Genomic DNA, 136936 nt, shown 5'->3' on the forward strand with positions numbered 1-136936 from the left:
GGACAAGTTTGAGGAAGATGATTCATCAGGTGATGCTCCTAAGGATGTTGTAACAGTCCGGCCCTTTCACCGACACTGTTACCGTTCACGGCCCAGGGCTATCCCTCGCCTGGCCTCGTGCCACCTCGGGCTTTCTACTGGCGTCGTGAACAGCTTTTAACATCCATTCACCCTCACGGGTTCCTGGCAGGATTTGTCCCCTTGGGTTCTTGCATCGCATCCTTCCCCAAGTGGATTTGGCCCAAATTTCCCTTTGGAAATTAGGTCGCCTCCCCCACTCACTCTCACCTAATTGGAACAATTGGTACTCACTCTCACCAGACTATTCCCTTAAAGTGGGAGGTCAAGGGTTCGAGTAGTGGGGGAGGCGACCTAATTTCCAAAGGGAAATTTGGGCCAAATCCACTTGGGGAAGGATGCGATGCAAGAACCCAAGGGGACAAATCCTGCCAGGAACCGGTGAGGGTGAATGGATGTTAAAAGCTGTTCACGACGCCAGTGGAAAGCCCGAGGTGGCACAGGTCAGGCGAGGGATAGCCCTGGGCCGTGAACGGTAACAGTGCTGGTGAAAGGGCCGGGCTGTTACAGATGTCAACTGGAAGTTAGTATGGGCTGCTCAATGGTACCAAGAACGACAGAAAGAGAACAAAAGGACAAGCCAAAAGCAAGACCAAAAGCTGAAGAAGTAAGGATATGAGGGAAACCATAAAAGTTACAAAATATTCCAAGGAGGAAATGACCAATATAAGTATAAGAATTATATTCTATTGATGACTCACGAACACATATTCTAATATAGATTAGGAAAAATAATAAAAATATCAGGTGGCATTCCAAGCTCAACCTTAAGAAAGCCGGAACGCGAGACAAGACCAGGTATTTCCACTTTCATGAAGACTAGGGATGGCAACGGATCGGGTATTTTTGGGTACCCGATCCGACCGAACCCTAATAGAACGGATTTGGGTAGTTATAATCGGATTTGGGACGGGTTCGGATTTTAAAAATAATACCCGTTGCGGGTTCAGATCGGATTCGGGTTTTATGTACAGGGTACCCACTACCCGAACCCGTTTATATAAATAATTAATTTAATATAAAAAATATATTTTACAATAATATTTATACATTTTTTATATTTTTTATTTAAAAATTTAAATTTAAATATTCTTTATAAATATTAAATTTTTTAAATAAAAATTATTAATGAAAAATATTTTTTATATAAATTATTAATTAAAATATATAAGATTAAACGGGTTCGGGTTTTATTCGGATAATAATAATCGGGTTTGGGACGGATTCGGATAATTTAAATTAATTTTTAATCGGGTTCGGAACGGGTTCGGATATTACTAATATAAATCGGGTTCGGGTTCTGGTAGTTTAATTTTCGCGGGTACCCTACCTGTTTACATCTCTAATGAAGACTAGAGCACTGACAACTGAAAAATAAAATCAAGAGGTTAATAATGGACGACAGACTTTAAAAGTTTGCCAGAAAGGAGAGAAGACTTGAATTCGAGCCAACAACTTACAAGACTACCATTGATAGGGAACCAGAAGGGGTTATTCATGTGATTAGGACCGAGTGACAATAAGGGCCTATAGAAGTAGAACGTCATAAGATATTCAACTCCTGAGTCAAACTCCAAAGTTTGAAAATCAGTCAAGTTAGATAATCGAGTCTTTTAATTAGTCTTGGAAGAATGTTTGACATTAATGGGAATGTAATAAATAAAACTATGATGTGTTCTTCAAACCTTTTTTATCAAAACATCGGATGAAATCGTGAAGATAAAAGCTAGGCCACAAGGCGAGAATCTATTAGACCATCTGAGTGTTAGTCCACTAAAAGGCCACAAGGTAGGTTCCGCTGAACCTTCCAGGTGTCAGTCCCACAAAATAAGGTATCTCATGTCAGGTCACAAGGCGAAAATTCATTAGACCATCCGGGTGTTAGTCCCACATAATAAGGCATCTCATGCCAGGCCACAAGGTGGGAATTTGTCAAGCCATCCGAGTGTTAGTCCCACTAAACAATGCCATAAGACAAGTTCTGTCAGGCCGCAATCTGGGTGTTAGTCCCACTAAACAAGGCTATAAGGTAGATTTCACCAAATTGTTAGTCCCACTAAACAAGGCCATAAGGTAGATTTCACCAGACTACAATCTGGGTGTCAGTCCCACTAAATAAGGCAACTTATACTAGTCCACAAGGTGAAAATCCGTCAGGCCATCCGGGTATTAGCTCTGAATAATAAGGTATCTATACCAAGCCATAAGACGGAAATCCATCAGGCCATCTAGGTGTCAGTCCCACTAAATAAGGCAACTCATGTCAGGCTACGAGGCAGGAATCCGTTAGGCTATTCGGGTGTTGATCCTACAAAACAAGGCATCTCATGCTAGATCATAAAGGTGGAAATCCAATAGGCCATCCGAGTGTTAGTTCAGCAAAACAAGGCATCTTATGCCCAAGCCACAAGGCGAGTTTCGCTAGGCCGACCAACTGAGTGTTAGTCTTGTTTCATAAACAGATTCCAAGGCATTTGATGTCAGGTCACAAGGTGAGTATATACCAGACAGACCAACCGGGTGTTAGTCCCAGTTTATAAAAAGTTTCTAAAGTATTTCATACCCCAGCCACAAGACGGGCATGAGTTAGGCCACGCGACCGAGTAGTGGTCCCGTTTCACAAAAAGTCTCCAAGTTATTTGTTACTGCTCTTACAACTACTCCGGGAAATCCAAAACTTTTTGAAGGAAGAAGGCTCGTTGACGATTGGCGAAGGTAGGATGGGCTACTAAGTGAGCAAATGAAGTTCACAGGAAGGAAAAAGATCGAAAACTCGTCAGGGCTGGAAGGTACTCGAAAAATGCGCTGGGACTGGAAATGCTCCAAGGCAAGAAAATGCTCGAAACTCACCAGGATTCAAAAATTTCGAGAAGCTCGCTAGGGCTAGAGACTACCGAAAACCACGTTAGGACTAGAGAATGCTCAGAAGCTCGCCCGGTCTAGAGAATACCCAGAAACGCACCGGGACTAGATAATGCCTAGAAGTTCACCAGGGCTATAGAATGCCCAGAAGCTCGCTAGGACTGGTTGGGGCAAGAGAAAACCCAGGAACTTGCCAAGGTATTACTATATCGATCAAATCAATTTTGACCAGGCGCTGGACAAAATCTTGGACTGGACTGGTTGGCAGGGCGAGTAAGAAGAAAGCAAGGACAACACACGCCCAATCCAAATTAAAAGCTGACCTAGTTCGACAGATTGAATTAAGGCCGCACAGTTCCATGTCGGCTTAGGACAGTCGATATGATTTATACTCTAAGACCGTGACACATTTTACGACCAAACCACTAGGAGGGTATTCGCCAGGCTAACAACCGAGTACCAGCCCTGATTAATAAAATTCTCAAATCGAGACCGAGTGTTAAGTTCAGTTTATTATTTATTTCATAAACACAAAGCAATTGTCATTTATTGGTAGGCAAAGTGATGCGAATATGGAAGGCCATCTAAGACAAGCCTCGTACCCAAGATCACGGAGACAACTGTCACATTCGAATTTAAAAAATTGAAGACCAGTGAGGAGACTTCTGATATTACACAATAATCGTCCATAGTAGGCCATGAGCTGTCATTATAAGATAAGGCCACGTGGCAATAGTCTGGTCCGCCAATACGCGGCCCCACCCGTGGAAAGGAAGACCCAAACACCGTAGCATCCGGTCCTTCATCAAAACTCGCTCTCCTTTAAAGAGGTCGGATCTTTATATAAAGTTACTGTTAGTAGACACAATCCAACAGATAACCGTTACACTTATAATCATGGAATCCTCGACCAATCAAGCCGACGAAATCTCTTACCAACAAGCTGGCCACATACCAAATTTCTAAGAAATACTATAATTAACCCATTTTTTTACAGTATAAAAATTAATGATAACAATAACAAAAGTACACAATTTGTTATACAACTACACTTAAGTTCAAAATATTACATTACATTACATTCGTCATTTTTTCCAGTTTACTGACTTGAGCGTGAGATGACCGTTGTAAACTCCAATTAATTTACGCTTTCTTTCTTACAAAATTGACCAAACATAATATAATTTTATTTTAATTACACCAACTATTATTTTAAAAATAAAAATACCATATAATTTGAAATGCATAAAAAATAGACAGAACTTAGTAAAAGGAAACAAGCATGTAACAAAAAATTATTTATTTTTAGCTATAAATGATTAATAGTCATCATCGAAATTGAAATGAGCCGTTTTATTTTTTTTCTATGTTACGATTAATAGTTTTAAATAAGTTTTTTATAATCTTACTATTTTTATAATATTATAAAAGTTAATAATTTTAAGAACTTCCAAGTAATTAAAAATGTATTTTTTTAATATGATATCTAAAAATAAAAATAAAAAATTTTAATCAGGGAATCTCAAAAAAGAAAAAAGAAAGAAGTTTAGCATCGGTTCACATCACAGTTTACCTAACCAAAAGTCAATGATGAATTAATTGAAGCCAAAAAAAAAAAACAAAACAAAACCCATTTCCAATCAAAATCAATAATATTATGACCAGTTAGTATAAATAAAAAATTAAAAAACTCTAAATTATGAAAATCCACCCTGTCATCTTCTACGAAAATCTCAAAATAGCGCTCTTTGACTTGTAGTTGGCCCTTTTTATCGCCAAAATCATCAGTACATAAATGAATCTCTCTCTCTCTCTCTCTCTCTCTCTCCCCCCCCAACAACAGAGAACTGAGCAGGTTGTTGACACTGCAATTGCAAGCACGTGCCCCAATATCTCCATGTTTTCCATGGAAATTTGCCACTAATTTTCTCAACTTTCCCGGTCAGAACTCTTTCCTCTAAAGCCTCTCCCTTTATTTTGTTCTGTTGTCTCTTCTTTTCTTATCTTCAGACTTCAGTGATCATCAATTAGGGGAGTCCCAGATCAGTTTTGCGTTTCATTTTTACTGGGTTTCCATTATTTTCTTACAGCTTTCAATTTCAAGCTCCAACTGTATCTGGACTTTGTATTGATTCTTCATCTCTTTTATGCATAATTTTCTTCTTTTTTGTTAAAGTTGTCCTCTTTGTTCATGTTGTTTTCTGAAATTTGCATTTTCTGCCCCTTTTCTTATTATTCTATTTGGAATCAATTATTGTTTTTCCTTTTCACATTGTAAAGAAGTTTTGATTGGATGATCCCTCTGTCTAGTGTTCTGTTCACAATGTAAAGAAGCTTTGATTGGATGATCTCTTGTCTAGTGTTATGTTCACAATACTTGCATGCTGCTAATCCATTGACTTCTTGTGATATACCTCTTTATGCCTTTCAGTTTGCGCCATTTTTACCTGTTTGAGATCTCAATTTATAGTTTAAATATGTTGTAGAACTCATCTTCTAATGCTCTAGTTTCCTCGCCAATTTCAGTTCTTGCCTCGCACTTCAAATTGTATCCTGTGTACTGCTACTATTGTTACTACTGTTATGCAAATTTCGAGTTTCCCATTTAACCCTCACATCACCAGTTGACACAATTATTAGATCATCCATCTATTGTGCAGCATCCCAGAATTCATTTTACCTACGATTCTTTGCAATTCGTGCGCCAAATCATTGCCCACTGGTATATGTTGGAATACTCAAACTGTAGGCATCAATGTCAATTTTATGTGGCTTACCTCTTCTCGAGTGTGTCTACTGTCTAGCATGTGCCCGGTGGGCTTGGAAACGATGTCTCCATTCTGCTGGTCATGACAGTGAAACTTGGGGCCTTGCAACTGCAGAAGAATTTGAGCCAGTTCCTCGCCTATGTCGCTATATTCTAGCCGTATATGAAGATGATCTTCGACACCCTATGTGGGAACCCCCTGGAGGGTACGGAATGAACCCAGATTTGGTAATTCTCAAAAGAACTTACGAGGATACTCTTGGAAGGGCCCCTCCCTATATATTGTATCTAGATCATGATCATTCCGACATAGTTCTTGCAATTAGAGGCCTTAATTTGGCAAAAGAGAGTGACTATGCTGTGCTTTTGGACAATAGCCTGGGGAAAAGGAAAATTGATGGTGGGTATGTCCATAATGGGCTCCTCAAGGCTGCTGGGTGGGTTTTGGATGCTGAGTGTGAGATTTTGAAGGAGTTGGTGAAGAAGTATCCAAATTACACCTTGACTTTTGCAGGACATTCCCTTGGGTCTGGCGTAGCTGCAATGTTGACATTGGTGGTAGTGCTAAACCAGGATAAGTTGGGAAACATTGAGAGAAGGAGGGTCAGATGCTATGCTATTGCACCTGCAAGATGTATGTCACTCAATTTGGCAGTCAGATATGCAGATGTTATTAATTCTGTTGTGCTGCAGGCAAGTATTTTAGACCCATACTTGTTTGGAGAATTGTATGAATAAAATTGCTTTGTACTAGACCTCAGAAACTTTTAGTATTTTCTTCATTGGCTGTGCTTCTACATTTTATATTGGATGATGGAGCACATTTCTTGTTAATTCGAAATGGCACTCCCTGTTTATCCTTATGTTTTTCATTCATTCATGTTCATTATCAGAAACCATGCTCCGAGCATTGTTCTGTTTCAGACTTTGAGAAAATGTTTTCACTTAGAAGTTAGGATGCTCCCATAACTTGAGACTTCTATTTTTCTGTCAATGGCAAGGGAAAAAATTTTAGTAAAGGGGCAAAGGTCTTGAAGGATTGCTGTAAAAAGACCATGTTCTCACATGTAATACAAAAGGGTGAAAATATTGACTAATCAAAGAATTTGTGCAGTCTGGAGAGGATTCAAGCTTGTAGAGATGCTTGCCTCCTTTTCTTTTGTCATGGAGTTTTGTGCAGAAATTCTGATGAATTTGATAAAGGGCCACATACTTTTATGGTCTACATCTCAAAATTGGATTGATATATGTGCTGGAGTTTGATATGTGTGTGGACTGTCATTAGAAAAGATGAACTATTATCATGAGTTAATAGTTTGGATAGATCTCACATGCAAACATATCAATGCATCCAACACATTTATGGTAGATGTTCTTGTTGCCTGTCTGTGGTAATTAATAGGAGTAATAATGATGATGAGACTTTGTAATACTATGGTTTCATTATGTTGCTAAGACAAATAAACAAAATTGTTAGTGGATATGTTTTCATAAATTTAATAGTATTTTACTGGAGCAGGATGATTTCTTACCTAGGACAGCCACACCCTTGGAAGACATCTTCAAGTCACTTTTCTGGTATAGATTACTTCTTTCAACTACTGTTTTCTTTACTTCTAATAATGACATAAAACTTTGTATGACTTTTTTGGGAGCTCAATGCACCACACCCAAATATGTTGTTGTGCAAATATCATTTTTGGAGTGTGATATAAATGTAGTAATCTTCTTTGAGAAGTTTAGACTCTGTCCATATCATCCAAGTTGCAGTGCTCTAATATTCTTTAGTGAGTGAACTTTTGAAGCACAAAGGGAATAAATTGAAATGAATCATTAAATTTTGGGGGTCTTAACAAAAAAAAAAAGCACTTGCACTTACTTTAACGAAGTGTTATACATATCCAAGAATCTAGTGCGCTGATTTCATTAATTTTTGGATATATTAAAGATTGAGAACTTCCATTTTCCTTTTCTGAATCTTAGTTTGATATATTTTGCAATGTTATTTTATTCCGCGCGTTAATTGATAGTGATTATACTAGTTTGCTTTTTGTTCAACAGTTTGCCATGCCTACTATGTCTAAGGTGCATGAGGGATACATGTATACCTGAGGAGCATCTGCTCAAAGATCCAAGGAGACTCTATGCACCTGGTCGCCTCTATCACATTGTTGAGAGGAAACCTTTCAGGTATGATCACACACAATGATCTAAGTTCTGTCAAATATTTACTCAACTAACACCCTGTTAAGATGGAGTGAAGCAAAAGGAAAGAGTGGTTTAATAAATCAAAGAAAGGGTTAGGGAAGATAAGGAAAGTAAAAAAATGTCAGCCCCTCTGTTCAAGAGGAAGTGTGTTAGGTCCCAGTCAAAGCCAAAAAAAGAATTGATAGAAAAAAATAGGAAGTTCTGGTCATTGCGACGATTGTCGAGAAATATTATCAAGAATAGGAAGTATATTGACTAGTTCTGCTATTGTTGACTAGTTCTGCTGCATAATATTTTGCTGTTATTATTTTATTTCTTATTTGCTTAGTCAATTAGCAATTAGTATAAAATCTCATGTTAGCCGATTATGTGGCCTTGAGAATAGGACCAAGCTGTTGCTTATTCTTCTATTTATATTCTTTGTACTTGCAGCAGAAAGGGAAAAAAAAAACACACCAGAACTTCATATTTTTTTCTATCAATTTTTTTCCCCCTTTTTGCTGCAAGTACAAAGAATATAAATAGAAGAATAAGCAACAGCTTGATCCTATTCTCAAGACCACATAACCGGCTAACATGAGATTTTATACTAATTGCTAATTGACTAAGCAAATAAGAAATAAAATAATAACAGCAAAATATTATGCAGCAGAACTAGTGAACAGTAGCAGAACTAGTCAATATACTTCCTATTCTTGATAATATTTCTCGACGATCGTCGCAATGATCTATCATTACCTCCCCCATCGGAAGGAACCTTGTCCTCAAGGTTCAAATTGGGAAATCGAGCTTTTAAATCTGCAGTAGACTCCCAAGTAGCATCCTCAGGCGAAAAATGCTTCCAACGAACTAGACTTTCCTCCGTAATGCGATTGCCCGATCGAATACAGCGAGTATCCAAAATTTCCTCAGGCTCAAAAACAGCATACCCATCATCATTCAGCTGAGGCAAAACAGTGGAGACTGGAACAGATTCTCCAACATGCTGTTTAAGAAGAGAAACATGAAAAACCAGATGAACTCTAGAACCAGGAGGGAGCTGTAACTTGTAAGCTAAGTTGCCGATTTTTTCTTCCACCCGAAAGGGACCATAGAAACGGCTAGCCAATTTCTGGAAGGCCCTCTTGGAAACAGATTGCCGGCGATAGGGCTGCAATTTAAGGTAAACGTAGTCACCTGGACTGAATTGAACATCCCTGCGTTTAATGTCAGCAGCCTATTTCATTTGATTAGCAGCTCTGGATAGGTGAATTTTTAAATCATGTAAAATTTCATCTCTAGTAGCCAAATTGAGATCCACCTCATGAGATCCACCTCATGAACCAGCGAATGCCCCAACTCATAACGAGGAATCATTAGGCGGATTCCTGCCGTACAAAGCCAGGAAAGGGGTCATCCCAATAGAAATATGAAAGGAGGTATTATACCAGTATTCACCCCACGATAAGAAAGAATTCCACCGGCGCGGTTGTTGACTAGCAACACAACGCAGATACTGCTCCAAACATCTGTTAGTAACCTCAGATTGACCATCCGATTGAGGATGATAGGATGAACTCATATGCAGCTTAGTACCAGAGAGCTTGAAGAATTCCTGCCAAAAATTACTCATAAAAATTGGATCCCGATCACTAACAATGGATCGAGGCAGACCATGATATTTCACTACACCATCCATAAATTTCTCTGCAACGATTTTTGCCGAATATGGGTGAGCCAACACCAAGAAGTGGGCATACTTGCTTAACCTGTCGATGACAACCAGAATTGAAGTCTTTCCATTTGAAGAAGGAAGAGCATCGATGAAGTTCATTGCAATATCATCTCAAACCTGATGAGGAATCGGCAGGGGCTGAAGAAGTCCAGCTGGCTTTGTTGTTGCAGCCTTATTTTTTTGACAGACAGAACAGGCAGCAATATAGTCTTGGATGTAGGATCGCATAGAAGGCCAGTAAAACTGTTGGGCAATTCTCTTAAAGGTGCGCAAAACGCTAGAATGGCCACCACATAGGGAGTCATGGAATTCCTGCAAAAGCTTACTGGGCAAGTCAGAGTGAGGAGGAACCACTATCCTGTTTTTGTAGAAAAGTAACCCATTCTTCCATGAATATGGATGACCCGGGTTGGTAGAAGCCAACCGACTGACATTAATCATGTAAGGATCAGAAGCAAGATGGGATTTAATTTGGTCCCAAAGAGAGGTATGAGGAAGATACAGGGAATTGAGAGATGGACTTCCAGAGATACGGGACAAGGCATCGGCAACCTTATTCTCTTTTCCTGGCTTGTAAATGATTTCATAATCATAACCCAACAGCTTTGACACCCAATTCTGCTGTTCAGGAGTAACCACTCGCTGTTCCACCATGTATTTGAGGCTGCGCTGGTCAGTCTGAATAAAAAACTTGCGTCCCAATAAATAAGGACGCCAGGTACGGATAGCTTGAAGGATAGCTAGCATCTCCCTTGCATAAGTAGACCAGGCTTGTTTTGAAACTCCTAAGGCACGACTTATAAATGCAATGGGATGATCATGCTGAGAAAGAACTGCTCCAATACCAGTCTTCGAAGCATCAGTGGTGATGATAAATGGATCATTAAAATTGGGCAGCGCCAAAGTTAAAGTAGAAGTCATCGCCTTTTTCAAGGACGAGAAAGATGAATCTGCTTCTAGTGTCCAAAAGAAATTGCCCTTCTTTAGTAAGTTTGTTAATGGCTGAGCTAGAATGCCATAATTACAAACAAACTTCTTGTAGTATCCTGTAAGACCCAAAAACCCACGTAAGTTAGAGTAGTGGGCTTAGGCCAGTCAAGAATGACTTTGATCTTGGATTGATCCACTTGCACCCCCTCCGAAGAGATAATATGCCCTAGGTATTCAATTTGCCGCTGGCCAAAGGCACATTTACTGAGCTTTATAAAAAATTGATGCTGCCGCAGTAATTCAAAAGCCATTTGCACGTGTTCCATATGCTACTTCCGGTTGGGGCTATAGATAAGAACATCGTCAAAGAAGACCAGTAAGAACTTTCGTAAGTAAGGTCGAAACACTGTGTTCATTAGCGCCTGAAAGGTAGAAGGAGCATTGCACAGCCCAAAGGGCATCACTAGATATTCATAATGGCCGTTGTGTGTTCTGAAAGCCGTTTTATGAATATTAGCTTGGTGAACACGGACTTGGTGAAACCCTGCAATAAAATCCAGTTTAGTGAAATAAGTGGCACCATAAAGCTCATCAAGCATATCGTCCACAGTTGGAATAGGAAATCGATCTCGAACAGTAACCGCATTAAGAGCCCTGTAATCTGTACAAAATCTCCAGGAGCCGTCCTTCTTCTTAACTAGCAAAACAGGAGAAGAAAAAGGACTTGTGCTAGCCCTAATAAGTCCTGATTTCAACATATCTTGGACCTGCTTTTCGATTTCAGCCTTCTGGAAGTAGGCATATCTATAAGGCCGAACATTAACCGGATCTGTATCTTCTTTAAGATTGATGCGATGATTGATCTCTCTCTCTCTGGAGGAAGTTGGCTTGGTTTCTAATAGATGTCAGAAAACTATGTAATAAGAGCTGCATATCTAGATGTAAGTCGTCGAACAATGCAGGTGAAGAAGATTCCACACAGATTGCAAAAACAGAACTGTTACGTCGCAGTTCTTTGGACATTGCTTTCAATGAGAGTGGTTCAATCTTCTGAGTTTTGATTCCCTGTAAGTGTCGTGGCTGTCCTTTCCAAATGAAATCCATTGTGAGATGTTTCCAATTGCAAGAAACAGTTCCCAATTGCTGCAACCATTGAATTCCTAAAACCACATCCAAACCCATTATGGGCAAAGAAAAGAATATAGCAACAAAGGGTATACCTTGGAGAGTAAAAGGAACGCCTTTGAATTTCCCATTGCAGATTAAGGGACTGCCATTGGCAACCTTAACATTGAAGGGCTTAATTGGGTTCACTGGTAGCTTGAGTAATCCAGCAATCTTCTCATTGATAAAATTATGAGTTGAGCCACTGTCAATGAGAACAATCAGTTCGATGGAGTTAATGTGGATTGCGATTCTCATGGTACCTGTGGAAGACCACCCAGTAAGGGCATATAATGAAATTTCCGGTTCTGCCTCCTCATCGTCGTCATCAAAATTACAGCCACCGTCGAGTAGAAGCAGTTGAGGTTTAGAACACCTGTGCCCCGGCACAAACTTTTCATCGCAGTTAAAGCATAAACCATCAGCTCGCCTTTTTTGCATCTCGTCCCAGGTGAGCCTCTTTACTAGTGTCGTCGGTTTGCTCTTAACTGGATAAGAAGAGCTCAACTGATAAGATGGGCGAGTTGCCTTTCGTTGTCGAAGCAACTGCTCATCTCTCATTCGAGCGTAATTAATTGCTTCCTCCTTGAGCGTCGTAGGTTTGAACATTCTGATTCCATCTGAAACCTCTGTTTTGAGGTCGCCCATAAAAGTCCCCACCAGCGCCTTCTGCGTCCATCCTTTCACCTTATTGCCTAGGCGTTCAAATTCCCGTTGGTATTCTCTCAAAGGCCTAGTTTGTCGAATTTTAGAAAGGGACTCCTCGAAATCCACGCATTCAGTCGGTCCAAAACGGGACCATATTTCCTCGACAAAAGTTTCCCAGGTAATCTCCTTGCTCTCTTCTCGATATGTACGTTGCATCCACCTCCACCACTGGTTATCTTCTCCCTGGAGATGATAAGAAGCCAAATAGACCTTTTCAGTAGAATCTGTTTTCTGATAATCGAAAAATTGTTCCACCTTAGCCATCCATTCGGTTGGATAGTCGCCTGAGAACTGAGGGAATTCGATTTTGGCGAGTTTGGAAGCGAAGATGGGCCTTCCTCCCTCTCTCGATTCCTCTCTATTAGAGCGACTCTGGCTATTGCCACCAATGCTGCTGGCCCCTTCTTTAGTGGGAAGAGTCATCTCAGAAAACTTTGAGATGGCTGCTTCAATCTGTTGCAATTTTTCGTTGAGTCCTTGGCCCATGCTGCTGACTGAATTTTGGAGTTGCCCAACAGCAGCTTCCAAATTTTCAATTCGTTCCTTGTTAGTTGCCATCGAAAAGAAATAGAGAAGAAAAAGATAGATAACCTGGCTCTGATACCAATGTTAGGTCCCGGTCAAAGCCAAAAAAAGAATTGATAGAAAAAAATAGGAAGTTCTAGTGTTTTTTTTTCCCCCCTTTCTGCTGCAAGTACAAAGAATATAAATAGAAGAATAAGCAACAGCTTGGTCCTATTCTCAAGGCCACATAACCGGCTAACATGAGATTTTATACTAATTGCTAATTGACTAAGCAAATAAGAAATAAAATAATAATAGCAAAATATTATGCAGCAGAACTAGTCAACAGTAGCAGAATTAGTCAATATACTTCCTATTCTTGATAATATTTCTCGACGATCGTCACAATGAGCTATCAAAGTGAGAGAAAGGTAGGAAGGTAAAATATTAAAGTTACAAAAATGTTCTCATTCCTAACAAAGATGAAATGAGATGTTAAAGGATGAAAAACAAACAATTTGCAATTTATGCTTTCAGTCATTTAGCTTATCCTTAAACCCTAAATGGGGGTGCAAGGACTAAAGATATAGGCAGAGCATACAAGTACAAGTTAATACTGTTGAGATTGTCTTCTTTCCTAGTTTTTGTGGTAGGGAAAAAATGTAATATATCATAGACATTAGAGATTTATCTTAAAACTATATATCTATGAACTAGTAATGTTTCCATATTAGGGAAATCATACAACTGTGCCTGACTGGGTTGACAGTCAGTTGTAGAGTCTATGAGTGATTGAAGAGTGAAAAGAGGGGTCATATTATAGTACCTGGTGTTCATAGGCTCTACCATTTAGAGCAGGAAGGCACAATTCAGTTCAGTAGTTATTTTGGTCAGTTTCATCCTATAATGAAACTTGAGTTGTTACCATTTATGGATGGTCGTGCTTGAATTTCATTTGCAGAATGGGAAGATTCCCCCCTGTTGTGAGGACAGCAGTACCAGTGGATGGAAGGTTTGAGCATATAGTTCTATCCTGTAATGCCACCTCTGACCATGCAATCATTTGGATAGAGAGAGAAGCCACAAGGGCTCTGGATGTAAGTTGTGTCTCTTACAACTTTGGTATTTTTGCTGGTTTGAGAAGTATTTATTATTTATGACAGTCAGCAGTTTCAGCTTTATCTTTTTGGCTCGGTAATTATTTGGATGGTCTGTTTAGTGCTCTGAAAGTGGCAGAGATAATCAGGAAAAAAAATGCTAAAATTCCAGACTTTTAAGTACTGTTGAGTGTGTGCACGACCTAGTTTTTTCAACTTTTTTCTTTGTTTCTCCTGGTCAGATAATCGCTGAGAACTCCTAAAGCCCATCACCTCCATTAAATGGTGGCTGATTTATAGCTTGTATGGCCAAAGTCTTGCCGAGGCCATTTTCTTTCAAGTGTTCATTTGTTGATATTTTAAGCTAATAAGAGAGGAGTACTTACGTCCTTTCATAGGATAGAAGAGTATGGCTCTGTTAGTCAGGTGTGTGTTTAAGAAAATTACGTTAAGCTTTTGTACTAATCCGCATATCCCCTTATTGTGAAATTAGCTAATGCTAGAGAAAGATCATATCATGGAGATCCCTGTAAAACAAAGGATGGAGCGCCAGGAGACTTTGGCCCGAGAACACAGTGAGGAGTACAAGGCTGCACTACAGAGAGCTGTGACACTGGCTGTGCCGCATGCTTATTCACCTTCTCAGTATGGAACTTTTGATGAGCAAGAGGAAGGACTCAAAGGATATGAATCACATAGATTGAGTGGGGAATCTTCTTTCGGTTCTTCTAGGAAAAACACGTCAAGAGAAAACTGGGATGAATTGATTGAACGTCTTTTTGAGAAGGATGAATCTGGTCATATGGTGCTCAAGCAATCACACTAGGGATGATTAATAATGATGTAATAGTGTAAGGATAGCATGAAAAAGAGTTGAGCATTAGGTTGCGGCAACAGGAGTAATTCATTGATTTATTTGTACTATAATTCTTCTTCAATTGATTTGTGCATTAGCTAAAATGGCAAAATCGTAAAAGATGAACAGAGCAAATGGTAGAATGGATGGTAACTTTTCACATTGACAGTCCTTTGAGAAAGAACATGGTAAGAGTGATGTTTGAAAAATGTTCTTGCTTTTGCAATTGAGGTTGGAGTTGCAGCGGAAGAAGCCTGTTGGTAGCTGTGAAGACGCGTATCCACTTCAAACACCTGGGCATTGATATGGGGCTTAAGCTAATCTAGTCATATTTAAAACCTTTGGCATTGAAACTGCTGCTCATTGAGTTGGACATGGGCCTGGGTTTTCAGTAAAATAAATAATAAATTAAAAGGGCGCTTTTTTCTTGGCATAATAATTTGGATTACAGAATTTTCCAGTAAGTACTAAAAATTCTTTAATTTAAATTATGATAATATATATTTATATATAAAATGACAAACTAATAAAGAGCTGGGTCATTTAATTAAAAAAACAAAGAGCAGGTCATTTAGGATATATTCGGTGGTCATCTCCGATTTCACAGTAGGATTTCATCTTTGTTCCTCTTCTTGTTTCGTTTGTGTTTGTGTTTGTGTTTGTGTTTGTGTTTGTGTTTGTGTTCCCCTTGCTTTGGGGTAAGGGATGGTTTCCGTCTGCCATGGTCATTCCTTGCTATAAATATTGGTATCATTTTGTTTTGCTTTTTTTTCTTGTTTTTATTTTTATTGGTATAGTCCACATTATGTTTTTGAGATGATAATTTTTTTCTGCGATAGAATGATTCCGATAAAGGTTTGGTGGCTCATTTTTAGCTATCGGAAAAGATTTCATTTAAATTGTAACGCTGGTATTTTTGGAACCGCATTTTACATACGGCAACCACCCGTGAGCCGATGATCGATTATAAACTCTGCGATGTCTCTTTCTCGCGTGCTCTAATTTTGAGTAGTCTCTATTCGGTTTCTCCGAGTATTCTTCTTTTGCATTATGATTGGTTTCCTTGACATTTCTTTTTTTCTTAGTTATTGTTATTGTATTTGTAGCCTGCCAATGAATTTTATTACATTTTTGCACTGATCAATAATAATGTCGGCGAAAATTGCAAGTGCTTGTTAGGACGATGATTGGGAACTGTTCTGGTCATGCTGTGCGTTGGAATTATGGGTGGATTATGAGCTACGTTGGACTGAGCTGTATGTTCCAGATTGAATTTAGGTCGTTTTGTGGGTTAAGGGCTGATGATTGAGCTAATTAGTTAAACAATGATAATTTTTAAACTCTCCGCAATTAGTCTTTTTTAATCTGGTGAGATGGTGAAATGCAACCATATGTTTACATCGTCAACAAAAGAGTTTGAATCAGTCAAAAATAGAGAATCAGATTCTGAAAAAATTTTAAATCAAGTTGCTGGGACTTTAGTTTTAATTTAATTAAATTCAACTGTTGAATTTTTAGAATTTCAATTGTTTTTAAAGAAAATTGGTTTTGCCCAAAACTTAATTATTCGATTCCACCCTGATTGAAGTTTTATTTTAATTGATTAATTGGTTCTAGTATTTTTCAAAATCAAATATTTAAGTCTTATATTATAATTGTTTAATTAAAATATTTTTATATTTTGTGAATTCTTTTGTGAAAATACTACACGTTAGAGAAATAGAAGGGTACCTTGGGCCAGTACATTAGCCCAGCAGTACAATAAGCCGAAAGAAAATGTCCAACTAAATTTAACTCTGTTGATATAAAATAGCAACCCAGCTCAAAATTCGCGCATCCGTTCTCTGGAAACATTGTTCGATTTTTATGTTCATTCTCCAATTCCTCAATTTTGGATCTCTCAGGATCGTTTCCTCTTTTCATTTATGGCTTCCTATGTTTATCTTACCGTTTTTGCAGTTCTCACAGCTGCAGGTCCATTCTCCTACTGTTTTGCGGAGAGGTAAAGCAACCCATCTTAGTTTTCAATTTCACTTATGTTTTCTCAACGAACTGATCTTTGATTTCATATTGTAGCTTGCGATTTGGTAATACATGTTAATTTCGTATGTTTCTTGATCTGGGTTTTTGTTTAAACGTTTGGACACCTTTTATGTGTTTATGAGCTGTACGATATTGTAATACAGAAGCGGATTTCCTTTTCTTCTCCAGCGATGACTTCTTCCTCGTCCTCTATGTGAGGGGGTTGTGAGCTTTTTACAGTGGGTTTTGTGATATTTTTCTTAGGTTGTGATCTTTGTCTATATCTGTGATGTGTTTCAAGGAATTGTACTTCTCGCTATCTTTTTTTTTTTCCCCTTAAAAGGAGTAATTTGTCCTGTATCATGATGATTTGCTTAGCCGGAAGGAGTTGAGGGGTAAGGAGGTCAATCAGGAAACTATCGCTCTACTGGGAAGCTCAATTGGAACCAACCGAGTTAACCTATTGCAAGTTGTTCAACTCTCCTGGCGACCAAGGTCAGGTACATGTATTAACTTGGTGATAAGTTTCTTGTTTGTATGTCATGATTGACGATATCATTTACTTAGTTGATATTTTTGGTTGAAGATTCAACTTTGAATCGGAGAAATATATCCGCAATTATCTGTTCTTTCATGACTTTGGCTTTTTTAGTGAACGCCCTGATTCTATTTTTCTTGCTTTAGGGTGTTCTTGTATAAAGGCTTTCTGACGGATGAGGAATGTGATCATGTCATTTCTCTGGTACATCTTTCTCTTGTTACTTGGTTATAATCTCTTATGTCTGCATCATTTGAAATGCTTACTTTGGGCTCAGGCGCAAGGTACAAAAGAACCATCTGTAGGAAAGGGTGATGATTCAGCCAAAATTGTGGAGAATGGGCTACAAGAAAGTAGAGAATTTCTTTCAAACATGGATGTAAGTTTCCTTGTTGGCTCTATTTTAACATAATCTGTGCGCTTGGGTGTACAGATGCTTGAATTTTGGATCATTATGTTCCACTCTTTACACTTAGTTGTGTTCTTAGAATGTGATTTATAAACTTATATGCAAGGGGAACTTATTCTTCAAAGTTGTAGTTCTGCTCTGTGTCTGAGCATCAGATCAAAAGTAGTTTGACATTCATTTTCAATTTGTTTGCCAAATGATTAATATGTCAAGGTTCATTGTTTGGTCATTAGGTTTAAACTTTGGCATGTTATATCTTTTTATATGACCTCAGTACTTCATTGTGCTCTAGATTGGCTGTAGTCTTATGCTAAAGATTTGTTGGTAGTTACTGCAATAGGCAGAGATTTGATTTGCTGCAGTCACATTTTATATATCAAGGTTTATGTGATTTTCACAATTTCAATTCTAGCTTTGTGCCTTGTAGGATAATATACTTGCAATGATTGAAGAGAGACTTTCAGCATGGACTTTCCTTCCCAGAGGTATTTTCTCTCACTGGCTCTTCCTGAAATACTGTGTTTATGTTTTCTTACTTACCTATCTGATCTTTCAATTTATATCTTTGCTCAATTCTTCTTATACTCCAGAGAATGGGAAGCCCTTACGGGTCATGCATTATGGGGTTGAAGAGACCAAACAGAAGCTAGATTATTTTGGCAACAAAACATTGATTTCGAATGAGCCTTTGATGGCAACCCTAGTTTTATATCTCTCAAATGTCGGTCAGGGTGGGGAGATTCTCTTTCCCAAGTCAGAGGTCAGTGAGAAATCCTGTGAGCTCTTTCTTTCATTATTAGGCTTTTAGATCCTCCTTATTGATCAATCTGCATTTGAACTGTGACAACCAAAGGGCAAAATTTGGTCTGATTGTAAAAAGGGTAGCAACTTACTAAAACCAGTTAAAGGGAACGCAATTCTGTTTTTCAATGTGCACCTTAATGCTTCTCCTGACACAAGTAGCAGCCATGCTCGATGTCCTGTCCTTGAAGGGGAAATGTGGTGTGCCACCAAATACTTCATCGTACGAGCCAGTGATAGAGGAAAAGTCCTGTCTGAATCGGATGGCAGCGACTGTAATGATGAGGATGACAGTTGTCCCAGGTGGGCTGCTCTTGGGGAATGCCAAAGGAACCCAGTCTACATGACGGGTTCTCCTGATTACTATGGGACATGTAGAAAGAGCTGTAATGCATGTTGAAGGGAAATTCTGCATACATTTTCTTCATAATTCAGAGCAAATTGATTTTATTTTATTTTTTTTGGTTCTAGAAAATATAAATTGATTCATAGTCATGTGCTGTGAATTTGGGCAGTTAGACGAAGAGTCCATTGATAGGATTGATTTGATAAGAAATATTCAGTTGAAAATTTGGAGTTGAAAACAGCTACGGAATGATCATCTAATGCTTGTATCTGTTGATAGTACTTGCTAAATAGTTCATCTCCATATAATTGGAAAACTTGAAAAAATATTTATGACTCCCAAAGGGATTGATCGAGAAATAAATTTAATACCTAAAATTGGTAAATCGTTTTGAAGTTTAAACTGATTTTGATGTCTGAGATTTAGGGAGGGGTTTTTGTTTTTATTTATTTATTTATTTTTTAGTGGCGTTGTTCGACACTTGTATCTTTTTATTATAGTTATGTCGGCATGTACGGATGTATTATGTCATTTTTTATCGTCAGATAGATATTTAATTTCATTCGATAGATATGATTTATGTCATTTTCTATTGTCAGATAAATATTAATTTCATTCGGCGTCAGATAAATATGATTTATGTCATTTTCTATTGTCAGATAAATATTTAATTTCATTTGTCGTCAGGTAGATATGATTTCGAACATTACAGAGTTTGTTGTCTTATATGGAGCTAACGGGTTACTCGTGATTAGGCCCTTTACGTGTGGGCCTGCACTCAGCCTAGTTCATCAAAACAAGTCCAGGGCTTGTATATGGAGTAGATTCATGCATTGGACTCTAATAGAACTAAGTCCAACTTTCCTAGTGCAGGCTCAATCATGGCTGGATTGTTTAGAGTCCGGTTGTCCAGGGCCCGGTTGTCATCAAGTGCCCATTTACCTGCTTATTAATTATTCTATGATTAAAGAGGGAATAATCTTCGAGATCCCAATTATTATTGCGCGACTCTAGGAAAATTTTGTCAAAATGTCTCTTCTTCGCCTTTACCCAATTCAAACTTACACTTTTGTTTTCACTCGTTGCTCTGCCTCTTACGCTGTTTCTGCTACCTTGTTCTCTCTCTTCTCTGTAATCCTTGATTTTTTAATTCGAGATATTTTTTACTCTCATGGCTTCTATTAGGATTCCTCATGTAGTGAGTCTGGTGTCCTCTATTGCTCATTCCTCCTTCTCTCACTACTTTTACTGCGACTATTTTGACACCACCATCTTCAGAATTAGGGCTCTTTTGCCTAATGAACGAATCGTTCTCTCTTATCCATCGCCGATAGGTCTGATAAACACTCAGCAAGGGCGTAACTTGATTTTTTTCGTCAAACAATGTGACTTTGGGCTGACCTTCCCTTTTACCCCCATTTTTATCTAGGTTTTCTATCATTTTAGAGTGACTCCTCGGATGTTATCCCCTAACTCTATTCTATTCATGTGTTGTTTCGAGTCCATTTGTTTGTACTGGGGTTTTGCCCATTTTATCGAGTTATTTTGCACTTTTTTTCATCGTGTTAGGTCTACCCATGGACTTTATTACTTTGGTTCCCGGACTGGGTTGTCCATATTTGCAGGCTACAAGGACTCGATTAAAGGTTGGACTGAAAATTTTGTGGTTGTCGAGCTAAAGAAAAGCTCAGGGGTTAATTGGGATATCCACCTCTTCTGGGGAGAAGTTTCTTAGGGCTGTAATGACTTCCCTAGACTAAGCCTAGTAGACCAAATTTGCCTTCTCTGACTGACCTCTTTAAAGAGAAATATGACGTCGAAAAGTGCATATTTATGTCTAACCTGCAGGACTATCAGGAAACTGGTATTTTTTTTATTGGTTTTCTTTCTTTTTATGTTTTTCTTTTATTGTTTTGAGTTCTGACTGGACTGATCAGCTTCTGCCGTATCGATAGGCTTCATCAAGCTTTTCAAAAACTTCACTCTGTCCCGGGGGAGCATGAAAGTGACTCTGGCCGCCTTTAAGGCCAATAAGTCAGTAGCTGATATGACCAGGGAGGTTTTCCAGGCCGCAAATCCAACATCTTCAGCTCGTTGCTCTGCTATTGCTCTTACTCCTGCACCTTCTCTAGCTTTGATGCCTGTATTGGGGGGATTTCGTTTAGTGATATCCAGGATGTCAATCCCTTCAAAAGCGTCGGCATCTTCTAAGGTTCCTCTTGCTCCAAAGGATGTTCCTAAGGAGCCCATTGCGTTTAACAAGTCAGCTGAAAGCAGCTCGGAGGATGACATCAGGACTGCTCCCTTAGATATCCCATCCATTCAAGTCGTAGGAGCTATCACCATAAAAGGCAGGGTTGCTAAGCGTGCCCGGACTTCGGAACCTGCAGGGCAGCCCCTTACCTCTCCCATTAATAAGAGGAAAAAGGCAATGGAGCAGTTGTCATCTGCCCCGGACAACGAGCTACCGAACGCCGCTGAGATGACTGCTGAGTCTACGCCGACCTCTATGTCTGGGATAGTGTGTGAAAGGATGTTTGGGGGGGTCCAGATGCTTCTAATTCCCGCTTCCTAGCACTTGTCAGCCACTGGCCTATTCTACCAAATAGTAGATAGTTTTTAGCTCACGCTCCCTGGAAGATCTTAGGGACAATATGAGGGAGATGTTTCTAATGGTAAGTTATCTATTTTTTTTTAAAGTGTTTTTGATCTTCTGGCTTACTTAGCTTTATTTTTTCTTTTCTGTGGCAGGCTTTCAACGTGTTTATGGAGATGGATGCCCAGAACCAATCTCTCTAGAGCTCGATGGACCAGCGCATTGCTGAGGTACGCCGGGATGAGAATCTAGTTGGCACTGGTGAGACTCGCGGGCACATTATCGAGTTCTAGGGGCAAATCGAGGACCTCACCAAGTAGTTAGGGGACATGAGGGAGGAGGTCGCTAGGGCCTCCCAACGGGCTTCTGCAGCGGAGTCTCAATAAGATGAAGCCATCACGCAACTATCTGCTTTGGAAGAGACCCGCTATTAGCATAATGAGGCCTGGGCCTAGCGTGATGAGGTCTTGGCTCGTGCTACTGTCCTCCAGCAGAAGCTCAACAAATACATCGAGGACCTGAAGGGCATGACTTTGGTGGTAGAGGAGTTCCGGCTTCAGTAGCAGCAGCAACTTTGCTAAGAGGTTTCTATCCTGGAGGAGAGGTGTGCTTCTTTGCTGAGGGATGCCCGGGCTGTAGAAGATAGAGTTCAACAAGCTTGTGAAGTGCGGTTGTAGGAGTACAGGGACTCTGCAAAGCTAAAGGAGAGAATTCAACAGGCCTGTGAAGCATAGTTGGAGAAGTATAAGGGTTCGGCGGAGCTAAAGGAAAGGATATATAAGGAGGCCTTTAGCATGTTTGCTTCAGGCTTCAACCAGGGTCTCAAAGAAGCTCGTGATGCCCCTCCGCTTTATTGGCTGACTTGCGAGCCTCTGAACTTGATTCTAATAGCGAGGAGGTCTGCTGCGGAGAGGATGGCAATCGCCTGCCCAAGAACCCCCCTTCCTTGCCCCCTGGACTGTAGGAGGGTAATCATGTAAATGACCTAGTTAGCTCTGCTCTCCCTTCTTCTACTGCTTCTATAACCCATTCTAACGATATAGGGAAGGAGTGATTGTATTAATAAAATTTTGAATATTTCTGTTATGTTTCTGTTGTTTGCTTTTATTTTTCCTGTCCATTCAAATTTCATTTGTATTCTCATATGTAGATTTTTTTTATGTATGTTGTCTGTGATATTTTGCTTGTAAAAGCGTCTAACTTATTGCGTTTTATACTCTTTTGAAGCTTTTAGATGACCGGATTATGAGCTCTTACCCCGGGCTGATATAGTGCAAGAGGCTAGTTTTTTGAGGTCTTTTTTCCTGTTATTGCCCTTAGTTTTCATACAGCTCTCTGTCTTGATTCATATTGTTTCAAAGTTGTACTTTTTCCTTATGAGGGAAGAAGAAATAAAGGCATTGTCTTGAGGAACTGGGGTCCAGTTGTAGAGTCAGTATCTGGCCTTAGTTTTATTTTAGTTTTACCTTGGGAGTGCCAAGGTCTTTTTTAAGGTCAACATCATGCCTTAACCTTATCTCTCGTTGGGCCTTAGGAATGCCGAGCTCTTTTTTTGAGGTCGGCACCATGCCTTAACTTTATTTTTCTTTGAGCCGAGCTTTATTTTAAGGTCAGCACTGTGCCTTAACTTTATTTCCTTTAGGCCTTAGGGGTGCCAAGCTCTTTTTTAAGGTTAGCACCATGGCTTAGCTTTATTTTTCTTTGAGCCTTGCGGATGCCGAGGTCCTTCCTTGAGGTCGACATCGTGCCTCTGTTTTATTTCTTTTAGCTTATAGCCTTGCGAGTATGAGATCATCATGGCCTTCCGGCGGTCTTATTTTCGAGACCAGCCACTCACCTCATTGAGATTTTCATCTCCTCAGCCGGTTTTATAGTACCGACAGTCTTATTTCCGAGAGCGGTCACCCACGTTGTTGAGATCTCCGTCTCCTCAACCAGTTTTATGGTGCCGGCGGTCTTATTTTTTAGACCGGTCACTCACCTCGTTGAGATCCTCGTCTCATCAACCGGTTTTGTGATACTAGTGATCTTATTTTTGAGACCAGTCACCTACTACCTGTAGAGCTTGATGCCCCGTCTACAAACAAATTCCACATGAATTCATGCTGGTGTTGACTCCCCTCACCTTCTTCCACTGAACTCAGCAGTACATTATTATGTTCTTTCTCAACCGTGCTGAAGGAGCATTCAGCTATGAAGTCGGCCAAGGTTTATGCTTTGATTGCTGTCTGAGGTTGGTAAATGAGACAGTACGAGCTGATTTCTGTTGACCATGCTAGCATCCATCCTGAAGTTGCAAGCCTGTGTAAGATCTTTTTCAAAGGCTGATCAGTCATCATTACTTTTGATGGTCTTCCAGATACATCCTGAATTTTCTCACTGCCAATAACAAAGTAAATGCTAATTTCTCTATGTTCATAGATCTGACCTTGGCGTCTTTAAGTACCTTGGTGACGTAGAAGACGAGTTTCTGGATCCCTACCTTTTCTCTTATCAGTATGGCGCTTACTGTCTGTTTTGATGCAGCCAAGTAGATCAATAACTCTTCTCCCTCCAAGGGACTACTAAGCACATATGGAGAGTTGAGATATTCTTTAAGACTTTTGAAGGCCTCTTGGAAATCTTTTGACCATTCGAAGTTTGGGACTTTCCTTATCTTCTTAAAGACGGGTAGGTATCTCTCTGCTGACCTAGACATGAATCTATTAAGTGCTACTACTCTTCTTATGAGTCTTTGTACATCCCTTAAGCAAGTCTACTCAGGCATACTCAATATGGTTTTTACCTTTTATGGGTTCGGCTCTATGCCTTTTCTATTGACCATGTAGCCCAAAAATCTTCCTCCTCTGATGAAGAAAGCGCATTTTACAGGATTCAACCTCATTTTCTACTGCTGCAGTACTCATAAAACTTCTTCTAAGTCAGTCAGATGTTGCTAGAAAGTTTGGATTTTAACTACCATATCATCGACGTACACCTCTACATTTATCCCTATCTAATCTTTGAAGATTTTATTCATCAGTAGCTGATATGTTGCCTTGGTATTTTTCAATCCAAAAGGCATAGCCTTATAGCAATATGTCCCATCCTCGATATGAAAGAAGTCTTCTTTTCATCTGACTTGTCCATAGGGATCTAATGATATCCTGACATGGCATCTAGAGATGATTAGTCAAAATCAACCATTTTATTAGTATCAGGAAGGGGATAACAATCTTTTGGATAGGCTTGGTTTAGATCAGTGGAGTCTATACACATTTTATACATCCTAGTGGCCTTTTTTACTAACACATGGTTAGCTAACCACTGTGGGTACATTACTTTCCTAATGAACCCAACCTCTACTAATTTCTCCACTTCTTCCCTCGTGGTTTGTTGTTTCTTCTTTCCGAAAACCCTTTTCTTTTGTTTCACTGGCTTAGCATTAGGGAGGATGTTCAGTTTGTGAGTCATTATCTCGCGATCTATTCTCGGCATATCCGAGGGTTTCCAGGCAAAGCTTGAGGCATGCCCCTGGATTAAGGTCATTGCGGCTTCCTTTTGGCTTTCCTCCAGGCTCGAATTGATGCTGGAGATCTTGTCGCTTTCTTCTTTGAATAATGGGAAGGTCTCCAGTTTGTCCACAGGTTCAGTCCTGACTTCTTTCCTTTCATCTCTGATTTCTATAACTTTAGAGTTTATCTCCTCTAGCTAGGCACATTGTTCCTCCATTGTGGCTAGGTATACAGTTGTGGCCTCTTCCTGTCTTTCCCGGATGATTTTAACCCTTGCCTCTGGTGGGAACTTCATAGTTAGATATCGAATGCTAGTCACTGCTTCAAAATCATACAACATTGGTCTTTGCAGGATGGCGTTGTAACTCAAAGATAACTTCACCACTAGGAATACTGCGTAGTGAGTCCATGATAGGGGTGGTTTCCTTAGAGTGAGGGCTACCTTTACTTTTTCTTCCACTGCTACCGGGGTTCCCCTATTCCTTTAACCGAGGTTCTCTTTATCCCCTTGACTGAGGTTTGGTCCTTGACTGGGGTTTGGTCCTTGACGAGCTATTCCTTGGGTATTTTCATATGCTGGAAGACCCAGTAGGGTAATAGATTCACCTTGCTGCCTTCGTCCACTAGCACCTTACGAACCCTGAAGTTATGGATGACTGCTTCGATGACCAAAGCATCATCGTGGGGCATCTGTACCCCTTGTGCATCCTCTGGGGAGAAAGAGATGGTTATTGGGGAGTGTTCAGTGACTTGCATCACCTCTGCACCACTTTCTTTTTCGTTTCTGCCTCTCTTCTTCCTCCTCCTACTCATACGGCTTCCAGTTCCTCCTACAATCATATTGATTGTTCCACTAGAGCTGTCATTTATTGGTGCCCTGATATGTCTCTTGAGCCTTTCTCCAACTGCACCTTGCTGTTGCCTTTGGCCCTCTGGCTTCTTGACAAAATTCTGAAGATGGCCTCTCTTAATCAGTCTTTCTATCTCGTTTATTAATTGATAACAATCGTTTGTGTCATGGCCGTTGTAACAGCCCGGAAACCGATACCCCTCTGTAACGGCCCGAACCGCCACCGGCGCTAGGATCCAGATCGGCTTAAGGCCGCCGGGACCCGTAGCAAGCCAAACATACATACTATTACCTGGTCAAATCCCATACATGATTAAAAACTTTAACATGAAACCTGTAAAACTGAACATACACCAAGCTTGACCTGCATGCTACCTCATAACTGAAAACATAAACTTCCCCATGCTAGAGCCCTCATCCTCAACTCTAGCTGGGTCAACATTACATACATCAAGCCTGGTTCTCAACTCAACATAAAAACATTACATAACCATGCATCAACAGGGATTAACCAGTCTATAGGGCCAAACACACTCTAATCCATAAACATAAACTCTACTATCAGTTACATACATTATCTCAAGTTACATTACATCAACTTATATTACATGTCCACTTCTAAAACTACTAAACTGAAACATAACTATTACATATACATACAACTTGACTTTACCCTGCTGCCTTTGGACTCTCTCACAGCCTGCAAAACTGGGATTAGGGGAAAGGGATGAGCTAAAAAGCCCAGTGAGTAGAAACAGAGAAAACAGTTCATTAATTACATGCTTTCATGAAATGCGTCATAACACAAGTAAATCACATAACTTGTCCGTCTCGGGGCTCATGCAATATTTATTCCCCACGGACCCTGGTTTCTGAGAGTCTGTCTTTTTGCATGCATCTTTCCTCTCAGAGGATGGACATGACATCAAAAATCCCTCTGTCGGTGCCCGGCTCCCCCATAGGAGCTCACAAAGGCCTGTAACATACATGACATGGTGTCTGATCCACAGAGAGCTCACATGGACTTTCCTACATGTACTTGTCCGGCTCTCAAAGGACTAAGACAAGACTCGTGACAGATATGGGCTATTGAAGTCGCCTCGGTCCACCCTTCCTCTATCAACATCAAATAATGCAATGCGTCATATTCGTGAAACTAGTGCAATCAACCTACTACATATAATCATGATGCATGAACATGCTTTAGGCATTAGATTTTGTGCATAAAAGATTAAGTTTAGTTCTACTCACATCCTGGCAGACGCTGACTGACTCTGCAACTGCTAGCATTACTGGCCTCCTCGGTCCCTCGGGTCCGATCCTACACAGGTGGACTCGAATGAGGTGCCAAACACATTCTAACAACTCATAAACAACTCCCCAAAAACCCCTCTAAACATCACTTAATCATGCATGGAAAACACCCAAGAAACGGCTGGACAGGGCACTTTCGGCGGCACCTTCGGCGGCCGAAAGTCCCTTCCAGAGACGAAACTCGGGTAGGTTCGGCGGCAGGTTCGGCGGCCGAAACCCTAGGACAGAAACGAAAGTCCCTCCTTCGGGGGCACATTCGGCAGCCTAAAGACTGCCTCCCATGCAGGTTCGGCGGCCGAAACTCCTTTCGGCGGCCGAACCTGGTCCCCTCTGGACGACAGGTCCGATTCTGCCAAGCCAAAAAACCAAACTCAACATACCCAAATCCTTACATACTCTCTCCCAACATGCATACTCACTCCCACAAGCATAAAGGAGCATAAACTAACATAAACTCCTCAACACAAACATCACATAACATACATTGGGTATAAAACCCACATAAACCTAAACATGCCATTCTACCCATTCAAAACTCCAATAAACTTACTTAAAACTCATTAAAACATAAAAGGAAGCATAGATCTACACTTACCTCTTGAAGATCGAGGGTTGCGTGATCTCTAACTCGGAGGTATGGAGAATCCAAGCTCCAAAAGCTCCAAGCTCCCAAAACTCCTTTTAAGCTTTAAATCTTCAAACACAAAGGTAGAAATCATGAAAAACTTGAGAGATGGGTAGAGAAAACACGAAAACGACCAAAGGAAGGCATAAACTCACCTGAGCTCGAGAATGGGGAGAAAACTCACCCATTTCCGATCTGAGGGCCTTTTATAGGTGGCCTGGTCGAAGACCTTCGGCAGCCTAACGTGCCCCCTAAACTCATGCATGTTCGGCGGCCGAACTTGACTTTCGGCGGCCGAACCTTGGCTCGTTTAAACAAGACTTTCGGAGGCCAAAGGCGCTCCCGAAGCCTTCCCATGTTCGGCGGCCGAACTCCACTTTCGGCGGCCGAACCTGGCAATTGCCTCCTTGGTCTTTTCCCTTCAAAACTCAATTCTCTTTCCTTTTAAAACCATGAAATCATGTGAAAACATTTTAGAAAACACATTTTACCCCTTCTAGAGAGATCCAACACCTTAGATTCCGCCGGAAGGCAGGAATCCCGATGCCGGATTCTAGCCGGGTATTACAGCCGTGTGTTCTGTGGTATTGACAGTATTTATCCTAGTCTCTCTTGCTTACCTGTACTTTTATAGGCTTAGACCATTGCACAAAATCTTTGTTCTAGATTGCAACAAGCACCTCGACTTTAGATACCTTCAGGGGAGTGATTTCAGCGGGGAGCCAGGGTTGATAAGGTCTCTGTTTCTTTCTTTTTCCATCAGTGTTTGTTCAATGCCTCCGATCCCCGGTCTTGTCTTCTCTCTGACTTGTCTTGTCTCTTGTCCTCCCCAACCCTAACTCCTTCTCCGTCATCTCTAGCAAATTGACTAGTCGTCAAGGTGTCATCCTGCCTTATGTATTTCTCTACCCTTTTCATCAACTTTGACAGGGTAGTAGATGACTTTTTGCACAGCAACCCTAAAAACTCTGTGGAGATTATGCCCTTTTGTATGGCTTCTACTGCCATTCCCTCATCCAGCTTGTGTATCTGCAAAGTTTCAGAGTTGAATCTGGCCACATACTCTCTCAGGGATTTGTTCCTCCTCTGCCTCACGGTTTCTAAGTAACTCGTTTTTCTTTCTGTTGGAACTCCGGCAATGAATCTATTAATGGATACATTGGCCAGGTCTATGAGCTTTTGATGCTCCCCGACTCCAAGCTATTAAACCATGCCCGCGCTGATCTTGTTAAGGTGGTTGGGAAGACTTTACATATTAGGGCGTTCGAATGAGTCTACAACTCCATAAATATATTATAGTTCAAGACGTGCTCTTGGGGGTTTTCCGTCTTGTCATAGGCTGCTATAGTTGATATCATTAACTTCTTTAGTATGGTTTCTTGTTGAACCCGTTTCATAAATGGCGATGAGATTGGCAACAAGGGACTGATGTTGTCTCGTGCTCCCAATTTCGTCAATAGTTACTTTTTCAATCTTTCTAACTTTTGGTCTACATTTGCATCCTCCCTTTTGGGCCTCTTTTCCAAGCGTTAGTTTCTTTCTAACTCTTCACTCTCTGACCTTTCTGTTGGCTCGCAGCCCCATTATTCTCGATGAGCTCACTCACTACCCTGTCTCTAGCTCTAGGTGTCGGCTCATTTTCCCAATGGCCTCTCCGTCTCCATTGTCTGTCCTTCTACTGTTCTGTTGAGGGATTTGATCGTTCAATGTGGGTTGGAGCTCATTGATGTTGAGTCCCTCGTCTTTTGGTGGTGAGTTCAACAGGATACTGAGTCCTCTCTGCTGTAACATTTGTCCTCGCCAGTGGGCAGTCTTCTGCAACTGGAGAGCCATACTTTGCAGTTCTTGGTCAGATAGAGTAGTTCAGGGCTTGGTCTCGGCTGAACTTGGTGAAGGGTTAAACAATATGGGTGGTTGGTTTATTGGGACAGTGGGGCTAGAAAATGAGAACTGTGAACCTTCTAAGATTGAGCTCAGGTCATTTGAGGTGTTTTTGATATGATTTTCGTTGTGATTGGCTATGTGGATCTCAGTAGGTGAAATGAGAATGAGAATGAGAATTCCGATGATGAAAAGATCTCCTTCGTTCCCACTGACGATGCTAATTAATGTCTGAAACCCAATAAGATGTAGACTCAAAATATATTTTGGTAGACTTGATTTATTCCCCTCTCTCTCTCTCCTTCATTTTATTTCTTTTCTCTTTTATCCTCTAATGACGTATAACCGTTGTTCTGCATTCGTACCTTCCTGTTACAGTCCGTAATGCGTCATTTCATATCGTCAGTGCATTCTTTTATATTGTCAGTGGCCATTTAATTTCATTATACGTTAAGTGAACATTATCCCGTGCATAACGAGATTTGTTATCTCACATAATTAACGGGTTATTTGTGATTAGACCGTCCCTTACATGTAAATCTATACCTAGTCCAGCTTATTAAAGTGCGTTCAGGGTGTGGTTATCATTAGATCTAATATAGGAAATTTTACTATTTATACCTGAGAAAAGAAGATGAAACTGTTGAATAATATTATTATCAGATTAAGCCGATAAACTTTGCATGTCGGCGAACTAAGGAAACAGTTCCCTTTATCTATAGATCAGGAAGGATCACCACCGAATAGCTAAAGAAATCACGCAGAGACATTCTGTCTCATCTCCAGCTGATGGTTCCGACTATTCCATCGTATTCCAATCGGTCAAATTCCACTTCAATCAATCTCCACCGTCACACCATCCACCCCAATTTCATTTTGATATTGCCTCGGCCTCCTATACCTAATTTCATTTTGAAGAACATCAAGTGTATAGCTCTTAATTTTGACAAGTTAATATAGAAGGATTCAATTGGGGAAATATACGGGATAACAACTCAATTAAATCAAAATTGCAATAAAAATTGTTCTACACAGGGTTAACTGGCTAAGCTGAGCAACAGAAATATCCCATCAACAGCAATACACAAACAAGTGGGCACAATCACAATTTCCTTGCGGCTGCGAGGAAGAATCGGTAATGCCCCAACAAGTGAGATCAACGAGCAAAAGGATTGGACCCCACGAACATCCAAGACTTTCCTCCTAAGATGAAGATTGGAGGGAAGAAGATGGTTTCTTGAGGGAACAAGAAGACTTGAAGGCCTCAATCTGCGATTGACATTTGACGTAGTCCCCCTTGTTCTCCTCCAAGCATTTCTTTAAAGCCTCGACATCACATGGTGACATTACCTTTTTGGCACCGCTGCTCTCTGCCTTCTCACCCATCGTTTCGAATCCAAGCCAATTTTTCCTCACTAAAAATCCACAGCAAAACCACCAAGACTCAAGAGTTTTTATTTTCTGTATTGCCTTAGGGTTTATTATTATTATTATTATTATTTAGATCAATATTTATAAAAAAAATATTTAATTTTATTATGAATTTATTTTTTACGGAAAATCTATACCATATAAGTATAAAAAAATAAAAAAATTATTATTTAATTCTTATAATATAAAAAAATTTACTAGTTATTTATCAATTTTAAAAAATGTATTAAAATATATATGAAATTTTAAAAAATTTACTATTTCATCTTTTTATTAATTATAACAATTAAATATTATAAAAATATTTAAAATATCCTTAATATTGAGAGATTAATCAGTAAATTTTTTTAAAAAATTAATAATTTAATTAATAATTTTTTTAAAATTATAAAAAAATAAATAATAAAATACTTAATAATAATTTATTAAAATTAATAGAATAGCTAAGCAACGTGCTTTCTAGTAACATTTTAATATATTTTTTAAAATTGAGAAACTAATTAATAAATTTTTTTTATAATATAGAGATTACATAATATTTTTTAAAAAAAAAACTACATATTTAAGATTATATACGATTGATAATGTATAAAAAATAGGATATATTAAAATCATAATATGTGTACACAATATTCAGAAGGTCGTGTGAACCTTTTTATCTTATTTGACCGGACAATAGAAAATTCAATTTATAAGGTATGAGGATCAGACCACCAACCCTTGATCCTACCAAAATCCATAACAAAGGGACAAATATCTTCAAAGGTCGTACTACAACAAGACATTGAATGCGAGCGTGACCGATTTCAATGACCGAAAGAAATTCACTTTGATCCGGTAAACCGAACACGACCTAATGAAATCAGGGTAAGGTGCTGACTTTCAATACATTAATCATCTCTTCGGTACACTATGAACACGATAAATAGAATATGAGTTAACCGGCTCTGCATTTTTAGCTAATTGTTCACTGTTAATGAACCGTCTTGTAAGAGAACATCTCCATCAAGTCCAATGGGACAAGACGTAAAAAGTGTTAGAACAATCAATCCATAACCATAAACCAATATATAATATATATTCCTGATCTAATTTAAAAAAGAGAGAAATCTCTCTCATACTCTCCTTATACTTTCACACGTGGATTTAGAACTTTCTCTATTTTTTTAATACTCTATTATATTTTTTTTATATTTTAGAGATTTTTTCTAAAAATAAAAAGCGGAGGAGGGATTCATATAAATCTTAAAAATATTATCCACTCATCAAACAAACCACTTTTAATTGACCTGTCCATTAAATTAAAACACAATCTAAATATCCGTGTTTGATGGCCCTACTGAATCATAACTCATCAATAATCATCTCAAATACAATTTTAAACTTAGATAAAATTGTAATCAATTTTAAAAATTTAAACTATTATGCTAAAGTTTAAAGAATTAGATTAAATTTTAAAAAACACACAATTATTTAGCTTTTTAATGCCAAAAGTTTCAAATTAAGTGGGGATTTTTTAGTAAACAATTCTTGTCAATAAATAAATAAAATGAAAAAAAAATGAAAAAAAAAAAAGAGAGAAAGGGTTAAGATGAAATATAACGAACTAACGGTGCCTTCATCTGAAATAAGAATGTGACATTCATATAAATTATTCCAAGCTCACACACTATAATGAAGTAAGGCTTGCATTTCTGGTAGCATCCGTTTCACACTCTGGTCTCTTTTATTCGCATTACCGGCTAAACTTTGTTTCAGAGTTCGCCACGGCCAACATATATGCCTCACTCTGCGGCGGCTACGCTCTTGGCTCTCTGCTACTTCTAGTTGTTTCCTTAGCTCCTCAATCCGCTGATGGAGTTCTGCAGCTCTACTGTCAGCCAGCTGCAGTGATTTTTCTGCTGCTGCTTGGGCAGCCATTGCAGCATTTGCAAGTTCTTCTTTCAGTTTTAACTTTCCATTTGATATCTCTAAAGCGGTCTTCGTTCTCTCCAGTTCTTGCTTCAGTATGACAACCTGATCAACCAGCAATGATTAAGCATTGCAGTTTAAAAAATTATCAGGCTTTTGGCATATAGAGAGAACAAAATCTGAAACGGTATATGGAAAGAGCACAGAACAAACAAAGATCTCTCAGAAGTTACAGATGCTAAATGAAAACTTTATGTGCCTGGGTAAACCATGGACCTAGAACTAGCTTATTGCTAATCAGTAGAAAAATCGACACTATTATGATATGAAGGGAAGTTATCTCAAGCAGAGAAATAGAAATTACCACTTTTTCACGTTCTTCAAGCTCTTTTTGCCCCGCTTCAACTTCCAACTCACAGGCTTCCCTCCATCTATCAACCTCTGCCTCAGTTTCTTTTATTTCTATGAAGAATTCCTCTACCTTTTGATGATAAAATAACGAAATCAGTAATGAAAGGAGCACTATTCGGGAATGCACAGGGAGTGGATTCCATTTTTAAGTTCAATAGAAAATTTACATTTTGAGCTAACACCCTCTCCCTTTCTTCCAACTCTTTTATGTATAGTGTGTTTTCTGCAATTTGTTGAGCTTGTTTCTCTGTAAAACTCTGTAGTCGCTCAGTATCTGACCTGGCACCAAAGCAAAAATTGATACTCACCAATGAAGTATGCAAAGCAAGTCAATTTATTCACAGGGGTTTAAAATGTGAAGAACCATAGTGTCTCGTGATTCCTTCTGCCACCTAACTTGCTAAATTTGGATCACGTTTCTTCCCTACATTGGGTCAGTTTTCTCTTTCATATACTTTCTCAAATAAAGAATTATAGTGCAGTAGCATTTGTATGCGGGGCAGGTAAGTAGGAATTGCTGGTTGCAGTTGATTGACAAAATACCTAGACTCTTCCAGCGATCTTCTCAGTTGAGTGATTTCAAGTCGTAAATTCTTCATTATTCTCTCGACAGTTGAGGCCTGGTGAGGAGAACCATGAACATCAGATCAATGAAGAACATGAGCAGCAAGATTGCTTTCTTAACTCATAAACCCAGAGACACGGAGTGCCTGATAGTCCGCACTGGGAACAGCCATCCAGGTAAAATTCATTCATCTGGTAACTTCAAGCTAAAAGCTACGCTAACACCATAAGATTTTGTAACGAGTATTTATGAAGCAAAAACTGAATACCCACTTAGAAAACATCCATATTACACGATCTCCAGTGTGAGTAATGCTTTAGAAATATACGAACAAGTGCATAAAAAGTGAGATTTATTTGAGAGTTTCAGCATAGATATGTTTAGCATGCATACTTCAATTGAATTAAAAGCTTAGCAACAAATATACCGACATCTTTTTAAAAGTGAAAATGGAAAAACAAGCATAATCTACTCTAGAACCAAAAAAAAAAAACTTGGATAATGTAAAATAACACGTACCAGACTAACAACCTCTTCTTCACACTCGCTGCTATCTGATTTAGTACTGGCAGTAGTAATTGCAGGAATGGCATTAGTATTAGCTCCTGAACTCTCCCCTGATTGCTCAGTACTCCCACTTCCCATCATGAAGCCAAACCCTACTTTCTGCAACCCCCTCTCTGCAATTTGCAGCAAAGCCACCCTCCTCTGCTCAGTGTTCCCTTTCAACTTGTTCAAACTCTTCTCTACTGTCTCCTTCTCCAACAAAGCAACCCTTAACAAAGAATTGATATCGCGATTCTCCTCTGTCAAACTCACTACACTATTCTCCAACTCCCTTATTTCACTCTTCTTCCTCTCCATAAACTCAAATACTTTTGATTTTGCGTCGCTTGCTAGCCTTGTAATTGGCGTGAATTCTTTCCAAATTGCTTTTGATCCACTGTCTAGTTCCAGTTCTACACCACCCTCGTCATTATTCATCCTGTCAATCACTTCCTCCTCATCAAAACACTCTATGATTCCGACCAAACAATCTTTCACTGGCCTAAGAGCATCCAAAGTCTTCAACAAGAAATTATTTTTAGCTTCCGCCTCTTTTATCCTCAATTCCAACTCTTTATTTCTCTCCTTGGCAACTTCCACTTCCTTTTCAAGTTCTTCTTTTATTGACGATTCTCGATCAATCGTTTTTGCAAACTCATCTTCCCTTTGTTTAAAAGAGATCTCAAGTTCACGAATTTGTTCTCGAAGAGAATCCCTTTCTCGCGTAGTTTCATTGATAACTATTTTGAGATTGACATTGTGTTCCAATGCCTCGTCTCTCTGCTGCTGAACAAGAAGCATATTTTCCTCCATAACAGAGTATTTTGATTGAAGAGTCTCATAAGACTGGCGGAGAGACTGGAGCTCCAAAAGGTCATCATCGTGATGGTCTATTTGGGGAACAATTGGGGAATCGAGGCCGGTTGTGGCTGGCTGGTTCTCATCGGAGGTGATGGTTTCCATTTGTCCATGGACTTACGAGTACAGGATGGTTAGGTATTTTTGAGACTGAATCCAACATTTAAAACCAACCAGTCAAACGCATTGGAGGGAACGAAGGTCAGGTGACATTGGTGATTCTATGCGCGAGGTTTGGCGGGCAGAGCAGCGCACCACGGCTTTCTTTTTAAGTGCTTGAAATTATAAAATCATTATTTTTTGCTTCAATTTAATTTTGACTCGATTCAAATTTAATGATTGAAAAATATTTTAAAAATATTTAAGTTTAACTAATTGATTTATTTTAAAATTAAATTAAAATGCTTTAATTTAATCTAAAATATAATTTTAATCAAAATATAATTGACAGTTCTATTTTACTAGAAGTGCACTGACAATATAAGGCCCAAATGGATTCTATAGATTGCTACAATATTATAATGGGCCTGTTGGGCTCTTTCCAGAGATCTAACTTGTAATATATATATATATTAAATGCATAAACCTTTTTCGTTTTTACCTTAATACTTTTTTTTTTTTTTTCTTACCATTCGCTCCCTCGAAACTCTCTTTCTTTTTCTTTTTTGTTTCCTTCTTCCTTTCCTAGTTCTCGCCTTCTCGGCCGATCAACTTTCTCCCGGTTTTTCGGCGATTTTTTCTCCCTCCAAAGCGTCCCCTAATATCCTCTTCCGGTGACTCGAATCCCTCCGATCGACGGAGAATTTCTTTTCATCCCTACCGATCTCTCTTTCCTCTCTCCACTGGTACGCTAACCGATCACTCCACTCACTTTTTTTGGCACATAAAGCTCTGTACGTATATCTTCACCATCATGTTTCGATTACAGATCACGCAACGCAATCGCTGGCGAGCTTTTTCTTTTATTCTTTGTTGTTTTACCACTTTGGTTTTGTTATTTTTTAAAATTCATTTTATACGTGTTTAAACCTTTTTCTCTTTTTTAGCTGCGGAAACTAGGTGCACACAGGGTTCTGAATTATATGCTTTATTATATTATTTCTAGAAATGTGAAATTCACCGTCATTTAGGTTAATCATCTGTCTAGGCTCTGTAAATTTCTCTCTCTCTCTCTCTCTCTTTTTCTCTTGTTTTGGTGGATGGGAATTTAATTTTCGAATTTATTCTTCTATGCCATTCGTGCATAATCACATCTACTTTATGCTACTCCAGTATTTGTGATCTGATGCAGAATATATGGCATTTTGCTTGCTTAGTGAATTGCTCCATAAATTTTGCATTTTCCTCGTGTTATGTAGTTTGACAATGCCGGAATCTGTTGTGGCTTTAAAGAGTTGATCTTTATTTGTTTTGTATTGGCAAGTTCTCTTTTCTTTTATTTATTTTTTGTTATTATGGAAGTGTTAATTCATACCCTAGTTTCCATCGTATGAGATTTCTTTAAATGTTGGGTAGCTGCTGTTTACGGTAGACGGAACATTTTGATTGTTTTTGGGTTACACAATGTCGCACCTTGTTTCCTGAAGCTAAAAGGAAGAAGGAAGATAGGCGTGTATTTGCGTGTTTGTGCATTTACTCTATAATAAAATACAATTTAGGTTTTGAATTATCTGTTTCATTCTAATGTTTCTTGTAGAATCCTGAGTTTGACATGGATGTGCCCTCTGAATCTGTCTTATGGTTTGTAGGCAAATGACTTGTTATCAGAATTTGTTTGGTAGAAAAAAAAAACGATGGAACCTTTTATGTTAGTCTAGATTAGTACAGGATGCTGAGTTCAGCTGGGAGTTGTCAGACGTGCAGCTACGTCAAAAAAAAAAGCAATATTAACTAAAAGTTTAGAAAACTTTCAATGCTAAGGCCTTATAATGTGATTATCTTAATGCATGGGTTAACTCTGGAAGTTGGTGGTAGTTAGGATGTGTTAAGAGGCAGATTGGCTATTGTTTATACAGGTGAAATGCTACGAATTACACTATGTTTACATGAATCTTCCTTGCAATGTTCCATGTGAGGCAAACAAATGAAATCTAAGAACTTCTATTTTTCAACTCAAATAGAGAGCAAAGGATAACGTTTTTCAATGAAGAATTATGGTAGTATTTCAAAATCTATAAGATTATAAGGAACAGTTTGGAGACCCTATATAGCTTTTGTTCCCAATTCTTCATTGTGAGATGCTGTCTTCTTCATTACCAAATTAGTTCAAGAAATTGTGACATTGAAGAGATTCTTAACAATTACATCTTTCATTGTGCATTCATCTACCGCCTGTTGAGATTTTAATGCAAGCATTGGTCTTTTGTACAGTGGCTTACAGTGAGCTCCTAGTTTTGGCTTTTCTGTGCATAAATGCCAGTTGCAAAACTCAAGTCCTCAAACAACACAGATGTGATGAAAACAGAGAAGGGAAACGATTCCCTAGACACATTTATCAGGCAAGCAATTGGAAAGGAGCCCTTCCTTTCTTTCTCAAAGGCTGGCGATAGCCCGGTACAGTGGATCCAATTGCTACAGGCTCTAGATCAGCAAGGTACTTTGCTAATTTTGCTACAAATTTAACTGATCTCTCATAGAATTTAGTGGACAATATTTGAGAAGGTGTAATGATGTAGTAAATCCTAGGAATTTTAAGGCTACTACTTTCAGGAAAAAGATATATGAATTAGAAGCTTATTTAGTTTAGAAATTTTATTTGATTCGGTGATTTGTAATTCCTAATTATGAATTGGAATTGGTCAATAAGATTCCTAATCCTAATGTGATTAGGGTTGCAAAAATTCTATAAATAGCTTTAGGATTTTTACATATTTGGTAGATTTTATTTTCACAATCAGCAATTGCTTTGAGCTTATGTGAATGTCTTCATCTCCACATTGAGAATTTGTTTCTTACCCAGTTCCCCAATATCTTATTGGTTCTACATCAGTCTCAGTCCTTGTGCATCTATGATTAGGATTGAGGAATTGTTTCAGTATCTTATAATTGATGGCTTTCTGCAAAGGAAATAATGTCTCTTCCCTGAACTGATGATGTGACTTGAACTCTTTGAGGCTGTTGTGCCTTTGCTTGGGGAAATCGTGACAAAAATATTTTTCATATTCATAATCAATAGGTCTTTTGTCATGGTTATGATTTGGCTCTGTTTGATGTTAATCGCATGCATTTGTTTTATCACCTATACTTCTCCCAGATCTCCCGGGTTGGCCTTTGCTCACTCCTTTGAAGGTGCAGATGCAAAAGTGTGAAAAGTGTTCCCGAGAGTTCTGTTCATCTATTAACTATCGAAGACACATACGTGTGCACCATCGGTTGAAAAAACTTGACAAGGTTTCCTTTCTTCCTTGCAGTGTTTTTTTTTTTAACTGTGGAACTGTTCTATTTATTGTTCTAAGGCTTTTTTGAAACTTGAAAACGCGGGTTTGATCCCCAATCCTGTATCTTGATGTGCTCTTAGTGAAAGTTGCTTTTTTAACTGCCTTTTTCTTTTCTTTCATCCTTTGGTATCATTTTAACATTTGTCTTGCATTTTCTAGGATTCTTCCAAAAATAGGGATCTATTAGGAACTTTTTGGGATAAGGTAAAAAATTTTTCTGCTTTGGAAGTTTGACTTTAGGCCCTTCTCTTTTTATCATTCTCATCAACTTGTTATTTTTCAGCTTTCTGAGGATGAGGCAATGGAAATTTTATCATTCAAGGATGTGACGTTGGAGGTATTTAATTTATATACATCTATTTGCATGAGTAAAACTTCCAATAGTATGTCTGATCTACTGGACATTAGTATCTTTTTCTGAGTTTACTTATTTGATGCATATGGTTTTTGTAATTGCTGTGATGATATTGTTTCTAGGCTTCTCTCTCCCTTCAGTGGCAGAGGCTGTGTGTGTGTGTGTGTGTGTGTGTGTGTGTGTGTGTGTGTTCTGGAGCATTGCATAAGCAATTGTTTCCTTTTTGAATTACCCACTAGGGAGTTCCAGGTTCTTCAATTGTAAAGGCATTGATGGGACTTATTCGGAAACCAGGATTCTCTTCCCTTCCACAATATTGTTTGAGGGCTGGTTCTGCCCTTCTGGTAAGTGGACATGGCTCACTTTGTTCATTGTTTTAGCTTCTAGATTTAACTTGTTTTCATCTCCTATATACTTTATGCTAAGCATATGGCATATAAAAAATTCTTCTCAGGATATTATCCAAGCTAGGCCTTCCAGGTTTCCTTTGTCTTCTGAGGATCTATTCAGCATCCTTGATGATGCAAGTGAAAAAACATTCCTGTGTGGAACAGCTGTATCAATGCAAAAATATATTTTTGATGGGGAAGCTGGGAAGATTGGTCTTGAGATGAAGAATTTGGTTGCTTGCACCAGCTTTCTGGTGGAACAGAAATTGGTACCTTTTTCTTTCATTTTCATCTTTTAATGTTTTGTCATTTTCAGTTATTTACCACAGACATTACTCTCAGAGTTCACTCACAGGAAGTGCTGAATGCAGATATGACTGCTCTTGCTGTTGATTTGATGTATCATGATAACTGTAATTGATCTTAGGCAAAGGGCTTTGTGAAGTATTAGTGTCTATAATGATTAAATCACTTTTTTTTGTCTCTTCTTCATTCAGGTTAAAGCATGGCTTGCTGACAAGGATGCTGAATCTTTAAGATGCCAAAAGTTACTTGTGGAAGAGGAAGAAGCTGCCCAGAGAAGGTGCATCCTATTTTTGGTTTGCTTTTTGGCTTTGTTCTGTAGGCCATTGATATTCCTTGTCCTGTTGAATCTAAATAATAATGTTGTAATTTCTTTTTTCTTTTTTCTTTCTCATGATGAATATTTCTATTTCAATGATTTGAGCGTTAATGAATTAACTTTGGATGAATTTTTTAATTTTGGGTCGGAGCTGCTCATGTTGGTACTAGTTTACAAGGTGGCAAACTAGAGGATCATGGGCAGCCCTTTTGCATTAAAAGATGGTGAACCTGGATTGCATCAGAAGTTTAGAACTGAATTTTCTCAGTTCATGAAACATGCAATTGACCTTAATATTAGGATGCACACACGTCTATGAGAAGAAATGTGGTTGATTGTGTGAGAGGGAGACGCACTAAAAAACTATATATCCTAGACCTTTGGGAGTTCTGTATAATTATATGTATATATATTCTAAAGCATGAGGCGTTAGGAAGACTCTTAGAACAGATAGCACCCTAAAATTCTCAATTGTGTTATTCCTTCATTTCCTTAAGCTCCACGGGAACTTACTTAATCGAAAGCCAGACTGCTCTTTAAAATCTTCTAAGGTAGTTTTTGAATTATGAAAGTGTTTCTTGAGCTCTTCAAGACCTCAGATTTGCTTAGGCTTTAAGGTTTCTTCTTCAACGTAGGACTTATATGGGAAGAGAGTGATTTGCTTGTCTAACTACTATTTTTATATTCTCTAAAATGTCTACAGACAAGCTGAGCTCTTGGAGAGGAAGAGGCAGAAAAAACTCAGGCAAAAAGAACAGAAAACGAAGGAGCACGTACAAGAGGAGCAAGCAAATCTTCTTAAGGAAAGGATTGATAATACAGTGGAGGGTGTGTCTTCAGCTGAGCAATCCTTCCCTTTGACGGCATCTGATTCTGGTATGAGTTGTCTGGAGGCACTGGCAGATCATATTCCCTCATCCTTTGAGTCCTTCGAACTTCCAAGCATGGTTGAAAATGTGGGTTTGGAAATTCAAATTGGGTCTGGCAGTGATCCTGGCACTCGTCATAATGTTGAAAGGCAGACAGTGCAAAGAAATAGTCGTAGGCACTTTGTTGTTGGTCGCTGGCACTTGTCTCCAAAATCACAGTGGAATCATGTGCCAAATGGTTTCCATGCAAGTCAGAATTCTCAGGCATCAAAACATAGTGCCATGCAGAAGCATGGAAATCACAGGGACTCAAAACCGGTGCCTTCAATCAATGGCAACAGGAAGTGGAGCCGAAAATCTAAACCGAATTACACTGAAGATGGTTTGAAAACTAGAGTACAGAAAGAAGCAATAAGCCTGCCAGATCACAACGAGAGGCATGAAGTACTGATTGGTTCTATATCTGTTGCACTTGGAAACTGCAGCCAACAGGAGGGTAACAATGTTGATGGAGCTAGAGACGATTTTCTCTCAGAGCATCAAATACCAAAGGAAAACAGTGTTCAGGATAAGCACAATAGACCTGATTCTGCTCACTGCAACACAAACCGGTCAACAATAAAGCTTTGGAGGCCTGTGAGTAGAAATGGAATGCAAGGTCCAATATCAGTTGACAATGGAGCTAGAGAATCTCATGTGGATGGGGTTGCTGGTAAGATAGATGATTATACCCCTTCAAATGGAAATTGTCTTACTTCATTATCTGTGGGCGATAATAAATGCGGAACAGGAAGTTTCCCACTCCTGCCGGAGTCCTTGCATCCAGGAACTGTGCACTTCTCGTGCCAAGCAGCTAAAGCATTTCTTGCAGAGAGTAAGTGGAATTTTCCTTATACCTAATAGTCCCTTTCATACCATAAAATAACTTACTTTTTGCTGTTATATCTCACTAACTTTTTCTTTGTTCATATAACCCTATAAACCTCATGTAGGGTGGAAGGAGGCAATTGCATCTGAACATGTGAAATTAGTTCTATCTCCAGAGTTAAAATCTTCAGCGGACATTCAGAATGGATGTCTAGTAGATGTAGCTCAGTCGTCAGATATGAAAAAATGCAGTCTTCATGGCAATGTGGAGAATCAGTTGGTTGATGTGGGATCGCACGAGTCTTCAACCACTGGAGCCAGTAAGGCCAAGTTCAGAATAAAACCTGAGAAAGGTGTCAAGTTAAAGTATATACCCAAGCAGAGAACTATTTCCTAATAAAGATGAAGAGAAGGGATTTTGGGAATTTTTTTTCCTTTTCTTTCTTCTTTTGCATTTTGTTATACAAATGTTCCCAGTTTAATTGCCATTATTATATTCTTAGCAGAGGTTCCAGTTTTAACGAAAGTCTGCTGTCAGCCAATTGAAGAAAGCTTTTTCTTTTCCGTCTCTCTCTAAATTTATTTTGTTAGAAAGTGCTTTAGTTGTCATGGCAGATTTACTAGTGCTTTAGCTTTGGCGTGAACTCTCCAAATTTTTTTCTGTAATAAAATTAGTTTTCTAGGTAGTGTAGATTTTCTCCGGAATTTTCCCCCTCAATTTTTTCCCGTCAAAATGGAGTTGCATGTCTATCCAGTCCATCTGCTATATTTTTTTAAATAAGTTTTATTATTTATTTTTAATTTTTAATTTTTAATTTTTAATTACCATTTGAATGGGCTATTCACTAAATCGTTAGCTTTGGCAATACAAGCTTATGTTTCGGCTATCCATTCTGGTTCTTACCAATATTCTAAAGCTATCACCGGGATCAATAGGCTAGTTCATTCTGCATATCTGAAATTACCAATCAAGCTAAACTAGATAATTATGCATTCTATTATTTCAACTAAATTCGTATGAGATAACAATGGTACCAACTACATTTATGCCGGCGCACCACAATATTTTTCTTGAAACAAAAAATTCCTTACTCTAAGAAAAAAATTTTCAACCAACAAATCACCACTAGAGTTTAAAGGAAGCTCCAACGCCACAAGAAAAGAGAAAACACCCATCCAGAGCCAAACAGCTACAACGCATATTAAGGAACAAAATGGTCAACCATCAAACATTGCTCCAGGGTGCAAACTGGACAGATAAGTCATCATCGCTTGTAATAACCATTGAGAAAGCACCATTACTTTGGGAAAACAGTCCCAACGAACAAGTCATCATCACCCTCGGAGTTTAAAAGAAGTTGCAATGCTACATGAAAGGAGGAAACACCCATCTCCATAGCCAAATAGCCACAATGCATACTGAGGAATAGAGAGGCCCCTACCAAATATTGCTTCAAGGGTGCGAACTAGGCAGAAAACCAAAGTAGCCATCAAGCCACTCATCGTCGATGCTCCAAGAAAGGGAACCAGTAACGCTCTTGACTATTTTCGTGTCTTGAAGGTCAGTCATCTATAGCCATCCATAAACAAGGATTGGCTAATGACCTCAGAGATACTTAGTTTTGAACCAAGTTTGAACCTTCTTGTAGCTGTAAAGAATATCATGTAACCATTGAAGCGTAGGACAATGAGAAAGAGTAACTTCAATCTATACAAAAACAACATACAAGCAATGAAAAACCCAAACAAAGAGGAAAAAAAGAAACAGAAAAGACAGCAGTCAAAAGAACCCTCTCTACTAGAAGAATCGTTGTCAGAGGAAGAACTAACAAAATAACTGTGTACACCTCAATGTAGTGGGAGAAAGAGCTCACGGCCATGTCGGAGAAAGGAAAGAAACAACAGCCAAAAGAGAAGATTTTCTCTCTACATTAAATTAAAGTAATCTCTCCTTTCCCTTGGATTTTAATTTAGATCCAATTTATAATAAATCAAAATATAAATAAATAATTTTTATATAAATTTCAATATTTATTTATATTTTAAATCCGTTATAAATCAGATAAAAAAATTTTCCCACTCTAATGCCTACAATAGCTGCCGGAAAGGCCCCCCTCCCGACCTGAAGCCACGTTTTATGTATCTACTCCCAAGGCACCACTAGTACACTTCCCCTAAGCTACACGTTTTATATCTATCAACCCTCAACTCCTCAGACGCTACCGCTTATACACATCTGCTGCTCCCTCGTACGCTTTCGTTGTGCTCTCATCACCATCCTTCTTCTCTTACTGCTGCGCTCAAGAGAATCCCAACCCAGTTTGCTGCCTCACGCGCCAACAAATACCTCTCAAATCCAAAAGAAGTAATGTTAGGTGGCAGTGACATAAGTCTTCCAAAGGAACAGGAACAAGGACAAAAGATGCAAGAAGATCACGTCTCTTCCCTGAAAAGGGGCCAAACTGTTGCTCCGTTGAAGAAAGCTGGATTTTTGAGCTTCGCCCAACTAAATGCCCTTGCTGTTATCACTGTCCTCGCTGCAAGTGGGATGGTGAGCCCGGAAGATTTTGCTTTCGTTGCCTTTTCAATCGTTTACATATTATTCATCTCCAGAGTTGCATTCCCTTGTGTCAACCCATCAAAAGACTCCTTTGTTTTTTATCCAAAGCATAAAATCTTACGCCTCTACGTGTCCGTTGGTGTTATTATTGGCCTTTTTCTCCCGATAGCCTATATCTTTGAAGGCATCTTTGAGGGCGACAAAGAGGGGATCAAGGCAGCCGCACCACATGTGTTTCTCTTAGCTAGTCAAGTTTTCATTGAAGGAATGTCATCTTCATTCATGTTTGCAATACCAGTACGGGTTTTTGCTGCGGTGTTATTTAATTCTAAGAGGATTTTTACCATTATGGAGTGGCTGAGCAGTGAGATCTACAAGGTGGAACAGGACTATGGAGGATCTACCAGGAGGCTGCATGTTGGGAGAGCTCTTGCTGTGGTTAATATGGCCTTTTGGGGCTTCAATCTTTTTGGCTTCTTGTTGCCTGTTTATCTTCCAAAAGCCTTCAAGAGTTATTACTCGGAGCATTAAGGTTGAAGATTAAATGTTTCTTAACCTGTATTGTAAAGAAAAATGAAAGACAATGAAATGAAATCCTGATGTAACTTCATTTGCTGCCGCTACAAGTTTGATATCATTCATTTGCACTAGTTTTTACCCGGATTATATGAAGAGCTACATCATCTCTCAGACGGCAAAAGATCTTGGGTCCTTGAGCATTCTCTGGTAGGCCTTTAATGATCTTGCAGATGAAATATAACCTGATTCGTAATCATGTCTAACAACGCGAGAAGCTTGGTGTAGCATGACGGGGCGCTCTTACTTTTGTTTGTTTAACGATCTTCACACCTAAATTAGCTGCTAAAGTCATAATCAAGCGGATCGTTTTTTGACATCTGCTAAAGCAATCATCTATAATCTTCGTGGGAATGTTCAATTGCCTATTTCCCTAAAGCCTTCCCAGTTATAGGGTGCAGTGGAATACAATCATGGGATTAGCAATTTCCAATCATCTTCAGTTAGTAATTTTTGCTAGATTGTGTTCTTTGTATTGGTTAAATAGTATAGTATAATAATTAATTATTAATTCGGAGAGAGACATTTTATCCAACAGAGGGCGTTGTTGGACAATCACTTTTCGTTTATCTTTTCACCTATCAATAGCACTACGAAGTCTCTTTTCACCACATCAGCATAACGTGATGAATTGTTCCATTAATTCTAACTTGTAATCAACAAAGGCAGCTGGAACATATATATATATATGCGTATAACTTTAACAATTTCATATCGCAATTTGGTTTAAGAATCTGCAGCATCATTTACACGCGGATCTGTTATGACTACCTTTTCCAGAGACAATTTCACAAGGCAATACAGTAACGCTCGTATCCAGGAAGGAAATAAGCAACTGAGAAAAGCAGGAAATATGACGAGTCAAGGGCACTTCAAAACAATCTCAGGAGAATCTGTAGATAATCTCTTTATCACACAAGGACAGTCCATACCGAACGCTCTCTTAACATAAAAAACGAGCAATGTATTATCTACTTCAACAGAGAGCAAAAATAGAGCAAAAATAGAGCAAAAATTGTATTTACTCGAATAAAGCATACGAAAGAATCACACAATAAAATTACAATGTTGTGTCAATCCTCCTCTATTAAGGTTTTCTTCCACGGGTTTTCCCAGAAAGCAAGTTTTATGTCAAATCTTCAACAAATGGTTCTCAAAAAATAAACTCTGAGTTTCAAATATTCTCAATCTCTCTCTCCAAATAGCTTAGTGGCCTCTGCAAACAAGCCAGAAGGAAGCTATTCGTAAATGTGGAAAAACTGAATGATATTCTAAAAAGGAGAAAATTTTGTGAAAGAAATAGTTTCCAGAGGGTACAGGAGCTCGCTAATGAGAATGGCTGCAAACAACTGCAACAACCGATCGTGATAAAGACAAATGAGCAAATTGTGCTCAAATTGTCTCTTCTGAGTTATATTTTCATTTTTTCCAAAGGCTTTTTGGAAAAGAATGTAGCTTTTGGTGATGGTCTAACATACAAAAATACTCGCATGTAGTCCACACCAAATTACAGTGTCAATTCTTCTATCTTCTGAGAGCAACAAATTGTAGGCAGCATCTCCTCCAAACCACTCTAGTTGCTGACGCTTCTCGCAATGGAAGTTACCCTCATATTATCTCTGATCCATACCTGTTTAGACATCACATGTTGCATCAAATGCATTTTTACACGACCAATCAATGGAGATAGGCCCCTTCACATAAAAAGATGACCAAGCCCATTGAAATTCTCAGAATCATCTGGCCAAATACAGGCATGCGGACACTATCTCCTCATGTATAACTGTCTGCACATCTAACCAACACGGTGATTTTTGACATCATCTAACTAAATCCAAGCATCTCTTATCCCCTCAACCTCATTATCCCAATCATACAAGTAAACAGGTGGTGGACAAAGACAAGACCCTAAGGAGAGCACAATGAGAAAAGATGAAACCTTGGAACAAAGTTACCTGAATATTTACATAAAGAGCCATTCCCGTTCACTGATAACGATACCAGCCTTCTTTCTTGGCCTCGGGAAAGTATTTCCTGCATTCTCTCCGGCCAATCTGAATTTAATCTACGAGCAAAGTCCTCAACTTCCCTGAATCAGGGAAGAAAAATGTACACTTGAATCAGATAAATAATAATACTCAATTCTCTATCACAAATAAGAAAATGGAGCTATGAAGTGCCTTCTTCAACATCTTCACAGTGAAATGCTCACTGCAGGCTACATAATGAATTTATATTTAAATGAATATGATCCAGTATAGAAATCTAACCTATCAAGTTCCTCCTTCATTGCAGGATCTAAATCATCATCAATGTCCATATCATCAAATTCAGGCTTAGGTGAATGCGTGGCAGACATAGATTCTTGCAATTTTGAAATTTTAGCGGGGGAGGCAATGAAAACACCTTTAACCTCCCCATTCTGGGAAGCAGAAGAGCAAGTGTCCATCTCCTGAAATCAACATGGTAAACGAATAATAAGGGAGGAAGCTGCCCTCTATTGTTCCCTATATATGTTTATAGAGATACTGTACAAAAAGCTTTGTGAGCTAGCACAGTCCATGCATCAATTGAAGTCTGTAAACACACACACAACACACAAACAGAGAGAAAGGGAGGCCAACCTTCTTATGGTTCTCATTTAAATTGTTTGAGGAAGATTCCTTTGATTGGTCTTTTCTTCTACGGTTCTTTTTTTTGGTCTTACTACTTCTAGCTTTTGAATCTGCAAGTGTATCATGTTCATTACGATTGCAAAGACAAAAAGAAATTCACGAGCTAAGCTATTTAAACATTGATTCTTTGAAAATTTCCTACAAGCCACATGATGAAAATGGAATATTACTAGAATATCTGTACTGACTGAACAAGCTGGTTGCTATCAAGTTGGTAAGAAGCTAAAGCATTCGGTCTTCTCTTAATGAAGGCTAACATTTTGCAGGCATACCTCCATCTGCACCATTTATAAATGACAAGAGATCGTCAACTGAGCGTTCATCCACATGCTCCTCTTCAACCTCAACATTCTGGGATGTAAAATTTATTAGCCATTATTGAAACATGTATATGCATTGCAGGTTCAAAGAGTTCATTATAAATTCTAATGTCTAGATCATAAAATTCAGATGCGCAAAAATGTAAACTTAAAATAAAAGATCCAAATAGAAAAAGACTTCAAACGCTAGCAGAAGTAGAAAAAACTACCTTCAGTTTCTCTCGCTCTTCCAATTCCTTCCTCTTTCTCGCATACAATCGATTTAAAAGCCGGATGCGTGGATCATCAGTGATGTTTCTTAGGGGCTCCAACTTCTCTTCCTGTGAGAAAACAAGATTTGCATTATAACCTACTAGCACAGACTAAAGATTGGAAGCACCGACTTCCTGTTCTGCAACAAACCTCAGTCAGATCATCAGGTAAATGAAAGGTCTCACGTATCTCCTCCGGAGTTTTCCCTTCAATAATTCGAGCAAGTGCACGACTAGTAAGATCAACCAAAGGCTTTAACTGAAGGCTGTCAGCAGCAGATGTCAACTCACATAATTTTTTTGTATCAATTCGAATAAATTTTTCATCAAAAGTTTTGCGCTCCTGGACAAGGGAACAAGGTAAAATAATAAATACTAAGATTTAATTGTTGCAGCTAGAAATGTGAGAAAACAGAATATAGAAAAGCAAAATACAGCAACAGAGGAGAAAATCCAACCTTATTGGAGTGACCTGGTACTTGATGAAACCGGCAATAATCGAGTATTAAGCCCAATGTAGCTGGATTCACACGTTGAGGAAGTGATATAGCATAGTTTTTTGAAGAGCCCATGCCAGTTTGAAGAATTTCTTGACATATCATGGGGCAAAACATTGCAACCTCTTCTTCTACTTGTTGAATTGAACCATCGGCAGTTTGGAGCCAAATGTAAGATTTCATCTTGAACACCAGCCCATATAAAAAAATTAAGCAAGCGTCTGATCAAATTTAGAAGTTACGCTAATACAAACACACACACACTAACTAATTATTGTAAATTTATGCAAGTATTGGACATCCTAATTCTTGAAATCAAAATTCTAAAAATTCCCTCCCTGCACAATGTCAGGAATCTGTACTAAACAACCTATATATAGCTGTGTTCATAATTCTATAAAAAACAATTACAGTTAACCCACAGCCAAACTATTCTCATTAGCAACAAAAGGTCCCCAAACATATATGTATCACCAAAAAACCAGTAAAATAAAAAGAGAAAAGGTCCTGCATATTATCCACATAATCATTTGAAAGTAGCAAAACATGAAATTAGGGGAATGTCACCATAAGACCACAGAGAATACCTCAGGTTTCACAACAGCCATACTGCCTTCTGACATCTGATAATGACTGTCAGAGCTTTTTTTTTTTTTTGAAATGTATCAAAAAATGAACCTTGGACCTATCATTTCAAAAACAAGGGAGAAATAATATTAAGAATGTATGCCTCTTCCTCAACAGTTTCAATCTATTATTTTATAAACTCTTTATCAATGCTTCCCAAACTGACACTTCACGGTATCCTGATGAGACACGTATCAGCATGCTTATTAATAAAGCTTCCCCATATCTTGTTACTCTACAAGGAAGCAATGTGGAAAAGTACACAAGCAAGTCATATGAGATATTATACTAAATACCAGATAGACTAATGACAGCCTAAATACATGTATATAATTTTTTTCAAAAATGAATCTCTTCAATTTCCCAATCTGATCTTCAAAAATTGATAGTTAAGCTTATCTACAGAGTAAATGACCTTTACAACACAAATTATCTACAGAACTAATCCTCTTTGTAATAAGCAGAAACGAGGCAAACCTTTTTTTTTTCGGTCACCAAGATAAGTTTATAGGTTACATATCCATATTCTTCCAGCATTACTATGTTGCTTCATTAATATGCAAGCACCAATTCAGCACTCACCTTATTGGTTCAATTCAAAGGCGATAAAATCGTAAGATTCCAAAATAAATATGGACAGCCACATTTTTTTATCCAAATTCTTAATGTTTTTATTTATATGGTAAATTTTAACTTTTTGAGCTTTTACTTTTATACATAAATATTTGGAAGAGCAAAGAATCCTCAACCAAATCTTAGACAAGTTATTGAAATTTCACCTTCTTTATGGGAATTACAAATTCACCCCAAAACCAGCTTTAATCCCATTCATGAACTTAATCAGCCAAAGTAAATGTGTGTACTTTAAACAAAAAGAAATCCAAATCCAGCCATTTGTCCATTTGCTTTCTCCTTATCCACGCACAACCTCAATAGGCTACAGCTACAATGAAGTTCAAGTGATAAAACTCAAATCAGAATATGCCATAATAATAAACCCAAGACCCTAACAATTCAACTTTATACTTAAAAGCCACGCAAAACTTGTAAACATATATCATATGTAGCCCTCATTACAAAACAAAAGGCATTTATAATCACCAGCAAACAGTTTTCACGACAGTCACTTTCATATCAAATAAATCAGAAATGAAATATTCTCTTGATGACCTATCTAGTTAATACTTGCACAATCTCAAAACAACCAAATTCACTCCATTAAGTACACCATTCCAGTAAATAAACTTACGTAAACCTATTAGACCTACAACAAACGTAAAAATGAGGAAAAAGGTGCAGATTTTAATTGATGGAATTAATGATAATTAGAAAAGAGCACAACAAATTGTGAGGAACAAAATGATCAATATAAACTCAAATAGAAATGAAAGACCAGATTTCAATCCATTAGCATTAAGTAATAAATAAATTGAACACATAAATCAAAATTTATAAAATGTGTACTCCAATACATAAACAAGTTGAAACGGAAATATAGGGCTTTGCACACCTTAAAACAAAGACTGGAAATAAGCCAGAATTAATTGTAAGAACTATGTCAGTAAGAACGGGGACGACTGGTGTTAGGGTTTCAAGAGGCTACTTTTTTTTCTGTTTCTGTGTTCCATTTCTCTCCGCTCTCTTGTGATAATGTGCCGGTGTCTGCTAGTGGGTTCCGCACGTGACTCCCACCGGAATGAAGCTGTCGTCGCACCTGCTGTGGTCGGGGTTTGGTAATTTCGGTCGGAGTTTTTCATGGGTGTTACACTTGGGCTAAAAAGGATCTGGATTATCGGATTTCTTATTCGGGTTTACACGGCCCGTTCAATTTAATTAGAACGTACTGGGCCCTCGACATTTTAAATTGGGATTTAATGACTAAAAAACATTCTAAAGTTTTTTTTTATATTTTTAACTGATTTATTTTATTTTTTTTTATAAATACTTTGACCAATAATGCAGAATAGTATTGTGAAAGTATAACTTTGTTTTTTCTTTTGTTTTCTTAAAATTTTTATAAACTTATTATAATTTATTTATTTTAAATATTGATGATCTGATATTCAGAAAAATAGAATTTTATAAAAATTGAGTGAACTTAGTCTGAAGGGTACTCCTCTTCTTTTATTCTTTTTTTTTATCTATCAGTGACGTGTAACGGCATCACTGTTATTGGGCCAGCTATCTTTGCCATATAGATACGGACGTACGAGAATATCAAATCCCTGTTTCATGCGTAACTGCCATTTAATTTTCCTCTGACACGCATGCGGATAGATTCACTAGGTGAATGGGCTGGCTACCTTTTCTCTTTCGGATTGGGCTGGTTGGTGAGACGGACTGGGCTAGTTGATAAGATTAGGACTGAAACCCAGAGAAGATCTTATTTTAAGGCCGTACGGACTGGGCCGACCCAATTGAGAGGTTTAGAGAGAGTCTAGTCTTAAGGCCGAGCGGACTGGTTGATTCATTTGAGAAGTTTAAAGGCTTTCAAATAAAGGGTTGTCGTCATGAGTCAAACCTCAAAACGGAGTGGTAAGTCATCAAATATTTTTGTTAGAATATATAACTCTTTTGCTATTATGATTGTCATTACTGTTTCTTTTATTTACTTTAAACTTGATTTTCACAGAGAAATAATATAATTAACAGGATAAGATATCGTTTAATTTAATAGATATACTTAAAATAAAATATTTATTTCAAAAAATTATTTTATTAATTATCATATTGTAATTTATATGTTAAATTTTTTAATTTAATTTGATTAATTGATTAAAATCATAATTAATCTTAAAGTTTTAATTTTATTATTCAAAAATAAATCTTATAATATAAATGTGATTTTTCGTAAAATGTTTTTATTATTTTACCTCAAGTGACTTCTATGCTTTCTTTATATTTTCACTACTCGGTATAAAATTCCTTTATTTTAAAAAATAGTAAAAATAAAATTATTCTATAAAATGATTAAAAAAATTAATTAAACCTTACGTTGTGTCCAACTAACAACAAACTGTCCCTTCGTAATTAAGTTTTGGTGTGGGATTCTAGTTGGGGAGCCAACAAATTAATTTGAAATTGTTTTTTATGCGTAATTAAGAGACACACTTAAGCTGATGACTAAAATTCTTAATAGTTTTTTATTTAAAAAATAATGCCAGATATACTTAAGTTGATGACTAAGATTCTAATTAATGATAGTTTTAATTTAAATGAATCTCATAAAATTTTAATTAAAATTTTTAATTTTTGTTTTTAACAATTTAATTATATTTTAATTATAATCGATGAAAATATATATTAAAAAAAAATTGAAGAGAAAGTGCAGATAAAAAGAATATTTTATATGGTATTTTTTATTAGGAGGTGACTTGTTTTTTAATTTATATTTTAATGGATATATTTTTTAATTTAAATAATTTCATTTATTTACTATAAATTAGGTAGAATTTTAAATAATTTTTTTCTATAGTCTTTATCTCATTTTCTCCCTTCTTTCATTTCTCATATCTTTATTTTTACCTTTATTCCTCACAAGCACAATATTTAAAATAAAAAAATTTCAAATTAAATATTAAATATTTTTATACACAATTTTTAAATAAAATAAAATTACTTATAAAATTATTTTATATTAAAGATATTTCAAAAGCAATATATTTTTTTGCAACATAAGAGTAGAATTACTTAATTATAAATATGATAACAAATCATTTTTATCTAGTATAACACTTGGGTAATATTTTTTTTGTTGTTAAAATATTTTTAATGAATTGGAATTATAAAATTAAATTAAAAATAAATTATATAAAATATAACTAAATTCTATATTTCCAAGTAATAGAAATTTTTTTTTTTTTTTTTTTTTTGGGAAAGGTCAAGATAGTATTATGAGATGATTTGGCAATAAGAGGAAACGACAGCGCGCGACCTTGAAAATTGATGGTCCCTCCAAGTGAGCGGCGGAATAGGCTGGCACTTGGCAACGCTGATTGGACTCCACTGGAGCTGAGTGCTGTATATCTATCTCCATCTTCCAAGAGCAACGCCATTGCAAAGGATAAACTACACTTGCTTTCGTCTTCAGTGGTTTACTGCGATTTATCAGAGAGAATGTGGCTTTTTAGCAGGAAAGGACCATCTGGATTCTCATCATCTTCCACAGCCGAAGAAGTTACTCGCGGGATTGATGCTTCTGGTCTCACTGCCATTGTTACAGGTCCATAACTTGTCTACCATACCTGTTTCAATTTTTATCTTTTTTGCATGATTCCCTAAATCAAGATATAAGATCTGGTTTTGTTGTTTTAAATTTTACGGAAAACCTATTGGCTTGGCTGCTTGTAATTCTCTTTTAAATAATTTTGTGGATTTTGGTCCACTTTTGGTACGAGGTTAGTCAGGGTGTAGATATTTTAATGGCTTTTTGTGGTACAGACAAAAGTGCTCCAATTTCATATTAACTGCACCGAAGACAGAGGTGCTCTTGATGATAAAAACTAGAAATTCTTTTTTTTTTTGGGCATTTGATTTTTTTTTAGAAATCTTTGTCTCACATGAATTATAGTTTAGCAACGGTGGGGTCCTTTTCCACTTTGATACACAGTGCTGAAAGTGAGAGTTAAACACCTACCGATCCATATAATTATGCTTTAATAGGTAGTCGAAGTACTATTATGTAATGTCTTGTTTAGCTATTATCACATTATAAACGAAGTTTGCATTTTATCTCCATGTGTTGATTATAGAGAACCCAAAAAGAAAACTAGAGAGAGAGAGAGAGAGGAACTTTCCTGAAATAGCCACGCACCAAGCTCGAGAGTCGAAACCTTTCTTTGTCACGTTGGTCTTTTTGTTCATATTCAGTAACTAATACAGCAATCTCAATAGCCATACAGTTGTATCCGCATCCATTAATATGATAGTGGACGGGATTGACCCACTATTCCAACATCATCCAACAATATGTTTAATGAAAGCTTAATCTTTCAAGGTGAAAAAGTTTATCATTTGCTCTCCATTTTATTCTGTTCCATCGTATTTATTCATAATGTTGAGTTTAATTACCACTTCTTGCTGCCATCTGGCAATATTCGATGGCAAATTTTGTAGGAAATTGCTCTGACAAATTTATCATCTATTAAATTTGCTTATTCATTTATTTGTCTCTGCAAATTATTTTACTTTCTGATATAACCAGAACAATACAATCCAATAGATTTAGTAAAGGAAATCTAGTTTCTACAAACTCTACTGGAAGTATACTCTCATTTACTCATTTGGTAACTTTCTTGATTTTCAAAAAATTAAGGTTTGAACAATAGGATCTGCGTGCTTTGATGTTTAGTATGTTCATTCTTTTCTTTTTTCCTGGTTAAGTTGCAGAAGGAGTTGTAGGTTTCATAGAACATATAATTCTTTTTTGTCGCACAATAATTTACTATGTTACTGAGTGGCTTTTTATTTGTCATTCACTGCGATTTTAGGAGCATCTAGCGGTATTGGCACCGAAACTTCAAGGGTACTTGCATTACGTGGTGTCCATGTAATTATGGCAGTCAGGAATATGGCTGCTGGAAGAGAAGTCAAAGAAGCTATAGTAAAAGAAATCCCCTCTGCCAAAGTTGATGCCATGGAATTGGACCTCAGTTCAATGACGTCTGTGAGGAAGTTTGCAAAAGATTTCAATGCTTCAGGTTTTCCATTGAACATCCTAATGTAAGAATAGAATGAGAACCTTGATAGTAGATTTTATTGTTACATGGTTGTCAGAATTTTATAATATGACACATGCATAGCTGTTATGGTGCCATCTCCTAAGTCTGCTCAGTTTAATCGATTATGAGCCAGGAATGACTCCTTTTCTTTCTCTCTTTCTTTCTTTTCTTTTAAGTAACAATGCAGGAGTTATGGCAACACCGTTCATGCTTTCCAAAGACAACATAGAACTACAATTTGCAACGAATCACTTAGGTATTTTGCATATAACTCGTGCTGCAATACGTACATGCTTTTGATGGTGTAGGTTTATATGCATATATATATATATAGATATATTGGTTTCAAGTGTCAAAGTACAATGACTTGCATGGTTGTTGGATTGGATTTTGAGTTATAGTCTCCCATCAAGCATCAAAATCTTTTTCTTAAATTCATGATGCTAACCATCCCCACCTCTCTCTCTCTCTCTCTCTCTCTCTCTCTCTCTCTCTCTCTCTCTCTAATCTTAAGCAATAAAAATAAATTTCAAGATGAAATTGAATTTAAGAGTTGAAACTAGCTCTTTTATTACTCTACACTTGTCATCTAGCTTGGTGCATAAGCTTTGGTGATAGTTACCAGTTCTTTTAAACTAGTTTGCTGCTGAGTAGTGAAAGATTTGTCTCATTAAATTTTTTGCAGGTCATTTTCTTTTGACAAATCTGTTGTTGGACAAGATGAAGAAAACAGCAAGTGAAAGTAAGAGAGAAGGAAGAATTGTAAATGTCTCATCAGAAGCTCATCGTTTCCCTTATCCTGAAGGAATTCGTTTTGATAAAATTAATGATCAATCAGGGTAAGACTAACGATGATTATTTTATAGCTAAATTGATAAGACAAATTTAAAGTTACATTGTTTCAAGTAAATTTCGGAATTGTTGAAGATGGTTGATGTAATAAGATATTTTCCTTTGTGTTACACATGATGGTTGTTTCCTTTTGAAATCTTGAAAGTGTGTGTGATTTGTATGATTTCAATTGAAGGCCTGTGAAAACAAAAGGGTAGACTGCTGAAATGAAGAATGAACAGGCCTGTGCTCGAGCTGTAAATGCAGTAACAGCTAGTTATATGGTTTAATCATATTATCACTATTTTAATGTTCCTAAAAGTGGAATTTGATTGCGTTTAAACCTGTTCTTACTCAGATATAGCAGCTTCCGTGCCTATGGTCAATCTAAGCTTGCTAATGTGTTGCATGCTAATGAGCTGGCTAGACATTTAAAGGTATCATTCATCTCCTTAATCATCAAAGTTCAATTATACATCAACCTGAAAATAAGTTGATGGCGATAGAGATTATTATGTCATCTTTCAAGTATGCTGTGAATTTGTAGCAACAGTAAAATGTATTATGTAGTTCTATTCATACATTTGTAAAATTGGAGTACATGCAAAATATTGTTAATGTTATACGAAGTATTTCAGATGCCAGATAAGAAAATGATCCTGTGTGTGAACAATTTTATAAGGCCTTTATAGACCTATGATCCTATGCATGATCCATGATTGATTTTGCGATGGGAGCCTTTATAGAGTGAGCTAGTTGAAGAAAGACATATATTGGCGTTATTTTACTACTAAACATCTGTCTTTTCCCAAGCTTTCATTTATGTATCAACTTAATAATACATGGCCTTCCCAACAAATTAAAAGAATTCTATGTCTTTGTAGTAAATAATGATCCAAGTGGAATTTTCGGTAGTAAATTCCCTGATTAACTAATTGTGAATTTTTTAGGCCAAGTTTTACTATAATAATGTTTCTTTTTAGATTTTGTCAAGTCTTCTTCTGGCCTCTCTTTCCACATATTAGAATTTATGAACTTTCTTCTTGTGATTGATTGTAATTTTTGTCCTACTATGATTATGCATCAGACCAATGTTTTTTTCTTTTTTTTTTTTTCTTTTGGCTCAATGGGTTTTATATTGATTCCTTTGTATGAAAATCTCTGTATAACAACATCAACCTTAGTTAACTCTAATATCATTAAAAATATCTGCAGGTGAGTATGTGGGCTTGGTTTATGCACATGAATGGTTGCATCTTTGTTGCATCTTTGTTGCATCTTTGTTGCATCAGTGGAAACCATTATAATGTTTGATTGTTATGGCAAGCAGGAAGATGCAATCAATATAACAGCAAATTCACTTCATCCAGGAGCAATTTTAACCAATCTTTTCCGTCATATGAGGGTCGTCAATGGTAATAGACATATTACATTTTTACTTAATGCTTTCTCAGACGTTACTTTACCGAAATTTGCTGACCTACGGAAAAGGCTTGAGCAAATTAGGCCTGCCAAACTAATTAACAATTCCTCAGTAACTCTTTCTTTTTGTCTGAAATAATACAGGCGTGGTTGATGTGCTTGGTAAACTAGTGCTTAAAAATGTTCAGCAGGTGAGAAACAGAATTGTTGATACATAATTTTTGGTGAACAACATATATGATTGTGCTGAATTTGATTACAGGGTGCTGCAACCACATGCTATGTAGCATTGCATCCACAAGTGAAGGGGACAAGTGGTAAATATTTTTCAGACAGTAACTTGGCCAAAGCATCTGATCTGGGTAAGGATGTTGGATTGGCAAAGAAGCTATGGGATTTCAGCATGAAATTTGTCGACTGAATGATCCTTCGTAAATCAGAATATGCAACTCCTTCCCAGATTTAATAATGTTGGATTGGCAAAGAAGCTATGGGATTTCAGCATGAAATTTGTCGACTGAATGATCCTTCGTAAATCAGAATATGCAACTCCTTCCCAGATTTAATAATGTTGGATTGGCAAAGAAGCTATGGGATTTCAGCATGAAATTTGTCGACTGAATGATCCTTCGTAAATCAGAATATGCAACTCCTTCCCAGATTTAATAGAAAGTATCTTCATTTCTTTTCTTAGACATAGTGTTTATGCAGGAAATAGAATGTTGTGTCTACTCTGTAGTTCACCTTTTCTTCCTTGATCAAACTGTAAGCTTACGAGCCACATGTATGAATTATGAATAATAAAGTATCTCAAGTCAAAGTCAAGGATAAATTAATGAAATATTAATTATATTAAAAATTTTTACTTCTAAAATTTAACTATTCACTTTTTTTTTTACGCTATAATAATATGTAAATTAATTTTATAATTCTATTTATTTTTATTTTATTTTTAACAAATCTCTTAAAACCTTTATTATTATTTAATAAAATTGAAAAATTAATAAAAAAATAAAAATTTTATGGGACAGAGAGTAATTAAACTCACATAATTAAGCAGTCGAGGTTGTTAAGTTACCTAAAAATATTTTAGCTAAACTCAGTGATCAACATTTTAAATACTTTTGTTATAGTAATATTTTAATTACTTAAAAGTTTAAATTAATTTACAAGTATTATGTAGTTATACAAATTTTATATGGTCGGTGAAACTCCCTCGAAGCAACGGAGTGGAAAGATAGAAAGCCCGCAGAGTTAGGCCCGCAGGGGGGGATCCGGCTCCCTAGTCTCGATTACAGTAGCCCCTTAGTTGACGTCACCACTGGATTGGGCATACTAGAGCGACCAAGCGCCAAGTGCTAAACCCGCTCGTTAAACTATTTTTCGTCTCCTTGTATCTGAGAGTAGAGAGGGAATGTGGTTGTTTAGCAGGACAGGACCATCTGGATTCTCAGCTTCTTCCACTGCGGAGGAAGTGACGCAGGGGATTGATGGGTCTGGTCTCACTGCCATTGTCACAGGTGACCGGTTCCTCTCTCTCTCTCTCTCTCTGTTTTTCATTTAGCCTCCTGCAAAAACAGGATTTAGGTTTTCTTCAATTTTTGTATTTTGCGCATTTATGTGAGCTGTAGATTCATTTATGCATTTTTTTTTATTTAATTGCATAAGATTATGAAGGACACGCTTAGTAATATTTGTTGAATGAATGTGAAGCAGTTCATGCATGCTACTGTTATGATTATCCTTGCCCATATATGTCTCTAGGCTTTTGTCAGCATCTATTTATTGAAGAAACATGACAGTGTAGTCAGATTGTGGTTGATTGAGAAAGATGGACTGGAATTTAATGGATATGTTATAGCCATACTTTTTGACTTTGCAATATGACGAGCTCAATTCATTATAGTTTTGGATATGCGTTGATGATTCTCTTCTTATTGCTGCTGCAGGAGCATCAGGTGGTATTGGCTCTGAAACAGCACGTGTCCTTGCATTGCGTGGCGTTCATGTGATTATGGGAGTTCGGAATATGGAAGCAGGCAGGGAGGTTAAAGAATCAATAATTAAGGAAAACCCACGTGCAAAAGTTGATACCATGGAATTGGATCTAAGTTCATTGGCATCTGTAAGGAAATTTGCAGCAGACTATAGATCCTTAGATCTTCCCCTGAACATTCTCATGTAAGTTAACTGACAAATGAACAGCAAGATGGATTATGTTTTCCACATTGTTCTGTGAAATTATATATCTCTAATCCCCCTGTCAAACACATGTATGAACATAAGGTACTCTTATTCTTGCTTCTTTTTTCCTTTGGAAAAACATTTGCAAGAACTTGCACTAATAGCAGATTTATTGTTTGTCAGTAACAATGCAGGAATCATGGCAACTCCTTTCATGCTTTCCAAAGACAACATAGAGCTTCAGTTTGCAACAAACCACATTGGTGAGGAGAAATGGACACACCAATTTGCAACAAACCACATGGACACACCAATGATTCACAAATGGTGTGATTGTGAAATATGCTGCCAGCACTTATTTGTTTAAAGCATGTACATTCTTCTTATGTATTATTCTTCAGTAGCAAACTTCTAGAGAAGAAATGTCTGAGGTTTATTTGGTAGTTTCTTAGGGTCTGCTTGGATAGAGTGAGAGAAGAGTAATTAATGGAAGGAAGAAGGAGAGTAAAGAGGGTAAGGGTAAACTGTAAAGAGGGTTACAATAAAAAAACAAAATTGCATGTTTGGAAAGGGTGAATTAATGGAAAGTTAAAGAGAGGTAAGGTATAATTTTTTATGTTTGGGAAGAGGTGAAGAAAGGGTATAAAGAGAGGAAAATAGAGGTAATAAATTACATACTCACCTCCCCTTCCTTATACCCCAAATTGAGGTGTAAGAAAATTTGGGATTTGAAGGGTAAGAGAGGGTATTCACTCCCTCCCAAAAAGGAGTACATAAACTACTTATCCCTCCTTACCTTTATTTACCCTTCCTTCACCCTTATCCGACCAAAGTGTTAAGGTGATTAGTAGCAAAAAGAAATTTGCTATTAGCCTGGGTTATTTAGTCTCTCAAATCTTGAAAGAATTCATTGAAGCCAACCAATGTAATATTTTGAGTACTAGACATTTTATTTGCTCTTGCAGGTCACTTTCTTTTGACAAATCTGCTAATGGACACCATTAAAAAGACAGCAGGTGGAAGTAGGAAAGAAGGAAGGATTGTGAATGTCACATCACGGCGTCACAAGTTCTCATATCCAGAGGGGATTCGTTTTAATAAAATTAATGATTCATCGGGGTAACTTATCTTAAATTCAGCCAAAATTACATCACTTTTGGTAGGACTTTTTCTTCATTTATCTCAAACGTTTTGCTTTGCTTATTAATGATTTTACCATTACAGTTGAGAAGTATCTCATTAAATTTAAGTTGAGTTTTGATCATGTTACATTTGATGGTGCAAAGAAAGGTAGGCAATAGCTAAGTTATTGTTAAATGACAAGTCCATCTGATAAATGATTACTTCCTTTCTCCAATCTTCTTATCTCTTCTCTGCATCAATGGTTCCCACTCTATGGACCTTAGCTTCTTGTAAACTTAAAATTTTCACTCAACAGAATAACAACTATAAGGCATAAATGTGAAATGTATCTCAAAAAGTTATGAATAGAAGATGGAACATTTTTTTACTTTGTTGTATTATAACATGTACAGGTATAATTGTCTATCTGCATATGGTCAGTCGAAGCTTGCAAATGTTTTGCATGCCAATGAACTTGCAAGGCGTCTACAGGTTTGTTACTCATTCAAGGATAAATCTTGCAGTGAGAGTAGTTAGCAGTGATATTATTCAAGTTAATCGGTTACTGTGTTATTCTATTTGTTTAGTATATCAGATTATTGGTCTACTTTGTTGATGTTATTTTCTATGTAAATGTTGCCTGTTAACAATTATAGTTCTGTGGACAGCTGAAAGAATGTCAGAATTGAAGTATAATATAAAGCAGAATGTGGTAGTTGTGCTAACCAGAAATTGGTGCTTTCTTTTCCATGGTATGAACAGGAAGATGAGGTAGAGGTAACAGCAAATTCAGTTCATCCAGGACCAATCGCCACCAACCTTTTTCGACATCATATCATTCTCAAAGGTATTTACACATATTACAATGCTTGTGCTTTAATTTTTTGCTTATGGAAGAAAATTAAAATGCTGTGGCGTAGTCGGAAAACACCATGTCAACATGCATTCAACTATGCAAGTTTTCCTCTCGATAGAAAATGAAATGAATAAAGAATTGTACTTCTGTTTGATCTACAAGCTTAGCATCTCTTTGTTCAGTTCCCATTGTCACCTTTAATTTCAAAGGGAAACAAAAGGTGAATTTGAGGGGGGAAGACCAGAAACATTAGCTTATTCAAGAGAAAGTGTTTACAGTATTCATTCTTTCCAAAACTCTTTATCCCATTCCATTTTCAAATTGAAAATCCCATTTTTCTTCTCTTGTTAGATGTATTTGATGATAGTGACACGGCTTTCGTTATTAATGTGCTGGTCATTCTGGTTTGATGCAGGTGTTGTTGATCTTCTTGGTAAATATGTGATAAAAAATGTAGAGCAGGTACTCATACTTCACTAAGACGAAGTTAACTTGTAGTTACACTTTTGTGCATGCATACTTGTTCAGAACTGCCAGAAATTTTATAATACAATTGGTGTACGTACAAAATGTTTTATTATAACCATTGGTTATAGTGCGTTTCAATCAATGGTTGATTTATATGATCAATGGTCAACATCTAACCATCGTCCATATAATGGTTGCATTGAGTAATTTCTCCAAAACTGCAGCATCTTGATGAAAGGTCTAATTTTTCACTTCCGAGTTCTTTAGTTTTATTATTCTTGTTAGTATCACCTAGGGAAATTCGCAGCATTCTGAATTTCAAATGTTGGATATACTGTGAATTATTAATTTTATTGTCGCTCCACATTTGTTTAATTTAATTATTCCGGTTGTAGGGAGCAGCAACTACTTGCTATGTTGCGCTGCATCCACAAGTTAAAGGGTTGAATGGCTGCTATTTTTCAGACAGCAACGTGGCCGAAGCTAGCTCGCACGCTACTGATGCCAAGTTGGCGAGGAAACTATGGAATTTCAGTTTAGATTTGGTCAGTAGTTGCCCAGGTGCAAGGAATTCAAAATAACTTTTACCGTTGATGTAAATTTTGAATGGAAGCAAGCAATTCTTACCAAGTGCTTTTTAAGGATGAAATGTTTCTGATATAAAATCCCACCCTCACCCAATGTCAACGTGAGACTGTTCCACTACTTTGTAGGTTCACCCTCGTATCATCAGGATAATGTAAAAGCTTATTTGAAACTATACACGTAATTTACCGGCTAGCTGAAGAATTCTCATGGTAGAGGAATTTGGCGAGGGATTCCGTAACTTCCAATTTTTTGTAAGACACTGCAGGGCAGATTCCAAAAGAAAAAAAAAATTCTGAACAGTTGCAGGTGGTTTTCCTTCCTCCGGAAAGGTGGCTCATCATCCACTGCTTTTTTAAATCCCTCTCCTTTGAACAATAAAATACTTCCAGAAACCATGAACTCATTCTCAGATATTACAGAATCAAGGGATTAGATACTTCTTTTTTTACCTTTCAATTGGCCGAAGTGGTAATGTACACATAATAAATCAGCTTGAACAGAGTATACAAAGACGTTAATCTGAGCAGCATTACCATTTTGGGGAATGGATATGCATGCGCCCAGCAAATCAAGGATTCTTCATTAACAAGTTTCTAACCTCAATTCAGTTCTCCAAATTACTGTACAGCAGTCTCAGATCCCAAAGAAGAATTCCAAAAAGCTAAAATTGCATGGATTCAATCCTTGTTTTTCTTCTATACCACGATCTAAAAGAATGTACAGTTCTCACTGCCTTGAATATTACCCACACTGAGAAGGAACTGCCGTACTTTGGTGATTGGATCACCAAAAGCCATACCTCCTAGGAAGAAACAGATTTCCCTTGCCTTGATCGAGTCAGCCACACTGTAATTCATGGGGTTGACTTTGTACAAGTTGATGCCTCGTCATACCACAACAGCTAGTTTCTCATTGGCTAAGCGAGTTCCTTTTATCGGTGCAACTGAACCCTCGGCAACAGAATCAGCATTCTCAAATAGCTTAGCGTGATCATCCTGATGATCTGATTGCATGCAATTAAATGCCAGCCACTATGAACCTATCTACCTACAGCCAGATGATTCTATAGTGACACTTTTCTTTGGACCTTAAACCTTATTCCGCAGTTCTCTCCCCAAAGCACTTATTGCAAACATTAGTTTCCTCAGCTGTTGATTTGGTGAATTCATCAATAATGTGGAACCAAAAAGACAATCCAGCAACATAGAAGCTTGCTCTGATTGGTGGCTAAAATGCAATAAAGTTATATGCCACTGGTCCGGCTGGGCAAAGGAGAATGGGGACTTAGATCCAGGCTAGGGTTCATCTTAACATGATCCCTTAAGAGCTGCCGAGACACACGATCAGCCAAGACGGACTGTCCATCATAAAGTTCCCCATGAGCAGGCCTTCCAAGTTGCTTTCCAAGAACATCATTTTCACAAGGAACCAGCTCGGAGAACATGTGAGACCCTGGCTGTGTTCCTCGAAAAAGGTCTGGATTCGAATCATGATAAGAAGGGCCATTCATGTAGATACCATTTGAGGGCTTTGGCATGCTTCCAAAACCCTCCTGCAAATAAACTGACTGTTTCAAATGATTAAATGGAATAGCACCACTTCCACCTGTAAGAGGTGTGGATGGGCCAGAAGTGGTCCGTGGGCTAGATATAGGTGAAGGAGACATTCTCTGTGGTGACCTTGTATGCGGAAGAGGGCTTCCAATTGGTGAGACCGGACATGATATATTCCTTTGGATTTGAATCTCACTACAGATACAGAAATGAAATCAGACCACAAGCTAATGATGACGACAACCATGGAAACACTATTAGAGAGAGAGAGAGAGAGAGAGAGAGAGAGAGAGAGAGAGAGAGAGGAAGAGATACCTCGCATGGGAACTTGTTTTCAATACTCTAGATGAATGAACTGCAAGCCTCTCTGTATCCAAGGGGGTAAAATTTCTTGCTTGACTAATGCCCTGAAACATTATTTATACCATAGCAACAGTTAAAACATCTAATGCTATAATGGAGAAAAATGAGTGAGAAGGCCATGAAAAATCACTAAAGATCAATATGCAAGTCTGTTTTCATGCAGGCAATTTCCCAAACATGTTTGTAGTACAAAGTACAAACATATCAGGCAACACTAAATAGAAAGGAACACACATTAAGAAAGAAAATACCAGAGCCTTGATTCCATTTGTGACTGTTGGGGGTTGATCTGTGGGCTCAGTGCCTGGAACAGGTCTTTCCAAAGGAGCAGCAGATTTCACAAAAGGATGCTCCAAAAGCTGGGCAGCTGTAGGACGAAGTTGCGGATTACGTTGCAAACACTTTCTCACAAAATCCTTTCCAACATCTGAGAGGTGATCTGGAATTGCTGGCAGATCCTTGCTATTTCCAATTTTGAACATGGCAGCAACCTTCACATCAATTTCAAATATCAGACAAACTAGCAGAACGAATAAAATCTTATCAGCAGAAATCTAGGATTAACAACCAAGAGCACTTCAGAACTACTTCAGAAGCATTTAGGCAAACAAATAACTACAAAAAAAAAAAAAAAAAAAAAAAAAAAACTCCTATACTATTTTCTACATGACTCACCCCTTCAAACTGGCTCCAAGGCGGTTTAGTTGTAGCCATTTCCAAAACAGTACATCCAAGACTCCATATGTCCACAGCAAGGTTGCAACCATTTGAGTTCTTTATAACCTATTAAACAATGAAAAGGATAGCTTTTGCATAACATATAACATGGCATTGTTTAGAACATATGTCGAACAAGAAACACTCTGACCTCAGGAGCCATCCAGTAAGGGCTTCCCTTGAATGATAGAGGACATGATTGTCCAGTGATCTGCAAAGCAGAGATTAGGTAAGCTGGGAAAGGAGTTTATAACGTAGCCATAGTTATACTCAAGTGATAACCGTGGCATCAGATAAGTAAACAACAAGGGAGAAACCCCTTGAAAGCCTGTCCCACATAGAACATCACTTGCCCCTAGTGCATGCACCCAAGACTATGAACTTAACAAATCAATATCCACATGGTAAACTTGCTGATTAAGAATTAGGAGAGTTATCAATACATCATATGCACTGTTCAAAGGATTGATGTTCCTAATTTCAAAAGTATTAGTTAGTTCATTCTATCAGGTTCAATCTCATTTGAAGTGAATGATTTTGTCTACACTTACATGCTTTGCCATCCCAAAGTCTGCCAATTTTACACGACCATTTGGATCCACAAGTATGTTTGCTCCTTTAATATCTCTGCACAAAAATTAGAGTCTAAAACTATGAACATGCAAAAGAATTATTATCAGTCAGCAGATGAGCACAAACGACTCATTTCACCTATGGACAGTGCTTTTAGAATGTAGATATGCAAGTCCTGACAAGATTTGCTGAGTATAACTACGAATTGCTAGCTCTCCCAGTTGTCCATACTCTTGGAGAATTTTATATATGGACCCACCAGATACATACTCCAGGTAAATATAAAGTCTGTCACCAACCTGTTCATGAAATGTTCAGAGGTTTGTTGGTCAAAATAACTTAAATTGTAATGATGCATACCAAATTACCAACTTACTGTACTAAGCAATTAGATAAAACATGCAACTAAAATGCTAGAATGTGAACTTGTTAAAGTAGTTTTTGTCCCCATTTTAGCTATAGTAGAACACAATAGCAAAAGAATACTTCAGAAAATAATTGATTTAGCTTAGTCTCCACGGCGTACTTAAAGACATTTTAATCACTGATGGTCATGACTAGACTATGTATCCTTAAATAAATGAAGGCCAAAATATTATAACAGAACAAGTATGTTAAAATCAGCCATCAGATATATAAGATAAAAGAATAACTGACAGAAAACATACCGTCTCAGATCCATAGTACTGCACAATGTTTGGATGCCGCAAGCGGCTCAATAGAGCAATTTCCTATAAAATCAAAAGCTGGAATCTAAACTTCTCTCCAAGATACTTGAAATTTCAATAACGATAGAGGGGGAGGAAAGCAAAATGTATAGACAAGCAATAACATTGATCATATTTTTACAGAAACTTGCCTGCATCAACTGCTTAGCACTTTCCTTTGACTTCGCATCGTCTGAAAATAATGTCACTTCCTTCATTGCACACATTTCACCACTTTCGCTAACCGATTCAAAATAAAATCAGATACGAAACACTTAATTATCACTCAAAACTTGAGAATGTATGAGCAGCATCAGAAAAAACACTCGTTCAGGCAAAAGGTCAAAGCAATGATGTATGATAGCACAAGAACGAAGCATATCTAACTGATAATACTATAAGCTGGATAAAGTCAGTCAACCAGTCAAAGAAGTCCTAGGCTAAAACTGCTAACAGGATTTAAAACACATAATACAGAGTAGTGCAAAATCTGTAACAAAAACAACAAAAAGCATCTGCTATTACCTGTTAAAACCAACATAAACATGTCCAAAAGTGCCTCTACCCAGCAGCTTTCCCTTTTTCCAGCGTGATCCAGGGCTTATGGGATTCTCTGCCCTTCCAGGACTTCGCGGCACAGAAGGAGATGCTGCTGCTGAATTTGAATGAGAAAAAGGAGATGAACTGGAAACTGATACAGGAGGAAGTGGTAACCGATGGCTTTGTTGTTTTCCATCATCAGGCCAGCTTGTCTGTGACTCAATGTTTGTCCCTCCTGCTCGAGGATGAATTGGTGTGACAGCACCACTCTGAACCCTTGAGCTGGGGCCAGGGCTAGTCATTCTAGGACTAGGTATTGGAGAACATTCAGCGCTACCCCTACTTTGTTGCCAGAATAATTGTCCTGACATATCTCCCCCCATTGAATTATGCCCAGAATTGTAACCTGATCCAGGGCTTGAGCAGTGGCCAGATCCTAGTAAATTGACATCTGTATAAGGCTTCCCAGCCCAGAAAGCAGAATTTATGACTTGTTCGCCACCAAATGCTCTCATTGGACTTCTAGAAGGACTAGACATAGAACTGTCTGGTGCACTGCAAAAAGCACCATGATGTGGAACCTGTAGATTTGGCACATGATTGCTTAGAGGTCTCCGTTTGGGTGATGTAGGAGATGTATGATTACCTAAAGATATATTAGCTGGTTTTTTTGCTTCCCTTGCGTTTATTTGGGTGACAGTAGAGTGATCCTTGAGCATTGCACTTCAACAAAAGGTGGGAGTAAATGAATCAGGGAATGAGAGAAAAAGCAGAGGAGCAGATAACCACAAATAACTTACAGTTAATAAATTACACAAGCTCACCTGGAACCACTGCTTGCAGTAGTTCTATTTCCATGATCATAGTCAATTGCCTGGGGACTACGAAGACGAGAGTCAGCAGGATCGTCACTATCAATGGAACACTCACTAGAAACAGAAGGAGTGGCCAAATCTCCATCTAAATCGGCTGGATTTGCCCTACTACGGATACATCCTGGTTTTGGGAGAGGCAAAAACAAGGATGACTTTGAGCCCTTTTCCAATTTTGATTTTGTTGATATACCAATTCCAGAGTCTGTACGGCCCACAGTTGCAGGGTGCGCACCAGGAAGGGGAAGTGGTTGAGCATATTGGGGCCTCTCAGCAAAACTTTGACTCCTTGAAACATGTTTGGAAGGTGATGGAGATCTTGATTCCGCTCGAGATTGAAAACCTTTCTCTGAAACTGTGTCACTGCAATGTCTTCGAGAACCTCCTGATCTGCCATTCAGTTTATTCTCAGTTGGACTTTTAAACTTTCGGTGTAATGTGTCAATGAAACTTTCCTTGCTTGCTTTCTTCTTCACCTCCTTAGATGATGATTTACCCCACCATGACGGCATGTTTTCTGAATTTTATGACTTACAGAAAACTGTAGGGAAAGTTCTCCTCAAATATTCTTGTTTCCAAAATCAAAAGTTATCACAAAAGTCTTTGTAAAAAGTTGTAGCCCACATGTACAACATCTACAGCTTGAGGGCAATGGAAGGTTCAACTGTATTGGTTCAATTATAAAGTCCACCACATAAAAGATTTTAAGAAATTCACAGCTACCTTTCAAGATTTTAAGGAAGTGCAAGATTTGGTAGATAAAACCTGCAGAGAAACAAGAGCTCCACATTTAATTCGCCTGAGAAACGAAACTCAATCACTTAAACAATGCCAACATCAGAGAGCACACAAAATAATATACCAAACATCTCATGTGTCAATTTTCCACAGGTTTTACTCCTCCCCAAATCCTAAAACAAAAATGAAAGCACTTTCAGTTACCTTACTGTCATAACCACCATTCGATTAATGCTCCAAATGAAGGGAGCTATGTACAGAACATCAATTGTAACTTGATTTATTAAACATCGGGAGTAGGAAAAAATAAAACCGATTGAGAACACCTTGATCCACAGGTTTCAAGGATTGTGAAATAAGACTCTAAACTTCTGGGTCTTAAGCTTGAAGCTAATTCACGAACACCCATGTAGCTTTAATTCCGAAAACACCACATTCTTGAAGGTGCATTCCCTAACCATAAATCACTTCACTTCAAAATCACAGCTTAAAGCTATTAGCATACCTCCATATTCACTCATCTGTCTCTAATATAACGCCACATGTTAATTTCAGACTTCAGATTTTCTACAACCTAAGAAAGTACAACTTAGACCAGCACACAGCGACTTCTACTCGCATAACATTTTATTCTCTCTTATGTTCTCCAGCTATTTCGGAAGCCAAACAAACAGTTACGATCTCAAATTGCCAAAAACCACAACCTCAACGAACAGATCTAAATACAAATTGCCAAAAAAGAAAAGACAATAACAAACACCAAAACTAACTAAATGCTAAATGAGTTAGGTAAGCAAAATGAAGAACACTTACTTCACAAACTTGAAGCTGCAAAACTAAACTAAAGTAGTGATTCAACAGCCCAAATCGATGCATAGATTGGATAAATCGCTTAAATCTGTGAACATCTGGTTAGTGCAAGAGCGTAACCAAAACCCTAGAAATCTAACACAGAGAAAACGAGATACAGAATGATAGAGGTTTGAAGGATTTTCATCTTCGTTGTGGAATTGAGAGTTCGTGTAGAGATCGCGTAGAGAGAAAGATTGACAGAAATGTAGAGAGAGAAAGTAGAGAGAAGAGAAAGAGCATGTCTGAGCTAAGACATAACTTTGAGTCTTGATTTTCGAATATTGAAAAAAAAAAAAGATATTATATTAAAAAATAAAAGTAAATTTATTCAGCGTATTTTTTTGGTGCGATTTTGTTCCGATCCAATAAATATAAAATTTTTTCTAGGGAATAAACAACAGTGACCTAAAATAATATCATCATAAAATTTTTATTTTTATTTCCACAATTTCAAATTTTAATGAGAACAAGAGAAACAAACTAATATACATGTATAAATAAAATTATAAATATTTAAAATTACACTTATTAATAGAGAAAAATGAGAGAAAGATGGTGGATTATGGGAAAAGAAATGTTTTTTTTTTTAATATTAGTCAAGTTTTATAGTAAGAACGAAAATAGAAAAAGAAGGATATTGTCCAAATTGACTTGGAAGTCAATGGGCATGACCACAGAAGATAATAATACAAAGAGCAAAGAATTGAGTCCAAATGCAAGAATTTTACTATCCCTTTCATAAGCAAACCAAACTTGTCAAATGCGTATTTCATTCTTTTTCGTGTAAGAATCCATCAACGTTAAATTTTTTATAAAAAAAAACTGTTATTTAGTTTATATAATATTTCGAAATTAACTATCAAGTTTGTTTATTTATTTAAAAACTAACAAATTATCTTTTATCAATATATATTAATTAATAAATTATCATTTAAAAAATACTAGTAATTTGATAATTTCTAAAAAAAAGGAGTGTAAATTTATTTATTAATTTGTAAATGCATGAAATGATATTAATATATAAAAAAAAAACCTAAAACTCGTAGGGAGACATTTTATTAAAATTTAAAACACAGCAAAATAATAAATAAAATAAATATTATGTAACAGGGATAATGAGGGAAAAGTTGATTCTTTAGGAAATGGTAGGTAGGCTCCATCAACACCTGGAATTTTGCACAATATGAGGAGAGGACCCATATCAAATATTATAAACATTTATAGTGTTGTACTTAAAATAATAGCTTTATGTCACTATCATTTTTATTTTTTTTTATTATTAAAAATAAAATTAAAGGGTTATTATATGATGCATTGATTTCTGAGGGAAGGGCAGAACCAGGTGACTGAAATTACCATTTACCCCACAATAAAAGGGTAAATTTGGGATAGAGACGGAAATTGAAGAAATTAATATATAATGTTGATAGCCACATGAGATAGAAATGGGAAGAAGGGGAGATACATTGCATTTGCAGCCATGGGAGACTGGCCCACATGGGTGGGGTCAGATTGGGATTTTAACCCCACAATCCTACTATTTCTTCATGGCACGTGGCATGAACCCACGTTACCCTTTTTTTTTTTTTTTTCTATAAAATGAATAACTATAACATTTAAATTAAAAGACTCTTAACTTAATATCTTTATCATTTTCTACAATGATATTACAAAACAGCCTAATTCAATCCACTTTATTTCTTCCAATTCCATAGACATGAATTCCGATGAAGATCAAAAAATAATAAGATGAATTTGTTATTTTTTTAAAAAAAGTTGAATAAATAAAACTCACACCAATAATGATGTGATTTTATAAGAAGTAGAATAGGGAAGTAACTATTCATTTATCACAAATAATGAAATAGAATTCAATTATATTATTTTAATTATTTATTTAAATATAAACTTTATTAAAAGAAAAAAACATTTTAGTTAGTGGTTATGGACTTAACTTGATGGGTTTTGCAATAAAAAAATATTTAAATTGAATTCCTCAAAAGAAAGAAAGCAATAAATTATTGTGAGGGCAAATGACTATTAGGCATGTGTTTTATTTTTATTTTTAGTTTCCAAATTAACTTTTAGCTAGCTTGAAAAGAAACGACGCGTCGTCTCGTCTATAATCAGACAAGGAGGAAGACTGGCTGCAAAGCAAATAGCATGTGATTGTGGGCCAAATTATGGGAACCCCGTCTATGAGGCCCACTTGATCCTATTATAGGCCCAGCTCTTAGTTTAGAATTTCACATGCCACAGTATTTGTACGCGCAACGCGTTTTTAGCGTTAGAAACATTTCTGTAAACGACGTCGATTGAATAATGACCATTTTCCCCCTTCTTTATGATAAATAATGACTAGTTTATTAACGTGGTCATCAATCGTAATCAAATTAATAAAAAAATGGAAAAAAAAAAAATAACTTTTTTACATCTATAAATATATTTATGATCTTCGAAATTCATAGATTTGCTCGATCACCCAGTTATCAACACGTTCTCTAGCAAGCATTAAGCCTTCATATAATTATAACTCATTGATCACACCACAGGCTACACTCAATCTTTGACTCTATTTGGTTAACATGAAGCTTTCTTGGATCATATTCTATGCAGAAATAATTGGTAATGACACAACACACACGTTGCTCTTACAGATACATGATCTGAATGTTATCATCTTATGAGCATCAAACCAACAGCAGTAACTGCAATAGTAGAGGGAACTCCAAATTTAAGATGTTTCCAGAAAGTTAAGTTGTACCCAAATTCCGGAGCTTTTTGAGCTTGCTCACAGACGATCAAGTTGGCAGCTGATCCCATTAGCGACAGATTCCCAGCTACAGTACTGACCCAGGCCAAAAATAACCATGCCTTTTTCTCATCAGCTGCAGAAATTGCAGCTGCTGATGCTGCTACCCGTCCTCCAAGCAAGAGAACTGAGATCATATAAACAAGTACACTCAAAGCTAAGAAAAAGTCTAGGTTAAAATCACAATACTAGTTACTAGAGTAGACTGCGAGAACTTGGAAATTTTTACTCCAGAATAGATTAGAAGAGTTCGACATACCAGTTGGTACATTTGAGGCCAAATTTGACAGGACAAGTATGACAATAGCAAGAACTGCTGTCCCAGATGCATGATCTATTTTTGCATGAGGCTCCATTAAGTCCCACAGAGCACTCGGGATTCCAGTTTTGTTAAATCCATCAACAGTGATAAACATTCCACAAAAGAAAATCAAAAGCGAATAGGAGACCTGGTAAACCAAGAAAAATTGTCTCTTACGCTTTCTTTAACAAGCAGCAAAATTTCTGATATCATATTGCTGACGTCAATTCTAATGATTCTATCAGAAGGAAAAAAAAAAAAAAAAAACAAGAGAACATTTTCTATCATGGATTTTACCTTATCAAGGCATGGCCGAGCATCCCTAAAATCAAGAACAACAAGAGCAAGTGCAGCAGTAATTGCAGTCCATGACATATTCAAACCCATTAGCAAAGAAATCAGCATCACTATGGTAACAACGTAAACACTTGATTTCCGCAACGTCCTTTTCCATTTTGTAGCAAACTTTTCCTTTTCTCCTGGCAATTGTGTATCCGATACATCTCTCGACATATCCAATGATGCAATCCTCTTTGAAGGAACAGTATCCTCCTTTCTCTGAGAAGACCCATCAAGTGTTGCCTTTCTGCTGGAAGCATTTGAATTCCTTGTAGCCTCATGTGCACCGGTGGATGCACTGCATATTTTATTCTCAGTTGAACCGATTTGGTTTCTGAGAGTTTCAGCATGGTTCATGTGGCCATTCATGTTGGGGGAGCTTTGAATGTCCGAGGACTCCAAGCTAGAGTTCCACTCCTGGGAATTTAAAGATGTAAAATGTGACATAGTAGCAGGAGTAAACCGATGAGAATTGACATCCTCATCAGCAACAACTTCTGCTGTTGCATCCTCTTCATCCTTCTGAGTAGTGGATAACAACTTCCAGTACATACACGTAAGAATCGTAATATTCACAGTGATTCCCACAACCATTGCAGGGAGAATTCTCCAGAGAAAATTCCCAAAAGAAATCTTACTCTGAACTGCTATAACCAGGTTTTGAGGGTTGCCAATCGGAGTGGCTGAAGATCCAATATTTGCACTTGAGGCGAGGGCAAGTAGGAATGGCTCAGGAGGGAGATTATGCTGCCTTGCGACTTTCAGCACAAATTCAGTCAAAACCACACAAGAGGTGTCGTTAGTAAAAAGAGCACTTGAAATAGCAGAGATGAGGCAAATTCGAAAAAGCAAGTCCTTGGCACCCTTGCTTTTCCATGACAGCAACTTACCCAAGTATTTGAACATATCTGCTCTCTCAAGATAAACGCTGACGACCATCGTTCCAAATAAAAGACCAAGGATTGGGAGATCAATCGCAGCATATGCTTGATCTGGGGTCATGACTTGGAAGATGACCATAAGCATAGCTCCGAGAAGGGACCCTGCAGTCCTTCCAACAGGTAAAAATGGGATAGAAGGGAAAAGAGCCAGTATCCAGAAGACGGCAAAAGCAATTGAACCTGGAACTACTTTTACAGCAGAAGCTATAGCCATTTTTTTCTTACTTTCTTGTTCTCAGACACAGGATGATTAAAACATTATCCAGCAGAACTTCATTTGAGGACAAAACATTTTCTAGCCAACTGAGTATAACCACTTCAAAGATTCAGCACTGAAACTGCCAAACATCAAACTTTAAGTTCCAGAAATCAAAATATTACAAATACGCAGTAATCAAACAGCTGGACTACAGTCAGTAGACAAACAAAGGACGTAAACGAACAGCTCATATAGAAAATTACAAAAGGTCAAAAGCTCAACTACCAAGAAACAACGAAGTGACAGACCAACTAATGATAGTTCCAGGATTTCACTTTCCATGGATTTCCAGTAGAATATGGCCGAGTTGCAAGTGAATCAAAATGAAAAGCAATATTAAAAATGCGATACAAATCGACGTAAAGACAGTAACATGAAACATAATCATTATCAAATTATAGGCGTCTAAAGCTGATAAGAAACCTGGTGCAAAGTTTATCTGTTTTTACTGTAAATCTAAAGCCAAGTACAAAGGAAAAAAAAACGCTCACCTCAGCAGCGAGTTTTAAAGCTTCAACTTGAGAACCAAAGTGATGGTTCGGAGCCTTAAAATAGGCAAGCACGCAGACGCAAAAGGACAAAAGAAACACCTGGAGCACTTAAGATTTATAGCTTTGAGGTTAAAAGAAATGGAGAAAGATGGAACAGCAGATGCGGATTACACTAACAAAAGCATCTTCTATATAGTATGACCATGATGTGAACTTGGCCACCAAGTTGGAATCCTAGTGGGTACGGCATTCCACAAATATCTGCGTTCCTGGGCAGACGATTTTTAAGATAGATCTTTCCCACGTGGCACAAGGTAAATGGGTCTCTTCCTACATTTTAAATACTGCACTCCACCGTCCCATAATTTTCCTTCAATTAATTTTTTACATTAACTTTTCAATTCATAGAACATAAATATAATGTACAAACGCACCAAGTTACTATAATGCAATTAACACTTAATTTATTTTAAAACAAAACTGTTAAAAATTATTTGCTTTATTTAATAAATATTATTTAATTGGAGTTATAATATGAAATTTCAGTATGCAGAGTCATAGGACTGTAAATGAGCCAAGCTATTCGTAAGCTACTCGAGATTCGACTCGATAAAAATTCGATCGAGTTCGGCTCGTTTTTTAAACGAGTCAAGCTCGAATTCAATTTTGAGGCTCGTCACTTAAACGAGCTGAACTTGAGCTCCATAGTATTCGGCTCGTTAAGACTCGCGAGTTGGCTCGTTTTTAGGCTGGCGAGCTGGTTCGTTGAAAAGGCTCACGAGCAGGCTCGTTAAATAGGCTCGTGAGTAATATTGTTTAAATAAATTGGTGAACCAATTCTTTAAATAAATTTATGAACAAGTTCATATATTATTAAAAAAATAAAAATAACTATAAAGTTATAAAATTTAAACTATTATAAATACTTGAAAATTATAGTATTGAAAATTACAAATAATTAAGATTAATTATTATAATTAATATTCTTTAAAATTAAATTATAAAAATCTTTTGTATATAATTATTATAATAAGATTCCATAAAATTAATGTATAATCACAAATAATTAATATTAATTATTATAATAAGTATTCTTTAAAATTATAGTACTACATGATAAATTGAGTTGTAAAAATTATATATATTTTAAAATTAAAGTATAATTATAAAAAAAAATTTGTATATAATTAAGCATACAATATAAAAGATGATAATAATTATCAAAGTATATTAATAATAATTAATTAAAGTTATATGTATATTGAAGTTGAAATTCAAGTTAACTAATTGAACAAGTATGAAGATGATTATGAAGATAATTAAATTATATTAGCTTGTTTCAACCGTTGAAAGTTGGAATCAACTTTATTCGTTTGATATTAAACTTTGTATGTAATCTAATTTTATTATGTTGTTGAATTTATATTTATTTGTGTTATTTTAGTTATAAATTGTGTTACGTAATTTTTTTTATATACACTCTTTTTTTTTATATTATTTAAATTAATGATGATTAAAAACTGATTAAAGTGTAATTATTAATTCGAACTCGAGCCTGAACTTGAGCTCAAACCAAACTTTTTAATTTTGAGTTCGGTCTCGAGCTTTTTTAACGAGTTTCTTAATCGAGCTTTCCGAGTTCGAGCTCGAGTTTTATTAACGAGCTTCTTAATCGAGCTTTTCAAGCTCGAACTCGAATTAGGCTCGTTATTAAATCGAACGAGCTTTTCACGAGTCAAGCTCGAATCGAACTCGATTATAATATTTAATTTTCGAGCCGAACTCGAATCAAATATTAGAGCTCGAGTCGAGCTCGAACTTCCAAACTTTTTTAATAAACGAGCTTGAACTTTACAAAATTCGGCTCGGCTCGGCTCGATTACAGCAGAGAGAAAAGAAAATGACATTAGAACAAAAAAACTGAATTTATAAGAATGTATCTGATCAAATTTACATTATTTTTTAATGTTTGACATGCAAATAAATTGTCACAATTATAATTATGATATCAAAATAAAATATTGCATTTTAACATCAATTTTCTTTATTTCTTTAGAAATCAACCTAATTAGCTTAAATGATTAACGATGATTCTTCAAACAATTAAAAATTACACTACCTATAAAAAAAATATTAGCAACAATTAAAATTGATAGGAAAATTACATTTCTAACCCCAACATACTGCTTCTTTTTCGAAAAAAAAAAGAGCTAAGTTTGGTGTTTAATTTGTTTAAAATGGAAACCCGTTTTAATCCGCTTTGGATTTTCGGTTACATTTCTAACTTCAAATCCAATCATATTTTCATTTAATTGGTGAATATTTTTTTATCGATTTTTTGTCATTTTATATATACGAGGTGAAGTTTAAATTTCTGATTGAATTGAATTAGTCCGATTGATCGACTTAATTCAGATTTGATTTGATATTCATTAAAAACAAGTGCATATCGTCCTTAAAAATTGAGAGATATTGCATTAACCTTCATATAATAATAGCTCATTGATGAGCAAAGGCTACTCTCAAGCTTTGGTAAAACAAAAACAGTTATTGCATTCATAGATAGGTGTTCTTAAAGGTACATCATCTTATGAGCATCAATCCAATAGCAGTAACTATAATAGTTGAAGGAATTCCAAATTTAAGATGTTTCCAAAAAGTTAAGTCGTAACCAAATTGCGGAGCTCTCCGAGCTTGCTCACAAACTATCAAGTTGGCAGCTGATCCCAATAGCGACAGATTTCCAGCTACAGTACTGACCCAAGCCAAATATAGCCATGCCTTTTTCTCATCAGCTGCAGAAATTGCAGCTGCTGATGCTGCTACCCGTCCACCAAGCAAGAGAACTGAGGATCATATAAACAATACCTTTAAGATCTACTCATCATTAAGTTGTAGACATGAACACACTCAAGGGACAATCTTAACAAAGTGTTTGTAATTACACAAAGACCAGAATGTTGTAGGTGTGCATTTGAACAAAAAAAAGTCCAATTTTAGAAGCATTTTACGAGACTCAGAAAGGGAAAAGAGGCAGGTAAAAGTAACATTTCTGTCACTGCTCAAGGCTGGGTTGTTAACAATTCATCAACAAGTGATTACTCGGTTCCAGGGCATAATCAGTCACTTTTTGAAGGTATTGATCCAGAGCACTATACTTTCTCTCGAATAATAAACAGTAAACTCCACAAACTCAAAATTCAAAGAACCTAATTGATTTTTGCCCCTCTACTTCTATAGAATCTTGCTGCCTTAACCTCTCATACTGAAAAGTCTAGATTAAATTCACAATACTAGTTACAAGGTTAGACTGCGAGAAGTTGGAAAATTTTACCCCAGAATAGATGAGCAGAGTTCAACATACCAGTTGGTACATTTGAGGCCAAATTTGACAGGACAAGTATGACAGCAGCAAGAACTGCTATTCCAGATGCATGATCTATTTTTGCATGAGGCTCCATTAAGTCCCACAGAGCACTTGGAATTCCAGTTTTGTTAAAGCCATCAACAGTGATAAACATTCCACAAAAGAAGATTAAAAGCGAATAGGAGACCTGCTAAACAAAGAAAAAGAGTCCCTTATGCATTCTTTAGCAAGCAATAAAATTTCTAATATCATATTTGCTAATATCAATTCTAACAACTCCATCAGAACAAACAGAAAATAAAAGGAGAAAAAAAAATTAATAAGAGAGGGAGAGAGAGAACCATCATCTATCATGGATTTTACCTTTTCAAGGCATGGCCGAGCATCCCTAAAATCAAGAACGATAAGAGCAAGCGCAGCAGTAATTGCAGTCCATGACATGTTCAAACCCACGAGCAAAGAAACCAGCATTCCTATGGTAACAACGTAAACACATGATTTCCACAGCATCCTTTTCCATTTTGTAGCAAACTCTTCCTTTTCTCCTGGAAATTGGTCATCCAATACATCTCCCAACCTATCCAATGATGCAATCCTCTTTGAAGAAACAGTATCCTCCTTTCTCTGAGAAGCCCCATCAATCGTCACCTCTTTGGATGCATTTGAATTCCTTGCAGACTCATACGCACTGGTTGATGCACTGCGGATTTCATTCTCAGTTGAACCTATTCGGTTCCTAAGAGTTTCAGTATGGTTCACGTGCCCATTTATGTTGGGGGCGCTTTGCATGTCCAAGGACTCCAACCTAGAATTCCACTCCTGGGAATTTAAGGATGTAAAATGTGACATAGTAGCAGGAGAAAACCGATGGGAATTGACATCTTCATCTGCAACAACTTCTGTTGTTGCTTCTTCTTCATCCTTCTGAATAGCAGATAACAACTTCCAGTACATACACATAAGAATCGTAATATTCGCAATGATTCCCACAACCATTGCAGGGAGAATTCCTAAAAGAAATTTCCCAAAAGAAATCTTACTCTGAACTGCTATAACCAGGTTTTGAGGGTTGCCAATCGGAGTGGCTGAAGATCCAATATTTGCACTTGAGGCAAGGGCAAGTAGGAAGGGCTGAGGAGGCAGATTATGTTGCCTTGCGATTTTCAGCACAAATTCAGTCAAAACCACGCAAGAGGTGTCATTAGTAAAAAGAGCACTTGAAATAGCAGAGATGAGGCAAATTCGACAAAGCAAGTCCTTGGCACCCTTGCTTTTCCATGAAAGCAACTTACCCAAGTATTTGAAAATATCTGCTCTCTCAAGATAAACACTGACAACCATCGTTCCAAATAAAAGACCAAGGATTGGAAGATCAATCGCAGCATATGCTTGATCTGGGGTTATGACTTGGAAGATGACCATAAGCATAGCCCCCAAGAGAGACCCTGCAGTCCTTCCAACAGGTAAAAATGGGATAGCAGGGAAAACAGCCAGTATCCAGAAGACAGCAAAAGCAATCGAACCAAGAACTACTTTCACAGCAGAAGCCATAGCCATTTTTTCACTTAATTTCTTAGTCTCAGACAGGATGATTAAAATATTATCCAACAGAACTTCATTTGAAGACAAAACATATTCTACCCAATTGAGTATAACCACTTCAAAGATTCAACCCTGAAAATGCCAAACATCAGACTTTAAGATTCGGAAATCGAAAAGGTTCCAAGAAATATTCGAATATGCAGTAATCAAACAAACAAACAACAAACGCTAAAAGAATAGCCCATATAGCAAATTACAATAGGTCAAATAAGCTTAACCGCCAAGAAACAACGAATTGACAGTCCAAAATTAACACTGAAACAATGAGATCAAACTTTCCGTGGATTTCACTGTCCATAAATTTCCAGTAGAATATTGCTGAGTCGCAAGTGAATCAGAATGGAAAGCAATATTAAAAAATGCGATGCAAATCACAATAAAGTTGAAGCATACAAAGGAAGAGTAAAGACAGTAGCATGTAATTACAGGCGCCTAAAGCTGATTAGAAACCTCGAGCGGAAGTTATTTCCTTTTACTCTAAATCTAAAGCCAGATGCAGCAGCGAGTTTTGAAGCTTCAAGTCGAGCACCGAAGTGGCGGTTAAGACTCTTAAAATAGTGGGGCACCAAAAGGCAAAAGGGAAAAGGGAACACTGGTTAATGGGTTGGGAATTGGGATTGAAGTACTTGGATTTATGGGTTTTAAGTCAACAGAACGGAGAAAGATGGAACAGGAGATGCGGGCGACACAGGCGAAACCAAACCATGATTCCTTAGCATCTTCTATCTGTGTAGCTGGGGCAGACGATTTTCAGGACAGGTCATACCCACGTGGCAAAAGGTAAACGGGTCACTTACCCATTTTGTAATAGCTAAAATCCAGTTTGAATTATGGTATTCTTTGTCCGCTTGTTTGTTTCAGTTAAAATCGTAGATTCGCCGGGATGTCTGGCGTCCTGTACTAATTAATTTCATCTCCATGTGCAAGTGCAAGAGAGAAGAGCAGAACGACCATCGCAGTAGATTTGCTAAGATAATATCAATTTTTATGGCAAATTAAAATCAAACGATCAAACTAGGATAACTATTTGCCGTCGCTAAATCCTTCTTTGTGAGGCTTGCATAATTCTTCCATATCAAATTTATTATATCTTTATAAAATTCCATACCAATTTATTAATTCGAATTAAGTTAGAAAGTCATTAATAAATTAAAAAAATTTCTTTTATTCTTTTAAGAGAAAAATAGATATGTAAAAATTTAAATTTGGATCCATTAGACAAGACTTTTGTGGCAGATAACCCTAAATCTTTTCATAATGTTTTTTGATTGGAGAAAAAGTTGTATTGATCATAGTTTAACGTAATCAAAGTCATTATCATTAATATTTCTTTTGTGGCAAGGCATAGTCTAAGTGATGCCACGTGTAATAACAATAATTTAGTTAAAAGCATGTAATTAAGATTTTAGGGCGTGTATGAATTATGATAAGATGTAATCAATAAATAAAATTATTAGTTAGATTGAAATTAAAAAGAAAATGATTGGGGTAATCAATATTAGATTAATTAAATTAGAGGGTCATTATCACAGAGTCAAGGGAAGAAACTTGAGGGAACATATAATATACGAAACACCAATAATTTGGCAGACAGCATAAATAAAAAAATAAATAAATAATTATATATGTGGGTGACGGTATCCTAAGCAAGGAAAAAAAAGTCAAATATTTAGCAATTACAGCTGTTTTTTATTTATTTAATTTTATCAATATTTCAAGTAATTGTATAATTTGTGTTATCATAATCCATTCTCAAAAATTAAAGTTAATATTATTATTTTATTTGTTATTATTGATTTAAAATGAAGTTTAATGACAATAAATAAAGAATAGATCATTCAATTTTTATTTATTAATTTTATTATTATTTAATTTCTTTTTAAAAATATTATAATTTAATTAAAATTATATTATATTTTATTATTTAATATATGATGTAATATAATAATTATTTAAAATAAATTATAAATTATTATTATCAAAAAATAAAATTACGTCATAAAAATATAAAAACTTTATACGCAGTTCTAATCACTAAAAGAAAAATTTTAATATTGTAATTTTTAAAAAGTCATCGTTAGATTTCAATTATATTTATGATTACATAATTTTTTATTCACTAATTAATTTCAGATAAATTTCTATAAAATTTGATAATCAATTTTACTTTTTTATAATATAAAAATAAATTAGTGAATACATTGATGAAAATATGTATTATTATATAATTATTTTTTAAATTTAAATAATTCATTATATTCATTTATTTTTTCAATTTATTAATGCGAGTATTAAAGTAATTGCTTAAGACGTAAATTACCTTATAATTGATTGTATATTGACCAGTTTCATTTCAATTATATTAATATAATATAATAAAATATTAGTGTTTATTTTCCTTAATATAACAAAAATACAATTTTTTTTTCTTTTATTTCAAAATATATTTAATAAAAAAGGGAGAGAAAATGGAAAATGGATAAGAGAAAGGGGATCCATCGCCCTTATTTGTCTCCATCCACCTGTGATCACTTTTTTCTCAATCCTCCTTCTGTCCCCGTCTAACATCAAATGAAAATATGATTGTCACCGTTTATTAATATCTTTATATAAATTTTTAATTTGTAAAAAATCACAAAAAATGTTTATTTACTTTTATTGGTAAAAAAAAAAGTTTTCTAAACACAATTTCCAAGAGAAAAACGAGAGGAGAGAGGGAAAAAAAATATTTTCTCTGTAGTAAGTAAATATTATTTTTTTACTATATTAAATATTATATTTTTATTTTAATAATTTTGTATCAATTTTAATTGATTAAATGATTAAATTTACTCATGAATTATATAATATTAATTTTTTTAAAAAAAATTATTCTAAATGATTATTATTAAAAAACCCTTAAGATTAAAGGCAAATTTGAAAGATGAAATTGGAAATATAATTTATATGAATAAGATTATAAGTATTATTAATTTATAATAATTAACCATAATTTTGGTATTCTTACGTATACAATAATGGAGAACAAATAACAACAAAATTAGGTTTTTCAAGAAGTTGACGGATCAAATCTGATTATGGGCAGGAAGGATAATTAACTAATGTATTTCATCCACATCAATATAAATATTCTTATCCTTAATAACCAAATTATTTTATTCCTTGGTTTGAGTGATTATCTCTTCCAGGTTAGAACCTATCCTATTTTATGAATATTAAGTTTCACGAACATTAGATCATTATTAAATTAAATTGGTCGGCTTTCTCTACCAATTGGAATTTGGAAGGTTTTGTTTCATTTACTTCTCATCATGGCGGTGGTTTACTCCACAGGATGAGTGTCTATAGGTTTGCAGGATATGTTTATTTTAATTTGTTGCAAATTTAGGCGTGCTCGGTGAGGGATCGACTTCCAGAGATTTTGTGGGTGGTTTGGCTCTACTAGGTTTAGTGATTGAGCGGTGAAGGCAGAGATGATAGATCCTCCAAGGCAAGCAAAATGCTCGTCGACGCTTCTGTTCTCTCTCTCCAGTAGATGCTGATGAGCGAGTCTGTATTACTATCGATGAGGCATTTAAGCTTATATGTCTGAATCCTTCTCATTGGAGCTTTGACAATTGGTAAAGCCTTTTTGGACTCCTATGAAAAGCTGTGTTCGTGGAAGTATCTTCTCCATCCGAATGTCACCGATTCTGTGGATTGCTTGCCAGCCAGTGTTTGGTCACCGTTTCTTCGGGATAGATTTGTTAGGGCGCTATCTAGTGGTTCGGGCTCTAGTTTGTTAGATGTGATTATTTGGGCTCCCTTCTGCTTTTGGCCTTTGGATCTCAATTTAAAAGGCGATAGTTTTGTGTAGCTTTATTTATATTATTAAAATTTTAAGTTAAATTATTTATATATATAAAAATAAATTTTAAATTTTTAAATAAAATGTTAAAATAAGTTTAATAGGTTATAAATCATATTTTAAAAAAAAATTAAATATATATAAAATTAAATAATGTTTATACGGATAATAAATTAAATGATTTAAAAAAAATTCTAACTTAGATAAATTAATTCAATTCAATTTGTAAAATTATATGCATGTGAATTTATAATTATTTTGAAATTTAATTGGTCATTTGTTAGTTAAAACAGTTCATGCAATCAATATGATCATTTATCAACCAGAGCAGTTATTTCTATGTGAAGATAGTAATTCTTCTCCTGTTTTTGGTATATAATTTATATTTTTTTTAAAAAAATAACAAATTTTTCTAATAAAATTGAAAACTATACTACAAAATAAAATTGGACCTCCTTAAATTAAGTTCTTGGATTCGGCACCGGGAGTCCCCCGTATTTCGTGGCAGTTGTCCCCCAGCAACAGCAAGCCATCTGATCTAGTTGATTCATAATTCTCGGGCTATAAGATTTTCCGAAAGAATAGAAAGTACCTGTGAAAGATTTGTCATTTCTCATGACCTTTTGGATAGTGAAGCAGAGGCCAAGTTTTGTTGATCACAGCCTGTTGCTTTATTTTCTGTCGGTTCATTCGTTTCGACAAAGTAGGTAAAAGACAAAGACGTAAGACTCGTCCGTTACTCAATGAACGCCATTTAGCTTATCCGTAGGCCTTGGCCAGCATAACATTTGCTGGCATCGGATCATACCTTTAATGGCGCATCAGTAGTAAAATAATCTAATACATTTCTACACTCTGCCTCAGTGCATTAAAAAATTACCACTAAGTAATAACAATAGCTAATGCATGTAGAAATGATTATCTTCACGTGTTAGTAATTAAGGAACAAACTCACTTCCTGTCTCAGGCTTGAAGGTGAAGAATAGATTTCAACGCCTCCCTGAACCAAAAACTTAACGCTCTAAGGATGTTCCTGCAAAAACTGTATGCTATCTAGCTACGCATCGAGAGTTTTGCAGATGACTACCACTAATAATAATGACCATCTACAGGTATTGTCGCATTTCTTTTTTTTTTTTGTCTCTGTTTCACGAGTAAAATTACCTACGTGCCCTCCCTTGAGGTTGAGGACGTCCTCAGTGTTTTCAGAGATGCTTCTACATGCACCAATATGCAAGTAAGTATAGAAAAGCTAAAATACAGAACAGAAACTTCTAAGAGGCAAAGAGTAGGGGCAAAAAAAAGTTCTAACAACAAGCTTGAACTCCTCAAAACTTAGGATTATGAGATGGGTGGATTATCTTCATAGCCATGAGTCATTAGTGGAGAAGCAGATAGATACCCGCAACCACTATTTACAGTTGCACAATGTCAATTTGTCAATTGAGGCTGCAGAGCAGGTTGCATTTAGTGGGCATATAGATCATCATCGAGATAGAGGCTTCAAGTCCTATAGAAATCCCATACGTATAAAGACATTAGGGCCGTCTACTTAACGGAGGCCTCTGCATATAAGCAGAGCACATACAACCAAAGACCTAGAACTTGCGGGTTCCGTTCTTGTACAAGGAAAGCACTTATTTTTCCTTCTAATTATTCACAGGATACGAGAAAACAATCCATAACACAATAATGTACCCAAAAGCTATTTTCGTATAACATCCAACTATTAAAAAAATGATATAAAAAGAATGCTCTATTAATTCTCACACTAATAATCTCTACAACCTATTTTCTTAACACTTGTGGATTGAATCACAGCAGATTAACTTCCTTTAACCCGTGCAATCTATTCCCCATCCTCATGTGATCCTAGACCAGGTGAACTATATCTCCAAAACATACTTGCCTTTAGACTTGCATCTTACAGGTTTGGCATTCAGTAAAGCAAACCTGTATTTCATTTTCTGCATAGTTTCAATTTCAGCTAACTTCTGGCTGTAACAAAGGGAAGAAAGTCCAGTTGTTGGCTGGCCTAGCTTCCTTCCCAGCAATTGTTTCATTAGCCCACCATTCAGAACTGATTGTTGGCTTATCAGATACTTCTTTTGAGTTATCAAAGTTGAACTCTTTGATTGAACCAAGAGAGATAGAACGTTGTTTTCTATAGCAGTGATCCTCTTCCATTTCTCCTGAAGTTTTCCCAGGTAAGTCATTGGATGTTTCCCTGATAGATAAACAATTTTCACCGTACGCTGCCATCTTCCCATTTTTTATGTGGTCTTCAGAAATATTGTCCTGTGAGCATTCTAAGAAAGTTCTACATGATTGCATTGACTTGCTTTCAAGACAACGTGCAACCTCCTCACCACTCAACTCGAATGAGACTCTGTGATCGACTATAGCTTCATCATTTTTAGATCCATTTTCAGAGTTTGCAAGGGATGCAACTTCAGAAATCTGATTTTCCAGAAGGAAACCCTCTCGAGAGGCAGACCCCGTAAAGTCAGGTGTCAAAGATCCTGAACCAAGCCTTGAACGCAGCCCTGCACCATCTGGAGTCACGGAACCAGAACCAAGCCTTGAACCTAGCCCCACTCCTTCTGGAGTCAAAGATCCAGAACCCAACCTTGAGCCCCATTTACGAGTGGTAAAATATTCAAAGCCCAAGAGCTTGGGAGCTTCGCCCATACGGAACTCAATAATGGGGTATTTATCTGGGAAAGGAGAAGAAGTGCCTGAATTTGAGATTGCTGAGCCCGGTGAAATTAATTGACTACCTGGGCTACCTTGGTATAGTGGATAAGACTGGAATTCATAATGGGATAATGCAAACTTTTGATTGGACCCACTGCTTCTTCTAGCGCGCTCCAAAGAAGATGCGAGGAGTTGAGCAAATGGCACTTCTGGGGAAGAAGGTGTAGTCAGCTGAACAGATTCAGGAGGCGGAGTGAAAGATGCAGTGGATGGTTCAGTGGTGAAGGCAGAAAATGCAGGCGGTGTAACTAGCTGTGTTTCATGAGCATAGGGACCTATGGAAAAAATGGATGCAGGTCCGCCGGAGGAGTAGGCATTCATAGAAAGGGAAGTAAGAGACAGCAATCCTGCAGGTGAATGGGTGGCAGAAGGAGGATCAGATTGGAGGAATGAAGCAGGAGAAGAAGGAGGAGCAATAAAAGGAACTGCAACAGGAGTTGAGTGTGTTTGATTGTCAGCAGAAGGAACTACCCCTCCTGGTACTTCTGGTTCAGGAACAAGAACAGCATGACCAATTCGCTTGCTATTTTTGTGAAAGCCAAAACACCAGTAGAGACTCCAGCAGCCTCCCCATCTTTTTTTCTGCGTCAAAATAAGAAGATGTTAAGATTGTGAACAATTATTTCCAAGGGAATGAAAACCAATTTCCCCCTCATTGTCAATTATTTTGATCTGACTATGGAAAACATCTGATGCATTTATAATTCAATAAAGTAACAAAATTTAGAAGTACATTTCCTTTATCCACAATTTTTGCCCACTGTCAAATACTAAGAACTGAATGTATTACCACCCCCTATCACTCCACCCGAGCAACAAGCGCACAAACGGAGAGATGAAAATTGCTACCAGCCTAGTCCATCGAAATAGAACAGTCATCCAGTTCAATGAGGAAAGAGTTATGATCCAAATTGCAATAAGAACTGCTTGCAAGGAAGCCAATGAATGTTTTGAAAAGGTAACTAGATAAACATTTCTAGGCTAAACTCGTCATGTCTTGAATACATCAGTTTACCCTATAGCTACCCTGCTCAATATGAGTTGTGAGAAAGGTAATCGTGTTTCACTATCTGCCAAGTACGAGAACAAATTATCGATCGTGCAAAATGAAACAAGTCAATTAAGCTTTCCAATAACCACATCATTGAGCGGATTCTAAATTCTAAGAGTATGAAAAATCAGAAATTCGTTTCCTTTTCTGCTTGCCCTACTCTCAGAAGTCAGAAACAGAACTAGCATAAAAGCCAGGGCAAAAGAATCTGGCAAGACGGGGGAAAAAGAAAAACAGAAGAAGAAAATGAAACCGGCTGAGAACGTGAAGAGCATATAGAAAAATCAAGTTCTGGAGTTTCATAATTCAAGAATCGAGAAAGCTAAAATCTCAATTACATGAAAGTTTTTCGCAGTTACGGCAACAAAATATTAAAGAGAAAATGTATATTTAAAACAAAACAAAAAAAAAAAAGAACAAGGAAGTCGCATCGACAGAGAAATCTACTATGGCGTGCCTGTGTGTGTACCTGAACGGAGTTTGGCTGGACACGGGACTCGGCGGAGACGATGGCAGTGGCTGCAGCGTTAATGGTGTCTACGCTGTTGTTGATGGTTCTCATCTTGGATTTGGATCAGTGAAAGAGAGCCTGGATTGCATATCAGGTTTGTGATTGGATTTCAGTCTGAATGAATCCAACGGAGAGAGAGAGAGAAGGGTCATAAAACTGTGAGCAATAATATATCAGCACATAGTAGATGGTGAGATCAAACACACACTTTCGGTCTTTCTTTCTCTCTCTCCTTTCAGTTTCCGTTACTCTCCGGTCCATATCCTCAAGTTTTCTTCCATTTTGCCACTTAATTATTGCCGCGTCATCACGTAACACCCACCTTTTCTTTCTCTCTTTGTTGTTTTAATAAAGTGTATAATTATTAGTGTCATCTCTTATTTTATTCTATTTTTAAATAATATCTTACCACTCACTCCTTTTGTTGGAAAGTAATTTCCACGAAATAAACATAATTTTATATTATATTTCATTTAATTTTAAAAGAAGGTGTTTATTGTATTTATATTATTTTTATTATTTATTTTAATATTCTTTAAAATATAAACTATGAATGGTTGTATTCACAAATAAATCCAATTAAGTTTGACATCAAATAAAGATGAAAAAGCGATTTTTCAAAAAACACACCGCACAAAGTATATTACAATTAATTTATTAATATTTTAAGTGCTATATTTAAAATATTTTTTTAATAATAATTTCAATAGCAGCACAATAATAATATTAAATGGATACATAATCGAAGAAAAAAAAACTAACAACGACAAATAGAAGGATCGTGGGGCATTCCGAAACTAAGGATCGTGGGGCATTCCGAGATTTAGTCTGGTGAAAAGTGCATCTTGATAGATCTGAGCGGTCTAAGGTTCGACTACCCAACCCCTATTTCAGAAAAATAAATAGGAAGATTGTGGGGACATTAGCGGTTGCTGAAATGGCTGAATTACCCTTGGCGTCAAGAAAAAATCACAGCTGTGGCCTGCAGTTATGATAGAGTCGCAGAGATAACAAGAGGGTGGTGGTGTTGTCATCATGGAGGTTTCTGTACATTGAACCTTAATAAAGCGTGAGTCTCGTGACCTCATTTGTGTGGGTGCACCCCCACACCTCCCCCATGTTCTTCACGACAATCGATTCCTGCTGAAACAATCACCACCGTCCAATCTGTTGACTCATCTCATTTTGTGTCATTCATTAACAACAAATTCGAAACGGCAACTAACTTGGCTCCTCTCACGTGGACTGCATGTGATCTTCCTGTCCGTCACGCGGACAATATTTGACTCTCACATTGTTCTTATTTATTTTTTATTTTTCATTTTTTAAAAAATAAAAAGAAAGGACAAGGATTCAATGAAGTAGATCCACCCGGTTCAAAATCAGATTTATCAAATTTAATTCCGAATGCAGCTAGAATGAAATAATCTAATTTAATCTTCAACTAATCAAAATATAAAGAAGATTCTTATAAACTAAATTGGAATTTTCTCAGAAAGTATTAATATTAAAAATTTCAATTGTTGTAATTAATCAAAATTAAATTGAGAATATAAACAAAATAAATATAAATTATGCAATCAGCTCTTATGGGTTATAGGGCCCATTCAATTTTAGTTTTATTTCAACATTAACAATTGATTTTTTAAATAAATTGATTTTAAGTTGCAATTAGATTAAATCAAATCATTTCATTTTTATTTGATTGGATATTATTTTTTCTTAATTTAATTTTAATTGATTTCAATTCAAAATCAAATCAATGTGATTAAATAAATCCAGAATTGGTAAAGCTACTGTCTAAGTATGAAAAAATAATTATAAAAATCCAAAATGTTAGCAAACAATGAAAGGCAGGCATTCAAGTTCTTTATTTTTGGGACCAGACTATGCTACAGTAGGAGGGGGCTCCAAATTTCCAACCAATAGAGATGTTTCTATTAAATCATTTTAATATTATTTATTTTTATATCATTAATTATATATTACAATATCTTTCCACAAAATCAATTTTATTGTTCATATCCAGTATTGGGTTGGCCCCATGACACCTATTGAAAATCACATTCATGGAATCATGTTAGAGTCCTTGCCATGTAAAATCTAACAATGGCAAAGGGTATTATAGACCAAACATTATTTAAATTAGTAAATTATATGGAAGCCTCCTCCTTTAGGACCAGGCAACTTTTTAGATAAAGTGTACACGTGTGTATAGGCAGTTGTTTGATGGATTTTTGTGCACAACACACGTGTGGAAGAAAGTGACACTCTTTTCCTCTTTCTTTATATATAAAAAAAGAAAATAAAGGAAACCTGCACGGGTGCGTTAGTTCAGTTGCTGCCTTCTCGCCATCATGATCATCATCGCTTTGCCTCTCTTTTTCCTCTAAAAAGCCACTTTTTCTTGAGCTCCAGAACTGCATTGATCCCTTAAACCCCTTTTTCTTTCTTTAATTACTCTCTACTTTTAAACCCACATATGAATTTGTACTTCTCAAAAAGAAGCAAGTTTATATCTTATTATTGCCTTCTTCAATTTACTGTGCAAGCTTCCTTTTTCCATCATCTAATTATAATCAACAACAGTAAACAGATAGCTTAACTTGGAAATTTTCCTCTCGAAAAACAATCATGATGAAAAGCTGAATCCCTGAAAAAGAAATCAAAAAGGGTTAATGGGAATTCATTCTAAATATAAAAGTTGGGTGCAGGCAGTGGATATTTCACAAGATGATTGGGCCTCTAATGGGGTGGCGTAGTGAGGTTATGGTCCTACAGAGTAAAAGCTGAACCAGCATACCACATGTTTGAAGTTATCGAAGTAGGTGGGACTCGGGAGTGTTCATCATCATCATCATCATTTAATATATAAGAGAGAAATATTGAGGTTCACAGATTTGTTTAAAGATCTTCTCTTCTATATAATTATAAGCTTTTCCTTCGACAATATATGCAAGCGTCGCTGTTACGTGATGCGATCACAACAACAACAACATCAAACCAAGATAGAGGGCTGCCCAAGTACTTGAACTTTGGACATGTAATTAGCGGTGGAAAAAGTGGATACGACAAGCTTTATGGAAAAAAAGGTGTCGGCCCAAATAGCTTCTTCTTCTTCACCTTGTGTCCATGACCCAAAGGTTTGAGCTTGCTTTATGCAATATAAACATTTCTAGTTTTCTGCCCTCTACAAGCTTTGAAGGAGGGCCAAGCCCAAACCTTTTCTGAATGTTGAGGCTCAAAATTGCTTAGCCCAATAGCTCGTTGCGTTTGAATTAGAAGACGGAAGCGAGACTCGGATGTCTGCATAAATGGAAAATTAACATTCTTCCCATTTTGATAATTTCCGAGCATACGACTCGACTCTCGGCGCGCGCAGAAAGTCATGCACGATATATGATCATGGCGGTGCTAGTTTCGACTCCTACAAGCACAAGTGTATCTCTTTACCGACGATCATCTTCTTCGATCTCATACCATATAACCACTAGATTTGGTATCTCGATGCTGACTCTTCAGCTGGGTGTCCGTCCTTTCCCTCGATGGAGTGGTCTACAGCATCTAGGTATCTCTATCACTCCAAAATCTCCGAAGAATGGTATGTAAATTCTTACTTGGATATGCTTCCCCCCCCCCCCCCCTCTCTCTCTCTCTCTCTCTCTCTCTTATGTTGGTGTGATTCTTGGAATGTGGTGGTGCAGCGAGGAAGAGCAGGTATAAAGGTAAAGTGGTTCAGGCATCTTTTTTTGGGGTTGGAGCCCCTGAGGCTTTGGTTATTGGGGCAGTGGCTTTACTGGTTTTTGGTCCGAAAGAGCTGGCTGAGGTGAGTTGTGCACGGATGAATGATATATTTGCTAGCAATTTCTTTTTTCCTTTGAGGATGGAAGGTTGTTGTGCTATTTGTAACCCTTGCTTATAGACGATATGCTGGTCTTAATTGGAACGCAGTAATGACCTCATCCAACTCAACTGAAGAAAAACTAATTAAAAACAGAGAAAACAAATGGGGATTTCCTAGGATTGAATTCTGATCTAATAAGATTGATTTTACTCGTTTTGTCACATATACCTCCACTTTTTTTTTCTTACCTCAGTGCATTAGCTTTTTAGGTGGTTCGGTTGCATTTTCTTTCTTTTTCCAAGATGTTTATTTGTGTTTGTAGCTCTACTGAGTTATCTAAATTCAGGTTGCACGCAATCTAGGGAAAACTCTGCGTGCATTTCAACCAACCATTAGAGAACTCCAGGTAGATCCTTCAAATTTTCAATTTAATATTGTTTCTGCCATTCAGGAATTATTATTTTTGTTTTTCATGTTTTCAATCTTTGAAATATAGGAAGTATCGAGGGAATTCAAGAGCAGCCTTGAACGAGAGATTAGCCTTGATGACATTTCAAGTCAAACACAGAACACATACAGCTCCCACAGAGCAAACACTGCCTCACCCCCTTCACAGTTTGGCAGCCAGGAAAATTCTCCAATTGCAGCTGACACCAGTGAGTGATCAAATGTATCTAGCATCTGCTCTTGTAATGAAAAAGCAATTGTCAGGATTAGAAAGTTAGATTTTATTTCTAATGCATCGTACTCTGTTACCATTTGGCATTTTCTGGAAGTTCCTAATGCACATTATTTGAGTTCTATGTCACAAATTGCTTTGGACATGACCAAGCAAGTTATCAGTGATTATGCTATGTTTTTCAAGATGAGATGATGTTGTCAGAGTTCTTCTTGGGCTTGATGATCTTTAGGCTCCAGTATGATAAAGCATTCATAATTGAGTATTTGACAGACAAAAAGGATAAAAAGACATAATACATGGAACTCCCTTTAATAAATATGTTATAATTTCAAATATTATTGTGCATTGGGTCCTTTGTGCAGCTAATCATTGTTACCAAGTGAGGAGTGAATTCTTCTGCAGTTCTACTTTAGCTGTTGCTTTTATTCAAATCTGTTGTAGCTTTTGCTTTGATTGTAAAATCAAAGCAATCTTTCCATCAGATGAAATATTATGGTTTATGTCAGCGATGTTGCCTCTATGATCATTTTAGCCCACTAATTGATTTCACACATAAAATACGACATGTTGATGTCAATTATGGTGCAATTGCAGATGGTGCTCTATCTCAAACCAGAGCATATACCAGTGAGGATTGCTTGAAAATCTCAGAAGAGCAGCTAAAAGCATCTGCTGCACAACAGCCAGGGCAGACACCATCCCGTCCAGGAGAAATCCAGGTTGAAGCTCAATATCCAGGTTAGCCATTCTTCACTCCAATGTTCAATCTCTCTGTGTGTGGGTGTGTGATTGTGTATGATCTTATAAATGAATTTATATCAGCTACTGTTAAAGAAACTGCTGGTACCATGCCTCTGTCACAGAAGCCAGAAAATGAAGTCTAAGACCTCTCAAGAAAGGTAGTGTTATGAACTGCACCGGTTATCACTTCAAAAGCCTGAAACGAGTGAGCTGAGACGAAAACCTCAAAAAAGAGGCAAGTGGAACATATTTTTTTCTTCTTTTTGCTTCTCTCTTTTTTTAGAAGAAAAAAAAAAAGAGGGATGGGGAAGGGGAGGGCGTAGAAAGATGTGTCAGGTTTCCTATATTCTGACTTTTGCATTGATTGCCAATGCTTCCATAGAATGCTAAATTGGTTGAGTGTATACGTCAAGTTTAGATAAGAGAACGTCCTACAACAAATTCATTGGTATGTGAGACTCAAAATCTAGGTACTCTCCATTTGGGTTCCCGTACCCATACATGCCCAAAAGTTTGTCTTCTGAAGGTATATTCTCGCTTTCTAGTCCTCTAAATTCCTCCATGGGGAAGTACATGAAGCAGGAGTTGACGGGTTAGAGCAAGAAGCCCCTTGGTTTAAACTGAAAGTGGTTGGATTCTGTGGAGAATTTCCAGCTCTCCTCCTGCTGGAAGAATTAGCCATTGTTAGAGTAATGGATGTTGATTGTTGCAGGTTCTTCATTGGTGACTTCGTCCACCAACTCCTTGCCAGAGACTTTCAAATTACCAAATGTTGAACATTGTCTTCTCATATCACTGCCTTCCGGTCTTCATCATCCCCTGATCGATCACCTTTCACAGCTGAGCTTTCACTCCACGAAGACTAAAGCCATAGAGCTTATGACCCCTTCATTTATTTATTTTCATAATCTTATGTTTCAACGAAAATTTTAAAATTAAAAATTCTTATTTGTAAAATTATTTTTTTATTGATTAGAGTTTACGAATTTTATATTAAATTCATAAATATTAAAAAAACATTATTTAATTTTGAAAATAAAATATTTTACAAACTAATATTATTTGAAATTAACTAAAAAAATTATGGTCATTCAAAGTGATTATAAAATGTAAAGTAATCAATTTTCATTCAACAATTTGTACTAAAATCAAATCCAAAATTCTTTACTTGAAAATTTAGCATCCAATCACGGCTTACTAGATTTGTAATGTTGGAAACAAGTTATGGAATTAGGCATAAAGATTGAATTTGATTGCAAACTTTGTCAAAAGAAAAAGGACAGAGACATTAAATGGCCGAAATTGGGAAGCCTGTCCCTCCAAAGTGCAAAATCTGAGACGTTACGGCTCAGTATGCCCAAGCGCAAGGGAGAAAAAAGTTTTTCTTTTTTCCTCAAGTTAGAATAAAGAAGAAGTTTTTCTTTTATTTTTATGTCTTTCAAATTTAATGTGAAACAGGTTCAAGTAGTTTATCTATCTATCCATCTATCTTTAGAAGAAGTGAATTGATAGAGAATAAAAAAAGTTAAACAATAAGTCTTACCTTTAAATTTCAAATTTTATTTTCTCCCAATTTTGAGATAAATTATTAATTAATTTTGTATGCACTAATATAAATGATTAATTACCTTATTTCACCCATCCAGCGAGTAGGTGGGACACCGCCCACTCCGCCCTATTCATTGCTCCCACTGCCACCTCCAATACGCCAGCCCATCCAACCACACCGCACTTGATGGCATCTGATTTTCAAATTATTTTTATTGTGAAAACAAAATACACCCTAATTTTATAAAATTATAAATTTATACTATATTTGGATGATTTATTTATTAATTAATTAATTTGATATGTATATTTAATCAATTTGTTTACTTTATAGTTATATATAATTATGCATTTTTTAAGCGACGGATCGTAATTCAAAAGCTAAAAGTTAAGGTTGTAGTAGCTGCTTAATTTCATTCTAAACAGATAGTGATTGATGAATTCGTAAACTCCATTCATAGAACTATGAATGTTCTCACGTGGTTTAACAACAATTAATTGATATTGATTATTCTAAGAACTGATATTATTATTAATTAATTGATTAATAAAGCAAACGCCAACTTGAACATCTCCATACACGCCTACTTCACCACCACCAACAACAAACAAATCCCATAACAAAACATCATGAATTCGTCTCAGTTCCTAGATACACATAAAATCAAATCTTGAACATTGGCATGCATGCACGATCTCTTCTAAACGTCCACCAGGAACTCTTTATCCTTCTCCAACCTCTCCATCGCTCCAGCTTCCAAACTGATCTCCACATCGATGCTCCTGCCGCCGCTCTTCCCCTGATACAAGTATAGCATCCCGTCGAACCTGTTGTTCGATCCACTCCGTACGCTTTCCGGTTTCCCCCACCCGAAATCCACCTCATATACCTGAAACCTTGGTGAGCTTCCCACCGCCACGCAATTCACCCCAGCATCCTTGAATTGGAATATCTTCGGTGAGCTCTCCCATTCTTTGTTGCGCTCGTCGATGGCTTTTGCGTTGTGGGCTTCAATGGCCTTTTGTATCACAGACGCTCCGAAGTCAGGTGGGTTCATCGTTAACAATCCTACTGCCGTTGCTGTGAATATGGCTTGAATTAGGTTGCCGAAGTAACTATCCGGCATCGGTGGATCGACCCTTTTCCGGCAATCTGCGAAGACCGTGAACACTGTGTAGTCTTCTGGTTTGAGTTCACGTGCATGGCATACATGACGCCAAATATGAGCTGCGAGTGATTGAAATGTGGAGAATGGCTTTGAACCGTCCGATGGAGGGTTTGCGTTGGTTTTTGACTTAATTTTGTCGATGGCAGCTTCGGAGAATTTGAATACCTTCTCTACGAGATGTGGTGCCGACTTGGCATCACCGTTGCTTACACTAAGTGGATCCGGGGGCAGAGAGAGGTCGAGCTTGACTCGTGTGTTGCGTGCTTCGGTGCGTTCAAGGAAGGGTGGGACCGAGACTGAAGAGGACCCTTTGCATATCTGGGCCCATGAACTCATAAAGTGCCACGTGGAAGTCCCATCTAAGATGGCGTGATTGAACGCGCACCCCATTGCGAGTCCGTCTTTTAGCTTGGTTAGCTGCGGGAGAGACGACGACAATGGTTGGTGAGCTTAAAACATATCTAATTAAGATCTTAAACAGGGAAATAGAAAGCTAACCAGATAATTTTAAGATGAGAAAATATCAAAGGATAGATCTTAGAGTTTTACCTGCACTGACAACAAAGGCCTGTGAAGGCCTTCCAAGTTCAAGATCCCATTGTAGGGGATCAAGTCCTTCAAACTGGTGGTGCCTTCCTCAGCCGTTAGATCATCCACACTGATCTCTTCAGCAATGGCCTCTACCACCTCCACGCCTTCCAAGTCATCGTCATACTCAACCCTGAACACTCCCTCTTCATCTTTTCCAAGCTTCCCAGCCATTTGATGGAAATCTTCCAAAACTAGCGCAAGCCCATCTTTGAGTTTCGCCACCTTGTCTGCAAAGTCATGATCACAACTGCCCTTATAGATCAATAACTTCTGGTTGTAGTAGAAGGCCAAATATGGAAGATCGAAGGTCACTAATTGGCATTCTCTTCTTCCCAGTTTCTTAATGGGCTTCACTTGGGTCTTGCCTGTGATCTTCACCTTCATGGTTTCTTCCTTCTTCTCCGTTTGAGAGGCCATGAATGAAGGATCGAGAGGAGATCACAGAAGATTAGAAGTTACTAGTGGAGTTGAAAGCTAAACGAGGAGTTAAAGGGACAGTTATAGGGAAGAGTTCATGTGACGTTAGTTGGGAGTGCAATTATGGATTTCATGAGAGCGGTTGTGACCCATTAATTTTCCTGCTACGGACTGTTGACGAACCTTCCTCAAAGGTCCCATTATTTTATCGATACGCTGTAGTTCATTAGCATTTGAGTGGTTTATCAAAAAAAAAAAAAAAAAAACCTCTCTTTCATGCTAGCTACTGTGTCTTCTGCCTTTAAGTAAATGCCAACATTGATAACCTAAAAATTCATATCGTCTATTATCTCAGTATTTTAAAAAAAAATAAAAAGAAAAAGAAAAGGCTAATATTATTAATTAGCTTTCCTCAAATAATGTGAACTCGTTTTCAAAACTATTTAGTCTTGAGATCCAACATGCTATGCTGGTGTTAGATTAAATTTCTCGATCGATGTACTGCATTTGTGAGATTAAATCATACTCCATATGGCTAAGGGTTGTTTCTTCATATATGGCTATCGATGCTGCATGCTGATGTGGAATGGGTAGATATTAAAAAATGTTATTTATTATTTAATATAAATGCATTTAATGAAATTTAAATATAATTAATTCCCTTTGATAATCCTGGTTTGCCTCTGATTAAATTAGTTGAATAACTAAAATTATCCAACATGTGAGATATGCATATATATAGAAACCTCGTAAATGTTGGGTTAAGGATTCTAAAGATCCTTAATTTTTAATTGTATTTTGATGATATGAGATCCAGGAAAATAGGGTTTTACAGAGGTTTTAGGAATATTGAAAAATTTAGAGTTTAGGGGAGGGTAATTCTCCTTTTATCTGTTTTCATTGTCTGCCAGTGACGTGCAACGGCCTCGTTCTCATTGGACCACCTGTCTCTGCCATACTGATACGATTATACGAGGAAATCAGGTATCTATCTCATGCGTAATGGCCCCTGATTTCCTCCGTGCGTGTGTGGATGGGTCCACAAGGCTGATGGAGGGGTCTTCTTCCCGATTCCGGGCTGGGCCGGGAGATAGGAATAAGACTGAGCCCAGGGGGGATCAGCCTGAGGAGCAGTGAGGGCTGGGCCGGCCTGGTTGAGAAATCCATATGGGGCCTGGTATCAAGGCTCAAGCGAGCTGAACCTATTGGCGCAGAAGACGTATGGGCCTTCGGACGATGAGCCGTGATCGTGGGCTAAGCCCCTGACTGGGGTGGAGAAGTCAAGTGGTCATCAATTGTCCCTTTACCTTTTCGTCAGTTATTACTCAACTGGCGAGGGGGTAAATATCGAGAGTAATAATGATCACGCCGCCCTAGGACAAAACTGTTCAGAACCGCTTTTCGTCTCATTACTGATTCACGTTTTGAATTCTCCCTATCTTCTCAACATCTTTGCTTTCTTCCGCTCTTCTGCGCGATTTACCTATATCGTCCTCCTGCCCCGGCTTCTCGCAAGGTACGCTCTTCTCTTTGTCTTTTCATGGATAGCTCAAAACTTCCCGAAGTTCTTAGAGTATAGTCTACAGTCACTCCGTCCGTCCTGAAAAATTTCTTTTCTAGGCAGTATTTAGATACCCCTCTCTTTCGTATCTGGGCCCCCTATCCGAACGAGAGGATCGTTCTTCCTGACCCTCCTCCCTTTGACCTAATCGATCCCCAAAAGGATCTTAGCCTGGTCTTTTTTGCCAAACAAAGGGAGTTTGGCTTAACTTTCCCCTTTTCTCCTTTCTTTACCGAGGTCTTCCGGTACTTTAGGATAACTCCTCTGATGTTAGTTCCCAATTCAATTTTGTTCATGTCCTCCTTTGAATCTGCATGTCTGAGCTGGGGGTTCACGCCCACGGTGCATTTGTTTGTTTCCTTTTTTCGATTAGTCAGAGCAAGCCAGGGTTTTTATTATTTTTCCCCTCGAGGAGGACTTTCAATCTTTTCAGGTCATAAAGACTCAATAAAGGGCTGGATGGAGGCCTTTGCAATAGTGGAGCTCAAGAAGGAGTCCGGGCTCATCTGGGACCTAGAACTCTCCTGGGAAGATGTTTCACTGAACTGCAATGAACTGCCCCAGCTGAGCCTTATCGAACAAGTCGGGTATATTCGACTGACTTCTATTGAAAAGAAGTATGATGTCGAGAAATGTATGTTTGTGCCTAATCTCCGTGATATTAGAGACGCGGGTATTTTACTTCATCTAGCTGTGTTGTTTTGTCCTTGTGATTTTTGTGGCAAGTTGCCATATTTTGTATTAATTTCGGACTTTTGCATCTTCCGTCGTGAAGATGGAACAGATCAAGCCTCCGAAGAACCTCATACTATCCCGTGAGAGCATGAACGCGACGCTAGATGCCCTCCGATCTGGGCAATCGGTGAAAGAGGCTACCGAGGAGGTAGCCAAGACTATTTCTACTAGAACGATGGGTAAGCCTCTTGCTCCGCCTTCCTCCCGAGCTCCCAAACCGAGCACCCGGGGAGTTAAATCTGCCAGACCATCTTGCCGCGGCAGGTCGAGCTCGGCTTCCAAGTTTTCTGAAGCCTCTAAGTCTCAGCGGGCTTCTGGTGTAAAAGCAAAGGAGGATCCGAAGATTGCTGCCCAATCAGCTAAGGACTCCGAGCTCATGCGGACAGATGACCTTCAGTCTTCTGCTGACGTCTCCGAGGGGCTTTTGGAGGTTGCCCCCGCCGACGAGGGGGGAAGGACACGAATGAAGTCGACCCAGAAGGTCAAAATGCCCAAGAAATCTCTTCTGGGGTCGTCCTTATGAAGGAGGCTGAATCTGAGCCCGCGGAGGGGGCTCCTCCTCGAAGGGAGACAGCAAATGTTTCTCGGGGCGCGGCCAAGGAGGTCGGGAGTAAGCGTCCTGCTCCCTCTGACGCTCCTGCCCCTGTTGCTAAGAAATCCTAAGCCTCCGGACGTACTGCCCCTGCCCTGCCTCAGCTAGAGAAGAAGAAGACCTCGGTGGTACCCCTGCTTTCTGCTCCAAACAATGATATCCTGAACGCAGAGGACATCACCCATCAGTCTCCAGCGACCGTGGTCGCTGAAATAATCCGGGAGCGAATGTTTGGTGGAGTTACACAGGCTTCAGATCCTCGTTTGTTGGCTCTCTCTGGCCATCTGGCCAGCTCTACTCAAGAGCAGGTGGCCTTTCGGGCTCAGTCTAGAGAGCAGCTGGGGAATATTGCTAGGGAGATGCTCCTGATGGTGAGTCTTGCTCGATTCTTTTCTGTTCTTAATTTGTTTCTGCCTTTCCTTACCCCCTAGCCTTGCTTGTCTTCCCTTTTATTAGGTCACTGGCCTATTCATGGAGATAGATGCCCGGGACCACGCTTTCAGGGACTCTGTGAACCGTCGTGTCGAAGAGGCGCGCCTTGAGGAGAATTTATCCGCGACTAGTGATGCCCGGGGCAATCTCGCCGCTGTCAAGGAGGACTACAGGTCCCTCCAGTTTGACTTGCATGCGGCCTTGGAGGCCCGTAAGAAGGCTGAGGAAGAGGCAGCTAGGGTGCAAAAGCATGCCCAGTCCCTGGAAGCAGAGTTGTCTCACGCTTAAAAGGTTCTTAAAGAGTCTGACGAGAGGGCAACTGCAGCAAAGGTCCATTGTGAGGAGGTTCTGAAGCAGCTGTCCTCCACAATGGATGCTTTGCGTGAGAGGGATGAGGCTGTGAGCCAAAAGGAGGAGGTCCAGCGCCAGTATGAGTAGCTGAAGGTAAAATTTGATGTTGTGTTGGCTCAAAAGAGTGAGGCCGTAGCTCGGGTGGTGGTCTTGAAACAGGAGCTGAGTAAGCAAGCTGATAGCATTAAGAGCTTGACTTTGGCGGCAGAGAAGTCCGAACTTCAGAATCAGCAACTCTGCCAACAAGTCAAAACTCTGGAGATGAGGTGCTCAGCCCTGCTTGACGAGGCTAAATTAGCCGAGGATAGGGTCCAACCTGAGGTCGAGAAGCGTCTAAGGGAGTATAAGGAGTCCCCCAAGCTGAAGAACGAGATCCAGCAGGCCTATGAAGCTCGTCTTCAGAATTATAAGGACTCTTCTGAGTTTAAAATTGAGGTGGCTGAGGCCTGCGAGAGGCGACTTGTTGAATATAAGGCTTCTAAAGAGATGAAGAGGGCCATATGGAATAAGGGCTTCCGCATGTTCGTCTCGGGTTTCAATCGAGGATTGAGGGAGGCCAGGCATAACCCGTCCACCCCATTGACTGAACTTCGAGCTAAAGAGGAGGATTCTGATGGTGAGGAAGTGGTTTATGGGGAGGATGACAGACCCTTGCCCAAAGGGGCTTCTCGTACTGCGGTTGGGCCTTCTGAGGCAAACACTGGGCTGGATGCGGAAGATGTGGAGGTCCTCGACCTCAAGGAGGACGACGTCGAGCCTCAGGACAAGGATGCAGAGCTGGGAAAAGAAGGCGTTGGGCCTCAGGGGCAGGAAATGGTGCGTTTTATAGGTACTGGGGGGTCTGAGCAAGAGGAGGGCAGTCCTCCCGTAGATAGTAATGTAAATAGTGTAAATGATAATGATGTAAATGTGGATGATAATATGCCTAGACATGTAAGTCCTTTAAGGACAGTTTTTCCTTCATCAGAGTAGGTGATTAGAATAGACTGTCATATATTTTTTCTTTTAATGAATTTTTACTTTCACTTATTTGGACTACTTCTTGTTTTTCATTCATATTTGAACTTATCTCTGCTTATCAAGAATGAAACACTTAAACTATGTGCTTCGGAATTTTCCTAAGGAATCCGCTGTGAACTTTTGACCTATAGATTTATTTGTTTCACTAAGGCATTTTTATCCGTAAGCTCTTTCCGGGCTGGACTAGCTGTACCCGTGAGCTCTGTTTTTAACAGTGATTAAGGCTTTCAACTTACGAGTTTTTATCCTCGTTACTTTATTAATGTGAGCTCGGGCACACAGCCTTTGCTGAGTAATAATAAGTCAGATCATGTACCTTTCATGATGATGAGCATGGCTCGTCTTTCTGCCTTTGGTTCTGTCTTGATAGGGACTGGAGCTGAGGTTTTATCTGCTTCGTGCCATTAGATTTTCCTCGGATTGCCCCTTTACTTCCTCAGTATATATTACATGAATAGTGAGGGGGTAAATCCCTATACTTCATTTGTACCTACACGGCTTCTTTTTAGGCGATTTTACTTCTCTTTCTGGTTGTGAGCTCGGATGTCTGGTCCTCCTCGAGGTGATCCTTTGTCAGTCGGTGCCATTTAATCTGCGTGCTCCACTGGGATGGGGAGTTCGGCTTTTGTCATTTTCCTCTCTAGGGTCGCTTTTGCTAAGTGTTTTGCTTAATGTAAGTTAATCCGAGCTGCAAGAAAGGTTTTCGCTTTTGTCGTGAGTCCGTCTATTTAGCGGACATGGAGCCCGGATTTTCGTTCTTTGCTTAGGTTTGTATGCCTATTATTTGTGATGCTATATGTGTTATGGGCTCAGGAGTTCGGAATTTTATTTTCCTCGTTTGTGAAGTCAGACTTCATTTCTTGCTCTCTTGTCGCGCCTCATACGGGCTGTGTTTCAGGGGTTTTGGCTGTTTTTGCTCTGGGAAAATCTTTTATATTCCGCTGGCCGTTTTTGCTCCGGGGAGACCTTTTAGATCTTCGCCGGCCGTTTTTTGCTAGGAGATCTTGGGGATTCTGGTACTGAATCCGGAAGATCTTTGGGATCCCGGTCTTCTACCTCCAGGAGGTCTCTATGTCTCAAGGAGGTCTTCTAATGCCAGGAGATCTTGGAGATCCTGGTCTTGTATCCGGAAGATCTTGGGGATTCCGGTCTTGTATCTGGGAGATCTTGGGGATCTCGATCTTCTACCTCCAGGAGGTCTCTATGTCTCAAGGAGGTCTTCTAATGCCAGGAGATCTTAGGGATCTTGGTCTTGTATCCGGGAGATCTTGGGGATCCCGGTCTTCTACCTCCATGAGGTCTCTATGTCTCAAGGAGGTCTTCTAATGCCAGGAGATCTTGGGGATCCTGGTCTTGTATCCGGGAGATCTTGGGGATCCCGGTCTTCTACCTCCAGGAGGTCTCTATGTCTCAAGGAGGTCTTCTAATGCCAGGAGATCTTGGGGATCCTGGTCTTATATCCGTGAGATCTTGGGGATCCCGGTCTTCTACCTCCAGGAGGTCTCTATGTCTCAAGGAGGTCTTCTAATGCCAGGAGATCTTGGAGATCCTTGTCTTGTATCCGGAAGATCTTGGGGATCCCGGTCTTCTACCTCCAGGAGGTCTCTATGTCTCAAGGAGGTCTTCTAATGACAGGAGATTTTGGGGATCCTGGTCTTGTATCCGGGAGATCTTGGGGATCCCGGTCTTCTACCTCCAGGAGGTCTCTATGTCTCAAGGAGGTCTTCTAATGCCAGGAGATCTTGGAGATCCTGGTCTTGTATCCGGGAGATCTTGGAGGTCCCGGTCTTCTACCTCCAGGAGGTCTCTATGTCTCAAGGAGGTCTTCTAATACCAGGAGATCTTGGGGATCCTGGTCTTGTATCCGGGAGATCTTGGGGATCCCGGTCTTCTACCTCCAAGAGGTCTTCTGAGCTCTGTTCTTTCTTTTTCAAAGAGAATTAACATTCATAATAGAGATAACATCATTGTGTAAAGAATGGCGTTATTTTATTCATTCGTGCTTTTCATAGTACAATACTTTTCTTTACAAATATTTTAAGGGAAATACCTCTTCAAGTGCTGGATATTCCAGGCATGGGGCTCAGGGTTTCCCTGCATATCTTCAATTCGGTATACTCCTGGTCTGACCACTTTTGTTATTCTGAACGGGTCCTCCCAGGTCGGTGCCAGCTTTCCTACTGCTGCTTTTTTTCCCGTAGCCTCCAGGTTTCTCAGAGCCAGGTCTCCCACCTTCAGGCTTCTTTCTCTGACCCTTTGGTTGTAATAACGGGTCGCCCTTGGTTGATACGCGGCAGTTCGGACTTGAGGTTCCTCCCTGACTTCTTCAAGAGCATCCAGATTGCTTCTTAGTTTATCTTCGTTGGTGTTTTCACTATTGAACTGGACTCGGTGTGTGGGGACTTGTAGCTCGACTGGGATTACAGCCTCAGTGCCAAATGCAAGTGCAAAAGGCATTTCTTTAGTGGACGCCCTGGGGGTGGTTCGGAGTGCCCATAGGATGCTATTGAGTTCTTCCGCCCAGTTCGTTTTTGCCCCATCCAGCCGTTTTTTCAATCCTTGGAGGATAGCTCTGTTGGTGACCTCTGTTTGACCGTTAGTTTGAGGATGGGCTACTGAGGAGAATTTATGCCATATGCCCATGTTCGCCGTAAATGCTCTGAAGATGCTGCAATCAAATTGTCTGCCATTATCAGATATGAGCACTCTCGGTATGCCAAACCTGCAGATGATGTTTCCCCACACAAAGTCTATCATCTTGCAAGCTGTGATCGTGGATATTGCTTCCGCCTCTGGCCATTTTGAGAAGTATTCTACAGCCACCACTACAAATTTCCTCTGCCCCATGGTCTTGGGGAAGGGTACCAGGATGTCTATTCCCCATTGCGAGAATGGCCATGGGCTGGATATACTGGATTGAGGAGTGGCTGGGACTTTGATGGTGCTAGCAAATCTTTGGCATACGTCGCACCTTCGGACAAACTCTTCTGCCTCTCTTTTAACAGTGGGCCAGTAGTATCCTTGCCTGAATATTTTATTGGCTAGTGTCCCTGCTCCTTCGTGAGCTCCGCACATTCCCCTGTGTATCTCTTCTATCACCTTTGTAGCCTCTTCCGGGCTCACACACCGGAGCCACGGGCTGGATTTTCCTCTTTTGTATAAAGTCCCCCTTACTGCTTGGTAATTGGCAGCACGAGCTGCTATCTTTCTGGCTTCATCTTTATCCTCAGGGAGCTTTTCCTTCTCCAGGTATTCTAGGTATGGGGTCATCCAAGTCTGGCTTTATTCCACCTGCAATACCGTGTTTGTTTTATTAAAAGCGGGCATGTTGACGTGTTGTATGTACACTTCATCGGGGAGCTGTTCTAATTCTTCTTTGGACAACCGACTAAGCAGGTCTACTTCCTCATTTTCCTCCCGAGGTATTCTTTGAAATTTGATGGTAACTCCCCGATCCATGAGCTCGGCCTCTATAGCTTTTACTTTTGCCAGGTAATTCTGCATGATTGGGTCTCTGGCTTGATATGTCCCAGTTACCTGATTGACCACCAGTTGTGAGTCGCTATTCACTTCGAGGTCGGTTGCCCCTACTTCCATTGCCACCAGCATCCCGTTTATTAGGGCTTCATACTCCACCATATTATTGGAGGCTTTGAATTCTAAGCGTAGGGCGTAGCAAACCTTAAATTCTCCAGGCCCCTTAAGCATTATTCCAGCGTTGCTGCCTCTAGCGCCTGAAGCCCCGTCTACATATAACTTCCAGTTGAACTTTTGGAAGAGTTCTTCCTTTCTTTCCTTCCCCGACACTTCTGAAGCTGATTCTCCTTGTTCCTCATTGAATGTGCACTCTGCTATGAAGTCAGTAAGGGCCTGAGATTTTATAGCTGTTCGAGGTCAATACTCTAGGCAATAAGGACTAATCTCAATGGACTAAGCTAGCATCCGGCCTGAGGTCTTCGGTCTATGTAGAATCTTCTTCAAAGGTTGATCTGTCATTACTACTCCCTGGTGGCTTTCCAGATAAACCCTGAACTTTCGGACTGCCAGTAGTAGAGCGTAGGCTATCTTCTCAATATTCAAATATCTGACCTCGGTATTTTTAAGCACCTTGCTGACGTAGAAAATAGGTTTCTACTCTCCTTCTTCCACCCTTACCAATATGGCACTGACTGCTTGTTCAGAGGCCGCCAGGTATATCAGAAGTTCCTCACCTTCTCAGGGGCTACTAAGCACGTGAGGCGAGCTGAGATAGCTTTTGAGTTCTTTGAAGGCTTCTCGACAGTCTTCTGTCCATTCGAAGTTTGGCACTTTCCTCAACTTCTTGAAGAATGGTAAACACTTTTCTGCCGACCTCGACATGAATCGATTAAGCGCCACTACTCTCCCGGTCAGTCTCTGGATGTCTCTTACACAAGTCGGTTCTGGCATATTCAATATGGCCTCTACCTTCTCCGGGTTGGGCTCGATGCCTTTCCCACTCACCATGTACCCCAGGAATTTTCCTCCTCTGATGAAGAAGGCACATTTCGCTGGGTTCAGCTTCATTCTGTACTGGTCTAATACTCCGAATACCTCCCTCAAATCTGCCATGTGCTATTAGAAAGTTAGGCTCTTGACCACCATATCGTCCACATAAACTTCTACGTTTCTGCCGATTTGATTTTTGAAGATTTTATTCATCAGTCTTTGGTAAGTTGCCCCAGCGTTTTTCAATCCGAAAGGCATGGCTCTATAGCAGTAAGTCCCATCTTCTGTTATGAACGAGGTCTTTTCTTCGTCTGACCTGTCCATTGGGATTTGATGATAACCAGACATTGCATCCAAAGACGACATATAATCAAAACCGGCCGTAGAGTCGATCATTTTATTAATATCAGGGAGGGGATAACAATCTTTAGGGCAAGCCTGATTCACGTCAGTAAAATCTATGCACATCCTATATTTGCCATTGGCTTTTTTGACTAATACAGGATTTGCTAACCACTGCGGGTACATGACCTCCCTGATAAAGCCTGCCTCTTCTAGTTTCAGTACCTCCTCCCTGGTGGCCTGTTGCTTCTCCCTTCCGACTACCCTCTTCTTCTGCTTTACCGGTCTGGCTTCGGGGAGGACATTCAACTTGTGCGTCATCACTTTTGGGTCAATCCCGGGCATGTCAGAAGGCTTCCAGGCGAAGCTTGACGCGTGACTTCGGATCAGGGCCATGACCTCGGTTTTCTGCTCTTTGGTGAGGCCAGCGTTGAGACTGAAGACTTTATCTGTTTCTGCTTCTGATAAGGGAAAAAACTCCAGTTCCCCCACCGGCTCTGTCCTGACCTCTGTTTTCTCATCTCGGACCTTCAGGACTTCTGAATCCAGCCTTTCCTCTGTTGAGCTCGGCTCTGCTACCGTAGCTAGGTACACTGCCCTTGCTTCCTCCTGGCTTCCCCGAACTATTCCCACCCCTGCTTCTGTTGGGAACTTCATCGCCAGATATCTGATACTGGTGACGGCCTCAAAGTCAAACAGTGCAGGTCTTCCCAGGATCGCGTTGTAGCTCAGGGGGAGTTTAGCCACCAAGAACACCGCATAATGGGTGCGAGTCCTTAGTACTTCTCCCAAAGTAAGGGCCAGCTTTACCTTCCCTTCCACCGGCACCGGTACTCATCCGATCCCTTTGATCGGGGCCTGGTCCCGGACCAATTGTTCCTCGGGAATTCCCATCTGCTGGAAGACTCGATATGGCAATAGATTCACCTTGCTCCCGTTATCCACCAAAATCTTCTTCACCCTGTAATTGTGAATAACGGCTTCAATGACAAGGGCATCATCATGGGGCATCTGAATGCCCTGAGCATCCTCCGGGGAGAAAGTGATGGTCACTGGGGAGTGCTCGACGACCTGCATAACTTTGGCACCGCTACTTTCTCCCTCTCTACTTCTCTTTTTTCCCCTTCGGCTCATCCGACCGCCTGTGCCTCCAACAATCATGTTGATGGTTCCACTAGACCCATCATTCATTGGGTTAGCTCTCGTTTTCCTCGGCGCTTGAACCGCCGGGTTGGGCTGAGGCCTCTGTCCCTCCGGCTTCTTTATGAAGTTCTTGAGGTACCCCCTCTTTATTAGCCTCTCGATTTCAGTGATCAACTGAAAGCAATTATTGGTGTCATGGCCATGCGTGCGATGGTACTGACAATATTTGTCAGGGTTTCGTTGGTCTGCTTCAGTTCTTAGGGGTCTGGGCCATTGTAGGAACTCCTTGTCCTGTATGGCTATGAGCACTTCGGCTCTTGAAGCATTGAGCGGGGTCAGCTTCTCTGGGATCCACAAGGGCCGTGGTTTTTGTTCTGGGACCCCAAGAGGGAGAGGTCTTTGATCCCTTCGTTCCCAGGGCTGCCTGTAGGGCTCTGACTTTCTGCCTTGTTTCTTCTCCTGCCTTTCTGGCCTCCTTTCTTCCAGGGCCTTCCCTCTATCCTTCGCTCCCCTAGCGAATCTGCTTGTCATCAAAGCATCATCCTGCCTTATGTACTTCTCGGCCCTGTTCATCAGCTCGGTCAGTGAGGTAGGAGGCTTCCTGCTCAACGAGCCAAAGAACTCGGCAGAGGTCGTCCCCTTCTGCATGGCCTCCACTGCCCTTCCTTCATCGAGCTCTGGAATCTGCAAGGCCTCCGTATTGAAACGAGCAACGTACTCCCTGAGCGATTCGTCTCTCCTCTGCCTGATTGTCTCCAGATAGCTCGTCTTCCTATCTGCGGGCACCCCAGCGATAAACCGGCTAATGAAGCGGGTGGCCAGGTCTCCAAAGCTGCCAATACTCCCGGCCTCAAGGTTATTGAACCACACCCTTGCCGGCCCTGAGAGCGTTGTTGGGAATACCTTGCACATCAAGGCATCTGACAGAGTCTGCAGCTCCATGAAAGTCTTATAGTTGAGGACATGCTCCCGGGGGTTTTCAGCTCCATCATAGGCCGCCATCGGTGGCATCATAAACTTCTTAGGGACAGTCTTCTGCTGCACCCATTTCGAGAAGGGTGAAGCAGTGGGTAGGAGAGTTTGGTTCTGATCCTTCGTTCCCAGCTCAGCCAAGAGCTGCTCTCTCAACTTCTGCAGCTTTTGGTCTACGTTCTCATCTTCCTGCCTGGGTTTCTTTTCCAGGCGGCATTCCTCCTCCTCTGCTTCACTTCTCGTCCACCTGGTAGTTCCGGCAGAATAATTGTCAGCCTCATCATTTTCTATTATCTCCCTCGCCCTCCTCCCATGGATTCAGGCCTCCGGTTCTTCCTCTTCCCCGGCTCTTCTCTCCCTTTCCCCAATACCTCGGCTGTTGGTTTGAAGGTGGTTAAGGGCAAGTTGGGGCTCGTTTGTTTGGGGTTCTTCTACCACTGGCCGTACATTCATCGGGGTGCTGAGGCCCCTTTGTTGCATTATCTGCCCCAACCAGTGGGCGGTGTTTTGTAGCTGGAGGGCGATGGTATGGAGGTCCTGGTTGGACAAGGCCGCTGCGGGCACATTCCCTGCCAAGCTTGGCGAGGAGTTGAAAGGAATGGGTGGTTGGTTATTGGGAGTCGTAGGACTGGAAAAAGAGAACTGCTGCCCCTCTTGGGCAGAGCTCAGGTCATTGGGAGTGTTAAGATTGTTTTCATTGTGATTAGCCATCGTGGATCTCAGTGGGTATGTTCAAAATGGAACTCCGGTGATGAAAAGATCTCCTTCGTTCCCACAGACGGCGCCAATTGATGATATGAGATCCAGAAAAATAGGGTTTTATAGAGGTTTTAGGAATATTGAAAAACTTAGAGCTTAGGGGAGGGTAATTCTCCTTTTATCTGTTTTCATTGTCTGCCAGTGACGTGCAACGGCCTAGTTCTCATTGGACCACCTATCTCTGCCATACTGATACGATTGTACGAGGAAATCAGGTACCTGTCTCATGCGTTATGGCCCCTGATTTCCTCTGTGCGTGTGTGGATGGGTCCACAAGGCTGATGGAGGGGTCTTCTTCCCGATTCCGGGCTGGGCCGGGAGATAGGAATAAGACTGAGCCCAAGGGGAATCAGCCTGAGGAGCAGTGAGGGTTGGGCCGGCCTAGTTGAGAAATTCATATGGGGCCCGATATCAAGACTCAAGCGAGCTGGACCTATTGACGCAGAAGACGTATGGACTTTCGGACGATGAGCCGTGATCGTGGGCTGAGCCCCTGACCGAGATGGAGAAGTCAAGTGGTCATCATATTTAATCATGGGGGATTACCTACGACAAACTATTATTCTCTTGTTTTATTGCAGTGACTACGTCATATTACTCAACTAGAGTTTCTTCAATTGCTTTTTGCATGCAAAATTAATTGAAAAAGTACAAAAACCCAAGAATTAGTTGCAGCCTACAACTAATTATAACTGCATTAGTTGCTGAACACAGTGATATAATTTTTTGTTTTTATAAAATTAAAAGAATAAATAAATAACTTCAAAAATATAGAAATTAATTTATAAATTACTGATGGAAGCACACATATGTTTATATTAATGTTATGCCCATGAAAGACAATAAATTAATTAAATTGGAAGATGTCATATTCATACATACTGTAGAAATTCAAAGCAGATGAATTTGCAAAAATTAAAGGCAAGGAGAAGGAGTTGGTTGATAATTTGATGGAGAAATTTTCCAATGGAACCGATCCCTTTCTCATTCACAAATTGGTTGGAGCTGCACCGTCTATATCTTTATAACTTGTTATTCTTCACCCACACCGTCTGAGTTTGTCAATCCTATTATGGCCAATTGCCAAACTCTCCCCATAATTAAAAACCGAAATTTGAAAGAGACCTATTTGTGCTACTTTAATATTTTTCTTTTGATTCAATTAATTTTAGTCTAATTCAATTTGATCTTCAATACATTTCTACACATAAGCAGACAATTAATAAATGGATATTAGGAAATGGTAGACGGTAAGAAGAAAAGCGGCAGACGGACATGAGTGTTATAAATCAGTTAGTTCAATTATTTTATTAATTTCAGTTAATTGATTAGATAGAACTAAAAAATATTTAAAATTGATAACTGAACTAAAGTTTTTTTGTTGTTTTTATTTTAAATTAAAATTCGATATTTTCCAATTTTGAAATTAATGTTGAACCACCAACAATCCGAAAATCCGGTCATCAAAACGTGGCCCAGCCTACTGAGGTCATTAACTCTAGAGTAAACAAATAATTTAGAGTCTTATTCTGCAGTAAAATCAAATTTCATGAACATAGGAAGAAGGCAGCAGTTTACTGTTTACTATCTGATAAGATTTGGTGCCTTCATGGGTTGACCCGGATCCAATATCTCCCTAAGTACAAGCTTTCTAGCTCTATTAATTGTCATAAAGCACAAGTATAAATGCTCCTCAACTTCATCCAGCTGCTCGCTAAAGCTGCAATCATTCTTCTTCATCCGGCCCACCACTTCCCCGTTGGCTTGGACCCGGATCCATTCCTCTCCTCTCTCAACCCAAAACTTAACTGTACCCCTCATATGCTCCAGCTCATCATTTAATCGAGCCACCAGCCGGCTAATTGTTTCCAGATCTCTACTAAGAATGTAGCTCCCCTTTGCAGCCATATCAAGCTGAGACATCACTCTACTTAGCCTCCTACTATAACCCACATCCATTGTAGCCCTTATACAACACGGAGTCGCTACTACCAAAGCCAATGCATGAGTTGCAAGGATCACTGTAAGTGAAGCTGTTAAAGCCACGATGAATAAAGCCGAACCATGTTTTAGTCTACTTCTCAGTTGCAGCTTGGATTTAGCCTTGTCGCGGGTTGACTCCAACTTCTTGAGCAAATTGGAGCAATCGGATTGTGTGGATCGAACCTGTGCAGGAGATGGAGCAGACCAGTGAAATGGGTTAAGGGAGTTGGCGAAATCCGTTAATCGGGTCAACAGTATCCGGAAATGCCTTTCGGGCGTAGTCTCCATAGACTGGAGGGTGGTTCTGAGAGAGCGGTATTTGACACGTGTATGGTCAATATCCTTTAGTAAAGATCCACATAAGAGAGAGGCATTAGCTGTCAGGGTGAAATATTGGGTTAGAAGCGAGTGGGGCGTGGGTGGGTAATGAGCCATAGCAAGGATCCGGGTTACTGTGGGCTGATCTGGATCCAAAAGATATTCAACGAACAGGCGATACGACGGGAGACGAGCTGATGTGGAGGTATGGACCGGAATATGCGTGGCAGAATTTACATCCGACAACGCAAGAACTCGTGTCCAGAACTCATTGTATGATTCGGTCCTAAAGGCATTAGCATATTCTTCACGCACATCAACGTGGACCCGGAGATTGGGAGCGGCGGCTGCATCTGCATGGAAATAAAACGACGACGAATTATTAGGCAGGAAAACACAGATTGGAATACCTATGCAGAGAAGACGCATAATAATTACATTTACATACCAGCAGGGCATAAAAGAAGTTTTCTGATGAATGCAATGAATGATTTTTTCATCGTGGAATTGATAATGAAGCAGAAAGGCAGTTGGAAATGAAATAGCAGTGTAGGCAATGGCCATCTTTTCCTTTATAGTTTTTATCTTGAAACTTGTTAATTATGTGTTGGGAAGGAGACGGATTAAAGCGATTTGCAGAAGAGCTGATCTTTGTAGTGCAAGGGAAGACATACCCATTGATGGCTGCTTATTGCTTGGAAGCAAAACGAAACGTTCCTTCCAATTATAGAAAAATAAACTGCAACTGTATAAGCCTTCCCGATTCAAGCATTTCAAATTTGAATCGAAATAATAGTTCAATTTGATATTGAAATTCATTGAAAGTAAAATTTATTTTTTCTCTTATTTTAATCAGACTACAAGCATATTAGCCTAATGCCGTACATTTTTTAATTCAACAAGGTAAACCTTTTTTTTTTTTTTTGGTTTTGATTTGTATTAAAAAAAATCAATTATTAAATTGAATTAGAATTAAAAATTAAATCAATTTTTTTTAAAAAAAAATCATGGTCTAATTTCAGATTTCTAGTCCACCAGACGGCCCAACCCAGTGGCGATCGTTACAATTATCCTTCTAACTCGCAAAAGAAACGCATTGGGCTTACAGGCAACAGGTGCGCGTGAAATTATAAGAGCTCGCGTCCAACCGCAACGTCAAGTCACCGAAGAGCGAAGACTGTGGAAGTTGTTGCAAGCTTAGCTGGCCCATTATGAGTGGGCTTTCTCGATCTCCGCATCACAGCCTTGTCCACATATTAGAATTCCCTTAAAGAAGTACATCGGCAAAACCCTAAGCCCTAAATTTGCAATTATAAAAGCCAAGTCGACTTCTTTGCAAACTCGATTTCGCCTCCCTCTATTAGCAAGTCTTCACTCCCTAGTTTCAGTCTATCCACTCCGGCGGGCATGGCACCTCCAAGAGGTAAACACTTTTATAACCTCTTGTTTTCTGTTTGGTTCTTGAGACATCTCTGGAACATTAGAGCTGAATATGACTTTGGATTTTAGTTTACTTTAGTTTGGTTTAGTTTTATATTTCTCAGCAGCTGAATAGAGTCCTAGAACTAAGGATTGTTCTGTATTTTTATTTCTTTTGATATCTTGTGGTTTTGGTAGAATTGAAAGATGTGTTTTTTTATTGGTTGATTATATGCAGGCAGAGGCAATGGTGGTGGATTCAGGGGTGGCAGGGGTGATGGAGGAAGAGGTAGAGGTGGAGGTAGAGGAGGTGGAAGAGGTTTTGGGGACAGAGGAAGCGCCATGAAAAGTAGAGGTGGCGGCCGTGGTGGTGGAAGAGGCCGTGGAGGACGTGGTGGTGGAATGAGAGGTGGGAGCAAAGTTGTTGTAGAGCCTCATAGACATGAAGGAGTATTCATTGCTAAGGGTGGTAAAGAAGATGCTCTTGTCACTAAGAATCTAGTTCCTGGCGAGGCTGTCTATAATGAGAAGAGGATTGCTGTGCAGGTAATTTTTGGCTATTTTTCTATCTTTATTTTTAATATGCCTTCTCCTGAAGGCTGTAACTTTTGTGATGCGCGCTTCGGTTTTTTGAAATATCCTTAATGTTGGGAAAATGCTTCTCTGCTTCTCAGAATGAAGATGGAACAAAAGTCGAGTACAGGGTTTGGAACCCCTTCCGATCAAAATTGGCTGCAGCCATTCTTGGTGGTGTTGATAATATATGGATTGTAAGTAACATTTCTTCGGTAATTTGTATCTTCTTTTATTTTCTACTACATCGTCGCAAAATCTATGTGGCAGCAATGACTACATGTGTTTTTTTTCTTACCCATTCTAGAAACCTGGCGCTAAGGTTCTCTACCTTGGAGCGGCTTCTGGTACTACAGTCTCACATGTGTCTGACATTGTTGGCCCTGTAAGTATATCTCCAAACAATTTTGTTTTCTGATTCTGTTTACTAGGGGTTTGCTCATAAGTTGTTGTTTGAGTTGCAGACAGGAGTTGTCTATGCAGTGGAATTTTCTCACAGAAGTGGTAGAGACTTGGTTAACATGGCAAAGAAACGAACAAATGTGATACCTATCATTGAAGATGCTAGACATCCAGCAAAGTACCGCATGCTTGTTGGCATGGTGGATGTGATATTTTCTGATGTCGCCCAGCCTGATCAGGTTTGCTTCTGCATCTGTTAAGGCTTTGCAATGGTTTTCTTTTCTTGTGGATTTCACTATTTAACTTGCAACTATGATGCTTCAAGGGTTTTACTCAAAGACACACAAAAGAAATTGTCTTTAAAGTTTTTTCCCTATTTTGAGTGAGATCTACAAAACACAAGTCTATGTAATTGCAAATGATGAAATTTACTCGGATTCCCCTTCAAGACTTAATGGGTGATGTAGACACGAGTTTCTGATGCAATATCAAGTAACATTATTTTAGCAAAATATTTAAACGAAAATATTTTTGTTTTTTTTTTTTTGAAATTGAAACTTCTGTATTTTCTTTGTGATTATCTGCTACTTTTATATCCTCTGCCATTTGATCAAGTATTTGGATTCCTCTTTCGGACAGCATGGTTGATGCCATCCTTTTTTTATGATGCTTTTGACAAATGTTTTTGTTAACACATATCATTGTCCATTTGTTTTCTTCTCTTTTTCCCCAATTCTGTTTAGCTTGACTGCTAATGCTTTGAACATAATTTGTTATTTCACATATTTTAAACTTTGTTATGCTCTGCAAAGAACTGCTAATGCTTTGAACATAATTTGTTATTTCACATATTTTGAACTTTGTTATGCTCTGCAAAGATGGTCTGCTGTCTATTCCACTGACATGTCATAGAGGGTATTATTATCCAATGGACTATATATTGTTGTTATTTTCATTTTTATATTGATGAATACACTCTCTTTGAATTGGTGTTGTTGCCAATATTGTTTATTTCTTTTACCAATTGAAAAAAGCAATTCTTGTTTATCCAGTAATTTAGCAGGTGTTTTCTATGATTTTTTTACATCTCTAATGCAGGGTTGTTATGGAGCAATGTGTGATTGTTATAGTTGCCAAAAATTGAATGCTATTTGGATTTCTTCAGATGTAGGCTCATTTGAAATGACATTAAACCATTCTGTCCATTTAGGGGAACTGGGTCACTAATGTACCAAGTTGATCATTATCCTTTCTTTAAGTTGAACACTGTCATAACGAATTGATTTGTTGTCTAGATATTGTGTGTGCAAGTTATAATATGCACTTTCCTTGCTTAGTTGTCACTGTTCCTTTGCTAGTTTCCTTCTTGTTATTCTATTGCTTTACACATACCTCTTATTGTGATGGCAAGAACTTGTAACCACAAGGGTAAATAGATTTTGTTGTTTGGCAATATGTCTACATCCAAGAGGATTATTATTATTACTATGTTGCCTTTAGCTTTTGTATCAGTATCTTTACTGATTGAGCCACAAACTCAACACTGGCACATAATTTTTTCTGATGTGAAATGAATGTCCTAGTGATTTTGGGATTATGCATTTGGCTTGCCTTTTTTCCCTTATTTTGTATTTATGTGCGTTTCTTGAATTACCCATACAGGCTAGGATTTTAGCACTGAATGCTTCCTACTTTCTGAAAGCTGGTGGCCATTTTGTTATTTCAATAAAGGTTAGCTTCTTGAATATTCACCACTCATTTGCTGAATAATGGGTTTACTTGTATAAACTTGTATTTGATATAAATGGCTCATGTAACAGGCAAATTGCATAGACTCCACTGTTCCTGCAGAAGCTGTATTTGAAAGTGAAGTGAAGAAGATGGTACAGGAGCAGTTCAAGCCTTCTGAGCAGGTCACTCTTGAGCCTTTCGAGCGAGATCATGCATGTGTTATTGGTGGCTACAGGATGCCAAAGAAACAGAAAGCTGCTGCTTAGCCAGTTAGATTGTCGTTTTTCTCGGCAGTAGTCCGAAAATGTAGGGATTGTATTCCTCTGAGATTATGGAATTTTGCGTCTCCATATTATTGTAAGGTCCTGTGGCTGTGATTTTCTGGTATTTATTGACATTGATTTTGAATGAAAGCATGATCGTTCTAGGTTTAACTAGTTTTCATAGATTGATTAATTCATGCGTTGATTAGTTGGATGGAAGTTAACTTCATGATTTTAAATGGACATTATTGATGTTATCCAATGATTCATTAAGTTGTTAGGTTGGTTAGCTCTTTGTTGGCAGTAGTCCGAAAATCTCAGCAGTGTTTTTTTTTTTAATGTGAAAAATAAGTTTTTAAACTGTAAATCTACTCATCAGGTATCATCTCTCAAATAAATTTCGCTAAATCTCTTCAAAAATTAAAAGATCTCCATGTTTTTAATTTTATTAAAGTTCAAATAGAGTAATTTCATTAATACAAAGTTTAATCGCCATATTCTAGATTCAAGCCACTCTTCTTGTTTCTTGCTATACTTTGCTTACCTGGTGCCAATTCTAGACACTTATTCTGGAACTAAAATATGCCATTTGTGGGAGCCAAAAATATATATATATATATATATATCAGAGGGATTAAAGATGCCACACCTGCCATTGATCCCTTCCTTTTTTTTCCTTGTTTCTGAGCATGAAAAATCATTATCATAATACTTATTTTACCATTTGAGGCACTAAGACAAATGACATGGGAATTTTTCGCAGCTTCTCCAAATAACCCCTTTCATACAACACCAATTGTCTCCTCCTTGCTCATTACTTGCCCACCCCACTTCCGTACCCGGTCTAATGTTTGCTCCACCTGCATGATGAATTTATACTTGCATAAGGTGAGAGACGCCATGAACACAACAATCCAATGCCATCCGGTGTGAAATTATCAGTCCATCAATTTTGAGAAAGAAATATTTCAATTTTACCTCTTCGTTCCAGTTGGTTCTATAAAGCACAATCAAGAGCAGCAATGTCTGCAGAGCAGTTCCAGCTATCATTCCCCCCCAAAGTCCCTACAGCAATACAACTTCTTACTTGTTAGCATAAACATTTGTTTGAGTGCAAGTCGAATCGCATCAACACAAGTTGCTAACTATAGAAGCACAACACAGGTTGCAACTTGTGCTCTTGGAACACTGTGAGAATGGGTCGTTAGTTTGATTCATATTAGTATATGTAGTCAAGTGAAACAGAGTTATTTTAATGTACCGTTACTCCCATGTTTGCTTTAAAACCAAGTAGGAAACCAAGAGGAAGCCCAAATATATAGTAGCAACAAATGTTGACATAGGCTACTAATGCTTGCCACCCACTTCCAATGGCAACACCTACAAGAATGGCATAAAATCATCAAGAGTTTTATTTCAGATAAATTTCACAAGTTGTTCTTGAACTTAACGCTTTGTAACAGCATAATCTTTAAACTTTGTATCATAAAATCTCTTAAACAAATAATATAAGACTCCTTTTGACCCCCTATATTCATTTTTCTACTTATAACACTATAAAATGACTTAAATCACATCTGAAAATTTTACTTTCTATCTCATTGTGGCTTTATAAGTAATGAGAAGGAGAAATGAGAATTAAAATTAAAATAACTTTATAATCTCATAAACATGTTATAGAAGATATTGATGACGTCAATCATATCAGAAACAGCTCCATTCACCTAGGGATATTTGAAACTCTCATCTTATTGTATCCATTACAAAAATTTAATCTTCCATATAACCCCTTACCTGCTCCTTCTTCCTCACATAGAACATTGAGAGGTGATTACTCTCAAATCCATAAATTTATGAAACACCCCCTTGCTCTTTTCCCTCACACAGCCCTTTGGTCACTTATTCTCCCTCAATTGCTCACTCCTTGACTCCATAAAATCTAAATTCCCACCAAACTCCAATCATGCACCACATTACATAGATACTAATTGGATTTGACTCCTTCTTGCTACTTCTCCACAAGACAAACACTAACACCCAAATCACCTTACTGCTTGGACCAAATTCTTATCCGCACAGCCCTATCAATCGTCCATTTTCACCCTTTGGCAAACATAAGATCTCTAAGCCATTTGCATATGACCTCCTTCACAATAATTCCACCAATCTCATTACTGAATACTTCTAGTATCATCATCTTTCATTGCTTTGAATGAGCTTTTTGCATAAAATTGAATTCTATAAAAGAGTCGTTTGATTTTGATGAGGGTTTGGGAGAGACTGAGAGAAGTAAGAGAAGGAAGAAGATAATTAGGTAGGTAGAGAAGAGACACAAACATAAAGTAGGTAAAGAGAATGTAGAGAAAAGGATATTTAAGTCTTCTTGTTCTTTTTTATTAATTTAAAATATGTCAAATTAGTCCTTTTACTGGAAAGCCTACTATCATAAATCACAAGGACTTTAATGTTAATTAAAACAAATTAGGAGAGTTTCATGTTATAAATTAAAAACCACGCTGTTACAGAGCCTTAAATTCAGGGACAATAAGTGAAATTTACCCGTTTTATTTTCAGATCCAATTTGTACCTCCGATCACTGGCTGAACACTGTTGAGAACCATGGTGATACCAAGGAGAAATGCTAGCTTAGAGACAGCTAGTTGTAGATCTTTGCTGTTGGTAAAAATTATTGCAAAATAGTCCTTGGCAATCAGTATGATAAGCATGAAAAGAATCCCAATGAGGAAGGACTGAACTACAGTAACATATATGGAATATTTGGCAGCTCTTGGATGTCCAGATCCAAGCTCATTGGAGACACGCACACTGAAGAGGTAAAAGAAATGAAAAATATTTTAGAGATACTAAGTAACAAATCAAGGACAAAACCTAGGAATATGTTCATAATTGCAGATTGCTTGAATTTGTAAATCACAGGCACTAATGCAAAAGCCTTCAAGATTGAAAGTCTGAAATATACAGCCAATTATTTGAGTATGCATCCCCAGGTCATCATCCTTCCACCATCACATAAAATCATACATGATAGACTTATAGAAGCTTCCAAGTTGTATTAATACACTAGTAGAGTTCCTGTGGTTTACCTTATAGCTGCATTTATTCCAATGAACAACATGGCCTCCCAACCATTGAAATTCATACTGCAATAAAAGAAGGGGAAAAAGTTAAGAAAAGGCAAAAATTCAAAAAACAAATTTATTTTAAGCATGTTAGAGGAATGCAACCAGTAGAAAGGGTCAAAGTTGTGTATAATTAACCCCATTCACTAAACAATTAATGGCATATGATTGCCATAGTCCACCCATTTGAACAACTTGTCATTTGCTAAAATCTAAACATTGAACATATAAATGTCACAAGCTCACCAAATAGAAAGTGAACCAACTGCAACCACAGCATTATCAAGATGGCCAGTCAGCACAATAATACTCATCATATACCATATCTCCAGGCAAAGCATAACAGCTGAGGCAATTGAGAGCCTAACAAAGGCCCAAATCTCGTTAAAGGCAGACCAGGACAACCCATTCCAACCCTCATTGCACCAACCAATGACATAGACAACTTGAGCCACAGCAATTGCCCAATTGGTAATATTGTATGCTATGGCTGCACCATTTGTACCCCATCGAAATACAAAAATTAAGAGCCACAGCAGAGGAATGTGCAAGGCCAGAGCCACGAAGCCGATCCAGGCAAGAGCTTGGACCTTGGTTTGGGCCTGAAGGAACTTTTGTGTAGGAAAATTGACGGCAAGAGAAAACAACTGCGGGATGACTAGTAAAGTGAAGTTTCCAGCATATTCGGCTATGCTATCTTCTTGCCCGAGGAGCTTTAGGATTGGAGTAGCGAAAATGTAAATGGGCATCAAGAAGATACAAGTCACAATTAAGACAATCCATGAACGCTGCATGTAAATACCGAGCATGTGAACTTGCCCAGCACCAAAAGCTTGACCACACAGCGTCTCCAATGCACTCCCCATTCCAAGCTGCAATATTTGGAACTGGGTCAGTTTCTATTGGTTTTAGAATCAAATAGCAAAAGAAAACAGAAACGATTGGTATGTTCTTTACAATGCATATAACAGATCCTGAAGTTCTATCTTCAAATAGAATTAAAGTTACGTTTCTCAAGTCCCTTGCTTGGATAAAACAGGAAAGTTTCCAAAATAGTGATAATTGGAATCAGAAATAAGAGAATTTTTATATCTTAATCTCATCACTCTTTCCCCCATTGGGCATAAAAGAAAACCGAAACAGAGACGCCTCAATTATTTTCCTGCACGTTGTTGGCCCTCATCTTTTATCTTTTCACGGAGCATATATCCAGATAACCTACATTAACGATAAAGAAGAAGAAGAAGAAGAAGAAGAAGAGGGTGACAGGTGCTAACCATGAAGCCGAAAGAGAAAGTGCCGATAACAGAGAGAGAAATGGCAACAGCGGAGAGCTCAAAATCTCCAACATGACCCACAAATATGTTGGTCACCGAATTTATCCCATATTGACACACCATATTAAACACAATTGGAGCGGCAATCGTCCACATCTTCACTGTCTCAATCCAAATCACTGACTTCAAGTCATTGTAGCTCCTCACTGGAGGGTAGTCTCCGTTGCCGGAGGTGAGACTTCCGTTAAGCAGCGGCGTCTCCATGTCTGGCGGAGAAGGACACGTGCTGGATGTAAATTTGGTTCACAGACTCGGTCCTTGAGAAACGATAATGGCTACGTTCTTTTAGAGTTTTTGCACCCATAGACACTGCAGCGAGCCTACTGCACTCCTTTAATTTCACCCTTTTTTTTAATTTATTATATTTTTTTATTTATATTAGTTATTGTAATTTAAATGAGCTGAGCCTCCTTTATTCTCATATTAAACTCATTCTTGATGATTTTTTTTTTTTTTACTAAAAGATTCGTAAAAAAAAATCAACAAAATTTTTAAAATTAAAATATTAATGATTTTCTACTGTTTTCTATTTAACAATTTATAAAATTAAAATTTTAATTCTTTAAATAAAATTATATACATTTATAAATCATATTAAAACTATATAAAATATAAAACATATTATGTAAACTGGTATCAATGAGTTGGCAACCAGAAAAATACCATATGGTACTTGTAGGGTGAGCAGTATTCGGTTCAAATCGAAAAAATTGATCGAATCGAATTGATTTAAAAATTTAGTTCGATTTTTTATATATTTCGATTTGGTTCGATTTTTAATTTTAGAAAGTTTGGTTATTTCGATTCGGTTTGATTTTGATCAGAAAAAAAATCGAAAAAACCGAACCGAACCGATTAGTGATAATAATATGTTTTTTTTAATAATATAGAGAAATTAAATCATACTAAAATTAAAATATTTTAATTAAATTTTAAAATATTAAAAATAAAGTGTAAAAAATAAAAAATTATTAAAAATCAAAATCGATCAAACCGAACCGAATCGAACCGAATCAGACCGGTTCGGTTCGGTTTCTGACCAAAATCGGTTCGGTTCGGTTTTGAACCGAACCGACCGAACGTACTTGTGAGAATTTGATAATCAAGTTTTGTCAGTCTAGTATTCCTTTTAGATTAGCTTTTAAAAGCTAAACTTTATCATACTCAATTATAAACCCAAACCTGGCTTAACTAAATTTTATCATACTCAATTATAATTTTTAAATTTTTATTTACGTTTTAATTATTTAAATTATAATCAAAATCAAAGAAAAAGAAAAACCTTAAAAAACCACAATCGAAACCGGCTACTCTTATGAACCAAAATCTCCCGCATGATGTAATATTTAAACGCTTAGGGTTAGATGTCCGACTATGCAACATTATGCAATGCCTAAAAAGCCCAGTCACTTCAAAGGCAGGCCCACTTTCCCCAAATGGCTTTCAGCTTTTACTTTGATCGTGCGAATCGTGTAAGCGAGACAAAATCTAACGGTTCTTATTTTTCTGTGTACAACAAAACGCACGATATGTGACATGTTCATGTCCTAACGTACACATACAGTTCCAATATTTGACAACACGCTTTTCTTTTCCTCCTCACCGGCTATAACCGGTATGTAAAGGTACATCTAGCCATGGCCGGTTCAGACCATGAAATAGATCAAACTCAGCCGTGACAAAATTCGAGACCTTTTTTTTTTTTTTTCCAGAAAAATATTAAACCCGATACCCAATATTAACGGTTCATGAATTTGGACCAGTCTTGTACTCCATTTGTTCAAGTTTGTCCATTACTTTTGGAAACCTTTTTAACATTTTAAATGTCAATTTTACTCCCCTCAATACTTTGAACCGAAATTAACAAATTAATTAAATTTAAATTGTATTATAAAATAATAATTAAAATTGAATAAGTATGCATGTCTGACTGCATCTAAAAATTTTCCAAATAAATTAATGCCACCAATAGGAACTTATTGTAGTCTTAAAAATATGGGTGACATGGCTTGTAGCAACGGTCAATGCTTGAAAAAATACCAATAAACATTTAAATAATGTTATTTAACGTCTTGAACTTAAATTACAAATATCGTTTAAAATATGATTTTTAAAATGATTTAAAAAATATAAAAAATTAAAATTATTATTGAATTTAGAGATAAAAATGCATCCGTATTTTTTAGACATTCAATTTGACAAAATTTAAATGGAACAGATTTTAATAAATATAATTGAGTTCATATAAATTCAAATTTTATTTATAGGTATTAACCGTCAAAATTTATTTATATAAATAATTAATTTAATATAAAATTTAATTAATTTAGTTTTTATGTATAACCTACATCCTTAATTGAATCTAAGTAAATCCAACCCCACATCATCTGGAATCAGAACCAACTGAAATGACATGGGACATCCTTTTTCAATCTCATGTCGTTGTTTTTATTTCAAATCGGTCCAGACCATCCATACGAAGGAAATTTAAAAAAGGAAATATATATAAAGAAAAAATAACAGGATAGCCAAAAAGCTCAGAGTTCACAAATGATAAGTGTCCACGTGTGGGTATATATATATATATTATTTTAATAAAAATTAATCAATAATTTATTTTAAAAAAATTTATATGTATATATTTAAGAGTAAAATTTGAACATAATATGGAGAATGAATGGATGCTTTGAATGGAATGGAGGGATGTGCAATGGTAGGTTTCACGTGAGGGCATGAGCGTCGGCCCCGGGTGCTTATTGCGTGCAATGTATGATTAGCGGTCTGGGTCCCCAACCTAGAAACAGATTCAACTTACACTTGAAAATCCAACCATATGGTAATCCTAATCGACAGGCTATTTTAGGTATCCAATTCCATTTACCCTAAAACAATGAATTTAAATAATTATTTATATTTTATTTTTAGACTAATTTTAAATTTAAAATTAATATCTGTAATAAATTTAAATTATATTTAATATCTAGATATTGAGTACCAATTATTTGACTAATCAGTTTATATAAATAATTACTTTAAGATAAAATATATATTTTTTATTTATTAAAAATTAAATAATTTTAAAACTATTATAAATATGAAATTTAATAAAAAAATTAATTTAAATTCTTATAAAATTATTTAAGAAGATTTATTATTTAATTTTTAAATACTATATTTATTAATAAATCAATATTTAAATTTATTAAAATATTTTTATTTTTCTTCTATCAATCAAATTATTGTCCAACTCTATTAATTTTTTTTTTAAATTTAAATTTTAAAATTTAAGTTAAAGAAAGATAAAGAAGGGAGTTATTGAAGGTAAAATTGAGTTAAATTTAAAAGAAAATATTTATTTTTAATAAAAAAATTATTATTTTATTAAAAATAATGCTTTAATAATTTTTTAAAAATATAAAAATTAACTTATTAATAATAATAATATTCTAAACTAAATAGTAAAACTTTCAGTTTTTATTTTAAATAAAGGATAAATTAGAGGATTAAATGAAATTTAGTAGGTTCCATTTGCAACCATTAGAAGAGTAATTTATTTATTAGTTTATTAATTTGATATACATCAGAAATAGATTTTATTAAATATTTTATGTAAAAAAAATGGTGTAAATAATATATTTAAAAATAGACATAAATCTAGTTTTATGGACAAAGGAGTATTAGGGTTTGTAATCTAAATAAATTTACTTAAATCGGGGGTTCCGGAAATGGAAACAACGGAATAAGGTTGCCAATCTCGTTGCGTATGAATCGTGAATACACGCTCCTCTTTGCGATGTGAGGATAAAATTGGATTTGTGTGAAATGAGATGGGATGATCTTTTATGCGGGCAGTGATCACCTGACAGGACAGTTACTAACTATTCTAAAAAGCTAACGACAATAACCCAAAGATTGCGTTACCGAAGTGAAACGAAAATGACTTGTCCGAAACGTGGAACTTCAAGGAAGAGCTTTGAGACGAGTTTTGGTAACTGCACCGTCAGTTTGAAATTTGCTATAGCTGGTTCGCTGATTCCAAATTCTAGTAGCTGTTTTGCCCTAACCGACAGTTCCCGGTTAGTTAATGGGAGTTTACATACACGCGTCGGTCACTGACCATTTCGTATCATGCGGGAATTTAAAAAACCAGAAAATTCGGGCAAAGCCCCAACCAAAACCTTTTGGTCTGAAAAATATTTTATCAAACTTTATAATTTAGATAAATCTTCTTTATTCGTTAAAATTAAAAGACTTAAAATTTTTTTATAATATTTAGAAAGCAATCATACAACTTCCTGATATGGTAACTCTTGTTGCCAATTAGATAACGTTGGAAACTAAGAGATATTTGAAAAATGCATTTAATATAATTTAAATTTTTATATAAAATCAAAGTAAATTATTTTATTTAAATCTAAATAGTAAATATATAATAATAAATATATTTAAAATAGTATAATAAAAAATTATATTTTTTAATATATATAAAAAATAAAATAGATAAAAATTTGGAATATTAAATTTATATTTTGGATGAAAGAATATATTTTTGAAAAGCACGCCACCTTTGATTGATGCAAAAAGAAAACAGTAATTGGGAATTAATGGAATGCATGTGCGGTATGCATTAACTCTTGTTTTATAAATAAATAAATAAATAAATATATTTTATTGATGTGTATACAGATGAGCGCGTGAGCCACAATCTGTTTGGATATTGAAAAAACTGCGCACATTGTTTTGTGACATAAATATCCTTCCTTATATACCTTACCAAGTAAAAAAAAAACTTAAATATAAATGTCTTTAAGGTAATAACAATGACTTTGTGTCTACTCGAAGATGACTTGAAAATGAAATAATTGCATATTTATCCATCTAATGTTTACAATTTAACATTATAAAATTGCAACTTCATCTTCTCATATTCATTTTTCTTTATTCTTATTTATGTTTTTTGTATAATTAAATTATAAATAGTATAATAAAAAGAATATTTAAAAAGAGCAAAGTTGGAGCCTGAGAGGCAATGATACAATTATAATTAATGAATTTTTATTATTACCTAAGCCTCGTCTAATGACTGAATAAATTATATAACAATTAAATTAATAATGATGATAGTAATAGTAATACTGTACCAAATTGTTATCCACCCCATTAGTTTTGGAGTTTTCTAATTTATGGAGTTTGACATCCTAACTATAAATTGTTTCACCAATCCAAAAATATTTAAAATGCATCAAAGTTTCTATCTCCTAATCATGCTATGCATTAAAACCCTACATCATAACATTTATTTCTAATACAAGGTCATAAATATTCTAAAATGTAAATATCAATGGAGGGTATTTATGTAAAAATAAACTATTTCCATAAAGAAAACCGTAAACCATAATTATTAGGTTGCGTGTAGGCAAAACTTTAGTCACAAATTGGTTAACAAACTAAACCATGTAAACCACCGTTGATCAGATTTCGTCTCGGATTGGCATCTTCACCCTCTCCTGCTTCCACGTATCATCATTAATCACACATTTGACACGTGTCCCTTGCCTAAAATCCAACACATTTTTTTATTTTTTTGCAATGGGTTCTACTGTTTTTTCCCCACTATTATTAGAAAATTAAATTTTACCTATCTTGCACGTCTTTCACAGTTTCCACCCACCTAGATAACAGCTAAACTTAAGCTAACCCAACTAAGGGCATTTTGGTCAATTTAGAAGCCCACCTCGGCTATGCCTCTAACAGCTTAACTAGAAAAGCCGTCGGCTTCTTACGTTTGCTGGTGGAGACTGCCTAACAGAAAACGAATCACTGCTATAACTCGTGGTAAGGAAGGGCATTAATGTCATTCGGATATGACGTGGGACCCTTTTTGTTATGGTTCGGAGGAGTTTTCATTAACCGGGGATAGCCGGTTTGCGTTTGGAATCCATTAAAGCCAACTGAGAACAGATACTTTATTCTGACAAAAAAAAAAAAAAGATCTGATACTTTATTAATTAATTATTATTTTCCTAAGAGAAGGAACCCACGCGTTTTTACAAGTGTCGACGGGCACACGCAAGCTCCTCCACACGAAATCAACGCTTCCAGAAAATCCGCTCTCATTGGTTCTGCAGTTGACGAGGTTAAAATTTTTTTTTTTTCAAATTTGTAAAACTTTTTAGTCATTTATTTAAAGAGATAATGGCGTATATGGTCGATTTGGTAATGTTATTGTATGGTTTCTATTTGCGGAACCCAGAATTAAAGTAAATTATTTAGATTGCAAATTCTAATACTGCTTTGTCCATAAAAATAGATTTACATATAAGTTTTATACTCATAAATTACGATTAAATTAACAAATTAATAAATTACTATATCAATCTTAAAAAATGAAAAAAATATGTATATTATGTAATGAATCTAATGTTTGGATAAATTTAATTAATTAAATATTAAATAAAATAAATATGCACACAAAATGAGGCCAGAAAATAATTTTTTAACCGGGCATTTGCTTGTAGCAGACGTGACGTAAAATGATTCTGTTAATTACTTTATTTTTAAAAAAAAATATGTATTGCTAATTTGAAACTGTCCTGCATTGGCTTTTTAATGACGTGGGCAGCCCTAATGATGATTGATTTCAGATATCAAATTGAATCACTCAGCACCCCCAGATAAAAAAAAAATAAAAAATTACAAAATTACAAAAACAAAACAAAACACCCTCTCTCTCTCTCTCTATATATATATATATTTTCTTTGTGATATTAATATATTAAAAAAACTCAATGATTGGGTAGATATTTAAGGAATGCAAAATAAAGTGAAAAAAGCGGGGAAAAGGCAGGGCCGTTGAAGAAATTTATTGGAAGTATGTAATAAGTGTATAAATAGCTTAAGGTAAAAATTTTGTTGTTTTTGGTATAAAAGAGGGGATTAATTAGAGAGCAGGCGGTGTGAAACTGGTGAAGTGGGAGTCCCCACTGTGGAAGTTGGTAGACAATTCTTGTGGTTACGATTACCAAATGGTTGGATTTTTCAAATATAAGTTAAAGCTGTTTCTGGGTTGGCAAAATTAGGGACCCAAACTCGCTAATCATACATTGCATGCAAGAAGCACCCCGCGGCCGACGCTCACGTGAAACCTACCACCTCCTTCACATTCAAAGTATCTATTCATTTTCCATTTAAAATTTATAAAAAAAAATTAAAATTAAACATTGAGTAATTCATAAATTGCTTCATACTCTTACAACCCTATAAACTTGTACCAAATTCTTATCCACCCCATTAAGTACAATAGGAATTTTGAAAATTTCCCTTTCGTCCCTTCTCTTTCTATAATTACTTTTGGAGTTTTCTATTTTATGGAGAGTATGGAAACAATAACTTTGACATTCTAACTATAAATTGTTTTCATCTGTGTGTAATCATCGTATACATTTAAACTATATATTATAACATTTATTTTAAAAATTAATTTTAACAGTCCAATTAAAAATATATAAGAGGCAGCACAAACTTAAATCAATAATAACTGCATAAATTAAGTAATAAAATAGTAATTACAATTTAAGATTTGAATTCTTCAATTTTTTATTGTTGATAAAAAAAGTTAATGAAATATAAATATTAAAAGGAGGATTTTTTTTTTTTTTTTTTGTGGGGGTCAAAGATAGGAGATAAAAGGAGGGTGTTAATGTAAAAACAAACTATTTGCATAAACTTCCGTAACCATAATTAAAGTATGACATTAGTAGGTTGCGTGTAGGCAAAATTTTAGGAACAAATTGGTTAGCAAACTAAACCATCCAAACTACCGTTGATCCTCTGTGTCCAATAAGTATCGTCACCCCTCTCTTGCTGCCACGTGTCCTTTTTACCACTTTTTTAATATTTTTATTTTTAAATTAATTATATAATAATGAACCGCTGAATTTCTCCAATCTAGACTGAGGTAATACCTATGTCAAAAGCTCATTGTGTGGGGCTTCCTAACTTCTCCAATAAACCTAGTTTAGTCCGTCTTCCTCCAAACCAGACTCCTATTAAGATCTCCTGTTAAGTCGGCCCAGCTTTAAGCGGTTCAAAAATCAGATTTTCCTTGAATTTCGATTTTAATCTCGTCATCCGGCCCAGTCCGAAAGGAAAAGAGCAGTAAGCTCCTTTACTTGGAGGGACCCACCGCATGCGTTTCAGAAGGAATCGATGGTAGTAACACATGAATTAGGAATCTGATCGTTATACGTGACTAGCAGATAAAAAGAAACAGATAAAAAGAGAAAATATTCTCCTTTAAATCTAAGTGTTTTCTCAAACTTACAGAACTCTTGTAAAATTTTATTTTTCTGAATATCAGATCGTCACATATTTTAAAATTTTTAATAAAATAATAAATTTTAATTATAATAAAATACTATTCATATTAAAATATTATTTTTATATAATAAAATTTTATATTTTATTTTATTTATAATTTTATCAATTTCATAATTTACTGAAGAAATTATCTAATCAACTCAATATTCTCTATTATTTTACAAATTTGTAGAAACACGAATTGAACGGTATCATTTTTTATTCCCATTATTATTTTAAAACCAAAATTTACCTAACTTCCATTGTATACAGCCTGTGTCATCTCCCATGACTTTTCACAGTTTCCACTCACCTAGATAACAGCTAAACAAAGCTAACCAATCTAAGGGCATTGTGGTCAATTTATATGCTCGCCACCACTACGACTCTGTCAGTTTAACGAGAAAAGCCGTCGGCTTCTTACGTTTGCTGGTGGAGACCGCCTAACAGAAAACTAATCGCTCCTATAACTAGCTGTAATGAAGGGCATTAATGTCATTCTGATATGATGTGGGACCCTTTTTTGTTATGCATTGGAGGAGTTTTCATGATATGATGGGCCTACCATTGCCTTCCTCACGCTCTCATTGGTTTTGATAAACCAGGCGTTGTGGTTAAGCGTGGATAAGGTTTCACGCAGGAAGTGGTTGAGTTAACAAGCCCGTATAAACTAAAGCGTATGTTGTGGCCTAGTTAATCACCGTTCAAATCTCTGAAAAGCCAGAAACCGCGCGATCAGAGGACGATCAAGCGGCGAAAATCTCAAGCCAAACATACTCCTGCGGGAACGCTTGGGAATTTCAAATTAAAAAATAATAATAAAATAAAAGCCACAGAGAGCTAATAACTAGTTGGAATTTGCAAGCTTTCTCCCTTATATTCATCAGAATCGCCTCTCAACCCAATAAGAGAAGGGAACGCTCTCTCTCTCTCTCTCCGTCTGGTGCGTTTCTCAACCCCATAAGAGAAAGGAAAGCTCTCTCTCTCTCTCCTCCTTAATTTCTCCATTAATTCTTTTATGTCTCATGCGTTTCTCAACCCATAAGAGAAAGGGACTCTCTCTCTTTCTTAATTTCTCCATTAATTCTTTGGTGTCTTATGCGTTTCTGTAAGCATCTACCCCCCTCCACAAAGCAGTGAGACAGAAAATGGCTTATGGTTTCTCCAGCGGTGGCTCAGATTTCTACACCGGCATCATGGGTAGATCCATAACCAACATGAATTCCAACAACCCATCACAACCTTCATATAGAACCCAACTGTCTCAAGTGTTTCTAGATCCTACCTCTCAGATCGCTCAACACCAAACATCCACCACGAACTTTACTGCCCAAAGCGTAATTGGCAAGCGATCGCTGGCCGATTTCCAAGCACATCAACAGCAACTACAGCAGCCAAACCCAAACCTAAACCCAGCACTGAATGGTCTCCTTCGGTCCGTGAAGCCTAGGATGTATCAACACACATCCCCAATCTCCACTCTCTCCCCCATCGAATTATCGGTTAACATGGCTTCAGAACTACCCTCCTTGTCTCGGCGTTATGGTATGCCTCTTCTTCAACAGCTCAGGCCCCAGCCCATCAATCTTGGGCCCGGACCCACCATTCACTCAACCAACCACGCCGCTTCTGCTGTTCCTCACATGAACACGCTACAACAACAAAACAGAGGAGTAGTTATTGGAGGACATGAGTCAAAAAAGAAGATGATGAATCGACTACAGGAGCTGGAGAAGGAGCTTTTGGATGACAACGAGGACGAGGAAGGAGATGCGGTTTCGGTGATTACTAACACTAACAGCGAGTGGTCAGAAACGATACAGAATCTCATCACCTCCTCAACCCCCAACCCGATTTCTCCATCACCTACTTCATCATCCTCATCATCTTCTTCCTCAACATCGGTGACAACTCCCCACAATTGCTCGAGACAAACCCTACTAGACGCTGCTTCCGCCATTTACGAAGGCAAAAACGATGTTGCATGTGAGATCTTGACGAGGGTATCTCAGGTCTTGAACCCTAGAGTGAATTCGGAACATAGATTGATGGAGTACATGTTGATGGCACTCAAATCGCGGGTTAACCCTTTTGAGAATCCGCCGCCGGTGGCGGAGCTGTATAGTAAGGAGCATGTTAGTTCGACCCAGTTGCTTTATGAACTGTCTCCTTGTTTCAAACTTGGGTTCATGGCCGCTAATCTCGCAATTCTTGAGGCCACAGTAGACCAGCCGAACACCAGCAGCAGCGGGTTTCATGTTATTGATTTCGATATCGGCCAAGGATGCCAATACATGAATCTTTTGCACGCGCTTTCTGAGCGTATGAATGGGAAGCCTTCCACTGTGAAGATCACAGCTGTTGCCGATAATATAGGGGAAGAGAAAGAGAGGTTGAAGGTGGTTGGGAGTACCCTGAGTCAACTCGCAGAACAGTTTGGGGTGTCTTTACGTTTTAACGTTGTGAGTTGTAAGTTCGGTGAGTTGAGTCGTGAATCATTGGGTTGCGATCCTGAAGATCCTTTGGCTGTTAATTTTGCATTCAATCTGTACCGAATGCCAGATGAGAGTGTATCAACGGAGAACCCTCGAGACGAACTTCTGCGGCGCGTGAAGCGGCTAGCACCGTGCGTGGTGACTCTAGTGGAGCAAGAACTGAACACAAATACGGCTCCATTCATGGCGCGCGCGAACGAGGTCATTTCGTATTATGGAGCATTGTTTGAGTCGATTGAGTCGACAGTGCAGAGGGAAAACTCAGAGAGAGTGAAGGTGGAAGAAGGACTGGGTCGGAAACTCGCCAACTCGGTTGCTTGTGAAGGTAGGGAGCGCGTGGAAAGATGCGAAGTGTTTGGGAAATGGCGGGCTCGAATGGGAATGGCAGGGTTCGAGTTGAAGCCGCTGAGTCAAAAGGTGACAGAGTCTATGAAAGGTAGACTGAGTTCTGGGAAGCGGGTGAACCCGGGCTTCACAGTTAAAGAAGAGCATGGTGGGGTTAGTTTCGGTTGGATGGGAAAAACTCTCACCTTCGCATCTGCTTGGAGTTAACTTCACTCACTTTTCTTTTTGCTAATATTATTAATTGTTATATTAGTATTTTTAACTGTTTTTTTTTTTTTTTTCCTGATAAAATGGAAAAGCAAAGGAGGAAGGAAAAAAATAATAATAAAACCGAGTGATTTCATTTGAGGAAAATTCTTTCCAGTGCGATTATTAATATTATTTGTTTATGTGCGTGTGAAAGAAAGAATGAAAGCAAAAGTGTTTGGTGTATGGTAGCTGAGTTGTAATTAAATTAGCAGTTGAGGGCTCCACTTTGAAGATTATTCTACGATTTCAGTGGGACTTTATTTTGAGTATACGTATATTTCAATTTTAGGACGATCCTGGTCCTCTTTGTATTCTATAACAGATATTCTTATTTATAAATGATATTTATAGGGTAGGCTTTCATATGCTTGCGTTACAAACTCTTTTGTTTTTTTTTTTTTTGGTCGAACCTTGTAACAAGATTTCTTGTGCATATAAAAAAATAATATTAAGTGCTATGCTTTATTAGTATTTTCAATATTATATTTTTTTCTCGATGACAACTTATTTTTTCTATCGGTAATGAATTCTACACTTATTATTTTTCAAGCGGCAAAACGAATTAGTTAGTTAATTTTTTATAATGTAATTAAATTTTTATTTTTCACCAAGAAAAGGCAGGGAGAGAAAGAAAAAACAAAGGAATAAGGAAGGTTTTGAGTTGTGTTCTCACTGCTGATTGGGAGTTTTGACCTTGACTTTCACTTTTGCTCAGCGTTATTTAGGGTTCACAAGACTTGTTTTGAAGGTCGCCATTGGATCTAGTATTAGTTTTCTAATTGATTGTGAGGTTTTTATTCCGTTTTGTTATGTATTGTTTGTGTATGTATTTGGCTCTAGTCACGTTTGGCGGTATTCGATGAATGTTGATTGATAACTTTTCGGTGTTGATGACTGGTGAGACTCTGTTGACAGTTCTATGGCTCTAACAGATTGAAAACGCCATATGACCTAACCGTCTCTCTTTAGATAGTCGACGGTGAATTCTTAAGATCTCTAGTTAGTTGTATGTGGTAATCGTGTCTGACAGATTTTTCATGTGATTTATGCATGATGGACTTGGTTGGTCTGTTCTCTCATTTTTTATTATCTCTCTTCTTTTAAATTTTAATTGAATTTTTGATCATTTAGTTTGCATGTTTATGATTGGACGATTTGACAATAATTCTCGTTTACACATGAATTTTTGAATTGTCAATTGGTTTGCTCCCAATTTCGGTAAAATATCTATGCAGTAATATTAATCAATTAGTCTATTAGTTGGACAGTTTACACATGAATTTTTGAATTGTCAATTGGTTTGCTCCCGTTTTCGGTGAGATATCTGTGCAGTGATATTAATCAATTAGTGTGTTAATTGGACAGTACTGATCAATCAACGAAATAAAATTTAAAACCGTCTTTTAAATTTAGATTATACTATTAGATTTGATATTGATTTTTATTTTAGTATATTGTAGTTTGAATTAGGTATATATAGATTTTTATTTAAATTTTGATTTGTATTTTACATTTTATTTGCTGAACTTTTAATGTAATTTTACATATGTAATAAAAAAATGAGTTTATTTTATTTTATTTTTCTATAAAATATTAATTAATTAAAGGAAGTTAACAAAATATGCGGAAGTAACTACTCAGGAGAAATTGATTTATTTGTAACACGTATGTGTCGTTGGTGGTAGTGCTACCAAACGGGATGTGACATGGATCTGAACCTTTTTCTTCGTTGGAAATTTATTTTTATTTTTATTATGAAATTGAGTATTTAAATATAAATTTATAAAACTAATTTAATTATATTAATAATAACTCATATCATGTAGCAATCTTCTTAATATAATATATATTATATGTCTGAATCAGAATATATACTATAATTACCATCTATCTTCATGTATATATTAATTTACTTGAGCTTTTTATTTTACTGCTAAAAAGAATGATAATTAATGATAATATTTTACTTATGTTTTTCTAATTAAATTTAAAATAAATATATCCTCATTCTACTATGTAATTCATGTAACTCTAATAAAATACATTCCACACTTACTTATGAAATTCATGACTTAATTATGAAAAATGAATTTCTAGTTAAAACCTACAATTTTTCATTAATAATACCCCAAAAGCATATTTATATTTCTATATATATTAATATTAAATTTCTATCTCAATAATTTAAATTTCATTAACTTTTTTAAAAATTTATAAAATTTTAATCACAATAAACTATTATTTATATTATAATATTATTTTTTAATAACATTTTATATTTTATCTATAATTTTTTATTTTATCTAATTTTATTTCTACCTTATAAAATTTACAACTTTCTATTATTATCTCAATAGTCAATTTAATTATTGATTATTTATACTAATTTAAATATTGATATCGAAAAGATTGCAAAGCAAGATCGTAAACTCAATAAAAAAATATAATGTGTATAACATTGCACCTAGTAAATTATAGTTTACTGATTAAAAATCTCACTAAAATTAAAATCTATGAAATATTTAAATTTATAAAAATTATGAGTATTAAATGTAAATTAGTTATATAAGAAATGATTTATTCAGATTTTTTTGTTTTATAAAAATTTAGAATATAGTAAATAAAATTAAGAATATAATTATAAAATAAATTATTAATAATATGATTAATTTATATTTAATAAATTTAAACATTAAATAAATTATAATATTAATTTAGATATTTAATAAGTTGAATTGAATAATACGCGTATATAAATGCATATTAAGCTTTAATTATAAGTATTTGCCAGGCTTGATTTTGGATAAGATTTATTATCAAAGCATTACTCTAGTTATTGAATTTATTTATTTATAAATTATGTGATATTAAAAAATAAAAAAAATGAGGTAATAAAGAAAAAGGGGTTTAGAAAGAAAAATCAATAATGAAATGAGATTGTTGGATTTGAAAGGCTGAACAGATGATACCAACAGTGTCACCAAAAGCAAGATAGAAGAATAATGTCCCAAGCTAAAGCCTAAAGGTAACTTACATGAAGGTAGAGTCAAAACCTTGTTTGTCTCTTCATCTTTGTATTTTATTTTCTAGGAAACTTTTCTTCTTCTGCTGCTAACCATGGCATTCAAATCAATTGTTGCTTCTTCTTTTTTCATCATCTTTCACAATTCAATGAAAAACGACATAATTGCGATGCATATTTTTTTCTTACACTTTGCTCTTAGCTTTTATTTATATTTTTAGTATTTTAATTACTCACAATTATATGTATTATTAAATTTATTTTGTTAAATATAAATATTTAATTTAATGATTGTTTTATTAAATATAGGTAAACTATGCATAAATATTTAATCAAATAATTCCTTTTCATAATTCATTAACGTATATTATACCTCTGTTATGCTGCGATTTTCAAAACAAAATTCCCTTAAAAAGTTTCCAAAAATTAAATTATTTAAAATAACGGCATAAAAATCCACCAGAGCATAAAAAGGGCCAAATCTTACGGCTCGTGTCACTCTCGTAATTTAATCGTATAAAGAGGGCATCAATGCACAGCCAAGTTACCGTTGGAACCCCGCTGCCGCCCGCCCTTCATATATTAGCAGGATGCCCATTTAGAAAAAAACCCATTTCGAAAAACTGTCGATAACACTGGAAATCTGAGATACTCGGTGAGGAATTTGGGAGACCGTCGGCCAAATAATATTGGGATAATAAGCAAGATATCTGTACCCGTATGTGAGTTTGCTCTTAATTTTACCCTTCATTACTTTCTCGTTCGTTATTTTCTTTCCCTTTCTTCGATTCTTGTTGATTTTAGGGTTAGGCATTATGTTTTTAATGGAAACATGAAAAGCCCAAATGTTAATTTTTTTTATATCTCACGATGTTGTTTAGGAGGCCCAAGAGAATACCAGAATTTTGGACGATTTGGAAATGTATGGTTAATGTTGTCCAATTTCTTTGAGTGCCTCATAAAAATGGTGTGGCATGCGTTGTTTCACAGGAAAAAAGCATGAAAGTTGTGCTTGGCGTTGGCGAAATTTAAAACTTGGGACTATGTGGATGCTATAATCACTTTTCTTAAGCACCCATCGGTCTCCTTATTATGTGCTGTTTCTAGTGTCCTTGTTTATTACACGACACATATTTGATGACGCTTTTTGGTGATTTAGAAAACGCCTTTACTTTCTTCTTTGAATTGATACTTCAATTTCAGTTTATTTTGTTTGGTTAAGTGGATGGAAAAAGTTAGAGAATATGATATGTCAGCACTGCCACTATCAATGTATTCATGACCTTTTCTTGATAAATTTTACTATTTAGTGACTTGCTTTATATGCCATGCTCAATAATTATAGATTTAGTACCCAAATAAGTTGTTTCAGTTTTGAATTCTGTAATTGCTCACTGACCTTTTGTTGTTCCTTACGTCCTTTGTTTTGTTTTTTTTTTTTGTTCTCTATTTTCTCTCCTTTTCCTTTTAATGTTCTGAAACTCTTAATGGGTCTTTTTATGTTCCATATCTATCATATCTCAGTCATTTTGCAGAACATAGACTTGAAACTTTCTCATAAGCTCTCACCAATGGCATCACGAGTTGGCGGAGTGGTTCAAGATCAGAATATAAATGTCCACTACAATGGTACCCTGTCTATTCCGTGGAGCTTTACTAACTCTATCCTTTTTTTATCTGGCTGTTTTGTGGTCTGACTTCATCTATTGCAGAAGCTTCTGTTGGCTGGAAGACTAATGTCTCCAAAGTGCTGCCGAGGAAAGGAGTGCTAGGTGGAAGGACACCACTTGGTGATCTGTCAAATTCACTGAAGCCTTCTCTGAATCAGGCATCAAAGAAGCATACCACTAGCATTTCCTCCTTAGCTGAGAAAGAGACTGGTTCCTCTTTAAATGCACTTGATGTGACCAAGAAGAAAAGTATGAAAGTGCAAACCAGTGGTAGGAAAGCGCTTTCTGACATATCAAATTCAGGGAAGCCAAACCTGAATGAGGGATCAAAGAAGAAGTGCAATACAAAG

The 136936-nt window shown here is 37.3% G+C and overlaps 19 protein-coding genes and 1 non-coding gene across 39 annotated transcripts in view; 11 read left to right on the forward strand and 9 right to left on the reverse strand.

Moving 5' to 3' along the window:
• The first annotated feature begins 4708 nt into the window (after window positions 1-4708).
• LOC110616918 lies at window positions 4709-14992 on the forward strand. Of its 3 annotated transcripts, none has more exons than XM_021759449.2 (6): window positions 4709-4881; window positions 5467-6400; window positions 7227-7285; window positions 7769-7897; window positions 13897-14032; window positions 14526-14992. In XM_021759449.2, exons 2-6 carry the CDS (start codon window positions 5696-5698, stop codon window positions 14856-14858), a joined length of 1362 nt encoding a protein of 453 aa, XP_021615141.1. In that variant the 5' UTR covers window positions 4709-4881; window positions 5467-5695; the 3' UTR covers window positions 14859-14992. The 3 variants fall into 3 exon arrangements, with proteins under 3 accessions (XP_021615141.1, XP_021615142.1, XP_021615140.1); XM_021759450.2 differs by having other exon boundaries at window positions 4734-4881; window positions 5601-6400; XM_021759448.2 differs by having other exon boundaries at window positions 4743-6400.
• A 1613-nt stretch (window positions 14993-16605) lies between these two features.
• On the forward strand, window positions 16606-19113 carry LOC110616919 (probable prolyl 4-hydroxylase 12). Its single transcript, XM_021759451.2, has 7 exons — window positions 16606-16890; window positions 17289-17405; window positions 17595-17652; window positions 17726-17827; window positions 18285-18342; window positions 18448-18617; window positions 18711-19113. Exons 1-7 carry the CDS (start codon window positions 16814-16816, stop codon window positions 19056-19058), a joined length of 930 nt encoding a protein of 309 aa, XP_021615143.1. The 5' UTR covers window positions 16606-16813; the 3' UTR covers window positions 19059-19113.
• Window positions 19114-32794: 13681 nt separating this feature from the next.
• On the reverse strand, window positions 32795-35729 carry LOC110616743 (uncharacterized protein At3g49055). Its single transcript, XM_021759222.2, is given in 6 exon segments — window positions 32795-32914; window positions 32917-33211; window positions 33471-33587; window positions 33685-33796; window positions 34061-34137; window positions 34602-35729. Coding segments are annotated over 6 exon segments (1641 nt in total). The 5' UTR covers window positions 35592-35729; the 3' UTR covers window positions 32795-32864.
• Window positions 35730-36092: 363 nt separating this feature from the next.
• LOC110617585 lies at window positions 36093-42589 on the forward strand. 2 transcript variants are annotated; one of them, XM_021760483.2, is made up of 10 exons: window positions 36093-36379; window positions 37857-38079; window positions 38740-38876; window positions 39083-39127; window positions 39207-39260; window positions 39518-39622; window positions 39733-39936; window positions 40165-40250; window positions 40993-42032; window positions 42151-42589. In XM_021760483.2, the coding sequence occupies exons 2-10, from the start codon at window positions 37899-37901 to the stop codon at window positions 42420-42422; spliced, it is 2124 nt and encodes a 707-aa protein (XP_021616175.1). In that variant the 5' UTR covers window positions 36093-36379; window positions 37857-37898; the 3' UTR covers window positions 42423-42589. The 2 variants fall into 2 exon arrangements, with proteins under 2 accessions (XP_021616175.1, XP_021616174.1); XM_021760482.2 differs by having other exon boundaries at window positions 36093-36331.
• A 1804-nt stretch (window positions 42590-44393) lies between these two features.
• Window positions 44394-45116, forward strand: LOC110617963. Its single transcript, XM_021760958.1, has one exon. The coding sequence runs from the start codon at window positions 44394-44396 to the stop codon at window positions 45114-45116; it is 723 nt and encodes a 240-aa protein (XP_021616650.1).
• A 1049-nt stretch (window positions 45117-46165) lies between these two features.
• LOC110616454 (SKP1-like protein 21) lies at window positions 46166-51336 on the reverse strand. Of its 4 annotated transcripts, none has more exons than XM_021758802.2 (10): window positions 51042-51336; window positions 50311-50474; window positions 49492-49589; window positions 48866-49087; window positions 48559-48750; window positions 48366-48476; window positions 48109-48187; window positions 47786-47886; window positions 47432-47613; window positions 46166-47250 (listed from the first exon to the last, which is right to left on the reverse strand). In XM_021758802.2, the coding sequence occupies exons 3-10, from the start codon at window positions 49525-49527 to the stop codon at window positions 47070-47072; spliced, it is 1104 nt and encodes a 367-aa protein (XP_021614494.1). In that variant the 5' UTR covers window positions 49528-49589; window positions 50311-50474; window positions 51042-51336; the 3' UTR covers window positions 46166-47069. The 4 variants fall into 4 exon arrangements, with proteins under 4 accessions (XP_021614494.1, XP_043813636.1, XP_043813635.1 ...); XM_043957701.1 differs by having other exon boundaries at window positions 46166-46791; window positions 47117-47250; window positions 49492-50474; XM_043957700.1 differs by having other exon boundaries at window positions 49492-50468.
• A 2183-nt stretch (window positions 51337-53519) lies between these two features.
• LOC110616453 (short-chain dehydrogenase TIC 32, chloroplastic) lies at window positions 53520-58329 on the forward strand. Its single transcript, XM_043957699.1, has 8 exons — window positions 53520-53753; window positions 55021-55252; window positions 55428-55507; window positions 55937-56090; window positions 56441-56519; window positions 57413-57497; window positions 57649-57695; window positions 57767-58329. Exons 1-8 carry the CDS (start codon window positions 53648-53650, stop codon window positions 57923-57925), a joined length of 942 nt encoding a protein of 313 aa, XP_043813634.1. The 5' UTR covers window positions 53520-53647; the 3' UTR covers window positions 57926-58329.
• Window positions 58330-58767: 438 nt separating this feature from the next.
• Window positions 58768-62775, forward strand: LOC110616456 (short-chain dehydrogenase TIC 32, chloroplastic). The gene is made up of 8 exons (XM_021758807.2): window positions 58768-59024; window positions 59454-59685; window positions 59872-59951; window positions 60654-60807; window positions 61224-61302; window positions 61573-61657; window positions 62082-62128; window positions 62530-62775. Exons 1-8 carry the CDS (start codon window positions 58919-58921, stop codon window positions 62713-62715), a joined length of 969 nt encoding a protein of 322 aa, XP_021614499.1. The 5' UTR covers window positions 58768-58918; the 3' UTR covers window positions 62716-62775.
• Window positions 62776-63135: 360 nt separating this feature from the next.
• LOC110616452 (mitogen-activated protein kinase kinase kinase YODA) lies at window positions 63136-69921 on the reverse strand. Of its 2 annotated transcripts, XM_021758798.2 has the most exons (13): window positions 69599-69921; window positions 68910-68958; window positions 68000-68812; window positions 67161-67898; window positions 66788-66875; window positions 66597-66659; window positions 66067-66227; window positions 65907-65982; window positions 65507-65566; window positions 65314-65421; window positions 64890-65129; window positions 64591-64682; window positions 63136-64470 (listed from the first exon to the last, which is right to left on the reverse strand). In XM_021758798.2, exons 3-13 carry the CDS (start codon window positions 68557-68559, stop codon window positions 63966-63968), a joined length of 2691 nt encoding a protein of 896 aa, XP_021614490.1. In that variant the 5' UTR covers window positions 68560-68812; window positions 68910-68958; window positions 69599-69921; the 3' UTR covers window positions 63136-63965. The 2 variants fall into 2 exon arrangements, with proteins under 2 accessions (XP_021614490.1, XP_021614488.1); XM_021758796.2 differs by lacking the exon at window positions 68910-68958.
• Window positions 69922-72139: 2218 nt separating this feature from the next.
• LOC110618325 (silicon efflux transporter LSI2) lies at window positions 72140-74952 on the reverse strand. Of its 4 annotated transcripts, XM_021761491.2 has the most exons (5): window positions 74781-74952; window positions 73980-74368; window positions 73048-73847; window positions 72709-72898; window positions 72140-72576 (listed from the first exon to the last, which is right to left on the reverse strand). In XM_021761491.2, exons 2-5 carry the CDS (start codon window positions 74242-74244, stop codon window positions 72314-72316), a joined length of 1518 nt encoding a protein of 505 aa, XP_021617183.1. In that variant the 5' UTR covers window positions 74245-74368; window positions 74781-74952; the 3' UTR covers window positions 72140-72313. The 4 variants fall into 4 exon arrangements, with proteins under 4 accessions (XP_021617183.1, XP_021617182.1, XP_021617181.1 ...); XM_021761490.2 differs by having other exon boundaries at window positions 73048-74362; window positions 74781-74951; XM_021761489.2 differs by having other exon boundaries at window positions 73048-74368; window positions 74781-74951.
• Window positions 74953-77308: 2356 nt separating this feature from the next.
• LOC110617800 (silicon efflux transporter LSI2) lies at window positions 77309-80655 on the reverse strand. 4 transcript variants are annotated; one of them, XM_021760801.2, is made up of 4 exons: window positions 80143-80655; window positions 78511-79821; window positions 78145-78337; window positions 77309-77626 (listed from the first exon to the last, which is right to left on the reverse strand). In XM_021760801.2, the coding sequence occupies exons 2-4, from the start codon at window positions 79702-79704 to the stop codon at window positions 77364-77366; spliced, it is 1650 nt and encodes a 549-aa protein (XP_021616493.1). In that variant the 5' UTR covers window positions 79705-79821; window positions 80143-80655; the 3' UTR covers window positions 77309-77363. The 4 variants fall into 4 exon arrangements, with proteins under 4 accessions (XP_021616493.1, XP_021616494.1, XP_021616492.1 ...); XM_021760802.2 differs by having other exon boundaries at window positions 80200-80654; XM_021760800.2 differs by having other exon boundaries at window positions 80176-80648.
• Window positions 80656-85201: 4546 nt separating this feature from the next.
• Window positions 85202-88230, reverse strand: LOC110617602. Its single transcript, XM_021760509.1, has 2 exons — window positions 87874-88230; window positions 85202-86935 (listed from the first exon to the last, which is right to left on the reverse strand). The coding sequence occupies exons 1-2, from the start codon at window positions 87964-87966 to the stop codon at window positions 85580-85582; spliced, it is 1449 nt and encodes a 482-aa protein (XP_021616201.1). The 5' UTR covers window positions 87967-88230; the 3' UTR covers window positions 85202-85579.
• Window positions 88231-90247: 2017 nt separating this feature from the next.
• LOC110618263 (sec-independent protein translocase protein TATB, chloroplastic) lies at window positions 90248-94180 on the forward strand. 3 transcript variants are annotated; one of them, XM_021761400.2, is made up of 7 exons: window positions 90248-91516; window positions 91620-91741; window positions 92106-92165; window positions 92256-92415; window positions 93036-93179; window positions 93264-93417; window positions 93895-94029. In XM_021761400.2, exons 1-6 carry the CDS (start codon window positions 91315-91317, stop codon window positions 93323-93325), a joined length of 750 nt encoding a protein of 249 aa, XP_021617092.1. In that variant the 5' UTR covers window positions 90248-91314; the 3' UTR covers window positions 93326-93417; window positions 93895-94029. The 3 variants fall into 3 exon arrangements, with proteins under 3 accessions (XP_021617092.1, XP_043813508.1, XP_021617091.1); XM_043957573.1 differs by having other exon boundaries at window positions 93305-93417; XM_021761399.2 differs by lacking the exon at window positions 93264-93417 and having other exon boundaries at window positions 93895-94180.
• A 1048-nt stretch (window positions 94181-95228) lies between these two features.
• Window positions 95229-96979, reverse strand: LOC110618233 (BAHD acyltransferase DCR). The gene is made up of 2 exons (XM_021761363.2): window positions 96449-96979; window positions 95229-96316 (listed from the first exon to the last, which is right to left on the reverse strand). Exons 1-2 carry the CDS (start codon window positions 96905-96907, stop codon window positions 95432-95434), a joined length of 1344 nt encoding a protein of 447 aa, XP_021617055.1. The 5' UTR covers window positions 96908-96979; the 3' UTR covers window positions 95229-95431.
• A 13806-nt stretch (window positions 96980-110785) lies between these two features.
• Window positions 110786-112232, reverse strand: LOC110617169 (UPF0496 protein At3g49070). Its single transcript, XM_021759785.2, has 2 exons — window positions 112031-112232; window positions 110786-111935 (listed from the first exon to the last, which is right to left on the reverse strand). Exons 1-2 carry the CDS (start codon window positions 112080-112082, stop codon window positions 110866-110868), a joined length of 1122 nt encoding a protein of 373 aa, XP_021615477.1. The 5' UTR covers window positions 112083-112232; the 3' UTR covers window positions 110786-110865.
• Window positions 112233-112856: 624 nt separating this feature from the next.
• On the forward strand, window positions 112857-116141 carry LOC110617777 (rRNA 2'-O-methyltransferase fibrillarin 2). Its single transcript, XM_021760770.2, has 7 exons — window positions 112857-113005; window positions 113240-113547; window positions 113676-113771; window positions 113882-113959; window positions 114039-114215; window positions 115639-115707; window positions 115797-116141. Exons 1-7 carry the CDS (start codon window positions 112990-112992, stop codon window positions 115971-115973), a joined length of 921 nt encoding a protein of 306 aa, XP_021616462.1. The 5' UTR covers window positions 112857-112989; the 3' UTR covers window positions 115974-116141.
• Window positions 114389-114461, forward strand: LOC122723924. The gene has a single exon (XR_006351119.1). It is a non-coding gene; the product is annotated as a small nucleolar RNA snoR60 (small nucleolar RNA).
• A 245-nt stretch (window positions 116142-116386) lies between the features above and the next one.
• LOC110617776 (protein DETOXIFICATION 35) lies at window positions 116387-120760 on the reverse strand. Of its 2 annotated transcripts, XM_021760769.2 has the most exons (7): window positions 120388-120760; window positions 119357-119982; window positions 119075-119131; window positions 118558-118796; window positions 117232-117350; window positions 116949-117035; window positions 116387-116830 (listed from the first exon to the last, which is right to left on the reverse strand). In XM_021760769.2, the coding sequence occupies exons 1-7, from the start codon at window positions 120649-120651 to the stop codon at window positions 116753-116755; spliced, it is 1470 nt and encodes a 489-aa protein (XP_021616461.1). In that variant the 5' UTR covers window positions 120652-120760; the 3' UTR covers window positions 116387-116752. The 2 variants fall into 2 exon arrangements, 1 of the variants encoding a protein (XP_021616461.1); XR_006351058.1 differs by lacking the exon at window positions 116387-116830 and having other exon boundaries at window positions 117020-117035; window positions 118530-118796.
• Window positions 120761-129664: 8904 nt separating this feature from the next.
• Window positions 129665-131999, forward strand: LOC110617377 (scarecrow-like protein 8). Its single transcript, XM_021760119.2, has one exon. It carries the CDS (start codon window positions 129954-129956, stop codon window positions 131850-131852), a length of 1899 nt encoding a protein of 632 aa, XP_021615811.1. The 5' UTR covers window positions 129665-129953; the 3' UTR covers window positions 131853-131999.
• A 3469-nt stretch (window positions 132000-135468) lies between these two features.
• The window catches only part of LOC110616964, a 2191-nt gene continuing 723 nt past the window's right edge, over window positions 135469-136936 (forward strand). Inside the window, exons 1-3 of one of the 4 annotated variants that reach the window (XM_021759510.2) lie at window positions 135469-135638; window positions 136441-136545; window positions 136629-136936. The exon at window positions 136629-136936 is cut by the window's right edge and continues 142 nt beyond it. In XM_021759510.2, the coding sequence (XP_021615202.1) occupies window positions 136488-136545; window positions 136629-136936 (366 nt within the window). In that variant the 5' untranslated portion in view covers window positions 135469-135638; window positions 136441-136487. The remainder of the gene's footprint in view (window positions 135639-136440; window positions 136546-136628) is intronic. The other 3 variants (XM_021759512.2, XM_021759511.2, XM_021759509.2) reach the window with 3 other exon arrangements.

The sequence above is a fragment of the Manihot esculenta genome, chromosome 6 (genome assembly GCF_001659605.2).
Source record: "Manihot esculenta cultivar AM560-2 chromosome 6, M.esculenta_v8, whole genome shotgun sequence".
NCBI lineage: Eukaryota > Viridiplantae > Streptophyta > Magnoliopsida > Malpighiales > Euphorbiaceae > Manihot > Manihot esculenta.

What these genes read in the sequence shown, in the direction of transcription:
- LOC110616918 (XM_021759449.2), top strand. Translation starts at nt 5,696, where the DNA reads ATGTCAATTTTATGTGGCTTACCTCTTCTCGAGTGTGTCTACTGTCTA. An exon ending in ATCTTCAAGTCACTTTTCTG is followed by an intron (nt 7,286 to 7,768) that starts GTATAGATTACT and finishes TTTGTTCAACAG; the next exon opens with TTTGCCATGCCTACTATGTC. An exon ending in GTTGAGAGGAAACCTTTCAG is followed by an intron (nt 7,898 to 13,896) that starts GTATGATCACAC and finishes TTTCATTTGCAG; the next exon opens with AATGGGAAGATTCCCCCCTG.
- LOC110616919 (XM_021759451.2), top strand. Translation starts at nt 16,814, where the DNA reads ATGGCTTCCTATGTTTATCTTACCGTTTTTGCAGTTCTCACAGCTGCA. An exon ending in AATTTCTTTCAAACATGGAT is followed by an intron (nt 17,828 to 18,284) that starts GTAAGTTTCCTT and finishes TGTGCCTTGTAG; the next exon opens with GATAATATACTTGCAATGAT. An exon ending in TTCTCTTTCCCAAGTCAGAG is followed by an intron (nt 18,618 to 18,710) that starts GTCAGTGAGAAA and finishes TGACAACCAAAG; the next exon opens with GGCAAAATTTGGTCTGATTG.
- LOC110617585 (XM_021760483.2), top strand. Translation starts at nt 37,899, where the DNA reads ATGCCAGTTGCAAAACTCAAGTCCTCAAACAACACAGATGTGATGAAA. An exon ending in TAGGAACTTTTTGGGATAAG is followed by an intron (nt 39,128 to 39,206) that starts GTAAAAAATTTT and finishes GTTATTTTTCAG; the next exon opens with CTTTCTGAGGATGAGGCAAT. An exon ending in GAAGAAGCTGCCCAGAGAAG is followed by an intron (nt 40,251 to 40,992) that starts GTGCATCCTATT and finishes AAATGTCTACAG; the next exon opens with ACAAGCTGAGCTCTTGGAGA.
- LOC110617963 (XM_021760958.1), top strand. Translation starts at nt 44,394, where the DNA reads ATGTTAGGTGGCAGTGACATAAGTCTTCCAAAGGAACAGGAACAAGGA.
- LOC110616454 (XM_043957700.1), bottom strand. Translation starts at nt 49,527, where the DNA reads ATGTCAGAAGGCAGTATGGCTGTTGTGAAACCTGAG. An exon ending in TACCAGGTCACTCCAATAAG is followed by an intron (nt 48,751 to 48,865) that starts GTTGGATTTTCT and finishes TCCCTTGTCCAG; the next exon opens with GAGCGCAAAACTTTTGATGA. An exon ending in TACCTGATGATCTGACTGAG is followed by an intron (nt 48,477 to 48,558) that starts GTTTGTTGCAGA and finishes GTTTTCTCACAG; the next exon opens with GAAGAGAAGTTGGAGCCCCT.
- LOC110616453 (XM_043957699.1), top strand. Translation starts at nt 53,648, where the DNA reads ATGTGGCTTTTTAGCAGGAAAGGACCATCTGGATTCTCATCATCTTCC. An exon ending in TTTCCATTGAACATCCTAAT is followed by an intron (nt 55,253 to 55,427) that starts GTAAGAATAGAA and finishes TTTTCTTTTAAG; the next exon opens with TAACAATGCAGGAGTTATGG. An exon ending in TCATATGAGGGTCGTCAATG is followed by an intron (nt 57,498 to 57,648) that starts GTAATAGACATA and finishes GAAATAATACAG; the next exon opens with GCGTGGTTGATGTGCTTGGT.
- LOC110616456 (XM_021758807.2), top strand. Translation starts at nt 58,919, where the DNA reads ATGTGGTTGTTTAGCAGGACAGGACCATCTGGATTCTCAGCTTCTTCC. An exon ending in AAAATTAATGATTCATCGGG is followed by an intron (nt 60,808 to 61,223) that starts GTAACTTATCTT and finishes TAACATGTACAG; the next exon opens with GTATAATTGTCTATCTGCAT. An exon ending in TGATAAAAAATGTAGAGCAG is followed by an intron (nt 62,129 to 62,529) that starts GTACTCATACTT and finishes TTCCGGTTGTAG; the next exon opens with GGAGCAGCAACTACTTGCTA.
- LOC110616452 (XM_021758796.2), bottom strand. Translation starts at nt 68,559, where the DNA reads ATGCCGTCATGGTGGGGTAAATCATCATCTAAGGAGGTGAAGAAGAAA. An exon ending in CTTACTGGATGGCTCCTGAG is followed by an intron (nt 65,422 to 65,506) that starts GTCAGAGTGTTT and finishes ATTGTTTAATAG; the next exon opens with GTTATAAAGAACTCAAATGG. An exon ending in CTTGGAGCCAGTTTGAAGGG is followed by an intron (nt 65,130 to 65,313) that starts GTGAGTCATGTA and finishes ATTGATGTGAAG; the next exon opens with GTTGCTGCCATGTTCAAAAT.
- LOC110618325 (XM_021761490.2), bottom strand. Translation starts at nt 74,244, where the DNA reads ATGGCTATAGCTTCTGCTGTAAAAGTAGTTCCAGGTTCAATTGCTTTT. An exon ending in CTCGGCCATGCCTTGATAAG is followed by an intron (nt 72,899 to 73,047) that starts GTAAAATCCATG and finishes TTGGTTTACCAG; the next exon opens with GTCTCCTATTCGCTTTTGAT. An exon ending in GGCCTCAAATGTACCAACTG is followed by an intron (nt 72,577 to 72,708) that starts GTATGTCGAACT and finishes ATATGATCTCAG; the next exon opens with TTCTCTTGCTTGGAGGACGG.
- LOC110617800 (XM_021760801.2), bottom strand. Translation starts at nt 79,704, where the DNA reads ATGGCTATGGCTTCTGCTGTGAAAGTAGTTCTTGGTTCGATTGCTTTT. An exon ending in CTCGGCCATGCCTTGAAAAG is followed by an intron (nt 78,338 to 78,510) that starts GTAAAATCCATG and finishes TTCTTTGTTTAG; the next exon opens with CAGGTCTCCTATTCGCTTTT. An exon ending in GGCCTCAAATGTACCAACTG is followed by an intron (nt 77,627 to 78,144) that starts GTATGTTGAACT and finishes TATGATCCTCAG; the next exon opens with TTCTCTTGCTTGGTGGACGG.
- LOC110617602 (XM_021760509.1), bottom strand. Translation starts at nt 87,966, where the DNA reads ATGAGAACCATCAACAACAGCGTAGACACCATTAACGCTGCAGCCACT. An exon ending in TCCAGCCAAACTCCGTTCAG is followed by an intron (nt 86,936 to 87,873) that starts GTACACACACAG and finishes ATTTTGACGCAG; the next exon opens with AAAAAAAGATGGGGAGGCTG.
- LOC110618263 (XM_021761399.2), top strand. Translation starts at nt 91,315, where the DNA reads ATGATCATGGCGGTGCTAGTTTCGACTCCTACAAGCACAAGTGTATCT. An exon ending in TCCAAAATCTCCGAAGAATG is followed by an intron (nt 91,517 to 91,619) that starts GTATGTAAATTC and finishes GTGGTGGTGCAG; the next exon opens with CGAGGAAGAGCAGGTATAAA. An exon ending in TCCAATTGCAGCTGACACCA is followed by an intron (nt 92,416 to 93,035) that starts GTGAGTGATCAA and finishes GTGCAATTGCAG; the next exon opens with ATGGTGCTCTATCTCAAACC.
- LOC110618233 (XM_021761363.2), bottom strand. Translation starts at nt 96,907, where the DNA reads ATGGCCTCTCAAACGGAGAAGAAGGAAGAAACCATGAAGGTGAAGATC. An exon ending in GGCCTTTGTTGTCAGTGCAG is followed by an intron (nt 96,317 to 96,448) that starts GTAAAACTCTAA and finishes TCTCTCCCGCAG; the next exon opens with CTAACCAAGCTAAAAGACGG.
- LOC110617169 (XM_021759785.2), bottom strand. Translation starts at nt 112,082, where the DNA reads ATGAAAAAATCATTCATTGCATTCATCAGAAAACTTCTTTTATGCCCT. An exon ending in ACTTCTTTTATGCCCTGCTG is followed by an intron (nt 111,936 to 112,030) that starts GTATGTAAATGT and finishes ATTTCCATGCAG; the next exon opens with ATGCAGCCGCCGCTCCCAAT.
- LOC110617777 (XM_021760770.2), top strand. An exon ending in TGTCTGACATTGTTGGCCCT is followed by an intron (nt 113,960 to 114,038) that starts GTAAGTATATCT and finishes TTTGAGTTGCAG; the next exon opens with ACAGGAGTTGTCTATGCAGT. An exon ending in ATGTCGCCCAGCCTGATCAG is followed by an intron (nt 114,216 to 115,638) that starts GTTTGCTTCTGC and finishes TTACCCATACAG; the next exon opens with GCTAGGATTTTAGCACTGAA.
- LOC110617776 (XM_021760769.2), bottom strand. Translation starts at nt 120,651, where the DNA reads ATGGAGACGCCGCTGCTTAACGGAAGTCTCACCTCCGGCAACGGAGAC. An exon ending in GGAATAAATGCAGCTATAAG is followed by an intron (nt 118,797 to 119,074) that starts GTAAACCACAGG and finishes TTACCTCTTCAG; the next exon opens with TGTGCGTGTCTCCAATGAGC. An exon ending in AAGCAAACATGGGAGTAACG is followed by an intron (nt 117,036 to 117,231) that starts GTACATTAAAAT and finishes GTATTGCTGTAG; the next exon opens with GGACTTTGGGGGGGAATGAT.
- LOC110617377 (XM_021760119.2), top strand. Translation starts at nt 129,954, where the DNA reads ATGGCTTATGGTTTCTCCAGCGGTGGCTCAGATTTCTACACCGGCATC.